At 43.5% G+C, this 144179-nt stretch overlaps 4 protein-coding genes across 5 annotated transcripts in view; 2 read left to right on the top strand and 2 right to left on the bottom strand.

The window, feature by feature from the left end:
* The first annotated feature begins 41185 nt into the window (after nt 1–41185).
* Nucleotides 41186–49563, top strand: LOC311227826 (serine/threonine-protein kinase Sgk1). Its single transcript, XM_084313661.1, has 13 exons — nt 41186–41395; nt 42060–42135; nt 43035–43113; nt 43232–43272; nt 43391–43448; nt 43827–43910; nt 44031–44162; nt 44275–44387; nt 44541–44664; nt 44776–44871; nt 46884–47039; nt 47165–47254; nt 47398–49563. The coding sequence occupies exons 1-13, from the start codon at nt 41326–41328 to the stop codon at nt 47560–47562; spliced, it is 1284 nt and encodes a 427-aa protein (XP_084169787.1). The 5' UTR covers nt 41186–41325; the 3' UTR covers nt 47563–49563.
* Nucleotides 49564–52182: 2619 nt separating this feature from the next.
* eya3 (EYA transcriptional coactivator and phosphatase 3) lies at nt 52183–109058 on the top strand. Of its 2 annotated transcripts, none has more exons than XM_084313140.1 (18): nt 52183–52257; nt 74007–74097; nt 78398–78447; nt 81509–81603; nt 81805–81885; nt 81987–82056; nt 84546–84655; nt 85385–85470; nt 85958–86138; nt 90453–90619; nt 91070–91153; nt 91279–91368; nt 95246–95304; nt 96332–96492; nt 97312–97426; nt 99366–99487; nt 105495–105595; nt 106159–109058. In XM_084313140.1, exons 2-18 carry the CDS (start codon nt 74065–74067, stop codon nt 106237–106239), a joined length of 1686 nt encoding a protein of 561 aa, XP_084169266.1. In that variant the 5' UTR covers nt 52183–52257; nt 74007–74064; the 3' UTR covers nt 106240–109058. The 2 variants fall into 2 exon arrangements, with proteins under 2 accessions (XP_084169266.1, XP_084169265.1); XM_084313139.1 differs by lacking the exon at nt 52183–52257 and adding an exon at nt 72033–72142.
* On the bottom strand, nt 107274–122926 carry LOC311226530 (XK-related protein 8-like; the record flags this gene model as incomplete). The annotated part of the gene is made up of 4 exons (XM_084311950.1): nt 107274–107321; nt 113669–114010; nt 122008–122191; nt 122622–122926. 4 exons carry the CDS (start codon nt 122924–122926, stop codon nt 107274–107276), a joined length of 879 nt encoding a protein of 292 aa, XP_084168076.1.
* Nucleotides 122927–140533: 17607 nt separating this feature from the next.
* The window catches only part of xkr8.3 (XK related 8, tandem duplicate 3), a 4462-nt gene continuing 816 nt past the window's right edge, over nt 140534–144179 (bottom strand). Inside the window, exons 2-3 of the mRNA XM_084312851.1 lie at nt 143219–143406; nt 140534–142969 (exon numbers count right to left, since the gene is read on the bottom strand). Of these exons, the coding sequence (XP_084168977.1) occupies nt 142215–142969; nt 143219–143406 (943 nt within the window). The 3' untranslated portion in view covers nt 140534–142214. The remainder of the gene's footprint in view (nt 142970–143218; nt 143407–144179) is intronic.

The raw sequence follows: 144179 nt of genomic DNA, 5'->3' as shown, positions 1-144179 counted from the left end.
AGTCTGTCAACATCCATTATATCTGTCCGTTTACAATTGACTTACCGAAAGAAAGCCTCTCGGCACACAAACAATTTAATTTCCCCCAAACAGCACAAAGCTGCCGGGGGGAAACAAACACAATTAACAAAGTAGAAAAAAACAATAAATTCACTTACCATGGATAACTAGATACTTAATTTCTGTGTAACTCTCCACTCTCAAAAACACTGCTTCTCTCTCACTGCACACACTCAACTCAGCTGCTCTCAATCACCACTGATGACCAGACGACTGCTCTACCTCCAGAGCCACTGTCTAGTAGTAGTAGTAGTAGAAGTAGTGGGAGGCTCACGCTGCCCCCGATACGTCCTGTTTCCGCTGTACCGGCGTCACCCAACCAACCTGTAGGAGTCGCTGTCCACAACGTCCAATCCCCACCCACCGGCTTTCCCACCCTCTAACACTGCCAATTGTGTTAGTATGACGGCTGGCCAAGCCGGTAGCAACGCCGAGAGCTGGTCCACTGCGCCACTCAGCCGCCTACGATACCACTTTTTCATGTCCGATACCGATATCACAGCCTTGAGTATCGGCCAATACCGATCCGACTACAGCGATTTCATGGCGGCTTCCTGTCCTCGCCCCCGTTTTCCGGTGCAATGCTCTGAGATTTTAAAATCATTGGTAAACAAACGTAGTGCTGAAAATATACACTTTGATTGCTGTTTGATAGGGTTATGATCTTTACTCTTACGGAGCCACCCTGTGGAATGGGCTAGAGGATGAATAAAAATATTGTGAAAACATAAATCAATTAAAATCTAGACAAAAAAATAATCTATTTTTGATAGGTACAGAAGGGAAGAAGAGCTTTAATTGCATATTAATAAAAAAAATAAAATAAACGTATATTGTACGTTATATCATATTACATTATATAATCATATTATAATTAATTTGTATATTATATTAAACTATATTTGCAGTATATACTATTATATTATGGTACTATATTATATTGTATATATCATGTACTATATATCTCATATCACATTATATATGTGCTGTATACACTATTATGTACTATATACTATTATATATACTATTATATACTGCAGGTATACTATACTGTAATGTCTACTGTAATGTGTATTATATGTGTGTACTGTAATGTGTACTATATGTATGTACTATGTATGTATGTAAATAAATTAAAAAAAACGTAAGTCTTCAGGGGTAGGGCCCGACAAGCCTAGTGCTTCTCCCTAGCCCCTTTCGGACAATTGGACAATGCTGCAATAGCAGCTGGTAAAACGTTGGTGATTTATGGAATGACTGTTATTACTGTATGTGTCCAAAGCCCGAAATAAAAAATAACTGAACTGAACTGAACTGAACTGAACTGAACTGAACTGAACTGAACTGAACTGAACTCTTGGCTACATTTGAATAAGAACATTGTACTTATTTGCCAACATGAAGCGAGGCTAAGCGTTGGAAACCTAATGTTACATTTCCTACAAAGGGGCTGGTTGTCCTGCACAATACATTCGGTTATTTTCTCTGTTCGAGTTATCAGCTTTGCTTTGTTACCGTCTGCAGTGTGAGGATTGGTCCGATTCCGCACGCTTCCAGGTACTTACCTTCGCGCACCTGAAGTGAGTTTCTAATCAGCTCGGTGGAGCCCTTATAGACTCTGGTGTTCCTAACGTTCTGTGTCGGGTCGTTTTGGATTACCACTGGCTGCTGCTTGTTTCCTCCCGTGTTGTACCTCGTCTGTTTTTCTCCAGGACGTCTATGGAAGTCGCCGCTGTTGCTTTTCTCTGCCATCCGTTGGATCTGTGCCTCGTTGCCCGCTTTGCGCAATTGCGCCTTGGTGAGTTTTGGAACGTACTTTTTGGATACTCTGTTTTTCCTCGCATCTTCCTGACTCGGGACCTTTCTGTTTTTTGTGTGTTTGGGTAACACTGAAGATGTGCCGTTTTTGTTTGTACTGGACTCAGCTAAACTTGTGTGTTTGGTAAACACTGAAGATTAGTCACTTGTGTTTATACTGGACCCAGCTAAGGAGGACTGGACTGCCTTGTATTCCATTCGCTTGTTTGTTGACAATTATCTCTCTCTCTGTTCCTCCCCGAGTGGATCTTCAAGTAGCTGCAGAGCCGCAGAGTCAGAGGCGCAACGCCACAGTGCCGTCTCTGCTCTGAGACGAGCTGCAGAGCCGCAGACGACTCTGCCAAGAACATTCCCCACTTGTGCTTTTTGTTGTTTTTTCTATTCTCTGTTATTGGAAATAAATACGCCCTGGTTTTTGGCTAACTCTGAACTACCTGTCTGTGCCGTGCTGTTGGGGTTGGTAACAAACCATAACATTACGACCCGACCATGTCGACCCCAGCTGACACAGACAGAGTTAGGGCAGCGTTGGCGGTCCAGATCCAGTTGACCAACGACCACACCCACCAGTTAGGTGCGGCTGCGGCTGCTGTTCAGGACCTCCGGGCCCAGGTCCAGCCTATTCAGGAGTCTCTTGATACTCTGGCCCAGGGGCGACCATTTGGTATGGCAAGGTATGGCACTCGCCATACCTTGGCAAATAAAAATGTAAAAAAAAAAAAAAAAAAGATTTACAATTTTTTATGTTGATTTAGAATTCGAATGTCAACATTATGAACGAAGCTTCGAACTATTCGGTACAGCCCTAGCATGTTTTGATATTGTCAATTATCTCACTTTTACTAGGTGACTTTTGCTGTGACTAACTGAAATATGCCCAAAAAAAAAGGAAAATGGACATAGGGAAGTTTTTTTATCAAAGGGCAGCAGAGACAAGTGATACAGGGACACAGGTAAGGTCTGGCTTAGTGATTATAATAGTGCAGTTCAGCATTCAGTAACCCATACTTTTTGTGAATGTGTTTTTGATACTACATTCTGTTGAACACACACCTCAAACCCGTACCTAAGGAAAATTGGCTCAATTGCAAGAAAAGTAATAGACAGTTATGATATTACATTCTGCATAATTCGTATGCAAAATATTGTGGTTCCCTGCTTTAGTCTGTTGACACATTTCTATACTAAAAATGCTTGTGTAGTCCTGTGTCATACCTAAATGTCATATAACTGAATTGTATAGAAACAACTCACCAAAAGTGACTATTGCACAACTGATTTGACAAAAAAAATCCACCAAGGGGGGGAAACCCTCCCTTCAGCCCCCCCCCCCCCCCCCCCCTCCCCCTTCACCGACCCTCCCCCCCGCCTCGCCATACCTTGCCTTTTAGTGAAAGGACGCCACTGCCACCCAGCAGACTACCCAGGGTAATCAGCAGGCTGATATTCTGCACCAGCTACAGGCTCTCAGTGCAGCATTTAACACCCTGCTTTTAACCCCACCTGTGCCAGGAGTTCCAGCCAGATCACCACCCGCCGCCGCGACAGACCCCGCACCTCCCGACCTCGCACCTCGGGAGCCCCGTCTCTCCGAACCACATTTGTTCGACGGTAACTTCGAGGATTGTGCCACATTCATCATGCAATGTGAGTTGGTTTTCCTTCATCAACCCAGCCGATTTACGTCAGAGGGAGCCCGAGTAGCTTACATGACTAACCTGCTCACAGGCCGAGCAGCACAGTGGGTTACTGCTTCCTGGTCTATGAGGGCTGATTTTTGTTTCTCCTACCCAGACTTCGTGGCAGAGCTCCGAAGGGTTTTCCACCACCCAGCTCATGGCCAGGACCCGGGAGCTCGGTTGGGCACCTTCCGGCAGGGCAGTGGCAGTGTCACCGACTACGCGCTGGAGTTCAGACTGGCCGCAACCGAGAGCGGTTGGAACAATCGGGCGGTTCATCTCACCTTCCTGAAGGGGCTCAACGACGCTGTAAGGGACCAGCTCGCGACCCGAGAGGAGCCCGATTCTCTCGAGGGCCTAATCAGCCTCGCTATTCGCATCGACAGACGCCTCCGGGAGAGAAGGCGTGAGAGAGCACGACTGGGACCCCCAGAGGTTCCCCAGACCCCCCGTACTCGTGATTGTACTGGTGACCGTCCTGCCCCCTCCGCGACTGGTGGCCCTTTCCCCTCCCGGTCTGTGACCAAGGAGGAACCCATGCAGCTGGGACGCACACACCTTAGCCCGGCTGAACGGGAGTCCAGGCTCAGGTCCGGCCTTTGTCTCTACTGCGGCCGGGATGGATACCGTATCTTCAATTGTCCTAACCGGCCAAAAGACCAGGCTCGCCGGGACCCCGGGAGATCCTGGTGAGCCGTTTTTCCTGTTCCCACACCCGTGCACCACCTGACAGTCTGACGAGCGTCACCCTAGCCTGGGCGGACCAGCGGGGCGACGGTGGGTGCACTCATTGACTCGGGTGCTGATGAGAGTTTCCTGGACGTTGAGTTTGCCACCCAGGCCAACATTCCACTTGAGGACCTCAAGAGGCCCTTGGAGGTTTTCGCGCTGGATCAGCACCGCCTGGCTGACATCACTCAACGCACCTGTCCTGTCCTCCTCACCATTGCTGGTAACCACGTTGAGAGACTCAAGTTCTTTATTACCAGATCCCCTCTTGTCCCAGTAGTCCTGGGTCGGCCCTGGCTCGCGCTGCATGAGCCCCACATCGCCTGGTCCTCCGGCACCATCAGGGGGTGGAGCTCCTCCTGTCATGCACAGTGTCTTCAGGCGGCGTCCAGTCCTTCGCCCCGGAGTTCTCCTTGTGTGCCGCCCTCGGACCTCTCAACTATTCCCCCCGAGTACCACGACCTCGGGGAGGTTTTCAGCAAGTCCCGGGCTCAGGCCCTTCCGCCTCACCGGCCTTACGACTGTGCCATCGACCTCCGCTCAGGGGCCCCCCTTCCCGGCAGCCGCCTCTACAGTCTGACCGTCCCTGAGAAGGCAGCGATGGATAAGTACATCTCTGAGTCTTTGGCAGCAGGCCTCATTCGGCCCTCTTCCTCCCCGGTGGCGGCCGGTTTATTTTTTGTTGGGAAGAAGGATGGAGACCTTCGACCCTGCATTGACTATCGCCAACTCAATGAGATCACCATTAAGAACAAGTATCCTCTTCCTCTCATGAACTCCACCTTCGAGCCCCTCACCCAGGCTACCGTCTTCACCAAACTGGACCTCCGGAGTGCCTACCATCTGGTCCGTATCCGAGAGGGCGATGAATGGAAGACCACCTTCAAGACTCCCAGGGGTCATTACGAGTACCTGGTGATGCCGTTCGGCCTCACCAACGCTCCGGCCGTATTCCAGGCGCTCATGAACGACGTCCTCTGTGACATGCTCGAGGAGTTTGTGGTGGTATATCTGGACGACATCCTCATCTTCTCCAAGACTCTCGAGGAACACGTCCAGCATGTCCGCCGTGTGCTGGTGCGCCTCCTCCACAATCGGCTCTTCGTTAAGGCAGAGAAGTGCCGTTTACACTCCGACTCCGTCGATTACCTTGGCTTCATCGTGGAGAGCGGCCTGACCCGAGCCGACCCTCGCAAGATCCGGACCGTGGAGGAGTGGCCGGAACCCACCTCTCGGAAGGAGCTACAGAGCTTCCTCGGGTTCGCAAACTTTTACCGGAGATTCATCCGGAACTACAGCCAGGTGGCGGAGCCACTTACCAAGCTGACCTCTCCCTCCCTGCCATTTGACTGGTCTCCAGCGGCCTGCGCTGCGTTCCGTTCCCTCAAGAAGAGGTTCACCACCGCCCCGGTCTTGCTCCACCCAGACCCCAAGAGGCAGTTCATTGTGGAGGTGGACGCCTCGGATACTGAACTAGGGGCTATCTTGTCTCAGCGGTCGGCGACGGACCAGAAGGTCCATCCGTGCACTTTCTACTCACGTCGTTTCCTTCCCGCCGAGAGGAACTATGACATTGGCAATCGGGAGCTGCTGGCGGTGGTGGCTGCCTTGGAGGAGTGGCGTCATTGGCTGGAGGGGGCCGAGGAACCGTTCACCATTTGGACGGACCATAAGAACTTGACGTACATCCGTGCATCCAAGCGCCTCAACGGCCGGCAGGCAAGGTGGGCCAGCTTCCTCAGTCGGTTCGACTTCTCGCTGACTTTTCGCCCTGGGTCCCGCAACACGAAGTCCGACTCTCTATCCCGGTTACACTCCAAGGGGGCTCCAACCACTGAGGATCCGACTCCCATCCTCCCAGAGGCCAGGGTGGTGGGAGTGGTCACCTTGGGCATTGAAACCGTGGTCCACGTTTCCATCCCGCTCCCAGCAACGTACCTGTTCGTCGCCTCTTCGTCCCCGACTCAGTCCGGTCCCGGGTTCTCCAATGGGGCCATACCAGCCGGTTTGCCTGCCACCCCGGCGTTCATCGCACTTACTCCTTCCTGGCTCGTCGATTCTGGTGGCCCACCATGAGGAACGACGTCAAGGAGTTTGTTCTGGCCTGCACGGTCTGCCCCTGCAGCAAGGCCTCCCACCAGGCACCCTCCGGGCTATTACAGCCACTTCCCATTCCGAGCCGCCCTTGGTCCCATGTGGCGTTGGACTTCGTCACGGGTCTTCCTTCGTCCCAGGGAAACACGTGCCTTCTGACTGTGGTGGATCGGTTCAGCAAGGGGGTTCACCTCGTGGCCCTTCCCAAGCTTCCCTCGGCTTCCGAGACAGCGGACCTCCTGACAAGCCACGTGTTCCGCCTCCATGGTTTCCCCCAGGACGTCGTCTCGGACCGGGGTCCCCAGTTCACTTCCCAGGTATGGCGGGCCTTTTGCAAGGGATTGGGGGCAACTGTCAATCTTTTGTCTGGTTATCATCCCCAGACAAACGGACAAACAGAGAGGATGAACCAGAGCGTGGAGTCTGCTCTCCATTGTGTTGCCGCAGAGAGAGCCGCTTCCTGGAGCCGGTTCCTCCCCTGGGTCGAGTACGCCATCAACTCCCTGGTCAGTTCCGCCACCAGCCTCTCGCCATTCGAGGTATCCCTGGGCTACCAACCCCCTCTTTTCCCTGCACAGGAGTCGGAGGTGGCAGTTCCCTCTGTGCAGGATCATCTCGACCGGTGTCGTCAAGTCTGGGAGATCACCAGGACTGCGCTGCTCCGTGCATCGGAGCGCGCCAGTCGGGGAGCTGACCGACGCCGGATCCCTGCGCCGACGTACCACCCTGGGCAGAGGGTATGGTTGTCCGCCAAGGATCTTCCGCTTCGATCCTCGGCCAAGAAGCTTAACCCCCGGTTCGTCTGCCCTTTTGAGATCCAGAGGGTGCTCAGTCCAGCGGCGGTGAGTCTTAAGCTTCCTGCGTCCATGCGCATTCATCCCGTTTTCCATGTGTCCCGGGTTAAACCTGTCTCTCTCAGTCCCCTGATGCCTCCTGCTCCGGATCCGCCTCCTCCCGAGATGGTGGACGGACACCCCCAGTGGAAGGTCCGTCAGCTCATGGACGTCCGACGGCGGGGACGGGGGTTCCGGTACCTGGTGGACTGGGAGGGATACGGTCCGGAGGAACGGAGCTGGGTCTCCCGCCAGCTCATTATGGACCCCGCCCTGATCACGACTTCCATCGGTCCCATCCGGGCAAGTCGAGGCCGGGCAGGTCGCCGGGTGGCTCCCGTGGAGGGGGGGGTACTGTGAGGATTGGTCCGATTCCGCACGCTTCCACGTACTTACCTTCGCGCACCTGAAGTGAGTTTCTAATCAGCTCGGTGGAGCCCTTATAGACTCTGGTGTTCCTAACGTTCTGTGTCGGGTCGTTTTGGATTACCACTGGCTGCTGCTTGTTTCCTCCCGTGTTGTACCTCGTCTGTTTTTCTCCAGGACGTCTATGGAAGTCGCCGCTGTTGCTTTTCTCTGCCATCCGTTGGATCTGTGCCTCGTTGCCCGCTTTGCGCAATTGCGCCTTGGTGAGTTTTGGAGCGTACTTTTTTTCCTCGCATCTTCCTGACTCAGGACCTTTCTGTTTTTTGTGTGTTTGGGTAACACTGAAGATGTGCCGTTTTTGTTTGTACTGGACTCAGCTAAACTTGTGTGTTTGGTAAACACTGAAGATTAGTCACTTGTGTTTATACTGGACTCAGCTAAGGAGGACTGGACTGCCTTGTATTCCGTTCGCTTGTTTGTTGACAATTCTCTCTCTCTCTGTTCCTCCCCGAGTGGATCTTCAAGTAGCTGCAGAGCCGCAGAGTCAGAGGCGCAACGCCACAGTGCCGTCTCTGCTATGAGACGAGCTGCAGAGCCGCAGACAACTCTGCCAAGAACATTCCCCACTTGTGCTTTTTGTTGTTTTTGCTATTCTCTGTTATTGGAAATAAATACGCCCTGGTTTTTGGCTAACTCTGAACTACCTGTCTGTGCCGTGCTGTTGGGGTTGGTAACAAACCATAACATGCAGGGAGTTTCTGAATCTTACCTGCTCTGCCCTGACCAATTCTGAATTCTGGTTTCTCCTGCCCCCCGGAGCATAATGGCCCTGAGCCATTATCTTGTATCTCATCCTGTATACATACGCTTGCAGTAGTTCTATCTATCTATTACTCAATTTCACAATTTTCTTATATATATTGATTCTACTGTCACCGTGTATGCATATGCTCATTACATGTATTTATTGCTCCATCTCCGCCCACTACAAACATGGGAACTCCCTGTCCCCAACCCCCCCCCCCCCCCTGTCCCCAACCCCCCCCCCCCCCCCCTGAATGGTTTCCAGCGAAGTTAGTTGCGGGAAAACATTTCCGCTTGGCATTCGTTGCACGTATAAACTCGGCATACTCTGTTTCAATGATGTAACGTTAGTCCAAGTGTTTAATTAAGTCCGTGGTGTTGAAGTTCCCAGTGTTGCTGCCATCCCTAGAAATACTTCCAGTGCTCGGCTGTGTCATGTTATTCCACATACTTACATGCGCGTCCTCTGTATTTGTGAGTGTCTTTATTGTTAGCTCCATAGCTCCACCATTATCCATTCCTAGTCTACTCTACTGTGCGTACCTGGCCATGACCCCAGCACGGTGGCCTGGCTGTACTCTGTGTCGTATTAGCACGCATACACAGGCTGTTTTGTATTTTTCTTCTGTGAGCTTAAAATAACTCCACACAGCTGACATGACTGCGCCGCTCACGTTTAGCTAACGCTAACGTTGTTGTCGCGCTAGTACTGTTAACATGATGGCATGCTTTACGGCATGTATCAGATCGGAAAATACTTCCTGTTTTTCCGATATCGGATCCCGTGAATTTGACCAGTAGTGGACCGATACCGATACTGAGTATCGGATCGGTGCCATCCCTAATTATAACCCTAGTCTTATTTATAGTGTCTTGCTTTCACTCCCTGTTGCATCCTTTAAGAAGCTATGGAAGGGCGATTAACGGCAAATTATCAAGTGAACCATCTCCAGATTGTTCATAATATTTGTATTTGTTCATAATTCCTTTTTTCATGGTATATTTGCATATAATTATCAATTACATAATTATTCCACACGTAGCTCTTGTCTCCTTAGACCCCCCCATTCCTGTACTTCCCAATCTCAGTTTAATATATTATACAGAGGGTCCAAAATATTGAATTTTCATTACATTTGCACTGATTTCTAGCTTTAGGAGTGGTGCGTGTTCACAAATACTGACTGAACTGTCCTGGGGCACAGGAAGAACATTATGTGAATTCTTTAAATTGGTGGCATTCCCAATAAAAAATAAACTATTCATTCATTCATTCATTTAAGAAACGTAGTGGCTACAATGTCAATGCTTTGCTAACCTTTCTGGACAATGGTCTACTGTTACGATTCTGGTTCCTGACTACAGTCGGGAACCACCCACCTTCTCTGTCATCTGTCACCTGACTGCTGTCACTTGTTTTTCCCTGTCATTTAGTGCTGTCACTAGGGGTTGGCTTCTGATTGGCTGTCACAGGGTGTGTGTGGAATGTTGGTATTTGGTTGCTATTTAACATTCCTTTCCTCTGCTTGTCATTCGTCAGGTCTTCACTATAGGCGCTCGGAGATAACGCGGCCGGTTCCAGTTCTGGACCACCACTAAGCTCCATTATCTATTCTCTCGTTCCTTTGCCTTTGGCATAGTATCCTAGTATTAATCTTTGTGTTCTTTACTATTAAAGTCGAACCTGTTCAAGAGTATACCTTCTCCGTCTCTGTGATTGCCTACAACAATTGGAACTCACCTACCTCCATCCTGACAGTCTACAAATAGAGGATACATTTGTGGAGGATACACTGCATTTTCACAGCAGTTCAAAGGAGTCTTGAAATCCCTTTTCCTAATCAATCACATTTTCCATATCGGCTGCCTATATAAGTTGAGTCTAACCAGTATTTATTTACCTTGTCATACAAATCCAAAGGCCTATTATGAATATTGCTTGCTTTTTTGTTTCTTTCTTTCTTCTTGTGAAAACTCTAAGCCATATCACATTAGTGTGTACTCTTAGTCTGTTAATGATAGTGTTTGTGTATACTTGTATGTATTATGAATGTGTTCTTGGTGTGTGTGTAAATACATTTGAATCTAATCTAATCGAATGACTGATGTAATGGATGCTTGTGTAATGGAGGGGTGTTTATGGGATGCATTCAAGTGTTAAACTAGGTCTCTGTTTCTTTACTACTGTATGTCTAAACTTACTGATAAGTTTGGAAGATACAAATTGTGTTTTCTACATTGCTGTCAAAGTGATGCCACTTTCCAAGCCCCTGAAGGGTAACTAGGGTTATAATTCATAACCTTTGGTCTGTGTTGCAACCAACCATGTAGAATAAGTATATTTCTGTGAAAGGTAAGACAATGTACAATGTAATGAAATAGTGAGTTTCACTTTTGGAAGATCAATCACCCATCAAAAGGGGTTACACACACAGACACAGACTTGTGCACGCATACACACACACACACACACACACACACACACACACACACACACACACACACACACACACACACACACACACACACACACACACACACACACACACACACACACACACACACACTTCACACACACTTTATTCTCAAGCAGCGCTTCTCAATTTTACAATTCTCAGGGACCAGCAAATGATCATCTTTTTGTCCCCGGAGACCAGATTCAAGAAATGACATGCTCGGGGACCACCTTCATTAAAACAAATACCCAGTTTCCATTTAAACTAATAGCAGAGAAGAGGAAACGAACCGGGCCAAGGAGGATCACACAGCAACATCCCAGAGACCAGGATCAGGCCTCTGACCCTGACTCTGAGAAACACTGCTGCAGCACGGCCCAACTACAGTATATCCCTATAATCCTCCCACCTCTTCAGTAGCAGGGCCGTTGGGTAAGACTGGCTGTTGTGTAACCTAACCCCTGTACCGCCGTCATGATAGACACTACAGCTCATGCTGCTTAACGGTCTGCATCACCGCACCCAGTCTCTCTCTCTCTCTCTCCCTCTCTCACACACACACAGTCATGCAATCTACGCTGCATGCACGCACACACATGCTCACACACAAATGGACCCCATCCCACCCCTGCGATAGCCATCAAGAAACGTCAGGGGTTTGGATTACATTTAACAGATATTGAAACTATAATCTAAAGCGATTATAAATCGGTGTTATTTCACTGGGTGCCTGTTGCATCACTGACCTCATCCAGGTGACATAATGTGTATTCGTTCCCCCCCATATCTGTTAAAGTTACTGGGTTTTGGAGAATCGCTGATGCAGACTGGCATGGGCTATATTTATAAGCCATATTTTTCCATCGTGCTATCTACCCTTCTGGGGGGAATATTTGCCACATAGGCCTATAGTGTCAGTGGTGTAGATGTGTCCTCATCACTGTTACCTTATATGCTCTGTCTGTCTGCCTGCATGTCTGCCTGTCTGTCTGTCTGTCTGTCTGTCTGTCTGTCTGTCTGTCTGTCTGTCTGTCTGTCTGTGTCTGTCTGTCTGTCTGTCTGTCTGTCTGTCTGTCTGTCTGTCTGTCTGTCTGTCTGTCTGTCTGTCTGTCTGTCTGTCTGTCTGCCTGCCTGTCTGTCTGTCTGTCTGCCTGTCTGTCTGTCTGTCTGTCTGTCTGTCTGTCTGTCTGTCTGTCTGTCTGTCTGTCTGCCTGTCTGTCTGTCTGTCTGTCTGCCTGCCTGCCTGCCTGCCTGCCTGCCTCCCTGCCTGCCTGCCTGCCTGCCTGTCTGTCTGTCTGTCTGTCTGTCTGTCTGTCTGTCTGTCTGTCTGTCTGTCTGTCTGTCTGTCTGTCTGTCTGTCTGTCTGTCTGTCTGTCTGTCTGTCTGTCTGTCTGTCTGTCTGTCTGTCTGTCTGGCTGTCTGGCTGCCTGGCTGCCTGTCTGTCTGTTTCTACATTGTGCCAGCTGACCCAAAGCATTCCTGGTATGACACTTCCCTGATACAGAGCGTGAGGTCTTTGTGCCAGTAAGATAGGCAGCGGCTGATACAGAGCTTTGATTTCTCTACTGTATGGAAACTCATCGCGGGGGGGATTACTGGTATACTTTTGAGGGTCTGTGTGTGCGTGTGTAAGTGTATGTTGACAGTTGAAAGTGAAGTAACACACATTTTGAAACAGAGAAGAAGGGGCCTTAACGTCGCTTGGAGAGTGGCCTTGCTCCCTTTGATTGTTTCCTGTAAGTGCTTGTTAAAACACACGTGATACCTATTCCTGAATGGCATACTGTTATTTCATTGTAGAATTCCAATGTGGAATTTATATATATGTGTATATATATCATACTGTTGATCAATTATTTGATCACTGTATTGTGCTTCTGTTCCCTAGTTTGCTATTTTCGCTTATATAGAATAAAATCATAAAATAAACTTGGGATTCTGTGACTGTGAATTTTCTGTATTTCTTGCCAGCTGGGGTGGGCACCTACATGGAGATTCCATATCAATATAAATTGCATTTTACTGATGAGGCAACAGGATTGATCAATTGCAGCATTGTATTTTATTCTTATTACTTTTTTATCATGTCTACTCTATTTTATTTGATTATATATTCTATTTTATTATTCTATTTTATTATTTGTATTTTTGCACAATTTTGCACGGGCATGGCCACTTACATTTCACTGCATGTCTCGTGTATTTATGTGACAAATAAAACTCTTGAATCTTGAATCTTGCAGCTTCTGTTCAGCAATTAAATTACAAAGGCTGTGAAAGGCTGCACCTAACTTCTTATACTATATGTTAGAAGATTGACCAGGCACAAGCACTCTTTTTCAGCAATGTCCAGGTTCGCACTCATACAGTTCCATACATTTACACTTGGGAGCTGTCCAGTACAAACAAAGTCTTGCACTGTTGGTCAAGCTTTGCACAACTATGGCTAGTGGCTACAATGTGAATGCTTTGCTAACCTTTCTGGACAATGGTCTACAAATATACATTTCTGGTATTTTATAACAGATTTAAGTGCCATTCACACCAGCCACAGCCCCCTAATTAGCTCTGAATAGGTGTCCAATAGCCTAGGTCTGTTTGAACTGAGAAGTTTCATCAAGAGAAGGGGCGTCAGTTCTTTGAGTTACCCATGTTGCCTCATTTGGGTGTAAGAGCTCACACAAACATTTGGTGGCCTCATAAAGTCAGAGCATCATTCATTGTCTGAGCAGTCCCAGATTTACATCACAGTGACATCACAGATTGGACAGGGTTCTCTCTGAGTTATAGCTTTAGGAAAGAGCATGGGTAACACTTTATAATAACACTCAGTTATAAGACCTTTATAAGGTATTTGTAGATAATGAACTAATCATGAACAAATCATTTATATACATTCGTAGATTATTATTAAATCATTTATAACTATATTTGTATAACATTTACAAATTAGTTCTATATTATTTATAATTCATTATCAACATTGTTTGTACTTGATTTTTTCATCATTAAATAATGTTGTTTAATGTGTAGATGCTTTGAAAAATGGATATGAAGAAATGACTATACTGTACCTCCATTTATTTGTTCATGTTCAACAAATGATTTGTTAAGACATTCATAAAACATCTATAAATCATTTGCAGATGCTATTGTGTGCCCTAATCTAAAGTGAAGCCTATTCATAATTAACAGATGTCTAATAGTTTGTTTATTTGTGGACTTTTATGAATACACACAAAGCAATTACCAGACTTGTCTTTTCATGTTTAACAAATGATTTGTTAAGACATTCATAAAACATCTATAAATCATTTGCAGATGCTATTGTGTGCCCTAATCTGAAGTGAAGCCTATTCATCATTAACAAATGTCTAATACAGTTAATTATTTGTTTACTTTTTCATCACCTGTTACAAATGTTTTAGACAGCTTTCGGATACACCCTTCTTTGTGACATCAAACAGTGAGACACACGAGGCGGGTAATAATTATTTGTATTTTCAGGCTGTATAGGCACCGATACAGCCTGAAAATACAAATAATTATTACCCGCCTCGTGTGTTGTGTCATCATCACATACTGCAATATACTGAGCACACATTAGGAACAAACACATACTTCAAATGTAATGTTAGCGGTTAGCGCCCACCACATAAAGTACGTCTACACAACATGTAAGAGTTGTAAGTCGGAAATGATGGAATAGATTTACCAACAAAAAAGGTGTTTAGCCTGCTCATACCTTAATAAAAGCGTGGGGCAGCACGAATAACTTGGCTCTGCTAGTATCGTGCTTCCATTCAAACAGACGGCAACACACGTCGAAGTCTCACTCGCTTGATACTTCCGTCTACATACTCTGTCAATACCTGGCCAGGGTACTCCTGGGTCCTAGTGCCCCTCGTTACACTACAGTATATGTCATGCACATTATATGTTTATATTACACATGTTATATGTAATAAAATTGCATTTATCTATAGTCCTAATTCTGTCACTGTTTGATGTCACAAAGAAGGGTGTATCCGAAAGCTGTCTACAACATTTGTAACAGGTGATGAAAAAGTAAACAAATAATTAACTGTATTAGACATTTGTTAATGATGAATAGGCTTCACTTCAGATTAGGGCACACAATAGCATCTGCAAATGATTTATAGATGTTTTATGAATGTCTTAACAAATCATTTGTTGAACATGAACAAATAAATGGAGGTACAGTATAGTAGTTTTTTCATATCCATTTTTCAAAGCATCTACAAATGTGTTACTTCCACACGATGTGAAAATCCGCATAAAATATATACCTAGGTAAATGGAATATTGCTCCACTTCTACAAGGGCTATTTGCATATTCTTGGTATCTAGGTACATCTATGGACCTCAGGGAATGTATTCACAGTGTCAAAAATATTGTGTCTATTACTAGGCTTGCATAAATTGTGATGAAACAAAGGAGAATATGAATTATGATTTTTCTTTGCATCTTTGACAGTGAATAACACCATGATAATAATGACCAAAATTGAAAAACTGCGACTGACCTCGTTCAGTACCCACTTGAGATCATGTGTACAAAAAATCTAAGGAAATTAATAAAGGGAAGATGATAAAACCGAAGGTTCTGTAGATACAGTACTGAATTCTCCCATCCGGACCAATGCAATTTGAAATATTATTATAGAATATAGAATAGATGCTTATACATTACCTTATTATAGCTAATTCGCACATTTATATATATATACTACTGTAATGTACTGTACTTTTTTATTTTCCCCACAGTGCAACCGTTTTGAAACTAATTTCAGATCTAATTGTTCCTACATGCTAACAGTAGGGAGGAGAAACTAACTGCGTTTCAATATTTGTCAAAAACGTTACCTTTTGTGGCTTATTATCGCGAATAATAACAGTTATTGATTCATAATTCACCTCTGAACTTTGGAACCCCCATAGAACTTGAAGGGAAATGTAGTTCGGAAAAATTCCAACGCTGATCCACAGCTATGCATCCCCTCGACAAAATGGCCGCAAAAAAACTACAATTCCCATGGTTCAAATTTTCTAAATGGTCGCCGTCCTCCCGGTAGACTTCAGTAAATCGAAAACTTACAACTATCTAATGGCACTTTTAACCTATTGCTAAACTAACGTATTGATGATAATATACATTCTACATGCTTTTGTGACATTGTTAGTGATGTTAATACTAGAAAACGTTTGATTTTAAAATCGCTAATTTTTGGCATCACTCTGAAAAATATGGATATATGATCATAATGTCATTTAGGGGTCGGTACCGACCCAGGGGGGTGGAACACGTTATTTAATGATGAACAAATCAAGTACAAACAATGTTGATAATGAGTTATAAATAATGTAGAACTAATTTGTAAATGTTATACAAATATAGTTATAAATGAATTAATAATAATTTACGAATGTATATAAATGATTTGTTCATGATTAGTCCATTATCTACAAATACCTTATAAAGGTCTTATAACTGAGTGTTATTATAAAGTGTTACCGGATATATTGCAATAAGGGGGTAGGACCTGATAAGCATCTTTCTTCTTCCTATTCCTTTTCGAACAAAAGGCTGTTTTGTTTATTATTTTATAACTTTAAATTTTTTTACATTGTTATTTCTTGTTTATATTTCTTGTTTAAAATAAACTATTCATTCATTCATTCAAGAAACGTAGTGGCTACAATGTGAATGCTTTGCTAACCTTTCTGGACAATGGTCTACAAATAGAGGATACATTTGTGGTATAGTACAATATATATCAGATTTAAGTGCCATTCACACCTGCCTCAACCCCCTAATTAGCTCTGAATAGGTGTTCAATAGGTCTGTTTGAACTGTTTGAGAAGTTTCATCAAGAGAAGGGGGCATCAGTTCTTTGAGTTACCCAGTTGTGCTTCTGCAAAATGGAGGCTAAACTTAGTTCAACGGCTACGGTGTGTCAGCCGAAATCGTATCACGTCTGTACCTGCCACTAATGTCTACATCTCAGTTCTGTCCCTGCCGAGAGTGACTCATCATGGCACCTTGAGGATCACACGGTTCTTAAGGAGCCTGACGTAGCCTTGCCGGCCGAGATGAAAGCTCTCCCACGTCTAGAGTGAATCCATTTTAAACCCACCTCCACCACATGACCCAACCATGAATAGAGACCTGTATCTCACTTTACAATTAGAAATCCACCGGAATCCTAGAAACACTCTATTCCGTGACTGACTGAACTTGCCTGTAATGTAATAAATGCAATAAAAACGTAATAAGGCCAATTACAGTATATGTGCCCCCCAAAAAACGGAATTAATCAGATGTTTGCTGTCGGTATGGTAATCTATCCCATGGATACAGTCTGGGTCTATAGTCTAAGTCTAAGACAACAGAAGGCACATCTCCCCTCATGTCGAATCAGGCACAAATCCACTCAACACATTGGAGGTCGGACTAGACGGTAGGTTTGTAGGGTTAGGTCACAGAGGTCATCCGCTGTGATTTTTACAATTGTTGAGATGGTCAGTTTAACTCTGGGACCAAACTATTTCATCAGAGTGGGTGGGTGAGAGTTCTGTACTACTGTAGCTGTATGGGCGTCTCGAGCAAAGGATTGCAGTCCACAGTGCCCCAGATTGGATAGACATCCAGCCATATGACCAACTAATCAGGCTAAAGATGGAAACAGTGAGGCCTATTTACAGAGTGCCCCACTGTACAGATAGCATAAGCTAAATCCGTCACCTCCTCTAACCTTCTTGGAGCTGCAGTCACTGTTCTCACACTCCTGGAGGGTGATTTTGCAGTTTGGAAGACAGTGTAGTAACCAGTAGGGGTGGGGGGGGAAATCGATACGTAGTAGTATCGCGATACTTTGCGTGGTGATACTGTATCGATACAGGGACGCCAAGTATCGATATTTAATTATTCATAAAAAAAAATTATACTTTTTTTTGTATAAGGAAGTTGCATTGTTCATTTCAATACCTGTAATAGTACAGTAGTCCACACACACACACATGTGCATTCAGTTAAGTTGGAATATGACTGTAATACAAACAGTTCAGTTTGTCAGGTACATGCAACACAGATTAATTACAGTGTTTACATCTGTCTGCTTGAGAAAATACCATGTTCTGCAATAAAAATGATTGAAGTGAGATGAACAGACTGAACTTTATTTTATTAGATAAAACATGTTGACAAAGTTTTACTTTGCAGTTGAAAAAGATATTTTTTTTTAAATCAATATATATATCGCAAAATATCGCAATATATTTAGTATCGCGATAGTATCGTATCGTGAGGTCTCTGGCAATTCCCACCCCTAGTAACCAGTATTTAGCTTGAATCAACCTGGTAAGTGAGTTTTTGGAACAGCAGGAGATATCATTAGCTAATCATCACAGTTGGGGGCGACAGTGGAGGTAGAGTAGTCGTCTGGTAATCTGGAGGTTCACGGTTCAATTCCCGCTGCTCCCAGGCAGCATGTCAAAGTGTCCTTGAGCACTTAACCCCTAATTGGCACCTTGCATGGTTGCCTCCGCCGTCGGTGTGTGAATGTGTGAGTGAATGGGTAAAATGTGAGGAACAAATTGTAAAGAGCTTTGGATATAACCCTAATCCTATATAAATGCAGCCATTTACCATTTATTTACCATTACCAGAAAGTGGTCACTTAAAGGAACACTCCAACATTATGGAAAATGCTCTTACCATCTTCTCCAGAGTCAGACAAGAAGACAGATACCAATTTCCTCTCTGTGTGTTCAGTAGAAGCCTATGTCTACCAGTAACAAGTGTGGGAAGATCAGCTGGGAGTCTCTTCCCATTTGAGAAGATCATATACTTTGACTTGTCAGCATTTAACACAAGCTTGTTAAATGTCAAAGGCAGATTGCAAGAACTCCATCGTTTGCACAACACTGGGAGATGAACAACAAAGTACTGTGTCATCAGCATAGAAATGGTAAGCAGCATTAGACAGGTTGATACAAAGATCATTAACATATATGGAGAATAGTAGAGGTCCCAGTACGGAACCTTGTGGTACGGTACACCCTTAAGTACAGGGAGGAAAGAGGATGAAAAACCAGCAGACTGTACACTGCGATCTACTTGTCAGGTAAATTGAAAACCACTCTACAGCCTGTCCAGATAAACCAATTTTATGTAGACACTTCGATAAAATGGCATGGTCAACTGTATCAAAGGCTTTGGATAAGTTTATTGCAATCCAGTGACTCAATGAAACTCATTACAATGTTTGATACTATTTGTGGTTTGCAAACATTTCCTCAGTAAAACATATGAAGACACATCTGATTATACAGTGAGCTTCCTGTTTTGGGAAAGGACATGTATCATGTTTTTTTGCTCAGTAGATTGTCTTGGAGCCTGGTGAGAGGAGAGACATTTCTCATTACTAAAGTGATCAGTGAGATTATGGCCTGTACTAGTCAACAACATACTAGACAATGTTTAAAAAGGGCCTGGGTTATAAAAAAAGAAGAAAAAAGCATTTGATATATCAAATGTTTGTGTAGGTTGTCGCAGAGAAAATAATATTTGCATTCAAAAGTGGTGTCTGATAATACTTAGAAATACCATGGAAAAAATAGTATACGAACAGATCGAAAAGTACCTCGCGGAAAAAAAATTTATCTACGAATTCCAATCTGGCTTCAGAACATCCCACTCCACTGACACATGCCTTCTCTACTTGAACGACCACATCAAACAAGAGGTGGACGCGGGCAAATACTGCGGCATGGTCATGCTGGACCTACAAAAGGCCTTCGACACTGTCAATCACACCATTCTGATTGACAAGCTAAAAGCAATTGGTTTTGATAGTTTATCAGTGAGCTGGATACAATCCTACCTGGAGGGGAGGGAACAGATGGTGGAAGTAAACGGTACCCTATCCCCCCCCCCTCACAGTGAGCTGTGGTGTTCCACAAGGAAGCATACTAGGACCGCTACTATTCCTAATTTATGCAAATGACATGTCGTCAGCTTGTGACTGCAACTTGTTCCTGTTTGCGGACGACTCAGCCCTGCTGGTCTCTGACAAGAACAAGTTACAGGTTGAAAAAGCCCTCAGCTCGGAACTAGGCAAAATCTGCATATGGCTCGCCGACAACAAACTATCATTACACATGGGCAAAACAGAGTCCATTCTCTTCGGTTCAAATAACAAACTCAGCAAGACCGACGGCTTCTCGGTTACAGTGGGTGACAATATTATCACAAGGAAAGATGAAATTACCTACCTGGGTTCCATCCTAGAGGCTAATCTTTCCTGTGACAAAATGGCATCCAATGTAATAAAAAAAGTCAACCAACGAACGCGATTCTTGTACCGGATCTCCTCTCTGGTAAACAAGAATACCCTGAAGACTCTAGCAGGAGCACTCATTCAAGGGTACTACGACTATGCTTGCACCTCATGGTACCAAAGCACCTCAAAGGCACTAAAAAACAAATTACAAACATCTCAAAACAAGCTAGTCAGACTACTACTTGACCTGACTCCTAGAACCCACCTCACCCCTGCCCACTTTGACAACCTAGGATGGCTTAGAGTAGACGACAGAGTACAGCAACTTGCAATGGGCCTGGTCTACAAGATACACTACGCGACCAAGGTACCCATGTACATGTCAAAATACTTCCCAAAGGTCAGTGAATACCACGATCACAACACCAGAGGGAGCTCCACAAATCATGTAAAACCCAGATTCAGCTCAAACAAGGGACTAAACACGTTTCGCAATTATGCCACATCAATGTGGAACGCCCTACCTAAAGCTGTAAAGGAATGTGAATCACTACCCACTTTCAAAAACACTCTCAAAAAACACCTACGTGAGACTGCAATTCGAAACTGGCCCCTACAAATGTCCTAACCTAGTTGTACAGTAAATGACCAAGTAAGGCTTTGTCAGTATTCCAATGTACAGTGTAAAATGTGTGTGTGTCCCCTACCCAACCCCCCCCCCCCCCCACCTCCAATGTACAGCCCTCACCCAACCCACCCAACCCCACCCCACCCATCCAACCTCCTCCAATGTACAGTTTCTACGCCAAATGTATATACACTCCTTTTCTGGACACTTTTGTATCACAAACAGTACTGTATTTGCAAATCTGATATGTCATAAATGTATAGATGTAGCAGTACTGTCTATCTGTATGTCATGTATGTCATATATGTTATGATGAATTGAAAATGGGGGACCCTGATGTAAACAAGACGAAAGTCTTTCTCTGGTCTGCATCCCCTTAACAATTGTATGTATTGAGCTGTACTGTACTGTACCCATTCTGCAATCTGTTAATAAACTTTTCAATCAATTCAATCAAAACCACTTAAAAACACCATACCTACTTAAACTTAATAATTCCCATCAGCAGTTTTCCTCCTTTCCCAGCAGCATGACCAGTGTAGCCAGCTGTGATGAGACGAACCATTGAAGGTTATCTCAGGACAAAAGAGTCCCATGTGGGATTCAACACGCGTGTCTTCGTCTCTCCGGCGGTCCATATCACCACCGCTCCCGGCCGTACCTGTAATGTCCCCTCACCCCATCTTTCTACTCTAAATTCACATACGAAATCCATACAGTTCAATTGGGCTTGACACAGATTCTTGCGGGGCATCAGAAATGTAGCATTCGGGGCTTGTATTCCTTCCTACTCCTTAGAAAATCTCCCACAAGCAGTTCATCGGGTTACATGAACTTGGCCCATATTTGTTTTCCATTTCCCCCCATGAGCTGTTTGTTCTAATGTTGGTGCCGTGTTGTTCAGAGTGATGAGCAGGCTCAAAAGATGTGTTTGTTGGCAGAGAGACTCTTCGTTTCACCACCGGGCTGCAGATATACGATGACTCAACAAACAACCAATTATTGGTTCTCTCTTTTCTTCCTTTTGTTTCGTCTCTTTCACAGGGACTAAGGGATGTCAAGGCAAAATAAAGAGATTTCACGCATCTGTAAAATACCAAACTTGCATTGACTCCTATACGTTTCTGCATTCTAAATAGTGACTATGAATTCTGGCCACGGGTCGGAGTAATCACATTTTAGTTCTGAGGCGCAGGTTCAGTTCCTGGGAGCGGAGAGTGTGAAGGAATTAATTAATGAAAACTTTATTTAACAGATTGCAGAATGGGTACAATACAGTACAGCTCAATACACACAATTGTTAAGGGAATGCAGACCAGAGAAAGACGTTTGTCTTGTTTACATCAGGGTCCCCCATTTTCAATTCATAGTGACATTTATGACATACACAACATACATGACATTTATGGCATAGGGACATACATGACATACAGGTATTTAGTACTGTTACATTTGTGACATATACGATATGCAAATCTACAGTACTGTTACTCATAGATCCTGACAGAGTATATACATATGATGGGGAGGGGACTGTACATTAGGAGGGGGTGGGTGGGTGGGAGAGAAATATACATATGGTGGGGAGAGAATATATACATACGGTGGGGAGGAGACTGTACATTAGGAGGGGGTGGGTGGGTGGGAGAGAAATATACATACGGTGGGGAGAGAATATATACATGCGGTGGGGAGGAGACTGTCTATTAGGAGGGGGTGGGTGGGTGGGGGGGTTTGGACATTTACAGTGTGTGTGTGTGTGTGTGTGTGTGTGTGTGTGTGTGTGTGTGTGTGTGTGTGTGTGTGTGTGTGTGTGTGTGTGTGTGTGTGTGTGTGTGTGTGTGTGTGTGTGTGTGTGTGTGTTGCGTCAACTGCAATTACTACAGTATTGCTTCAGTATCAATACAGACTGGAGGAATGCGTCAAGGCCTGAATATGCAAGTGGCCATGGACAGAAGAATCAAATGATGAGAATATAACAACACAGCCGATTGGTTGTATTACGCGCTGAGTCATTAGGCAGACAGACACCCCACTTTCTATCAGTGCGGTACCTGTAATTTTTCCGCATGGCCTAGCAGCAGCACACTCCATTTCCTGTCTGCAAGGGTTAGAATGGACTCCATTACCACAGGGGCCGTTAAAATAAAACAATTTCACAAGGATATGAAATGCCATCTCCTCTGGGGTTCTAGTAATATGCATCTGTGACCTTCTATCGGAACGAGAATGGAAAATCTATTTAGTTATCAATGGCTGTTTCATTATGCTAATTTGCAAAGTCCAGCGTATTATTACAGGGGACAGTTGAACGCACAGTAAGATATGTGTCATTCTTGCATATTCATTGTTATTATTCTTTAAATATGTATAGGGTCATTACACCACACACTAGTGCCATTTTTTCATGTCTTTTAGCCTCTAGTCCTGCAAATTTAGCATAAAACGCCTGTTGATTGCATACTGAAAGTAAATTGGGCACTATTCTAGAACCATTTGTAGCAGATGCACATGTCTGGCCCTTTTGAAAGGAAACACTCTGAATTTTCTTCCACAACAGGAAGAATCAATATTGTCATAGAGTTACAGAGGTTTGAACACACTGAAATTAAGTTATTTTTTTCATTTTCGCCTGTATTTTGCAAACAGATGCTTGCAGATCTATATACTCTATAGTTATTAGCTGAAAACACTGCTGGAGCCATAGCCTGAAGTCTTACCTAGAACATGTCCAAAGTTGATAACAATATCACAAAAAAATTGTGTTTTACACATCTTTATGTAATGATATGTTTAGGTGGTTTTTCCCGAAATTTGTGAGATGAGTCAACACTACCTCAGTCCCCTCTCCCCCTCCCCCACTAATCTCTTGTCACATACACCCCTTCTCACCCCTTCTCACACAACAACAGATCAGCGCAAACAACAGATTAGCCCAATTTGTGCTCCGGAGAGACAGGCACACATTCATTATCTTGTGTACAGTACGATTTTACAGTTTCTTGGCCTCAGAAAACCAACTCAAGTAAGATGTCGTTCTTTTCAGAATTTCATTGGCTACACAAACGGTCAATAATTTTCAGCGTCAGTGGTGATTTGTCCGGTCATTGAGAGGCGAAACCGGAGGTGGTAACTTTTTCAAAACTGACACTTGTTGGCTGTTTGTCTTATAACCCGAGATTGGAAGCACGTAATAGGTCAAGCAGTGTGTCAATCAAACAGCAGCCATTTTAGCTTTCAACCGATGTGTTGGTTGATAGACAATAACACAGCATGACGCCAAACAGACGGCTGTAAAATGTGTTGCGACATGCGAAGGCTGGCCGTCCGAACGTGGTTAATTTTTCTTTTTTTTTTCACACAGGTATTTATTTTATTTACTTTTCCAGCTCCAAAAAATAAACCAAACACCACAACTCTTACTACAGTGTCTGGCTCACTGAATAGTGGCCTATATACGCTCATCAATGACCCAGTTGTCTCTCCTATAAAACCACAATGTTACTCTCATTCACAGCCCAACCAGCATCCACAGACCCAGTTCTGTATCGTAGTGGCTCTCGCTCGGCGTCACTCATGCACTGTCCTCGCACACGTGCACGCGCACTGAATAAAATTCCACAATGTACCTTTATCCCAGTATTCGTCTGACCACACCCCTCATTAGCTTACCTTCATAAGCAGGTGTGTGGCCATCTGCTCTTCTCCTTCTCGCTTTCACCACAAGGAGTGCCTTCGGTAGATCCCCACTTGACGTGTTGTTAGTTGAAAAGAGTTGAGACGTGTTTACATTGTGCTTAGTTTTTTCTTCTCTCATAACTATTCAAAAAGAAAAAGCTAAGTCATAATGTCTACCTCGGAGAGTAGGCCCACACTTCACCAGCGGTTCTCCATTCCCGCCTCTGTCGTGCGTGCTGGTGCGGGGCTGCTGCCACTTTCGTGGTTGCCAGCCCAGCCCAGGAGACAGCCGATGGATAGTTTGCCTCTCCGAGGAGCCGGTGCATCGGTGCCGTCGCCCCGGCGGTGGCCTGATCCCGACTCTGGTTCCTCTGGTTCCAGGGAATCGTCCGTTGTTGAGCGGCCGGTTCTTTTGGTTCCGGAGGATTTGCGACGCAAACTTTTTGCGTCTGCCCGTTCACGTCGCAAGATGGTGTCCTGCAGACGCGAACGGCCTGGGTTTGGGGAATTGCTGGAGACCAGCGAGGATGCGTCGGTCTCTGCATGCCCAATGGAAACTGAGGATTTCATGGAAGAGTCGGACGGATTCTTGTTTGAAGGCCCTGTGGAGGCGAGTATCCCTCCCGTCCAGGAAACACAGGAGGGGGGAGAAATGTCTCCTTGGGGCGCCTTGTTCGAGGATGTCGGGGAACCACATCGGCCTCTTCAGCAGGATGCCCTGCTATCAGCCACATCAGACTGTGGCTCCTCAACCGGTCGAAGCCTGCTGCATGTGAGGGATGCGGGTTCGGTGGAGGAAAGTCAGCAGGGGGAACTGCGGGCTTTGTTTCCCGAGCTCATGGCGGTAGCTGCCGCTGCAAACGGCGTGCCGCTGCCGCAGCCATTGCCTGCTCCTGCCCCCGATGATCTCATAGGTCATCTGTGGCAGCGTCCCCCGGTGAGAGGGGTGGACGTTGTCTACCCATTTTTCCCCTCAATGGGGGCCTATGTTCGTCGGGGCCAGGCGGTGTCTCACATCATGGGACTTACTCCCGCCTACGTACCAGTTACGCGGGTGTCGGGGTTGGTCGAAGGTATGAGAGAGGGCGTGCCACGGCTTGATAGGCCGATGGCCGCTCTCCTCTGTCCGGATGTGGTGTGGGAGCCATTATGCAAGCCGGTTCTCCATGGAAGATCGGCTAGGCGATTGGCATATTGGGGTGACCAGTCATTTATCGCTGGTACACAGTCGCTGGCTGCGGCTTCTAACATCGCGCAGCTGGCTAGATTTGTATCGGGGATAATGACGGGCGGCACGGGTCTGACCGAGGTAAAATGCGATCAGATCACCCAGGCGGCAGGAGCTGTCCTGCATCTTACCCAGGTGCAGGCCATAGCCTCGGGGAAGATGCGCGCCCTGGCCACCCTGACCCAGCGCCACCTTTGGCTGGAGCAGGCTCGAGTGCCAGAGAAGAAGAGAGCCCCTCTTCTGACGGCCAACCTCTCCGATGCTGGACTATTCGGGAAGGCCCTGCAGCTGATGACCTCAACGTGCAGAGAGATGGCAGAGGAGCGGTCCGTGCTCCAGCCCCATTCTCCGCCTCCCGTTCTTGCCGGTGGAGTCAGAAGGCTTCCACGACGTCGAGCTCCCTCCGCCGTGCCTACCACTGCCTCCGCCGCCACTGCTGGCCCCTCCAAGACGACCGGAGGAGACGGTAGGGAACGACGTGATCAGCAGCCGATCCACTACCGTCCCTCCGGGGCTTCTCGGGGTGGCAAAACTCGAGCGGCTCGAGGCGGCAGACGCCGCTAAAATGACTTTTCCCCCTGTGGTCCCCTCTACACCCTCCCCGGCCCCCTCATGATTTTGTGCCGTAAAAATAAATAAAAAGTTCCCTAAAAAGGGGACTATATTATTGGCCAAACAAACTGTGTGTTTCTTCAACAATACATATGATGGGGTTGCGAAATGTGAATCTGCATTATTACATTGAGAGATGAGTCATGTTGTGTTACGAGATTAAGCAAGGTCTGCAAGCATACACTCAGTCATAGAAAGGTTCTATTAGCCTGACGCTCCACATGCAGGTAGAAGCTGGTGGTATGTTCTGTTGCTTGAGCAAAGTAATGTTGATCCACAACACTGTTGTGTTAGTTGCAGTAATACTCGTACACACACGTTCCACGGCCTGGCCGTTACTCTCTGTCAGTGTTTTGCTATGTACGACATAGAAAGCGGGTGTAGGATTCACACACACACAGGGGCGGCTACGTGGCGTAGTGGGCAAGGCGCTCGCCACGAATGACGGAGACGCTGGGCTTGCCTGTTCGAGCCCAGCGCTCCACATTGCTTTCAGTTTAGCTGGTCATTCATACTAATACACATTGGCCGTATTAGGGGGTGGGAAACTGATGGGTGGGGATCTGGCGTTGTGGACAGCGACTCCTACAGGTCGGTTGGTGCGCCTGCGCAGTAGAATCAGGAAGTGTCGGGGGCAGCGTGAGCCTCCCACGCGTTACTCCTCGCCACTGAGAGATCGAGCTGCGCAGGTGAAAAGATGCGACTGCTGTTACCTCAAGTACCGGAGGGGACTTGTGCTATGTATGACTTAGTCCACATTGCAGCCGGCTTGTGGGAGGCAAGAAACAGCGTTCGTGACAGGGGAGGGTTGAATTGGATGATACGAAATTGGGATGGGAGAAAATATAGAAAATGGGAGAAAAAGTGGATAAAAAAAAAAGGATTCACACACACACGACTTGTTTTGTTATAAATCCTGTTCACAGTCTGTGGGTAGCGGGCATTGTATTAGCTTATGCTATACATTGGCATTCTACCGAAGGTCTCAAAATGCTACAGTTGTTTTTGGTGTGTAGGGAAAAAGGGTTTGTGTGAGGGGGTGCCGAATAAACCCCTCCTTCCCACTTGATTGGTTTAGGAGATTTTTTCTCATTCTGCTGAGCCAGTCAGGGCCGAGCCGTTCAACGTCTTGGCGGGGGGGGGGGGGGGGGGGAGGGTTGTCCTGACACGACTCCTATTACAAACAGGAGTCGTGTACAGGGTTTCCCCCCGTCATAGCATATACGTTGCTATGGCGACGGCTTCCATGAGTTAAGATCTTTACGTAAGGTTTGTGGTGTTAAAGTGTCGGGTTAGAGCGTAGGGCTTACGGGTCTGCTACGCTCGATTTTATGTGTAAACTTGAGTCAGTTGGTCACGTGACTCACAGTTGACATGTCTTTTTCATAACTACGACTCATGTGGGAAGGCTTCTGGGAAAGTTCGGTCTATACTCTCTGACTAAAGGAGTGACTGGATGTAAAAATGTAAACAGTTTTTACTCCCAGCTGTGCAGTTTGGGTTTATACTGTTGATGCTTCTTCTTTATTATTATAAAGAGTTGGAGTTGGTTGCATCTCACCCCTCTTGTCGTTCCCCTGGGCGCCTTGGGGATTCAATGAAAGGTCTAAATAGCCTATTTATTGATGTGGATATACCCGACGCACACATAGTGCTAGTTCGGGATGTTCTGTTGGACATTAAGCAACTGACTGGCGCGCCTTGGTTGCTTGGGGTTAAAACAGCGTTTTTATAAAGCAATTGGGATGGGGATTTTTCTTCTTCCGACGACCTGTGTGGTTGTCGACGGATTCTCGTTCATATCGGGGGATGATGACGAAATGGATCTGAACATACGTAGAAGGGTCTCACGCCCTGGGGGTGGGCCGCCGGGCGCGGTTCGCACCGAACGTCTGGGTGGCGCCTTCTTTTCATGTTTAAGATCAACATGCATATCTGCCCCTTCTCCTGGAGTTGGCATGTCGGCGTGGTTAGGGCACGGGACTGGTTCTGGTCACGCTGGTCCGGATCAGTTACACCCGTTGTCCGCCGGGGATGCAGATCTGCTGTTCTGGTACCCTGAGGGACTTGGGCTTTTTTCAGGGGGAAAAATGCCAGGTCGGTCCGGGTGTCACAGGGTTAAGCGCTATGGAGCCCTTGTTGGGTACATTGTATTCTACACTGTCGTAATGGCTTACGGCCGTGCCAACCTGTACACGCCCGATCTCGTCAGATCTCGGCCGCCACGCAGGTTGGTCTTGGTTAGTACTTGGTTGGGTGACCTCCTGGGAATACCAAGTACGGGGTGCTTGGGGCTGGTTCTCCATTTCTTTCGCTCTTCTCTTACGTGTGGCGAAGAGGGGCCTGTTGGGGTGTTCTTTGACCTCCTCGGGGGACCCTGTGCTCCCCGTATCGCCGGGCCCGGTCCGAAATAATGTTTTCGTTGACCCATAGGCCCGTGATAACCCTGTTGGAAACTGAAACACGGGTACTGCGGTGGTGCCGCAGGTACGTTTTGGAGTTTTTTCCTGAGGGGTTATGGGACCAACCACCGCATAGGGTAACGACTGGGTGGTTGGTTCTCTGGTGTGTCGGTGCAGTGTCAACTCCCGGGTTGCCCGGTTGAGTGTGCCCCTGCACGTTCATGACGTCTGCCAATTGTGTCAGCCTTCGCTTTGAGGGAGGTTTGTCATGGTGACGACGACGCCAGCATACGCCCCTTCCGCCGGGGCAGCTGTGTTCAGCTGACCCCTCTGGCGCCTGTCTCGTCCGCAGTCTCCAGGCTCGGGTTAACAGCCTGTTGCCTGGTTTTTTCCCCGGTGCGCTGCCTGCTTCCGTGGTAAGCCTTTGTTTATTATGGCCGTGCTGACTGCCTGTACTGCAGGGTCAGTGTGCCAGGCGGTGTACTATTGGGGGGACAGGGCCCGCTCGGCTGAGGGGCCTTTGTCCGAATACGCTGGCGATGTGGGGGGCGGGGTCACTAAGTGCCCACCTGGTGGGGTCTTGATGCTGGCATCATGGACTTCTCCGGGCCCCCGTTCCAGGGGGTCCAGTCCCTTTGGTGGGTCTGGGCCTTCCTTCGCGCTCAGCTGCTATGGCCTTGCCACGGGGTTGGGTTTGCCCTTGACCCCGTGATTCTGGGGGCAGTAACGAGGTTGTTCCCTCCGTTCGTTCCCGGGTGGCATGCGGGTTGTGCGTGTGTGTAGTCGTGGGGTCAGGCCACGGTCTGCTCACCCTGTGCGTTGAGTTGCTTGAGTGCCTCTTCGCACGGTCGGGTCCGTCGCCCTCCCGGGAACCTCCAATAGGGGGGGTGCCCTCCATTAGGGGGGGTCGGGGGGGCTCTGCCCTCCCTGTTCTGATGGTTGTGGGGGGCCTTCAGCGGGGTGTATTTGTCGGCCGATGGCTCTCGCTCGGCCTCCCTTGTGCATGAGTGACGCCGAGCGAGAGCCACTACGATACAGAACGTTAGGTTATGAATATAACCAAGTTCTGTTAGTAGTGGTGACGCTCGGCGTCCGACGCCGCTGCAGCCCTTGATCTCACCTTGTGGTGAAAGCTTGGGAAGGAGGAGAGCAGATGGCCACACACCTGCTTATGAAGGTAAGCTAATGAGGGGTGTGGTCAGACGAATACTGGGATAAAGGTACATTGTGGAATTTTATTCAGTGCGCGTGCACGTGTGCGAGGACAGTGCATGAGTGACGCCGAGCGTCACCACTACTAACAGAACTTGGTTATATTCATAACCTAACGTTCTATCTGCCAGATAAGCCCATGATCGTATCCACTGGCTCAGATCCCCGGAGAGAGAGACCAGGGGGACTCAGCTAAAAGCAACCAGGCTGGCTACCCCCCCCCCCCCCCCCACCCCTCCTCAGATAGATGAAGGAGCAGAGGGAGGAAGCTGAGCAACATCAGCCAATTAAAGGTAGATTTTAAAACCTGCTCCCTGCCTGTCCCCCACCCCCCTGTGTCCTCAGGTGTCTCCTGTAACATGGAGACCGGTTTTCCCCCTACACACACACATACACACACACACCCAGGGTGGGACTCCTGTCCTCATGAGAGCAGTAACCAGACACCTGCCTATTGTTTTGTTTGTGGCTCACAGGTACATAAAAGAACAAATGAAGGGGGGGGGGGTACAAGTTGGGGAGGGGGTGGGGGGGTGCAGGTGCGTCATAGATCTTTGGTTTCAGCTGATTGGTCTCGTCATTTCGGTGCTACCAGGGAGAGAGAGAGAGAGAGGAGGAAGATAGAGAAAGAGGAGAGGGAGAGGGAAATGCGATTTGCCGGTGAATTGGGGACTTTTGCCCAACTGGTGCTGCAGTGGGAGAGATAGGAGAGGAGAGAAGGGGGCAGAGGGAGGCTGAGTACAGAAAGAATGTAGCCAGAGACGTGTTTTATAGCACTTCGACACAACCACCTGGCTCATCTACACCAGACACAACACACACACATACAGACCAATCCACTCTCTCTCTCTCTCTCTCTCTCTCTCTCTCTCTCTCTCTCTCTCCTCTCTCTCTCTCTCTCTCTCTCTCTCTCTCTCATCTCTCTTCCTCTCTCTCTCTCACACTCACACACACACACACACAGCATATAATTGCAGAAAGATCACACAAGAAGACATGAAGACCGGCAAGAAATCCTTCATAGGTAAGAGTTCCTTTTTCCTCCTCTGTGTGCGATGTGTGACATATTGATGGCGGTGGTGTATTGTATCCCAGAGGTGTACAGCACGGTGTGAGGCTGGTGCACCGTTTCACTAGCTTTCTTACGGTATACCTAACTTTTATTGTCTCTCTCCTCCCCTATATCTCATTCATTACTTTCACTGTTATGACACATAATACCACCATGTCACTTTAAATGAACATTTGAAGAAGAGCGTGACTGTTGAAGCCTGTGTGGGATCACCTGTCTATCTGTCTCCCATGCACCCCCCTCTCTCTCTCTCTCTCTCTCTCTCTCTCTCTCCCTCTCTCACTATGTTTATTTAATTCTGTTTAACCTTGTTCATCCACTCTGGTGGCCTTTCATCTCTTTGGCCGTTTTTTGATAGCACAAACAATTGGATAATGGCGCGAGAAGCTCAATCTATCACACCTCCATCCGTCCCGGCCGCGTGAATATTAAAGGCAACCAACTTGTGTTCGGCTTTTCTCTGATTGGCCGCGCCCCCCGCCCCCACGCGCAGGCAAGCGCAGCCGTCTCACACATGTAACCTACACCTACTGTACCTTGTTACTGTACCTCTGCACAGCAGGTAGCGGCGTTAATCAATGGAACATGGAACCACATGGAACCGCGCGTGGCTTACCTCTGTGCTGCTGCGTTGTGCAAAGCCGACGGCGGCGTGGCCGTGGGCGAATTGCTCTGAACGTTGGCGGCAGGGTCCATCGCGAAATAGTTAGGAAATAGTTAGTTTAGTTATAGTTATGATATGATTAACTCTCAAACGCACAAGTGATTAACCAACAACCTCTCAACGCAACCTCTCAAACCAACAACCTCTCAACGCAACCTCTCAAACACACTCTCAAACACACAAGGACCTCCTCCTCTCAAGAGCACCTGGGGGAGCTTCATGCGCATGCGCGCACTCTGCCGCGACTGCCGCCGCATCTCTCTTGTCTCTCTTGTCTCTCTTGCCGCAATGCCGCGTGCTAGTGGATTGATTGATTGGCCGTGTGGCCAATCAGAGAAACGCTGAACGAAAAGCTGAACACAAGTTGGTTGCCTTTAATATTCACGCGTCCCGGCCGGGTTGACATAATCCAGTTTATTCTCCAATATGTCTAAAGGCCCATCACCCACCCCCCGCCCCCCTCACCCTGCTGATCGCTCTACCTCATTTAATTTGTCACCTGAATGGACAGAAACTCTGATATTATGACAAAAGGCCAAATGGATGGAATCATTATGACATCCAGTCATCATAACCAGACAATACAGCGTTGGTGGGGGGTAGTGGGGGGCTATTGGAGACTCAACAATAGGTAACCCATACACACCATCAGAAAGCTGTGACCATGAGGAATCATTTGAGATGCAGCTCAACACTGTATGTCAATGTAATTAGGCTTTGAATCTCAAATTGGTGCACATTCATGACCCCAAGAGGAAGAACACCATTGGATTTTGGTGACCCCATGACCTTTCCTCTAGTGCCACCAACAGGCTAAACATGTCAGTATTTCTGTGCCATATTTCGACCAGATTGTTGTGACATTTTCTGTGCACATTCATGATTCCAAGTGGAAGAAAGCTATTGATTTTGGCAACTCTATGACCTTTCTTCTAGCGCCACCATTGGTCCAAACTGAAGTAATGGCTGGATTGCCAACATTTTCAAATTTGACCCGTTTGTTGTACAGACCCTATGACTTTTCCTCTGTTACCACCGTACGGCAATATGGCCATTTCTGTCATCTACCCAGTGAAATGTTGCATGTGAAAGTAATAGGGAGGTGTAGTGGTTACGTCATTGTTGTTTCCGGCCGGTCCACCTCGCTTGAAATTGCAATGTATTTCCAATGGACACATTTGTAAATCGTCTCGTTTAAAACAAATAAAGCATGAACATTGGCATGGTGTACCTTTATGTGTGTATTAATCCACAATCTATAGCTCAACATGAAACAATTAGCAATTAATCGTAAAATAATTACGTACAATTTTTTTTATTTTTTTTTATTGATCTTTTTCCCCCTCCTTTTTCCTCCGATTTTTCTCCCATCCCAATGTTAGTCGTTATGCCAATTCCCAATCCCCTTCCTGGTCGCTGCACACTTACCCCCCACAGTCGGTCTGGGAGAGTGGAGGCTACCACGTGCTTCCTCCGACACACGTCCAGCCAATCAACCGCTTCTTTTCACCTGGCAGCGCGGATTCTCACTGAGAGGGCGTAGCGTGTGGAAGGATCACCACTATCCCCACTTAGATCCTATCCGCGCTTAGCAGGCGCCCCGACCGAACTGTAGGAGTCGCTGTTTTACAACGACCCGGACCCACCCCGCCAGCTTCTCCCACCCTCTTAATACTGCCAATTGTATTAGTGTGAACGGCCAGCCAAGCTGGTGACAACCCCGGAGCTGTGAGCTGGACTCGAACAGGCGAATCCAGCCGCTCCGGGGTTGGTGACGAACGCAATCTCCGTTACGCCACCTGGACCGCCCTTCGTAAAATTTTATTTCAACCAAAAATGCTTAAACAATAATGTTAGTGATAGAAGGGAACTAATTTTGTGCAAAAATGGAAAGCTTGCCAATGTTCATGAGGCAGAATTATTACAATAGCCTATAATACAATTTCCAATGATAAATCCCTAAAACGGGTGGACCGCGCACGTCTATATTAATCCCAAGCCCGAAGAGTGCAAGAGCGCTTCCGCATTTTGCCCTGATTGGCCCCGGTAACGCCCTCCAAATGCGCATTTTCTTTTCCCCCGCTCAGACGCCGAAATGGAATACATGTATATTATCGCGACGCGATTCAGTCGCAACGCCATAACGTTTTCCTGTACATTGCAACGTTAACACAACGCAGCTGTCAACTGTACTTTACATATTATCCAAACGAGGACCACATGTACTTTACATATTATGGAATACATGTCAATAAATCAATCGCGTACCTCTTAGTTAGCTCAGTTAGCTGCATGTTAGCTCAGCAGTTAGCTCATGTTAGCTCAGCAGTTAGCTCATGTTAGCTCAGTATTTAGCTTCATGTTAGCTCCATGTTAGCTCAGCAGTTAGCTCAGTTAGCTCAGTAGTTAGCTCCATGTTAGCTCAGTTAGCTCAGCAGTTAGCTTCATGTTAGCTCAGTAGTTAGCTTCATGTTAGCTCAGTAGTTATCAATCAATCAATTGTAGCGCTGGGATAAAGGAGTCGGAGGCGGTGTATCGAAGTTGAACCTAATTCCTTTATTCAACAGCAGCATAACAACATACAACAATGTCAACGTAGTCGAATCGATAGGTAGAATGAATGCTCGAGGCAGGAAGGTGCTACACACAATATCGTCCGGGGGGAACCACTATTCCCAACAACAGTTCTGTGTGAATTATGTACAGTCACTACACAATCAAACAATCAATCATGTACCTCTTGCACGGCTGCGGCGCGGCAGCAATCATGTACCTCTTGCACGGCTGCGGCGCGGCGGCTGGCGTGGCTGAATAACAGTAGCAGTGATCGCCTGCTGCGTCCATCGCGTGTATATATATACCGTATTAGTATTAATAGCATATAGCAATAGCAATATATAGCAATAGCAATAGCATATAGTATTAATGTGATTGACCATCTGCATATATTAATATGGCGTGTTCTGGCATCTGTGATTAGTGTTGAATGGGGGGTCTGAACTCTGAACCGCGTCGAACCAAGCGGCGAACCTCATGCGCATGCGCGGCGAGCACCTGGGCGAAGGAAAGGAAATGCGCATTACCGTACTGGCGTATGGCGAAGGATGCGGAAGCGTTCTTGCACTCTTCGGCTGGGATTAATATAGACGCGGACCGCACGGGTGGTCCAAAGTGACGTCAGACTACAGCTCCCTATTGTTTGATTGTTATGCAAAGGCCCATGAAAGACAGCAACTGGTCAAGAGGTTATGTGTACTGTCTGTATTGCGGCTCATTCATTCATTCATAGCCCCTCTATCCATGTATGGAGAGGCAGGAGGGGGGATTCAAGCGTCGCAGGAAATAGCTCCAGTCACAAACACGCACTCGTTGATTCTATGGCGCGGCTTGTCAACACCGGCACTGAGAGTAGTACTGTGAATGAGAACGGTTTGTTCTGGGCCCATAGTCTGGCCTCTCTCTCTCTCTCTCTCTCTCTCTCTCTCTCTCTCTCTCTCTCTCTCTCTCTCCTCTCTCTCTCTCTCTCTCTCTCTCTCTCTCTCTCTGCTCTCTCTCTCTCTGTCTCTCTCTCTCTCTCTCTGTCTCTCTCTCTCTTCTCTTTCTCCACTTCTCTCTCTCTTCTCTTTCTCCCTCTTCTCGCTCTCTCTTTCTCTCTCTCTCTGACCATGATGGTAATGCTGAGGGAACCCGCTGAAGCATGATGAAAGGCCTTTTATAGAATCACCTGCAGCAGTGTAGCTGGATCTAAGAGGTCATCAGACAATCAGGATGTTTGGATTTGAGCTCATACCAAAGCACCCCAAGATCAAAATGTGTTGTATCATTGTGGTAAATGTGGTACTAAATTGCAGAAATTGCACCTAAAGAACAAGTTTTGTGTATTGAATAGCCGTAGTAGATTAATATTCATTCACATGGTAGCTTTTGCTATTCACATGTGATAGCATTAAAGGAACATGCCAATATAATGGGAAATGTTTGTATAAACAATGGGAAATGTGTATAAACAAGCGTTTATAACACATGGATTGGGGAGACTCGAGCACCGCCGGTTCATGTGTTTTGGTGGATTATCTTGGCAACTACGACCAACATCAATACTTGGAATGGCGATCAGATAATTGGAATATTCTTTTTGCAGTACATCATAGACAAGGTAAGGGCTATATGCTATCAATCTTGCGTTGATCCGATAATTCCTTCCCCGCGATCGGAAGCGTGTGTCTGTAATGTACTGTGTAACGTATTCCGTTGGTGACGATCGAAGCATAGAACCACCCCCCCCCCCCCCCCCCCCCCCCCACCCTTTCATGCATGCATGATGAAACATAATACCGATAATCTAGCGTTGATTTCAGATTGATTGTTGATCCAAGCGAGGAATGGCACGATTATAGTGAAATGCAGTAAACGCTGTTTGGCGGCGTTTCCTGGGATTACACAGAATTACTCTAAAACTATACTCATATTCACCATGGTATAAACGGAAATGTATGGATGAAAAAAGTTTTTTGCATCTTGACCGGAAGAAACAAACGACAATCGACTATATTATTAGATCCTATAGCTATAATATTTAATATAGTTTTAGCACTGCAAACACTGGCATGTATCCCCATTCATTACAGCTCTGGCACACACGGCCATACGCCCACAGCGACCTCTGGCGCTGAACCTGTTAAAAGGTAATGGCACCACATAGAGTGGGCTAGAGATACAAGAAAGGAGGCTCGGAGGTTACCTTGTGAGGCAGCTGGTGCATCAGGTTACCTCAGAGGGCCAACGGATACCAGAATAAAACAAAGAGAATGGCCTTTTTTATATTTACAAAAACTGAAAATATACATATAGAACCATCCCCCTCCCACCCACACTACCTCCCCCACCGCCACCACACAAATAACTCAAAGGTTGTGTAGGCCATGGTACATCTTCACAAATATATATATATATATATCATTATTTTCATCTGACATCTACAGTAGCAGACTCATGGGTAGCCATTGAACCCCCACAGAGATATGAAAACCAGCATCTCCTGCCCAGCAATTCAGAGGTGGGGGAATGCTGAGGATCCTGCTTACCTCCCCTATAGCGTCGTGTTGATCAGCCAAATCTACTCCCACTCATTTGAAGGCCCGAGGCCACACTGCAGCACTGAGGGACTGGCCGCCTGAATGCCTTCTACAACAGAACTGCGTTTCCGCGTCTCTGATTGGCCAGGCCATTTCTGGTCATGTGACATGTACGCCCAATCGTGGGACTGCAAGTTTCTACACTGGTTAGGCTTAGGCGATCGTTCGAAGTTGGTTAAGGTTCGAGTTTGTCTTAGAGCATGGCGATAGAACGCCTGCCCTGATTCCGACGGTTAAGCTTAGGCACTCTTTCGAAGTTGGTTAAGGTTAGAGTTTGTCTTAGAGCATGGTGATAGAACGCCAGGTAGTTTGCAGGCTGTTAGACCCGGAAATAGGCGCAGAACTTGGTGTCCCACGATTGTCGCACATGTCACATGACCTGGCCAATCAGAGCGCAAAACTCGAACGCGGAAACCCAGTTCCGTCGTAGAAGGCATACACGCGGACTGGCCACTTCCAATCCTGTCTCGTTGTGGTTCCCTCTATGAGTGATGCCAAGAACAAGGGGCACATAATATAGGCTTAGATAGCAATCAGAGAACAAGAACAAGAACAAGAACAAGAACAAGAACAATAACAATAGCAACAACAACAACAACAACAACAACAACAACAACAACAACAACAACAACAACAACAACAACAACAACAACAACAACAACAACACAACAACAACAACAACAACAACAACAACAACAACAAAGCAAAGGATGGAACAGATTGGAAGAGTAACAGAGAAAAGAAGGCAGGAGTGATCTTTTGAAATTATAGACTGAAAAAAGGTGAGAGATTCTAGGGACTTTGCCAGCAGTCTATCAGCCAAAACCACGAACACCACTGCGCTAGGAAGAGAGACTGATAGAGCTGGCATGACTGTGTGGGAGTGTAGCCAGAGCCTTGGTCGATATGGGAACCACAAGCACACACACACACACACACACACACACACACACACACACACACACACACACACACACACACACACACACACACACACACACACACACACACACACACACACACACACACACACACACACACACACACACACAGGGAGATCTGATTAGAATCTCCCCCCATTTCCACCGCCTGAATCCCACTGGCCCAGCAGCCAGGTGGGGGCTTGCTCGTTGTGCCTGCATGACTCATCCATCCTCTCCTCTGGCACATTCTACCCACTGCACTGGAGCAGTATAGGCAGGTAGGGAACTGACCCAGCTGCACACTGCCTCTTATGCAAATGCCAGCCTCTGGCTCCCCATACCAGCCGGGCAGAGATAGTCGTAGTCAAGGCAACGCACGAAGGGGGGGGGGGGGGGGGGGGGTTGTAGTGACTCACACAGGTACTCTTCATCACCAGCAGAAGCAGAAGCAGAAGTGTTGCCTGTACCACCTGTCCGCCTGGCATCAATCCCACAATCAGGCGGGTGGAAGGGAAACCAGGGCCGTTTTTGCAAAGGTGACAGCTAAATATATCCGTTCAAACTGTTGAGGACTACAAGACGAGACTGGGGCATCAGCCACTCTGTCCTACAACAAATAGTCTACATTTGGTTTATCGTTCTAAGAAGTGTGATCAGGCTTGACTTAGATGGTAAGGTTCCTTCTGTATGTGTTGCAGATGATAATTATGCTGTTTGCTGCAGTTGTGTGTGGTACTGCCAATTCCTAGAAGCCTCACACTGGCTTTAACATCCATGACAGCTGGGCAGGGTCAATCATTGTGATAACTGAGAAAGATGCTACAAATATCCTGAAAAGGGTATACCGCTTAAAGGAAAATGCCAACATTTTGGGAAATTAGCTTATTTGCCATCTTCCCTGGAGTTAGACAAGAAGATACATACCCTTTTCTTCTCTGTGCGTGCAGTAGGCTTAGGGAACAGCCGCACCGTTAGCGTAGCTTAGCTTCATCACTGGAAGTGGGGCAGTCCTTTACCCTGAAGTTCCCTACAGTCCCCTACAGTCACGAAATACACTCCAAATACAACTCCAAAATGTTCCTGTAAACATATTGTGACCTGTGTATTTACCACGTGGAGAAATAAAAAATAATTTAATTCGATAATTACGTTTTCTAAGCAAATATACTCGGAACAATTTTTTGCAGAACCACTCCTCTCTGGGGTCAGTCAGTAATTCTACGCAACGCAATGATACTTACTAGGTCGGGGGGTTTCAAAATAAAAGAGCGACGTCTATAGCACCGGAAATACGTTTATTTTGTACATTATCTAACGTTAACACGAACCTAAACTAACTTTAGGTTAGTTGTAACGTTAGTTTAGGTTCGTGTTAACGTTAGATAATGTACAAAATAAACGTATTTCCGGTGCTATAGTATAGACGTCGCTCTTTTATTTTGAAACCCCCGACCGGAAGTAAAAATGATACCTCGTTATCTGATTTAGTGTCCGGTTGTTGGTTTTTGTTAGCTAGCAGCATATCAACATATCAACGAATACTGTTTTCTAAATTGGGGAGGCTTTTAATCGTCAAGGTAAGAGGATTTGAAGGCATGGTATCCATAAACTTCAATCGGTTCGGATCCTTTGAATGAAATGAGAATGTAAACAAACACTGGCGTCACGTTAGTAAGTATCACTGCGTTGCGTGAAATCACTGACTGACCCCAGAGAGGAGTGGTTAGATAAAAAATTGTTCAGAGTATATTTGCTTAGAAAACGTAATTGTCGAATTCAATTATTTTTAATTTCTCCACGTGGTAAATACACAGGTCACAACATGTTTACAGGAACGTTTTGGAGTTGTATTTGGAGTGTATTTTGTGACTGTAGGGGACTGTAGGGAACTTCAGGGTAAAGGACTGCCCCACTTCCAGTGATGAAGCTAAGCTACGCTAACGGTGCGGCTGTTCCCTAAGCCTACTGCACGCACAGAGAAGAAAAGGGTATGTATCTTCTTGTCTAACTCCAGGGAAGATGGCAAATAAGCTAATTTCCCAAAATGTTGGCGTTTTCCTTTAAAACACAACCCACTCCCAGTTACATGTTTACTCTGCAGCGGTCTGGTCTCTCCACTCTGATAGGAACAAACTATGTAAATCAGGCACAAGTGAAACATGATCATGTATCTGGGAATTTCCCAACAGATCACGTTTACCTTTTGTGGTCACAGATGTTACCAGAGATTATAGAAGACACTGTAACGTGAGAGGTGAGAGGTGACATAGGAACAGGGTACAGCGTCCATCACGGGCCCTGGAAGGCTCCTGTGTCATGCAATCGGATATGGGTCTGTGTGTAAAATAGACCATGGACCAGTCCAGGATTGTAGCTAACATAGGCTATTGTGGGTGACACACTTTTGACACCACACACTAATTACTTTCTTCGGTTTGTCTTGTTAAAAACACAACCCTGTTGTACTTCCTCTTTGCCAAAACAAGGAAAAACTTCTTGAGTTGCTGTGCATTTCCCCGCCCCCCACGCACAGCTCTCTATTGTTGAACGCATCGCTGCAGAATGAGACGGAGTCGCAGGCTTCTGGATGGTCCCTGGTGTTAAGCTACAAGGTCGTAGAGATGGAAACATAATGACACGGTTATATAACATACGGGTTTAGTGGACCACATCTGTGGCAGCTGGAGAGATCACTGGGTGAGTTTATAGGAATATGATGTCATAATAATATCAGTTTATATAATTTTGTGTGGCAGCCTTTACCTCTGTAACTCACGGGGTGTGTGTGTGTGTGTGTGTGTGTGTGTGTGTGTGTGTGTGTGTGTGTGTGTGTGTGTGTGTGTGTGTGTGTGTGTGTGTGTGTGTGTGTGTGTGTGTGTGTGTGTGTGTGTGTGTGTGTGGAAGGGGGGGGGGGCAGTAAAATGCGATGGGCATTTTAACTTAACTTGACTCCTGCATGGCAGAATTTATGATTTATGAACAGAAATAATGCAATGCAATATGCAATAATACATCCCTCAGATATTGATACTTGCGTTCATTTGCTTGTGTCCTTTTGGTGAACCATCAGGGGCATTGATGTGTGTTCATTGTGTAATAGAGCTCTCATCCTCAGATCTTAAAGTAGGCCAGGCCAGGGCGCTGGTGGTATTGGCCTGGTTGGGGGCTATAGGATCCTATGAGAATGGGATCATCACTGTAACTGTGGTTATACCCATTTGTATTCTAAAAGAATGACTTTAATCTCTCAGATTACAGTCAATTGTATCTTTCCATTGATATAAAAGGAGGAGGAGGAGGCCTCGAGCCCACCCCAGTCATCCCCCGCCTCCTGCAGGCAGGATTGGGAGCTGCGGAATCCCGTGACATCACTTCACCGGTAGTTGCCATGGTTACACAAGTGATGTCAGCGTGTTTCGCCCCCCAGTACCACGTGTTCCATATATAATAACTGGCCGCCTGGTTGCTGTGGACAGCAGCATTTAGAGAGCTGAGCACTCCGTGAACAGTATCCGCTCCGCGCAAAGTGGGGCAATTAACTGGAACAACACAACAGTCTGCGTTGTCTGATGACGGGGATATTTTACAGATAACTCTTTTTGTGGATATTGGATATATTTCCTCAACATGGCTGTGACTGAGGCTGGTAGTGAGTTGAGTTACTGCAAAATGAGGGGAATTGTATCAGTTCTCACAGGTGAGTGGATTTATTAGATTCAGGATATCCATATGCTGGTTTATGGGCTTTATTGATGTGTGAATTGTACTCGTTATGAATACGGTGTATATTGAATTCACTGTAATTAATACGGTTTCGCGGACGCGGTTCGAGGCTGTCGGAGGACATGTGCCTGTATATTGACCACCGTTACATATAGATCCGATTCGTATCATTAGACTTCTAGCATCCAAATGTATGGGATTATTTCGTGTAATAGTCTAAACGGTTGATTTGCATTGTGTCCAAACCTCCAAACCAAAGGGGAGAAATAATGCGTCATTCATCACTCCTGGAAGGAAAATGAATGTACCCTACGTAGCTGGTTACATAACACATAACATGAGCTTTACGCGCAACCGGCAAAGCTATTCAACGGAATATTTGGAACTACTAACTAAACTAAAGAACGGATTTCAAATCTAACACAAATAGATGGTCTATTGGTCATTTGGTGGCCCGGGCTTACCTTGTCTAGTGGTAATTTCTTTCTTTCTTTTATTTGTATTTATTTATTTATTTGCATCAGTCCAAGCCAGGTGTCCTCGCATCCTCACTGCATTGAATGGAGCGCAGTACGGGTGACGTCGTATTCTCCAGGCTCTCCACTGCTGTGAATTCATGTATTTTTCTCGATTCGCAGCCTTCATCAAGGAAAGGAAACTGGGACTGAACGACTTCATCCAGAAGCTGGTGTCAACCCCACATATCTGTCAACAGTGAGTAAATAACTATGTGGCCTATTCAAAAAGAAAATGAAAAATATATATATGATGGGCTATATAGCACTGCATGCGTGTCCATCAATCATTTAAGAAAATATGTGTTAAAGTGTGCTCTTTAATGACTTAATTCATCTTTAATGAGCAGACAGAACATGTCTATGTGTCAAACCACAAGACACAGGTTACCAGTATTTATTTTTTATTTTGCATCCATGGTCAGTGTACCTGTGTCTAATCCAATCAAGCATTCTGTGTTTGGCTGTACATTCTGCGAACTAGGTATAATCTCGACCCAAAGCCTATTTTCATGGCGAGCGCGTTCCCACCACAACCTCTCCGACGCCTAAGCACATTTGCTGCAAATCCCTTCTGACCGCTAGACTGGGTTAACGCCATAATTAACACAGGATTGGGTCAGACCGGTGTCCTGTCCTGTTCAGATAAAGGACCATCTGAGCTGCTCTTGTCAGTTATGTCTGAGTCACTTGTTTCGATGGTGACATTCTGATGTCTTAAGCAGAAGTATAGCCTGTCAGGTTACCATTGAGACTGTCCTGAGCTTGACTAGTGTGTCTGTACAAACAGACTGTTGTTAAACACAATGACAGGGAGCCTTCAGTTGTTCTGTTAATTACAGTAGGCCATAGACTAGTGTCTTCAGAACACTAGTCAGAACACTTTCAGAACATTATAATAAAATAATTATTATTATTATGAATTATTATTATTATTACTACAGTAGGCCATATACTAGTGTCTTCAGAACACTTTCAGAACATTGACAGCTCATCTGTAGTTCTGTGATTTCACTGTTAGTTGCCCAATAACAAACCAAACACAGTCAATCTCTAGGTTCAATCTCTAACCTAATCTACTTGTCTCTTTCTTCCCAGTGCTGAAGTTACCAATTTCCTGAAGATTGATGTGAATCAGAATGAGGAGATGGATGATGACGAAATTCTTGAACGTCCAGTAAGCATCAGCTACCCAGCGATTATGATTAAACGAGGCCTTTGCTGAATGATTTGTAAGTATTTTCATCTAAATCACTGAGTATTTATCTCTCTCTCTCTTTCTCTCCTTGTCTCAGATGTACCTGCTTCCAAGAAGCTCACTGGCTGAGGAGACCCAGTAAGTAGCTGCAGAAACATCTCTACAAACTCCTACACTCTTGGAGACGAGGAGATATACTCAAACTCACTCAATCAATCTAATCCCTTTTCTTTTTTTTGTAACCTCTTACCATCAGGATCAAACCTTGTGATTTTGACTACCTCAAAATCATCGGCAAAGGCAGCTTTGGAAAGGTAAGCATCTGACTTGTTTGTATTGCGGCCTCTCATCATCTTGTGGCCTGTGTGGAATAACTTACTCAGTCAAATGGATCCGGTTAATACGATTTATTAACCAGAGAGATCAATATAGTGGAGAAAATGGCTGAGGGCTCTCCTCCGGATTACTAGCCAGGATACCAGGAAGAAGAGAGCGACCCCCCAGTTCAGGGGTCACTTCTATACAGGAGGGGAGGGGGGTCCCACCAGGACATGGAGTTTACAAAGGGGCGGAGACAAAGACACATGTCCTTATGAGAAGACACTAGGCTTTATCTCCCACAGTTGCCTGTGAAACCTGTAGCAGTGTCGTACAGTAGCACCATGACTAACACAGATCTCTGCTGGTTCCAGGTGCTGCTGGCTAGGCACAGAGAGTCCGCCACTTACTATGCCGTCAAAGTCCTACAGAAGAAGATCATCTTGAAGAAGAAAGAGGTGAGCCCAGTGGTTCCTCTCCCGTAAAACACCTTTATTTATTGTAAATCAAACTAAACCCAAACTCTATGGAGACCAAAACATTATTTACTAATCTCTCTTACTACCTTCCCCCTCCAGCAAAAGCATATCATGGCCGAGCGAAGTGTACTGATGAAGAATATCAAACATCCTTTCCTGGTGGGGCTACACTACTCTTTCCAGACGACAGACAAGCTCTACTTTGTCCTCGACTATGTCAATGGTGGAGAGGTAAGCAACAGCCTTCACTCGCTCAGAAATTCACCTCTGAATTGAATCCACCCAGAATAATGGAAAGACTTCCTTAAAATGTTAAAACACGCTCTCTGTTGCTTCCCCCCAGCTTTTCTACCATCTTCAGAGAGAGAGGATATTCCTAGAGCCCAGGGCCAGGTTCTATGCCGCTGAGATTGCCAGTGCACTTGGCTACCTCCACTCCCTGCATATTGTTTACAGGTACATTGCAAATGAGCCTGGAGCACCCCCTAGTGGACATTTACATATAATATGAGTCCATACTGAATAAGGAATATAACATGGAGCTGAATGGACACAGAGTTGAATATAGAAAGAGGAAATAATGTAATCCTTTCTCCTTCTACTTTACAGGGACCTCAAACCCGAGAACATTCTGCTCGACTCTGAGGGCCATATTGTTCTGACAGATTTTGGTCTCTGCAAAGAGGGCCTCGAGCCCAACGAAACCACATCGACCTTCTGTGGGACTCCTGAGGTAAGTAAACCCACGTCTTCACCAACACTGGGTACCAGGAGTGTTGGAACCCAAATGCTAATCGGTGACATGGTCATGGACTGACTTTTCCCCCTGTTATGTTCTTCACAGTACCTGGCCCCGGAGGTGCTCCGGAAGCAGGCTTATGACCGCTCCGTTGACTGGTGGTGCCTTGGATCAGTGCTCTATGAGATGCTCTATGGATTGGTGAGTGCCATTTTAAAGAACCAGTACAATGATGTTGAAAATGTCAGGAGTGTCATTCTCAGCGTCGGTGAATCGTTTGATTTGTTGTAACCGTTGTAGTGCACGCCCCCTCTCTGAGCACAGCCAACTCTCAGTATGTTGAGGGCGCGGCTCTCTGTTCACTGAACTTAGTATCATATGGGAGAAGAATTCAGCAACTCTTTGGAGGCCGGTGGATGTTCTAAAAATTATGTTATTTTCTATTCATACAATTAACATGCAATTAACATACAATGAACATGCCTTCATCAGGGTTACAAAGTATAAAGTTAATATCATAAGACATTAAAGGTGCTATAGATATTTAATTAAAGGGGCTATGCACTGCTATTCCTAGCACTATTTGGGCAACTTTACACAATTCCTGTTAGTCTATTGAAGACATTTTTTTCAAAAAAATTCATTGTTTTATATTTCTAATCAAGTACTCGAAACCATCATTTTTCAGCCTCAAGAAATCAGGCTGTTATGGCCTGGCTCCGCCCATAAGCACTTTGAGTGACAGTCAGACCACAGTCTGCACTGGTAGAGGGAGGGAGGGAGGGGGGGGAAGAGAGAGAGAGTTCAGTTCAGTTCAGAGTTTTTATTTGCCACATGGAATAATACAATCATAGTTTCTTCATTAAAAAATCATAAATAGTCATTCCATGGACAAAAGGAGCAGGAAGAAGAATAAATCTTATAGTTATAAAGTTACCTGCCCCTTATTCCTAAACTAACATGTATTTTCTTAATGGTCGGCGTATAACCTTATTTACACAAATAATCATTTATACCATGAGAGAGAGAGAGAGAGAGAGAAGCCCCTCCCTCTCTCTTCCTTTTTTTCTTTCTATCACTCTCCCGTTCGGAGGTGTGTGTCGCGCGGACCTCCGTGCGGCAGGTCCCCCCCCCCCCCAAGTGCCCCCTCTCTCTCCCTCCCTCCTTCTCTCTTCCTTTCTCTCCTTTCTCTCCCACTCGGCTCTCGCTGATGAGACGAGGCAACTTTTTTCTTTTCTTTCTTTCAATCTCCCGTGTGGCGCGTGGCCGGCAGGTACCCCCCCCCAAGTGCCCCCTCTCTCTCCCTCCCTCCTTCTCTCTTCATTTCTCTCCTTTCTCTCCCACTCGGCTCTCGCTGATGAGACGAGGCAACTTTTTTCTTTTCTTTCTTTCAATCTCCCGTGTGGCGCGCGGCCGGCAGGTACCCCCCCCCCCCCCAAGTGCCCCCTCTCTCTCCTTCCCTCCCTCTCTCTTCCTTTCTCTCGGCTCCCTCTCGGCTCTCTCTTCCTCTCGGCCCTGCAGCCCCACTCGCTGTCTAGTCTAGGTAGAATGGGGGCGGGCATTAGCTCCAACCACAGAGCCAATCGCATCACTGTGCACTATCCACAGCGCCCAGTGACGTGACTCGGGACTTCAAATCAAAATGACCCGATTTACTAGAGGCACAGAGGGGCTGGGCTGAAACGGAGCAATTCGCCAATATGGTATTTAGACCCTAAAACACATTGATACGAACTCCTATTACTATAATACAATGCTAGAGACTGAAAAATGACATTTATAATGCATGGGACCTTTAAAAAAAGAGCTAGATAAATAAATCCTGGTGCTCTAGTGCGACATCTAGTGGCTGAAAGTTATCTATACCACATTAAGCTTTCAGACGTAAACTAATGAATGGGACCAGTGTGATCTGTTGCTATGGGAGATAACATCGGCTAACCTATGCTAACTGGTGATACATAAATAGTTTTTGAACCACTAAAATTAACTAAATTGTAGCAAACTAGTTTCTAGATATCTGAAAGGGTTTGATTCCAGGATGATAGAGATCAAAGGGCTTTAGACATACATCAACGAAAAAACAAAATTTTCAATGTACTGAATCTTAAAATAAAAAAACCTGATATATTTCATTATGAAATGTCCTGTGCTTTAATTTGGATCGTAGAATGTAAATGTAATGTTGTTTTCGTGTGTTCTTCTCCCCACAGCCCCCCTTCTACAGTCGTAATACAGCCGAGATGTACAACAACATCCTACACAAGTCACCTGTGCTGAAGCCCAACGTGTCCAACTCAGGCAGGGAGCTGCTGGAGGGTCTCCTTCAGAAGGACCGCACCAAGAGGCTGGGGTCGAAAGATGATTTCGTAAGCACACACCGATTGACCCATTTATACAACAAATACATTTAAATAAAAAAATACACACGAAAGCCAGTAAGTAAAAAGTTATTTCCTCGTTGTATTGAAGTAGCTTCCTCATTTCCCCACAGTTGGAGCTCAAGTACCATTCCTTCTTCTCCCCAATAAACTGGGACGACCTGATGGCCAGGAAGATCTCACCCCCCTTCGTCCCGTCGGTGGTACGTTCACAGATTAGATTAGTTTACAGGAGCATGGATTGGTGCATGAACGGTGTCTTTGTATTTCACAATAGATTTGTTTTTGGGGTAACATACTGTACCCATCTGCCATCTCTAACACTTTATTCTGGTTGGCTTCACAGACCGGCCCCACCGACCTGCAACATTTTGATCCCGAGTTCACCCACCTCCCAGTGACCTCATCCCTGTGCAACACGGACTGCCTGACCGTGACCAACAGCATCAGGGAGGCGGCCGGAGCTTTTCCGGGATTCTCGTACGGGCCTCCTTCCGACTTCTTTGAATGACTCCAGCTCCGTCCACCTTACGTCCAGAGAAACGCACAATAGAACAGGCTCCAGAGCAGGAGAAACACTGCCTACGTGTATTTGAGGGACCACAGCGGCACCACCTGCCCAGCGGGACATAGCATTGCCTACTAACAGGATTTATTTACTGACATGCCTGACAAAAATGAGCATCGTTGGGACAAATATCAAGCATGAAGAGTGGAGAGATTGCATGGGACTCTCGTGGTCCAACAACAGTCACCCTGCTACTCATCCACCCTGACTCCTGAAGTGAAGAAGAAGTGTGCCAAGTTTGTACACTGTGTTTTGTACACTGGGGACAATGGGACATGAAGAGAAGTGCCTGAGGTTCTGAAGGCAGTCTAGCCAGTAGCAGCGGAGCTTGGCGAGAGCCAGCTGCATTAACAAACAAACAAAAGACCCCACAAAAGACTGTCCATTAGTTTGGACTTGTGACCATGGCGCTAGTTGTAGTGGGCCATGCCTTTATGATATATCTGCAAATGTTTTGGAGATTTATTTGTCTCAAGGTTCACATTGTTTGTTTTCGTTTTTTTTTATCCATGTGAAATGCTCAATTGCACTTGAGGAGACAAGGGTCAAGAAAACTAAACCATCTACTTAAACATCCTCCGTTAGTATCAGTTAATTTAGACAGCTTCATATCTGTTCACCTTCATGAATCATATCTACTTCATATCATGTACGGTAATAGATTAATATTGCATTTCAATAGTGTAAACTTCTACCGACACTTATTTAAATGGACCAAACAATGGACTGTGGTAGTCAATGAACCAAACTCTTTTTGACCAATTTGTCCTCATAAACCTAAGAACAAAGGTTGTACTGTAAAAATAAATGTTACAATATATTTTATTTCAAAACCAAATGGTTAGCTATTTACTATTCACGTTGACCTTTTAACTAAATCTTATATATTTACAAGTTCTAAATGTTTCATGTAATCATCTGTTGAGAATTATACTTCCTGTGAGGGAAGATCTTATTTTCTTACATGTTTTTCTCTTTCATTTCCTTCTCCCGTTATCACCAGGGACTGTGTTGACCTATTAAGAGTTAAGACATCTGCTTTCTGCAGATTTGCTGAAATATTTTTTTCTCTATTACATCTACAGAATGCGATATACAGTTTAACCAGCAATAACAAGCCTGCGTTGATGATAGCACATATATCAATCTTCTTGTTGTTTCTTTTTGAGTGAAGGTGATTGCTGTTTTATGGCAAACACTCCAGAAAACCTGCTAGATTGTTTTATATCATACATTACGTACTGATACAGAGCGTACTGATGATAGAGAAGTTAACTGTTAATGTATTGTGCCTGTCCAAGGCGGCCTGAACCATGTGTATGTACATATCTCTTTCCTATAATCCTAATGGTCCCTATTACGGTACTAGAAAAGGATCTGTATAACTGCTGCAGTAAATTCACAAGGAACCACTAGGGGGAGCAAGCTCTCGTTTTTCTCTTGACAGACTTTCAGCTGATATTGTGTGTGGTTCTGGAAAGTGCAATAATATATTGCTGGCTTGGCTAGAATAACTCATTGTTGGCTGTTCAAAAGAGAGTCAAATATAAATTATTGTCTAATACTCATTAAATTATTCAGAGAGGGTTTTCGGTCAATGTGTCAATATGGGAAAAGATCAGAAAGTGATGATTGCTAATCTTTCCCCATGTTTAAATCACATTCTTAATCATGTCAGGCCATTTTAGTCATGCTATGAGTGCATTTTCAAGCCTGCTGAAAATTATAAATAAAGCAATACAGTTCTAGGCAATTTTCTTCCATATGTGGAAGCTTTACTTATCCGGTTTTGTATTTCTTTTCATGTATATTTATTTACATGTCATTACATATTGTCCTACTACTGTATAAATACCAGAGGATAAATAGGCCAACTGAATTGTAATCTGTTACACAAATTTTAAATAAATTCAACAAATTGAAATAAAAATATAATGCACACTGGGTTTTCGCCAAGTCTACAATGAATTAGCTTAACATTATATTTCAAATTATCAAAGTTTCTTCCTGAACTGACTGATTGATTGATTGATTGATTGATTGATTGATTGACATTCCAAAGTAGCAATAAAGATCATTGCTTTGTACAACTTGCTCTGCCTCAGACGTTTGACAACATGCCACATATGTATGCGGACTGACCCTTTAAAGGGGAACTCCACTTTTTTTGGAAATTAGCTTATTTAACATCTTCCCTGGAGTTAGACAAGAAGATGCATACCTTTTTTGTCTCTGTGCGTGCATTTTAGCTTTGGGAATAGACGCTCCGTTAGCATAGCTTAGCTTCATCACTGGAAGTGAGGCAGGACAGTAGCCTTACAGTGTATTGCAAGGTCTGACATTGACCAAACTTGATATGCATGACCTTGGTGGGCTCTAGGTCAACTCCTGAAAAGGGGGTCAATGTCAGACTTTGCAATCAAAAGTTAGGGGGCTAATAACCCTTGCCATAATTTCAGTGCGCCCCCTAACTTTTGATTGCAAGGTCTGACATTGACCCCCTTTTCAGGAGTTGACCTAGAGCCCACCAAGGTCATGCATATCAAGTTTGGTCAATGTCAGACCTTGCAATACACTGTAAGGCACTGTAAGGCTACTGTCCTGCCTCACTTCCATTGATGAAGCTAAGCTATGCTAACGGAGCGTCTATTCCCAAAGCTAAAATGCACGCACAGAGACAAAAAAGGTATGCATCTTCTTGTCTAACTCCAGGGAAGATGTTAAATAAGCTCATTTCCAAAAAAGTGGAGTTCCCCTTTAACACTTTCAGCTGTATAAGCACATTTTGAGAAGGGGCACTTCACCAAAAAACAATGCTAAATAGTTTTTCACATAATCTCACATGTCCAAAAACTCAAAACAGTTTTGCACACATTCATTTAGTTTATTGAGAGTAAATTATTTTAAATGTGGCCACCAGTGATGCTATCGCAGGGACATTGAATCCTTGTGTTGTGTTAATTACAGCTCAATGAAATTATAAGGTATTGCTATTTTTCTACATCATTTCATGGAGCTGTAATTAACACAACAGAATCAGAAATCAGAAAGGAATCAATGTCCCTGATGACATCACCGGTGGCCATATTCAAACTAATTTACTCTCAGTAACTGTTGAGGTAAATTAATGTGCACAAATCTGTTTTTGAGTGAGATTATGTGCTAAATAAATGCAAGTGCCAGGTAGAATCTATAGTGCCATCAAACAGCGACCTCTCTAGGCAAAAGAGCCCAACTTGTATAGTGCTTTGTTTACTTTTGTGTTTTGGTCTGGCATGTCAGTTAGACTAGAGTTTAGTACCTTATTATACTGTGAATTTCTCCAGACCTCTCTTGGCATAGCCTGAGGTGTGGCCAGCAGTAGAAACCCCTCCCCCTATCCCCACTCAACTCCAACCCACATATCAGACCAAAACAAAAAATCTAAGTCAAATTCAACTTTATTGTCAATTTATATTGTGCAAGACATACAGAAAGTTGAAATTACGTTTCCCTCATTTCCATGGTGTATATAAAAAGATAGACAAAGACAATATAAACAACAAAAGTAAAAATGTAAGACACAATATACAAACACACAATATACAGGACTGTAAGATATACAATATATATATATAAATTAGAATGAGCTAAAATGAGCTCAGTGCAATTTTTTTGCAGCAGTAGTAGTACTGAATAAAGTTAAGTAAATGGTAGTGAGTAGAGTAAAGTGAAAATGTAAACAAAGCGCAATATCAACAGGGGCTCTTTTGCCTAGAAGTTGCTGTTTGACGACATCACAGATTCTATCTAGCAAGAATCTGTAATGCCATCAAATGGCAACCTCTAGTCAAAAGAGCCCCTCTTAGTACTGCACACTTACATGTTTAGTTTTTGGTCTGATGTGTGGGTTGGAGTTGAGTGGGGATATGCGGGAGATGTTATTGCTGCTGGCCACACACCTCAGGCTCTGCCAAGATATATCTGGAGAAATTCACACTATAACATTAAGTTACTCTATTGTTATAATGTATATATTTATAATATTATATATATAGCAATATAGTAACTGTTAATTTCTACAGACGTCTTTTACACAAGCCTGAGTTGTGTGGCCAGCAATAGCAACCCCTCCCCTATCCCCACTCAACTCCAACCCACACATCAGACCAAAACAAAGAATGCCATTTTTTTATGTATGTTTTCTATAATCAAATTAAACAAAGTGCAACAACACCAAGCTGGGATTTAGCCTAAGGTCACTTTGACTGCATTACAGATTCTATCATTGCAATTATGTATACTAACAAGTAGCACTAAAAGCTCACACCAGGATTAATAAACGTGGCAGAACTGAATGGGGGGGGGGTTGCAGCTGTTCAGCTGAATTTGGGGGTGGTAGTGGTGAGAGAGGATGCAGCTGTTCTTTGCACCAACTTTAACATCTTTCCTCACATCTACCGGTATGTTCACACCTGTCGCCCTGCGCGCCAAGGACCATCCTTTCATGAATGAATCTGTTGCGTTTGCGCAGTGTGTGCTCGCTCGCATGAAAACTTCCTGCTAAATAGTGGTCCCTAACAACAGACAAAGCTTTGACAGTGTGGAATTAATTGAAGCCATTTCATTGGAAACATAAGCGTATTTGCCTCCTAGATGGTAAGATTGATAAGAGGTCGTTTCATTAGCTAGTACATTGCTGCATGTTTTTTCAGATATATTTTCGAATAGCTAAAGAAGTGAGAATGGAGTCCTCTCACACACACGTTGCCATTTCATGACATACTCCATTTATTGGCACAGAGTATTGCCTGGAATGGAAAAGTGTCCTGCCTGGGACCAGTTAATGCTAACGTTAGCTAAGTAACTGTAGATGTGCATGCAGAGTTATTACAAATATAACGCCAGGCCTGCATGCATTGCATACCCAGCCTTGCCCCTAGACTCCCTAGTAACACTTAACCTAGCAGCCTAGCTAGGTAGCTAACGCTACAGTCTGACTCGGGGCCTTCGCCATCATTAGACGCGATAGCTAACCGTTAACGTGAGCTAGCTAGCTAACGCAACGTTTATGTAGTCAGGGAAGAGTCAATGGGGGTTACGTGTATTTGCTGGTACATATTGTTATTACTTCAAATCATTCTCCTTTGGGTGCCTGTATTATTATTGTGTCGCGTTAATAGTATGCCAACTTAAACCCACGTCGTAATTGCACGTCCCAAAAACATAGCTAACGTTAGCCTCGGGCTGTGAACTAGCGAGCTAACTTTAGTGTGGTGTATATAAACCATACCTTACCGGAGAGCAAACCGCCCTCCACAGGGATATTGGCTCGTTTCTGCTTTAGCAATTAAGCTGGTCAACATTTGCATATGAGATGGTGTTCAAACTTGTCTGTGCCTGAATTTAACCAATGTGCCTGTCTAATAACAAGTAACAACAAAGGACTGACTCATCTTGCATTTGTTTCCTATCAAATAGTTTCTGCCACAGAGGAACTGAAAGTCGTTCATCATCATCCAGTCATACTAATGTTGACGAGCTATATAAAATATATTGTGTAACGTTATTGTAATTTAACTTAAGAGTGCTGTCACATACTGAATGTAAAGATAATGTAGGAAGCCACATCTTCATTCACACAATTGCCTTCGCCAGCAAGCCATGTATGTGGATGATTATGCACGTCTACAGTACAACTATGCAGATGGTGGGAGAAGACAAGTTTGAGGCTACAGCCTTTATTGCTTTGCCTATGTCATTCCCCAGGTGCCTTGATTCAAGCAATGGTAAAAGTGAGCAAGTCTAGCATCAGCTGATGGCTACAAGAGGAGAAAGAGAGGGTGTGGGGGGAGAAGTTGGAGATAGTGGCATTTGTGACAAGAGTAGTGAATACAATAGTGATGGTTAGCAGTAGGACAGAGAGGTTAAAGTTAGTAGTTGAGGCGGCAGTACTAGACATGGGTATGAAGGGGTTGACAATGGGGCAAGTATCAAGGGAGTTAGGGAAGTTAGGGAAGAAGGTTGTTGTGAGTGATCAAGTAAGAGAGTTAGGGAAGGGGGTGGTGAGTGTTCAGGAAGGCCAGAGTCAGCCCGCAGGAGGCAATGAGTGACTCATAGATTAGGTTTGGATAGGGTGGTGATGTTAGGGATGGGTTTTGTTTTTGTTTTGTGTGTTAGGGGGTTGAATGGATTGTACAGTAGGTGGAGGTATGCACCTTTTGTGGTCGCGATCTGACATTAAACCATTGAAGGAGAAAAAGAAGAGGGGAGAATGGAAGACTGGCCCGATTTCCGGGTCGGTAGGTGGCGGTAAATGGCCCAATTTTGGTGCCCGTCCGCCGTAAAACACCAAATAGAAGAAGAAGAAGAAGAAGAAGATCAGCTGATGGCACTGTAGTTGCGTTACCAGAGCAACATCAGGAGTAGTGCTGTGGCGTCAAGTTTCATCTGTCAGACAATAAAGCATGGTTTCTTACAATCTATATGATGTAGTCACCTGTTGATAATCGTATTTGTTGCTGGTTTATCAACAGGTGACTACATCTGACTACATCTGAGGCTGGGCGATTCTTGCTCAAATGTGAATCACGATTTTTCTCTAAGAATTGAGATGGCGATTCTCTCACACGATTCTTATTTTTTCAATAAAATCATTTATTGCACTCTTTCTTAAACAGACAACATAACATATCAAAGTGCTTGACTTAAACATAACATATGAAAGTGTTTGACTTAAACTTAAAAGTCTCTTAACATACAAAATAACTCTAGTCAGAATCTTCATTTAAAAAAGTTAACTTAAGTTAAAAAAAAAGAAAAGATTTATAATAATAAAAAAGAATTTATAAAAAAATCGTCATAATTTAGAAATGAGATTGCATATGTCTATGAATCGAGGTCGCGGTTTTATTTCGATTAATTGCCCAGCTCATTGTAACCACGCTTTCTACCCAAATTTGATCATGCTTCTCCCACAGTTTTAGCTGCACATGCAATCAGGTCTCTGACATCAAGGCCACCTAGGGATGGGTACCGAATTCGGTACTTTTGAGGTACCGAACCGAAACACGTCGGTACTATCAAGTGAGAAACCGATTTTTTTTTTTTTTTTTTTACTTTTTTCTTTTCATGTCAACGTTCACACGCACAATATATGCTTACCTAGGATTTGACTTGATTCAACAACAAAGCAGTCGGAGCAATGACAAGCCGAAAACTGTCGAAATTGTAGTTATTTGAAGTTTGGATTTTTTTTTTTACGACTGAGGTAGGCAAATTAAATTTCTTGAGACTAAAGTACCGAAAAAAGGTACCGTTGGGTACCGGTATCGATTCACAGGTACCGGTATCGGTTCAAATGTGAAAGGTACCCATCCCTACTAATCATCCCTTCCCCTTAATTGGCTGATATCAATCCTTGTCTCCTAAGCCGTTCAGCCATTGTGTAGTGTGCCTGGTGCCAGTGTATGGCAGCCATTGAGCCTGCATAGCCCAAGGTTGGGTGCTATCAGTGGTGGTGAAGGAGGCAATTTCCACCCTACATTGTGGGGAGCGCTGCCTTTGAGTGTCTAGAAAAGTGCTATATAAATGTAATTAAGTATTATTATTAATAATAATAATTCATTTATTTTATAGAGTGCTTCTCAGTAACACGAAGTCGCTGACAGTAGGCAGAAAGAAAAAACAAAGAAACAAAAGAAACATAGAACCACAGGGGAAACGGGGAACAATATGAGTACACAGGAACATAGAGCCACAGTAACAAACAATAAAAAATACAGGAGCCGGGAGGGGAGGGGAGAGGGGGGCGACAGGTTGGAGAATGGTGGTTATGGGTAGGGAAGGTTGAATGCTAGGGAGAAGAGTTAGGTTGTGAGACGGGATTTGAAGGTGGAGAGTGAGGGAGAGTCTCATGGTCTGAGGGAGGGTGTTCCAGAGTCGGGGTGCAGCACGTGAGAAGGCCCCGATCACCAAAACCTTTGCGTTTGGATGACGGGACAGTGAGGGAAGCAGTGGAAGAGGACCGGAGGGAACGGGTGGGGCGGTAAGGGAGAAGCCGAGAAGGAGGTCAGTCAGGTAGTCATATTATGAGTAAGGTGTCAAAATGAGTGGCCTATTTTGTGGACAGTTTTTGGCCAATGTTGTAGACACAGCTCTACTTTAAGCTGTACATTTACATCCATAGCAATGAATTGAGAAATGTTGAGATCCTAGAGAGGGGGAGCTTCTTCTCTCCCAAATGTAGCATGTTTTCTAAATCATCACCATACCCTGCCTGCCTACACTTTCACTCAATCTTGGGATTCGTTTGGCTCAAACTGCTCAAACACGCATCTCAACTTGCTAATTTCTTCTTGTGTGTTTGGTTCTCCCAAAATCAGCAAGTTCAACATGTGCACAAGTCCCCTCTCTCTGCACTTGCTGACTGAATAACAATGTTATATTTCATGCTGGCTTCGAGTCTTGCTTAGCCTATTGGATATGTTCTGTGTGCCTATGGGCACTCACAGAACGAATTTCCGCCAATCCATCTATCACTGACCATGGCCACCCCCCCCCCCCCCCCCTGCTAGTATTAAATCATTGGGCGCCATGCATTAGCCTCATCCTATAGTAGCTACCGCTAGGCTTGGGCTGGATAATTTTTTTCATACCGTCATACCTTGCTGACATCACACCCCGGTATGGGTATAATGACGGTATGACTTTCATCAGCGCTGGGGGGGGGCGGAGCGGAGCTAAGTTAACAATATACTCGTTATCACCATTAGGGATGGGTACCGAATTCGGTACTTTTGAGGTACCGAACCGAAACACGTCGGTACTACAGAGTATCGAATCAAGTGAGAAACCAAAAAAAAAAATTATTAATTTTCTTTTATTTTTATTTTTTTTAATTTATTTTTTATTTTCATGTCAACGTTCACACGCACAATATATGCGTACCTAGGATTTGACTTGATTCAACAACAAAGCAGTCGGAGCAATGACAAGCCGAAAACTGTCGAAATTGTAGTTATTTGAAGTTTGGATTTTTTTTTAACGACTGAGGTAGGTAAATAAAATTTCTTGAGACTAAAGTACCGAAAAAAGGTACCGTTGGGTACCGGTATCGATTCACAGGTACCGGTACCGGTATCGGTTCAAATGTGAAAGGTACCCATCCCTAATCACCATACATAACGCTTATATTGAAACTCGTTGACATTAGGGCCGTTCTTTCAACCTAAAAGTGCACTTTCTTCAACCTCTAACCTAAATTCCTTAGCGACCCGTGTTACCAACGTATACAAATTGCACAGCGTGGAAACGAGTCATACGGAACAAATAACGGAGGCTGAAATTAGACCAATGTGACTCACAAACTCACGACAGTAGTACACAACTACACATACAGACTAGGGATGCTCGATATTGGCTTTCTTTCCGATACCGATATTCCGATATTGTCCAACTCTTAATTTCCGATACCGATATCAACCGATACCGATATATGCAGGGTTTCCCCCCAAAAAAACGGAATAATTTCAGGTAACTAATAATTTCACTGGATGCATTCAAAAGGCTTTCTAAATGTAAGCATTATCTGTGCAAAATATGATCATTAAAAAAGTAAAAATTAACATTACATATCTCTTGTTGAATTAAACCAACATGCATACTTTTGACAATAAATAAAATAAGAATTGGTTCTTACTTGCTTGCCTGGGTAAATAAAGGTTAAATAAATGTAAAAAAAAAAATATTGTTATTGTTTTTTTTTTACCGATACCGATATTTTCCGATATCACATTTTACTGCCGATAATATCGGTCGGCCGATAATATCGGACATCCCTAATACAGACGCACAACATTTTATCTGCACTGATAATCAAAACCCATTATTAAGCCGTTAAACCCCTGTAGTGAATCACCGAAGCCAATACGCACACACACAATCGAACTGGAATGGTTTACCAAACATACACTCCCGGCATTCATAACTTGTACGCTCATCTTCCATGCGCTTAACCATAACATAACTTACTTACCGGTACCCGAGTCCACATTCACAAATCCATTTCAAAACGTTAGAAAAACGATACCCGAATCCACAATCATCCAATGTCTGGAAGTGGACCCATCATTCGACCTTAATAAACGGACGGCCACCGGTCCATAACCGCATTCTATAGAAGAATAAGTCTTTATTTGTTGTGCAGATTAATACACACATGCAAGATGGAAGACCCACAGGAACACGCGCGTGAGCTCTAGGGATGGGAATTTTATCGATCCGATTCCATTATCGATTCTGCTTATCGATCCGATTCTTTATCGATTCCCAATGAATTTAGAATTTAAATAAATAAATTGGAAATGCAACAGAACTAAGCTGGTTAGAATAACAACATGCAACTTGACATTTCTGATTGTCATTTATTGTTGAGCCCCCATGTCAGAAAAATACAAAAACTGTAAAAAATAAAAAACACTTAAATAAAATAATGTATTTGAATTTATAAATTTAGAATTTTTTTTATTCTTAAACTAATTTAATCTATTGAACCGTAGTTGCATTCAACAGGTTGTTATTCCTCTGACTTCTGTCTCTGGTCTTTCAGAAGTATTTGTATTTGTACCTGTACTACCTGCTGTCAGCTGTTATCTCTCTCTGTGTGTCTGTATGAGCTTGGTTAGCTAGCGTTAGCTCCGCGGCTGTTAGGTTGCCCGAATTAAATGAATGACTCGGTTCTAAATAGGGGTGGGACAATACATCGATCCAGATCGATATATCGATCTATTATCAATAATCAAATAGGATCGATGCCACGTAAAAAGATCAATTCATATTGCGATACTCTTATTTTGAAAATCCGGCGACGGCGACGTCATCGCCCCGCGCCCAGTGTTGTGAAACTCAAACTCCGTTAACATCAACAGCAGTAGCGTCTAGAGCGTCACTAGTGTGCCTATTCTGTGACCCAAAACATGTCCCTGCTGTTTTATTCCACAACGGGTCCAATGCATCTAACACCTGCTTTGCAATCCTCGTCACTCCATTATGCCCACGTCGCGTTAAAGATCGAAGATAACGTTACTTTAGCGTGAGCTAACAAGCTAACCCAGCGCCATAGGCAGAGAGAAGTGGGGACTGGGAGGGTGCATTCTCGGGGATAGCCCCACTAACAGGATCTGGCCGGTACTGCACCTTGGGACTCCCAATATGCTTTTCCAGCCAAAATACAGCTCTGTGACAGTGAATAGGATATTAATATCGAGAGAAAAAAAAGAAAAATGAACCAAAAACAGTGAACAGGAGGTCTATTTGTATTAAAAACAATAGATTGTTTTTCATTTAAATGTCTGGAAGAGCTCAAAAATAAAAATGTCATGATATTTCCATTGCCTTTTTTTTTGTTGATTTAAATGTTACTGATTGTATTAAATGGGCACATAATATCGTCTCATATCGATCGCAGGCACCTGAATCGAATCGTATCGTGGCAGACTGTGTGATATCGGATAATATCGTATCGTTGTCCAAAGAATCGATATCGTATCGTATCGTGATTAAACTGGTGATTCCCACCCCTAGTCAGAAATAGCCGTTAGTAAGCGTTAGTAAGCACCGGTTAGTACTAATCTATTACTAAAAGGTATGTATTGTTTTTTTTGCATGCCTGGTGTAATTATTCTGTTTATTTATCGATATATGATGTGAAAATTAGAGATATATATATATTCTTTTTAGACTTGCGGTTTTATGGCGGTTTTATTGCGGTTTTATTAACGTGGATGGGATGAAAATGGACGCTAGGGACATGGGAGGTACCCTATATGACTAACTTTTTTTTAGAGCGTTTCAAATCATAATCTTTTGACATAATGAAAATATATGTAAAATGAAGATATGGCCCCAATTTCATGAAATAATAATAAACACAGACACTGCTGTGCTCACACACAAAGTCAAGAAAGTAGAAAAGTAGTAGAAATCATGACCAGGAAGCCACAAGGGTACAACCAACAGGAAACAAATTTTTTTTTAATGCCTTGCCATCTGCTAGATCGTATGTCCATTTGGCCCACGCCATAACCCCCCACAGCATAATGAATCCGGTGTTGGATTGACGATTCAATGCGATCGAGTGAAGATCTTGATCCACGTTACAAGAAAACTCCGCCCGGATGACTTTCAATGACGCACAGCCCCATACACAGACACAAAGGGAGTGCAACATCGGCAGCATACCGCACCAGGCGGCGGTATCAGACCGTTACGATCTCAGACACATTGCCACACAGTACCACAGCATACCTGGATGATTTATGAATGGAAATAGCGAATAAAAGAAATAACGATACTCGTTGTTGGCGTTATTCGATTGGCGGGCTTGACGAGTATACTCGTCGTTGGCAGCCATTGAGTTAAGCAAGTGCAGTGGCTGGCAATCTCCCTTCCGCTTCTTTCATGCTGACAAGATGGGTAACGTCACAGCAGCGACGAGCAGAATCTCTGGTCCGCCACACGGTTCCCAGATGTCGTGACGTGGTGCATCACCAACCCCTGCCATGCCTCTCCTGTTTTTCAATGGTACTTTTCAGGGCTATCCCCCGAGTGCGTTGAAAGAGCCAGCGCTCATCATCGTGGGGATTCCAGTCACCACTGTGCTCCTGGCCACCAAGACAAGGAGGGTCTCCAGTCACCACTGTGCTCCTGGCCGCCTTGACAAGGAGGATCTCCAGTCACCACTGTGCTCCTGGCCGCCTTGACAAGGAGGATCTCCAGTCTCGCCACTACCGGTCGCCATAACGAGGAAGATCCAGGAGAGGTTTCTCCCCAACTGTCCTTTTTGGGACTCACTCCTGAAAGAGCTGAAGCTTGCGATTTTCCGCCACACAAGTACCAGAGGATTCCGTTCGGATAATCTCTGGCACCACGCACTTTCTCCAAGTGTGTGGAGACGGCTCTCGAATCTTGAAAAATAAAGATTTTATTCTACCTGGATGACATTCTGGTTCTCAGTCAATCAGAGGAGACAGCTATGCTTCACAACAGACTACTGGTGGAACATCTGTCACTGTTGGAATTCATGGACAGGAAAATGGCACTTCTTTTCCCAGCCAGAAGATGGCATTCTTGGGCATCATTCTGAACTCTGCCTCCATGATGGCGCCTCTCTCCCCTCAACGTCAGGTGGATATCCTGTCGTTGCTAAGAGTTTCAGCCGCTTGTAGGGATGGGTACCAAACTCTGTACTTTAACACTTTGAGTGCCAACAACGTCCTAACTTGACATGCGTTGAGTACCAATGACGAGTTTTCTCGTTATTTCTTTTATTAGCGATATCCATAAATTTTTCATCCATCCAGCCTGACGTTATCATTGGGAATGGCTCTGAGCTTGAAAAGGGAAAATACCGCCGCCTATTGTCTCCTGGATGGTAATGCACATCATTGGATTGGATTGAGTGGCCATGTGCATCAGAAAAAAAGTCCAGTCCAGGGTTTTCCCATCTCTGGCAAGCGCTGTCGTGTTACCAGATTGACTGAGGACCCTCAGAGCAGCGTCGATTATGTGTTTCGGACTATAACGTTGGATCAATAAACGCGATCAATATTTGGAATGGCGATCAGGAATTGGATTAATCTTTTTGCAGAACATCTGATGTGAGGTAAGGACTCTATTTTACCAGTATTGGGTTAATCAGATTTTTTTTCATAGTGATCACAACGTGTGCGTGTATGACGTTAGCGCTGACCAGGTCATGGATAATAGATTTTTCAGCCCGCTTCTCTAGCGTGCATAAGTACACATATACTATCGATAATCTAGCGTTTATTTGAAAACGATTAATAAATCAGCCGAAAAATGACAACGTGTTTTGTGTATTCCACTAAAGGGCTATTATTGCGGAATTTCTCTGAAATTACTAGAACTCTCCGAAACTATACTCGTATTCAAAACGGTATAAAACGGAAATGTACCAATGAAAAAACACTCCGTTTCATACATGTTGACTGCAAGCAAGTCATTGATAAGCGAGGGGTGTTTTAGACCCATAGCCATAATTTAAGATATAGTTTAAGCGTTCGCAAATATCCCAGACCTCCCATTGACTAAAGCGCTGGCACTCAAGGGGTTATCTGGGCAAAGGGGCGTGGCACCCAATGTGTTAAAGGCTATCGACCGAATTATGTCTGTACTACCGAGTATCGATTCACGTTGGATCAATCGGTGCCACATTTTGATACCTAAGACCCGTCCAGTTCGAAAAATAATCAGAATTCCAATGAAGCGCAATTGTCATTTCATTATAGACACAGACCAGTCCGCACTTCAATGACAAGCAATTGTCATTTCCTAATAGACACAGACCAGCATGGACCTTAAATTACACCCACTTGTCATTTCATAATTAGACACAGACCAGCACGAGCAATGTCCAATGTGTCTAACATGCTTAGTTTGCATCCTTGCCATGTCATCATTAGCCGCTAACGAAGCTAAGCTAACTAGAGTGCCTCCACAACACCAGTTCCATTAGTTAGGAAAGGGGGGTTGGGTGTTATATTGACGAGGCTTGACAACCGAGGTTCAAAGATAACTTCACATTTATTGGCTGTTCATTTATATATATCGCGTCATGCATCGCGCTCCATACAACTCTGTGTGGTGTTTGTGACATCACTCAAGTCAACTACAGCATCCAATAGGCTCAAACTCAAATCTAATACATCACAGCGGTGGTGGCTGAGCCTCACTCCCTCTCTCGCTCTCTCTCTCTACGTTCAATGATTTAAAGTAGCCAAACGTTACACTATAAATCCTAACTGGATAGTTCATGATATAAACATTTAATTTCATTATCTGAAATATTCTAAAATCATTAAGTCTGCTATGAGCCATTCTCCCTTTGTGTGTGTGTGTGTGTGTGCGCGCACTGCACACGTCCCATCTCTTGTCTTTGGAAAGACCAGATGAGGTCTAGAGGAGTTTGATAGTATTTACTGAGGATTGCCAGATATTCATAATGTTGATATTTAGACTTAAAAAAAAAGAATACATAATAAATGTTTGTATACATGATCATGCAACATACAAAAATCGTTGTAGGAATGGTTTGGGAGAGGGCGGTAGGGAGGGGTTTTAGTTTGTGTGGTGTGATAACAATGTTTAAATTGAGAAGTTTAGACTTTAGTTTAGTTTTACAACAGAACGATTTTTTTGTTATAATACCGAAAAAAAGGTACCGCCTGGTACCGGTAGCGATTCCCAGGTATCGGTTTAATTGTGAACGGTACCCAACCCTAGCCGCTTGTCACTGCTCTGTCAGTAATGTGCCTGCTGGGCAGGATGGCGCCCACTGGAGGAACTCCCAGGATCCTCAAGGGGTGTTCCTATGGGCAGCATACCATCTCAGACGCCCCCCTGGCAGGCTTGGGAGGGACCTGTCAATCACAGGCAATAGAGGGCATGTGGACAGCCCTCTCTACCCCTCACATCAATGTGTTGGGAGCTCAGAGCAGTGATGCTAGTGCTCAAACATTTTCACAGCTTAGTAAGAGGTCATGTCCTGGACAGGACAGTCTAACCTCTGCAGCCTACATAAACGGACAGTGTGGAGTTCATCCCCCCCTTCTTCACAGAATGGCAGTGGATCTTTGGCTTTGGGCCTCAGTCCACCTGTGCAGTCTCGGAGCTCTCCAGATTGTGGGTGGACAATGTGGGAGTGGACCTCATGTCTTGGAGTGGAACCCTCGAGACGAGTGGCGGTTACATCCAGACATTGTCGAACAGATCTGGAACTAGTTTGAGGAAGCCATAGTGGACCTCTTTGCAATCAAAGAGAACATTCACTGTCCCCTATAGTTCTCCAACAGGCCGAAGGACAACCCTCCACTGGGAATGGATACATTATCCTTGTTCTCCTGGCCAGACAGGCTTCTCTTTGCATTTTCCCCCATTCACCTGATGGATCAGTTGTTGGAGAGGGTGAGACTCGAGCACCGGAATCTCATTCTGATGGCGTCGGACTGGGGCTCAGTACCCTGGTTCCCCAACCTGATGCAACCTAACCTCTTAACAGGCAGGCAGAAAAGTGGCCTTTTTTCTTTTTACTTGAACTTGAGGACTGCATACTTTTTTGCAAAGCTTAGCTCTATACTTTATACTTATAGCATGTGCATGAGCCGGGTCTCTTTTGAAAGATAACATTCTGAGGTTACTAATGCAAAAAAGAATAATCACTTTTAGTGCTAATGAAATAGAGTAACAGAGGTTTGAACTTGAGTTGAACTTGAACTTGTGTACTCACATTTTTCTTTAGTGGTTGCCAGATTCCATTATTCCAGCATAGATGTATGAGCCGGGAAACACTGCGGTTCCATGGCCTGAAGTCTTATGTAGTACAGGTCCGAATTTAATAAAAATCCGTTCAGAAATTTGTGTTTGAGAGAGGTTCCAAAATGCTCCGTGGCCATCCACCACTGTGCGTTCTGAAGTCTTGAGTCACAACAAATTTTGCTCGTCAACTTTCACCTACTTCCTATATTCACCCCCCCCCCCCACGTGGGGTATCGTTGGAAGCGGACACTCGTTGGCTACAACGCTGACCAATCATTTTCGCCATCAGCAGTGATTGGTCAGTTCTCGAGCGTATACAGTCCGGCGTGGTCATTTGACATGCGGCCTGTAAAAAGACGCTCGACCTGTGCGTGCGTGTGTGTGTGTAACGGTACACAAAATCCACGGTTCGGTACGTACCTCGGTTTTGAAGTCACGGTTCGGTATTATTTTCGGGGGGGGGGGGAATAAAATGTTTTGCTTCATTTATCTATTTATTTATTTAACTGTATTAAACAATATAAAACAAATTGGCCATAATTTACTGAGCAAACTAATGCTTACTGCTGTAACCTACTAATACCACTTAAAGTAAATCTGAAGATTTTTATATAGCAGATGCCTTGGACAACTGTAGCGTGTGTTTTAAATACAGAGCCCCTTTCATGAGCAAGCCCTGCTTGAATACAGGGGCAGGGCTTGCTACAGTCACGAAAGGGGCTAGTTTATAGAGCTGGTATGACTTGCTGGCTGAAATACGGACGAGAGGGAACTAGGTAGCGGGGCTATATTACTTTTAACATGTGCTTAAACCCAGTGTTCTCGACAACGGAGTATGGTCGCAGATCTGCTGCTATAAAAACACCTATGGCGTTTGTTATTGCTTTGGCCAGGTCTGAATTAATAGCGAGATGCTGCTTTGGAGCGGGGAGCTGGGTTTGCACTAGGATCTGTTTCTTCCGTGTACCAGTGATATTCACATTCGGGTGATGCCGTTTCAAATGCGTGATAAAGTTTGCGATAAAGTTGAACAATGACATGGCTCTGGCTGGTCAGTTGGTATTGCACTCGACATACGGGCTAATATGCTATGCTGAATTACAGCTATCGTTCAGTGTAGCTGCGCGCTGCGTGGGAGGAACAAACAACATCCGGTTAGTTTTGCACATTATATTAGGGCCGGGGGGATTTAAGTTCCGCAAAAAAAGGTTCCATACCGTTGCAATCATTCGGTGCACAGCGCGTACTGTACCGGAGGACCACATTGAGGCGGTACAGTACGTATCCGCGTACCGTTACACCCCTATTTGATAGTATTTACATACAAAAAAAGTAACAAATGTATACATGATCATGCAATAGAAAAAATTGTTGGAAGAGGGAGGTAGGGTGTTGTGGTGTGTTAAAATTAAGCATTACATCACGTGACGGAGTGTGTTATAGAAATTAGATCACGCCTATGGGTGGTTGTTAGGCCCGAGGCGCACACAGTAATTGAAGCATAATGGAGATTTATTCTCAACCATCAGCAGAAAAAGTAGGTAAAAGAAAAAAGAAGTTGCCTCCGTGTCTAGAAGCAGCTAGGAGGTGCGGTGCTTCAAAGCATGCCATCTAACAAAACCAATTACATAATCCAACATTGTGTAAACAACTAACATATTCCACTTAACGGTATATTTTTTTTATTATTCGTTACGAATATATCCATACTTCCATTGTGTCCGGGACATCCAGTGAAATCGCTTCGTGCGACAGTGTCCTTTTGCAGAGGCAGGTTGCTATAACTTTTTAAATTGTATTGCTAAATTGACATTACTATGGCCCATTCAACATAGATTATCTATCGTTCAGGATGTAGGAACGTTATACTTTTTCATTCATAGATTCTTCCAAAAATACCTTCTAGAATATAAGTGTTTTTATCGTTTTCTGCAGTAATTCATAGAACGTGAGTTATAGGCATAAACGCAGGGACCGAAACTAAAGCCTGCCGCCCGCCAGGGGCGGTCTGTTTTTACCTTTGGCGCATGACACTTAGAGGGCTGCCCGCCGTGTGGCGTGTAGATGTGTAGTTCATAAGCAGGCCCCTAAAAATATTTGTATGCGAACGGTAAAAATCAATTACGCGCACGCTGTGCGAATACAGATTATAGCCTCTCGTCTTTTTTTTCCTCCGCTGCGAGATCGTTAAAAAACTACAAGTCCCACATTGCACTCAAGCCAACGGTCCAATCACAGTAGAGTGAAGTGACTGGTTTCATGGGAAATAAAGCAAATGACCAATCGGAAGCTCTAATTTTTCTTGTTTACTTCCGGAAACTCCGCGATCAGGGCTCTCGTTTTCCGAGACACCAACTTATTATAGTCTCTCTTACCAATAGCAATAGATTTTAGAACACCTAGATTTATCGATAGCAATAGTAATATAACGTTAATGCAACAACGAATGCCTTGCTTTGTTAATCATAACGTTGATGCAGTAGCGTATGTCTGTGTGTTGGCTGTAACGGACATGACAATAACATAACGTGTACACATTAAAATTGCGATAATCTATTCTAACATTTTCAAATCGATGCAGTTGAATTTCCCCCTTAGGATCGATGCATTGTTACACCCCTACACCAAAGTAACTGGCCCACTGTGTATCTGTGTATAATAACTTGGCTAGCGTTATCAACAGCAGAGGTGGGCAATGGGTCCAGCTGCAGCACCGGAGTGCAAGCGATGTGATGTAATTGGCAGACTCGACTGTCAATCAATGGTCTACCTGACACGCAAACTCAAACAATGTTTCTGTACTGGAGGTGTGATTGATTGATTGATTGAAAACTTTATTAACAGATTGCAGAATGGGTACAATACAGTACAGCTCAATACACACAATTGTTAAGGGGATGCAGACCAGAGAAAGACTTTCGTCTTGTTTACATCAGGGTCCCCCATTTCAATTAATCAGGAAAGTGTACAGTAGGAAAGTGTACAGTATTTCAATAGGCAACCCTGAAAGGATTATTTTTCTAGAAGAGCAACACAGCCAAAACAGACAGTGGAGCTGTTTGCAGATAGCAAGCATTTTGACTTATTGCGTGGTGGCGATGTCTCGCAGATAATACAACTACAAGTATGATTATATAATATATATTTTATTTAAAAAAAAATTGTATATATAAAATATATATTGGCAGGTAAGAAATATGCGTGGCGGGTAGACTCTTCCCATCTACCCGCCACTGGCCGGTGAGTCAAAAAGTTAATTTCGCTCCCTGCATAAACGCATATATAGATTATCAACTGCCGTTTATTGCCTATACACGCTATATTAAAAAATTCAACTGAATATGATCCTATACGTTATGATTCATCATGCGCGGATGAAAGGGGGGGGGGTCGTTTATAATTCCGTGATCGTCAGTAAATGCTCTATGTAGTATGGGTGATATATTGATCAGATCGATTTGCAGTGAAAAGAATAAACAATCAAGCTGAAAGTAACGTTACTGTCCTCTTACCGTTCGCCGATGAGACTGGAGGAAAAAGATCCCACTTATTTGACGTCGATCTACTAGATCCATTTCCGGTTTGTATGGCGCAATAAACGCCCAAATCATATAGATTATTGAGTTATGGCAGCGATCCATATGCACGCCAGTGTTTGTCGGTAGTCCCGCAACGATATGTCATATGTGACTGCCGGACGGATTTCCCAGATGCACCGATGGACACTTCCGGTTGTAACTCTCCCGATCATCCACCAGGCGGCGGTATTGAGGCGTTGCACTATTGTGCAGGGTCTCACTGTATCACCAGAGGCTGGGTGGCGGAATTATGAATGCCATAGCGAAAAAATTAAATATGATCTCAATATCGCTGTACAGCGTGGTTTGGCAGAATTCGCATGGCCGGCAAACACGCTGTACAACGGGATTGGCGGTGGATGTGTTAAGGGGATGCAGACCAGAGAGACTTTCGTCTTGTTTACATCAGGGTCCCCCATTTTCAATGCATCATAAGTTATTCATAACATATATGACATACAGATAGACAGTGCTACATCTATACATAGGTTGCTACAAAGCATGCCATCTAACAGTGAAGTTAGCGGTTGTTATTTGATTGATTGATTGATTGATTGAAAACATTTTGACCAACCAATTACATAGTCCAACATTGTGTAAGCAACTAACACATTCCAGGTGACTTTATCCGCCATCTTGGTTTCATTCATAAAAACACGAACGGCGGAGTGATTCGGAAACAAAGTAATTCGGTTGTGGGCGGGTTCTGGGATCATGTGGAGTGTGTTATGAGAAATAACAACGTCTGAAAGAAGTGTTTCAGCCAATCCGAATCAAGAAATTTGCATGCCATTGTATAATAATAAATAACAAATGTTCTAAATAAATAACAATGTTGAAATTGAGAAGTTTGGACTTATTTTTTACAACTGAAATAAAAATGTTGTTACTACAGAGAGAGTAAGTACCAGTGGAATAAAGGGTACCACCGTACCGGTAACGATTCCCAGGTTCAAATGCAAACAGGACCCAACATGCTCTGGGTATCATCAAACGGATATTAGATAAAGTTTGAAACTTTAAAGTTTGACCTGATGGTGGCGTTATAGAAAAGGTCATGGCATCACCAAAGTCAATAGAGAGATCTTCCAGGGGCGGTCAGATGGCGTAGCGGAGATTGCGTTCGTCACCAAACCCCGGAGCGGCTAGATTCGCCTGTTCGAATCCAGCTCACAGCTCCGGGGTTGTCACCAGCTTGGCTGGCTGTTAGGGATGGGCATGGCCGTAGCCAGCTATGAGGTCACCGAGGTCCGGACCTCGGTAACTATTTGTAACTATTATTTTTTTTTTTGTAACTATTTTTTTTTTTTTTGGTCAACGACCGGCCCACTACTAGGCTGAGACATCGGCCCATTGGTACTGACTGACACTGGGCTGGCCCAATCACATCTCTTACTAAGCACCCCCCCCCCGCCAGTCGTGCAGGTATATGACTGAGAGGGGGGCTGGTACATGACTGAGATGGGGCTGGTACATGACTGAGAGGGGGCTGTGGTACATGACTGAGAGGGGGCTGGTACATGACTGAGAGGGGGCTGTGGTACATGACTGAGAGGGGCCTGTGGTATATGACTGAGAGGGGGCTGGCTGGTACATGACTGAGAGGGGGCTGGTACATGACTGAGAGAAGGCTGGTACATGACTGAGAGGGGGCTGGTATACATGACTGAGGGGGGCTGGTATACATGACTGAGAGGGGGCTGTGGTACATGACTGAGATGGGGCTATGGTACATGACTGAGATGGGGCTGTGGTACATGACTGAGAGGAGGCTGGTACATGACTGAGAGGGGGCTGGTACATGACTGAGAGGGGGCTGGTACATGACTGAGAGAGGGCTGGTACATGACTGAGAGGGGGCTGGTATACATGACTGAGAGGGGGGCTGGTATACATGACTGAGAGGGGGCTGTGGTACATGACTGAGAGGGGGCTATGGTACATGACTGAGATGGGGCTGTGGTACATGACTGAGAGGAGGCTGGTACATGACTGAGAGGGGGCTGGTACATGACTCAGATGGGGCTGTGGTACATGACCAGGGAGCGAAATTAACTTTTTGACTCACCGGCCAGTGGCGGGTAGATGGGAAGAGTCTACCCGCCAAGCATATTTCTTACCCGCCAATATATATTTTATATGTAAAATTTTTTTTTAAATAAAATATATATTATATAATCATACTTGTAGTTGTATTATCTGCGAGACATCGCCACCACGCAATAAGTCAAAATGCTTGCTATCTGCAAACAGCTCCACTGTCTGTTTTGGCTGTGTTGCTCTTCTAGAAAAATAATCCTTTCAGGGTTGCCTATTGAAATACTGTACACTTTCCTACTGTACACTTTCCTGATTAATTGAAATGGGGGACCCTGATGTAAACAAGACGAAAGTCTTTCTCTGGTCTGCATCCCCTTAACAATTGTGTGTATTGAGCTGTACTGTATTGTACCCATTCTGCAATCTGTTAATAAAGTTTTCAATCAATCAATCAATCACACCTCCAGTACAGAAACATTGTTTGAGTTTGCGTGTCAGGTAGACCATTGATTGACAGTCGAGTCTGCCAATTACATCACATCGCTTGCACTCCGGTGCTGCAGCTGGACCCATTGCCCACCTCTGCTGTTGATAACGCTAGCCAAGTTATTATACACACAGATACACAGTGGGCCAGTGACTTTGGTGTAGGGGTGTAACAATGCATCGATCCTAAGGGGGAAATTCAACTGCATCGATTTGAAAATGTTAGAATAGATTATCGCAATTTTAATGTGTACACGTTATGTTATTGTCATGTCCGTTACAGCCAACACACCGACATACGCTACTGCATCAACGTTATGATTAACAAAGCAAGGCATTCGTTTTGTTGCATTAACGTTATATTACTATTGCTATCGATAAATCTAGGTGTTCTAAAATCTATTGCTATTGGTAAGAGAGACTATAATAAGTTGGTGTCTCGGAAAACGAGAGCCCTGATCGCGGAGTTTCAGGAAGTAAACAAGAAAAATGAGAGCTTCCGATTGGTCATTTGCTTTATTTCCCATGAAACCAGTCACTTCACTCTACTGTGATTGGACCGTTGGCTTGAGTGCAATGTGGGACTTGTAGTTTTTTAACGATCTCGCAGCGGAGGAAAAAAAAGACGAGAGAGGCTATAATCTGTATTCGCACAGCGTGCGCGTAATTGATTTTTACCGTTCGCATACAAATATTTTTAGGGGCCTGCTTATGAACTACACGTCTACACGCCACACGGCGGGCAGCCCTCGAAGTGTCATGCGCCAAAGGTAAAAACAGACCGCCCCTGGCGGGCGGCGGGCTTTAGTTTCGGTCCCTGTACATGACTGAGAGGGGGCTGGTAGATGACAGAGGGGGCTGGTATACATGACTGAGAGAGGGCTGGTACATGACTGAGAGGGGCTGGCTGGTACATGACTGAGAGGGGCTGGTACATGACTGAGAGGGGGCTGGTACCATGTATTGGGCATCATTGTAGGTCAAACCATTAAAAAGTTAATTTCCACGGCAGCCATTTTGGATTTTGGTCTCTCACAAATTTACCCCGCCTTTTTAAAAAATCCATTGAGAAACGAAGTGCCACAGATGACCCAACTACTAGGTCCATATCGTATCATCATAATATTATTTTTTAAATCATTAGGATAAGGGTTCCCTTGATAAAGATGCATGAAAAGGCTGTATAATATACAACACCAGTAGCTCAACTGCAAAAACTGCTTTTTTATTTGATTAGATTTATTTGGAAATTAAAAACACATCATAAAAACAAATGATCTTGACCAATTTGTATTCCTGAGGATATCACCTAAAAGCATTCATTAACAAGCATTAACACTTATTTCCAAGGTGGTCCTCGATGGAAGACATAAAAACACAGCACATTATAGCCTACTCAACTGCACATTTTTCCTCAACTGCAAAAATGTATGCCTACTTATGTATTAGCCTACAGGGAAAAACACATTCACAACAGGCAGCAAAGTTTGTTTTCAGCCAAGTATGGTAATAAGGTAACTATTAGGATATATATGGTATGGATTACTTACTCTTAATAACTTATTACTATCTGTGGTAGCTCTAGTCTCCACCTACACAAATTGTTTTTGTGCTGTCCATTGATCATGCACCTTCACGTGGTAGGCACATAGGTCAAACTCCCCAAACAAACACACCATTGATTTAATTGCCATATAAGATGAATATAAAACAAGAAGGTGATCTATTAACTGTGTAAACCTTATGCAATATTCATCATTGATATTTGAATACTTGAAATCTGTATGAACTGAGTAGTTAGTATCAAATGAAATAAGATGGAACTGCTCCATGCATTCATTGAATAAACAACTATTTTCTCATTACCAGTATGGTATTGTTTAAATTGTACAGCTTTTTGCACATCTTTGTCAGGGGATTCCAACAATTCTGGACCTGAATGTACCAGTTAATTGTAATCATCTCTCTCCTTATGTCTAGTCAAGCCAGGTTGTGGAGGAGAGAGACAGGGATGAACAGGCTATAGTCTACGTTGCCCATCCTGAGCCTGCTATGATGCAGGTGTTTTTACATCACCACCCAAAACAAGATTCAGCCAAGAGCGAGTGAGTACACTGGTCCACTTGTCCATGGCACTTACTACCCAGCTTTGTAATGGGTTGGGGGGGGGGGAATAGTACAGTAGGTACGCATATTTAAGGGGCCGTAAGGATGGTGTACTGGTGGGTGGTGTCCGACCGATTATAGTGGGCCGGTCTGGGCCAAAAAAATAAATGGACCTCCCTAATTTCTAAACCCTGGCTACGGCCCTGGGGATGGGTACCGAATTCTGTACTTTTGAGGTACCGAACCGAAACACGTCGGTACTACAGAGTATCGAATCAAGTGAGAAACCGAAAAAAAAATATTTTGTATTAATTTTTTTTTTTTTTTTTTTGTACTTTTTTGTACTTTTTTCTTTTCATGTCAACTTCACACGCACAATATATGCTTACCTAGGATTTGACTTGATTCAACAACAAAGCAGTCGGAGCAATGACAAGCCGAAAACTGTCGAATTTGAAGTTTGGATTTTTTTTTTACGACTGAGGTAGGTAAATTACATTTCTTGAGACTAAAGTACCGAAAAAAGGTACCGTTGGGTACCGGTATCGATTCACAGGTACCGGTATCGGTTCAAATGTGAAAGGTACCCATCCCTGGCCGTTCACACTAATACAATTGGCAGTATTAGAGGGTGGGAGAAGCTGGCGGGGTGGGTCCGGGTCGTTGTAAACAGCGACTCCTACAGTTCGGTCGGGGCGCCTGCTAAGCGAGGATAGGACTTGAGTGGGATAGTGTGATCCTTCCACACGCTACGCCCTCTCAATGAGAATCCGCGCTGCCAGGTGAAAAGAAGCGGTTGATTGGCTGGACGTGTGTCGGATAGCCTCTACTCTCCCAGACCGACTGTGGGGGGTAAGTGCGCAGTGACCAGGAAGGGGATTGGGAATTGGCATAACGACTAACATTGGGATGGGAGAAAATCGGAGGAAAATGGAGGGGGAAAAAGAGATCTTCCTTTACTGGGCATGAATGTTCACATAAAAATTTTTAAGATTCTGATCAGTCAAGTGAATCCATAACATCCATGACACTGCCTTTTTGCTGATATAATTATTGTCCAACCCTAGTTCAAAAGTAATTAGAGTATGGTAGGGCTAAACAATCCAAATTTGATCCAAATTGCAATATGACCTAGTGCGATTATCCAAATAGCTTTAGATATGCTGATAAATGTTGATATATGTTGATAAAGATCACATCGCAAAAAATACCATTCCCTCTGATATTGTGAATAAATTGCAATATATGTCAAAAGAATCGTAATATATTATATCCATATCTCTAAATACCTAATCAAAAATATTACCAGATTTTTCCTCCAAATGTAATAACCTCTCTTGGGTTTTTGCATAAGCTGACATGTGCTTTAAATTGGCCCGGCCAGTTCAGGTGGCCCATGTACGGTACCTGTTTAACAAGTGCCTGATATATTCAGATGCTTTTGAATTTCCCACTTGACCTCCTTTCTCCGTCCCCATTATGCTAGTTATATAAATGTTCCATCTCTCCGCCGGCGTGGAAAGGCTAGTGGGGCCAGCGGTGGCTGAAACAAGGTTAGATCTTATCCCCGGGACCGCCTATTGATAAAACCGCTTGCACCTGAACACCCGATGCATTTGATATGATCCACGGAGAGTGCATTTCTCCAAATGTAGGTTCTATCATATGTAAGGAGGCACACTTCCTTAATCCAACTGTAAGCACAGCACTGGTGGGGGGGACATGGGAGTTCGGGCCGGGGGGGGTTGGAGGGAGTGAGGGGAGGGTTAGGCCGCAGAGAGACTACATAAGGCCCTCGCCTCTGTCCGCTCACTCTGTGCCCCTGTTGTTTTGTGTGTTTGTTGTGGATGTGGTGTGACGCAGGGTCCAGACAGCCTGTCCAGCTAAACGTGCCTCCGTGTCCGGTCGCTCTGCAGCAGAGATGGACGACTCGCAGGAGCTGCCGGAGCTGCCAGTAAGTCCACACTCTGGGACGCCTGGTAGGAGCAGGGGGGGGATCAATACGGTGTGGCACTGAAATACTCTGCCTCACAACAGGGGTGGTCCATATGGCCACGATATATCACAATATTACAAATGTGCATGATTTGCGATATGTGTCATTGTCTTTTTCACTTTGCTTTTACCTTACAGCTTTATCTTTTCTTAAGGCTAACTGGCCTACTTTAAACAACATCTTTTTACTTATTTATTTTTTGTTATTCGTATTATAATGACCAGTTGAAGACACACCTTTTCACTACAGGGTAGGCTAATTCAAAATGTATTTAGACAGTTAATGACATTTTGACAGTTATTCCAATTAGAAACATATCTATGCCAGGATTTCATAAAAATCATTGTTTTTACCAGGCTGCACGGGTACACAGGAGCTAATGCTTCACTCATTTGAAAATAACTGTACAACAACTCTTCTGGAACAACTGTTGGCTTAGCTTAAGTGTTGAATCGTTGACATCTATTCACAGGGCTTTGTGGAGGATGAGATGGCAAGTTATTGAAGTTGGCTGCTCCAGTGGTTGACATAGTAGCTACTAGCTATGCTAGGATATCCACTGTGTAGATACAGTACTATGGTTTGCTCTGTGCGGCACCTTGATGTGTAACTTAGCTGATAAAGTGTCAAAGCGGCTGTGGCCAAACAAGTCAAGGATGGAAATTAAACCTGGCTTCATGTAAGAATATGACAATCTCCACAATCTCCCTGTGAAGGCATAATCGTAAAGAAATTTTAACCGATGACGGATCTACGATCTGGTCATATCGCCAACCCCCTACTTCACAATACTGTTTTGATAAGTTGATGTAAAGTATCAGTATAGCTACATTTAATTGTCATGGTTTAAATAGCAGATCATATTCTTCTATCATTATATTCTTGCAGCCTACTGATAATTTTTTCGAATCTTCCCTAACCTGAACACTAATGTGTGGTGCATTGGCCTCGCTAGATCTCACTGTGATCCATATGAATGAATCATTTTGATGAGTGATGTGATTATATTGATGAGCCAATACACTTATTCCTAAACTTGTTAAAGTATTGGCAGATTTGGAGTACTGATCCAATGCAATAGTTTTACTGAACAGTTCAGCCTAGATTTGGACTATTAGTTTGGAGTGGTTGGACAACTATTGAGAGATCAAATCAAATCAAATGTATTTGTAACCCGACAACACACGTTAATGTCCCCATGGGCCGGACACGTCTTCTTTAAACAAGTCAAGAAGAAACATCACAATAAATCAGGAACAAAACAAAAACACCATGAAATCCAAAATAAAATGTAAAATAAATAAATGAATGCAACACTCCCAGACATACCCCACGCGAAGGTAAGGAAAAACTCACAATAAATGTTTCTGTATTTGAGAAATCCGACATACATCGTCATTCACTGGAAGTAGGTGTGCCAGTGTAGTATTTACGAATTATTATAATTTCTTTTGACATTTTCGTTTTCTAAGCAGATATACTCTGAACAGTTTTTTTGCCTAATCACTGCTGTCTGGGAGCAGTGATTTCATCACCTCAAAAGTTCTGTTTTTTTTTAAACTGGGCTTTTGAGGTGATGAAAAAAAAAATTCAGAGTATATCTGCTTAGAAAACCAAAAAAGTCATTATTTTTTGTATTTCTCCATGTGGTAATTACACCGGTCACAACATGTTTACAGGAACGTTTTGGAGTTGTATTTGGAGTGTATTTCGTGACTGTTGGGAACTAGGCTACACTGGCACACCTACTTCCAGTGAATGACGCTAAGCTAGGCTAACGGAGCGGCTGTTCCCTAAACCTAATGCATGCACAGAGAAGAAAAGGGTATGTATCTGCTTGTCTAACTCCAGGGTAGATGGCAAATAAGCTAATTTCTCAAAAAGTTGGCTTGCTCCTTAACTCTTTCTCTGCCACGCTGGGAACGGGATATGGCTATGTGCTGCCACGCATTAAACCAATGGAGTCGGTCACCTTGTTTGCAGGGCTATAACTACCGTATATTCTATATTATAGCTATGGATGCAATACTATGGCCCATTTGACATCGAGTATCTATCGTTCAAGATGTGAAAAAAAAGAAAAATCCATCCATACATTCTCGTTTTATACCGTGGTGAATAGAAGTATGGTTTTAGAGCGGTTTAGGGTCATTCCTGGGAGGCTAGTAATAGCCCGCAACGTATATTATAATTAATCCATTGGCATTTCGTCCCTATACACGCTACAATAAAAAATTCAAATGCATATGATCGGTATATTATGTTCCATCATGAATGCATGAAAGGGGGGGGGGGGTCGTTTCTGATTAACACATTGGACACCAGACCCGATGATAGTCGGGTTAACTCGCCGACGCTTGAGCGCCAATCACGAGTATAGTCAGGTTTTAATCGTTATTTCTTTTATTAGCGATATCCATTGATTTTCATCCATCCAACCTGATGTTATCTTTGGGAATGGGTCTGAGCTTGCAAAAGGGCAAATACCGCCGCCTATCGTCTCCCGGATGGTATTGCACATCATTGGATTGGATTGGCTGTGACTGTGCATAAAAAAAAAAGTCTGGTCCAGGTTTTCCTTCTCGGCATGCAGTATATTATACCACATTGACTGGGGACACTGAGCAGCGTGGATTATGTGTTTTGGATATATAACGTTGGATCAATAAACGCAATCAATATTTGGAATGGCGATCAGGAATTGGATTAATCTTTTTGCAGGACATCAGATGTGAGGTAAGGACTCTATGTTACCAATCTTGGGTTAATCAGATGTTTCTTTCACAGCAATTACAATGTGTGTGTGTGTGTTAGGGCTGAGCGATTAATCGATTTTAAATCGAAATCGCGATTTGGAATGATGCAATTAGCAAATCGCAAAAAAAAATAAACGCAAAATTATTTTTATTTATTTAACCAGGAAGTTTGGGAGAGGAAGGTAAGGGGTTTTAGATTGTGTGTTGTGAAGTTTAGACTTCAGAGAGGGAGAGTAAAGTACAGAAAAAAAGGTACCGTTGGGTACCGGCATCGATTCCTAGGTCAAAAGAAACATTTTCAGGCTCGGTGTCCCGAAAAGACCCACCGCATAGGCCAGATGCAAGCCGCATTTTACAATAAACCTCTGTGGGGCTGCTTACATTTTATTTTATTATAATCGCAAATTTTATCGCAATCGCAATATCGGTCAGAAAAATCGCAGTTAGATTATTTCCCAAAATCGTGCAGCAGTGTGTGTGCGTGCCGTTGTGCCGACCAATGCACGGATAAGCGATTTTTCAGCCCGCTTCTGTATCGTGCATGAGGACACATATACTATCGATAATCTAGCGTTTATTTGAAAACGATTCATAAATCAGCCGAAAAATTACAACGTGTTTTGTGTATTCCACTAAAGGGCTATTATCGCGTCTTTCTCTGGAATTACTAGAAATCACAAACTATACTCTTATTCAAAACGGTATAAAACGGAAATGTACAGATGAAAAAACAATCCGTTTCGTATGTTGACTGCAAGCAACTCATTGATAAGCGACGGGTGTATTAGACCCATAGCCATAATTTAAGATATATCTTATGCACTCGCAAATCTCCCCGTCCTCCCATTGATTAAAGCGGTGACCATCTATACCTATATTTGTCATATAGCTCCGGCGCTGAATGTGTTAATTGATTGTCAATAATGTCATTTGTTAGTACAACAACATATGCTGATCAGGGCGATGGTTATGAAAACAAGGCACGATCGAGCTGAAATTGACGTTAAATTGCTCTTACCTGTGGCCGGTGGGATTCCAAAAAGAATATTCCAATTATTTGATTGCCATCTGGTAGATCATATATGTCCATTGGCCCACGACATAACCCACCACAGCATAATGAATCGGGGGTCCCGAAAACTATTCAATGCGATCGGGTGAAGCCCTTGGTCCAGGTTACTAGAAAAGTCCTCCCGGAAGAATTTTATCGACGCACAGCCCCATACAGAGTTTCAAAGGAAGTGCAACATCGGCCGCATACCACCAGGCGGCGGTATTGGACTTTTGCTATCTCAGACTCATTCCCTATGGTAACACAGGCTCCCTGGATGGATAACTAATGGAAATAGCGAATAAAAGAAATAACGATCAAATAACATATATATACGTGGTTGGCATTCAACGATTGGCGGACAAACTAAAATCGTTGTTGGCAGGGAATGAGTTAACACAAGAATTGTTTTGAAAAGCTTTATCTAAATACCTTTATTCCCTTCTTGCAGGCAAAGAAGGCCAGGCTTGAGCTAGACTGTGGAGTGGAGAAAGGGCGAAGGTCAGACTTGATTTATTCTATTATATTCCTTATCCGTAAAAGCTTTTAAATGACGATTTAGGATCTCAACTGGAAAACCACTCTGAATAAATTAGTTCTGGTTTCTGTATACTTTTTTTCTTCCCAGAGTAGTGGAATTCCTGGATATGATTCTCCATAGGGGACCAGGCGTGTGTTAAAGGAACACGCTAACATTTTGGGAAATTAGCTTACCGTCTTCTCCAGAGAGACAAGAAGATGGATACCCGTTTCCTCTCTGTGCGTTTAGTAGAAAGCTATCTGGCTGCATGTTGGCTAACTAACACCTCTCCTGAAGGCTAACCGGCACTGTCCACTTCCATTCATTGTGCTAAGCTAGGCTAACGTGCAGCCAGATAGCTTTCTACTGAACGCACAGAGAGGAAACTGGTGTCTATCTTCTTGCCTCTCTGGAGAAGACGGTAAGCTAATTTCCTAAAATGTTGGCGTGTTCTTTTAAGATAACGGTAGACTAGTAGCAGATGGTAATCAATCTGTGAAATTAATTGATTATAAAATGCGTGCATTTTAAATGTACACAGTTTTCCCAGATACTCTCTAATGTCCCTGTTCAGTTTGTGGTCCGTATAAGGCTTTATATACTGTAATTTTCGGACTATAAGCCGCGCCTTTTTTCCCAATTTTTTGACCCTGCGGCTTATATAACGGTGCGGCTTATATGTGACTCGACGTGACCAAACCCGAAAATGTAAAAATCGAAATATTGCTTTTTTGACTGCATTGAAATGTTATTTATATGTTCCCTTATTTGCTAAACTTAATACAACTTGTAAATGAGTTAATTCTTGTTATTTGTCCAACAGTATTGTGTCCCAATGCTAATTACATATGGTAATTAAACATTAAAACACCTGCGGCTTATAGTCCTGTGCGGCTTATATATGTACACATCATTCAATTTAGCTGCTGCGGCTTATATTCAGGTGCGGCTTATAGTGCGAAAATTACGGTAGGTCATATCCCTATCACAAATATCCCTGTATACACAAGAATGTAAAATGTCATTGACACAGCCCAGATTTAGTCAGCTTTATATCTGACCATCACATTTGAATGTTTGGGCTAATTTAAAGGAACACGCCAAAATTTTGGGAAATTAGCTTACCGTCTTCTCCAGAGAGAGACAAGAAGATAGATACCAGTTTCCTCTCTGCGTTCAGTAGGAAGCTATCTGGCTGCATGTTAGCCTAGCTTAGCACAATGAATCGAAGCGGACATGGCCGGTTAGCCTTTCGGTAGAGGTGTTAGTTGGACAATGCCTAATGGCTAGGCTAACCGGTCATGTCCGCTTCCATTCATTGTGCTAAGCTAGGCTAACGTGCAGCCAGATAGCTTTCTACTGAACGCACAGAGAGGAAACTGGTATCTATCTTCTTGTCCCTCTCTGGAGAAGACAATAAGCTAATTTCCCAAAATGTTGGCGTGTTCTTTTAACTAATGGGCCATGAACCATATGGGTGAGTCCTGTTTCAGCTGTTACTTACAGCTAGGTTGTCTTGACGAGCCCATGCATACTATGCCCTAATCAGCCGGCTAGATCAAGGTGTTGAGTGCAGAGCGGGGAATCCCCTCTGTGGTTAGTGATAGTTAAAGGGGAACTACGCCCCATTTTCGTCATTCATATACTGTAATGTATGTCGTTCCTGTGGTCTAGGACAGTCCAAAAATATTAGTGAAAACAAACTAAAACTTAAATGTATGATGTCATCAAGTATAACGTCTGGAGCTGCTCCATAAACAATGAATTGGGAAAGATGTTTATAGGTGACACTGAGAACGTTCTAAGCATAATGGGTATCTTTTCTGTTCTCTGTTTTTTATTTTTTTTATTTTTATTTTTAATCCTCTTTCTCAGATTTCTCTGTTTTCTCCCCGTCCCAATTTTTGTCGTTGTGCCAATTCCCCCCCTGCCCTACCTGTTTGTTGTGCGCATGTTCTCCAACTGGTCGGTACAAGGGAAACCTGAAGTCCTCCGCACGTTTCCTCCGACACGCATGGCGACAGCCAGTGCCTCTTTTTTCATCTGGCAGCGAGGACTCTCATTGGTGAAGTGTAACGCGTGGGAGGTCACGCTGCCTTCATCAAGTCCTGCCTCCGCTGAGCAAGCGCCCAGACCTGACCTGTAGGCGTCGCTGTCCACAATGCCAGATCCCCACCCGTGACTTCCCTCCCCCTAACCCAGCCAAACAGGTTAGTATAGCGATCAGCCCAAGCCAGAGGCAACGCAGCCTCTTGTATTGGTGACGAGCGCAATCTCCGCTACGCCACCTGACCGCTCTGTTCTCTGTTTTATAGTAGAACTGGTAATACTACTATTGAATAAAGCGTATTTGGGTATAAAACCTGCGGGTCCACAAAATCAGTTTCCCATTCATTGTCTATGGAGCAGCTCTAGACTTTACACTTGATGACATCACAAGTTTGAGCCTGGCTTTACGAGAGTAGTTCATGGTCATAAATATTGATTGAACTTTCCTGGGCCATGGCAATAACATATCTGAACTCTTAATTCAGGTGCTGTTCCTGTTTGAGCAAACAAAATGACATAATTATACTTTGAAAGTGACAATTCATATTTGTTCTATTAATCAATCAAGTTCTGGAGCATGTATAGAACAAACTGAGACCAACAGCTCTTCAACACACCACTCGGTGTCAGTTGCTATAGCCTCAAATGGTTTGGTGCGACCGGTTCGGTCAGTATAATGTTTTAAAAGCATAATGTTTAGGGCGCCCTCGTGGCACACCTGCCTCGCACACCTACGCGGCCGTCCCGGGTTCGCCTCCCACTCCCGGGGGATAATTTGTCGCAATGTCTTCCCCACTCTTCTCCCGTTCACCCTCTCCTCTGTCGGTCATGTCTGACCAGAAAAAAGCTGGAAAAACGCTAACAAAAAAAATAAAAATAAAAAAGAAGCATAATGTTTAAATGCGCCTCTCGTAAATGGAATACTGAAGTATCCTGAATAATTGTCGGAACATACTACATGCGTGTAAACGCACTCATGGGTGTTCTCTCCAGGGGGTTATGTGAAGATGGGAGCCCGCCTGCCCTTCTAGCTTCAACAGAGCAAGACGTCTCTTACCCTGCCCTGACTAGTGCCCCGCTTGATGGAGGTAAGTGGAAGATGGAGAAACTGTGGATTCATAATGAGCATGGGAAGGAAAAGAGCCATCATCCTCCATGTTTCAATGTATTGAACGTAATACATGTTATTCATATTCATATAATTTGTATTATTATTATTATTATTATAATATTTGTTAGTTTTCTATTATGTATGACATTGTTACCTTCCTAATTGCTGGTGATTGCAGGGGACCATGTGGTGTCTGGGACAGGGAAAGGGGAAGCGCCTCAAGCATGTGGCGACTCCATGAACTCATACACCCATTCTGGTACGACCGCTGGCCAAATCTCCACATCTAGAAACGGCTCTGCAAATTAGGATTTAGTTTTTTAATGTCAGACTGATCTCGTGTTGCACTTTTCATTGTAGTTGTGACCTGCAAAGAGCCAGACACAGCGGTCGCCTCTGAATATACCTCACAGATATACCAAGGAAGCAAGTGAGTATCCTGCATGTATGTAACGAGATGTGAAGGTCCCTTGAGTATTGTCGTTATCATAGTGTTACACAGGCATGAGGATGGATCGGTACCAAGTAGAACTTATACCATGGGCTGGGCGAATTATCTTTTCTGATTGCCGTGTTAAATCTGTTTACTGCACACGTAGTCCGGCTCAAGTTTAATCACCGTTCTAAATTCATCCGCTACCCAACCTGTAACCGTAGCAACATTAAAGAGCACAGCTGTCAAAGCTTACTCGGTATATCAACAAAGCACAGCTGACATATTAACTTGTAAACTAACAAACGGGAAGGAAAACACACCAGTAATGGTATGTGCAAAGCTTTCACCAAAGAAAGCAGAATAATCAACTTTTAGGTGTGCATTAAGGCATTTCACAGAGGCAACCGTCACACCTTAAAGGCACACGGCAACATTATGGGAAATGCGCTTACCGTCTTCTTCAGAGTCGAGACAATAATATGGATACCAATTTCCTTTCTGTGTGTTCAGTAAAAAACGATCTGGCTGCAAGCTAGCCTAGCTTAGCACAAATGAATGGAAGTGGATACGGACCACTAAATGGTAAATGGCTGCTTTTTTATATATAGCGCTTTTATCCAAAGCGCTTTACAATTTGTTACTCACATTTTACCCATTCACTCACACACATTCACTCACACACCGACGGCGGAGGCAACCATGCAAGGTGCCAACCTGCTCATCTGGAGCAATTAGGGGTCTGGAGCAATAAGTGTCTTGCTCAAGGACACATCGGCACGCTGCCTGGGAGGAGAGGGAATCGAACCGGGAACCTCTGGATTGCCAGACGACTGCTCTACCTGGAGCCACTGTCGCCACTAAACTAGCTTAACACTCCAGGAGAGGTGTTTTTGGCCCAACAGCTAGTCTACTCTAGTGGACCGTATCCGCTTCCATTCTTTGGTGATAAACTAGACTAGCTTGCAGCTGAATAAAACTGTTTAACTCGCACCTACTCGTTGATTATCTCTTATGCTATGACTTATAAACTGTTTTGTGTGAACCAATGTCACTGTAGTAGCAAATATACCAGGTTTCTCAATGTGATATAGGTGTAGCTAAAAAAGTAACCCTTTTTAATCAAGAAAGGTCATATCAGAGTTGAATTCCATAATGGCTGTCAGTCAGTGTGAATTATAGATCACATTGTGCTCACTACTCTTATATCCTAAAATGGAACACAAATAATAAAAAGAATGGACTCAAGTAGAAGAAAAAGCACAGGCTATTACAAGTACTCAAGTTGTCTTACTTAGAAAATGTACTCAATTACAGTAACTAGAAAGTAAATAGTTACTTTCTACCTCTGCACTTTTGTTTTGACTTTGGCTTGAAAGGTGAAACAAACACATAATTCATGATAAGCTACAGGAAACCACCCATTCCTCCCCTTGCCTGCTGCTTCAATGTGCTTCAAAACCAACACTGACATCATATTTCTACATTTACTTGAACGTTTGTTTGTTTCCTAACCTTTATTCAACCTGGGTATCAAGTTCTATGATGTCCTGTAGTAACATTTGTTGAGTTATGATCATGAGTTATACCGTCATGGATCCATGCAAAGGTATGTTTTTTTAATATACCGTTGTCCATGATATATAGACTACATTTTGAGAGAGGGGGGAGGGGTAAACAAAAAATATGTATATATATTATGACGCAAAAGAAATGCATTATTTGCCGCAGTATTAAAAACAAAGGCGAACCACTCAGCCGCGACACGGCCGACCCGGGTTCGACTCCCGAACCCGTCGTTATTTGCCGAATGTCTTCCCCCCACTCTGTCTCCCATTCCTCCTCTGTCTCTCTCTACTGGACTGCCCAGTAGCAATAAAGCGATAAAACACCAAAAAATGAATCCTAAATCTTAAAAAAAAAAAAACTGCACCATGACAATTGTATTACAAGATAAATACATATTGCAATGCATTGTTATTAGTACTGGAACACGAAATACTACACCATCAAATACCATCAAAACTAAGAAGAATGTCCAGCCCTAGTGGTGATCATTAAAGCCCACACCAATAAATGTAGGCTAATTGATTCAAATAATCGAATACGATATAGAAAATCCTGCAAAGGTGCTTGGTCCATAATGCCCCTCACCAAATGTTGTAATTGGACTGATTTATGTAGTGTGTTTTGTGGCACCCTATTGGTCGCTTCAAACACATTTGCAGACATGTTTCCTAACCTTTTATTTAAGTTTTACAATAATTGGACCAACCGGCATGGAGGCATGGCAATGTATTTGTGAATCTTTTGTCACATTTATATTGGGTAATAGTGGCCATGTTGCTTATCCAATCAGGCCAGTCTATTTTTCTGAAAGTTGATTGAAAGTAGCCGACTTTGTTTTTAACCTGTAGCTTACACCTGGTGTGTTTGTTAGATGCTTTGCTGTAAGTGGTCTGACTGCTCCATTGTCTCTCTCCCAGTCCAGCAGTGACGTCTTACACCGGCCAGGTGGCCTTCCCTCCTCTGGCCCAGTCCACTGTGTACTCTGCCTTCCCACAGACGGGCCAGTCCTATGGCCTTCCACCTTTCGGTTAGTCCCCCTTTTTCCTCTCTTAATAACAGCTTGGCTTAACATGTCTGCTCACTAAACCCAGCACCGCACCGCTGTTTGTTACCATGCTTTAGGTTACAACATGCTTTACCTCTGCTGACAAACACACAAAGACCTGGTTTCTCTTTTCTAACTTCCCCCCCCTTTTCCACCTTCCTCTTTCTCCTCTTTCTTTGCTTTTTCTTCTGCTTCTACTGCTCTCTCTCTCTCTCTCTCTTATCTTCAGGTGCTATGTGGCCAGGCATTAAGACGGAGACAGGGCTGCCTGAGGCACCCTCTGTTGGCCAGCCTGGGTTTCTCAGCTTCAGCACTGCATATACCTCAACCCAGCCAGGCCAGCTGCACTACTCATATCCCAGCCAAGGCAAGCTGCCCTCTCCCCCCTGCCTCACATCAGAGAGCTCTGAGCCTTTCTAAACATTTAACCACCGGGGAAATAAAGAGTTTTACAGGGGTGCATTGGTACTCTCTTCTCTTGTCGTTAGCAGGGTTCCTACACAGGTGTGGGAGGTACGGGAAATCATTTTGACAATATCAAGGAAGGTCTTTGGGGGGGGGGGTGGAATAGAAACCGCGTAGGAACCCTGTTTTACTGACCCGACGTGATGCAACGGCAGAGTGCAGGATGGTAGTGATGGTGGAGGTTTCCCTCTGGAAATGTTGACCGATTGGCAGGTGTTTTGAAGTGTGCGGTTTCTGTTCCAACAGGCTCGAGTTTCACTACAGCCAGTGTGTACACTAATCTCCCCTCGGCTGCGGCCGCCACCACAGCCTCCGCCGCGGTGGCACACCAGGTGAGGCCTAGCGAAACGCTTGTGCAATTTCGAGAGCTGAATTATTCCAGACTGGGAAAATCAAGGGCTTTTATTAATGGATGACCGTACAGGAATTTACGCAAATGGGTTTTTACGACTTATTTTCACATACATTCATTGGATTAGATAGTGGCTGCCTGTCATATTTATACATTGTAAGGCCACTTTTCCATAGTAAGGCCCGACTGTTGAGAAAACCAGACTTCTCTGAGCTGGGAAGGGGGGGGGGGCTTAAAAAAAGAAAAAAAGCAGGAAAGAATATAATTGTTCTGATCACTTAAGTGCTCTGACGGTCATGGAAAAATCATAATGTTTAACATCAGGGCTAAGGTGGAAGGAACTCTAAAGAGACAAATGGATATTTCTGAGGGAAACTGAACATAGAATAAAGCACTCTTTGTCCCTGTGACCTCAAATCACTCATCTGACTGTTTTCTTTTTTTTTTTATCCTCCATAATTATCTAGGAATTCAGCAGCTATAACTCCCTGGGACAGAATCAGTTCTCTCAGTACTATGCCCCGCCCCCCACCTACGTGCCTGCCGGGCTGCCCAATAGCGACGGCCACGGTGCCAGTGTGGGTGTGGCCGGGTATCCGGCTATCAAGTCGGAGAGCAGCGCCTCAGCTGGGCTGCCCAGCGCCACAGGTATTTGTAGCCAACATAATGTACTTCTCTCACTCGTCATGATATGATATGATATGATACATTTATTTATATTGCGCCCCTTTAGTTACATCGGCCCGGGGCACAGCCCGGGGAAAAAAGAAAAACAGAAAGACAGGAACAATACGAAAACAGAAAAAAATACATGCAGGCCAACCAAGCAGATGGAGAACGGACAGACATAATACACCAGTCATACAGTCATGTTGTCCTCATTCATGTGACCCAGAATTACTCTAGGACCACATGTATTTTTCATCTCCATTCATCTGTACTCATCACCACTGTATTCTATTTGCATTGTGCTCCAGGTAATCGCAGTAGAGATTAGAGATGCACCAATACTGATATCAGGTTGATATCAGATATCAGGTTGATTCTGATTCCATGCTAAAACAGGATATCTGTATCAAAGAATTTCCAGAATATTCAAATCTGTTGCGACGGTCCATATGTAACATCTAAGAGCAGTTAAATTGTTGGCCTAATTTACATATAGAAAGATGCTTGATCTCCCTTATGGATTATAATAATAATACATTTCATTTATATAGCACACTTTAAACTCAAACGAGATCTCAAGGTGCTTCACAGCAAAAGGGAAAATAAAAGGTTAAAAACATAGGAGCAGTAAAAACAGGCCCTAGTGGAAGGCAGAGTCAAATAAATGTGTCTTAAGGCTGGTTTTGAAGGCAGCAAGGGAGTCTGAGGGCTTGACAGATCATGGCAGCTGATTCCCAGTGCGGAATAAGCACGGTGCCCCATGGTTGACAGCCTGGTGGGTGGGATGGCGAGGAGGTTTTGGCTGCCAGACCTAAGTGACCTGGTTACAGGTTGAGGGGAGAGGAGGTCCTGGACGTACATCGCTCTCTAATGGATTACTTCTCAATAGGTTTTGGGGTTTGAGTCTACCTTCTTCATTTAAACTTGTGTAATTCAGCAGTTCAACAAGTTGAAAGTACTAAACTCCTTGGAGTGATGCTGGATTGCACTCTGTCTTGGTCTCAGCATATTAATTATATTGTTTTAAAAATGGGAAGAGCAATTGGTATTTCCAGGAAATGTGCTTCTTTTGTTGCCCGTCCCCTTTTATGTCAGATAGTGCAAAGTTTAGTTTTATGTCATCTTGACTATTGCTCTGCGATGTGGTCATCTGCTGCCAGTGGTGACCTCAGGAAGCTCCAGGTGGTCCAGAACAGGGCAGCACGGTTGGTACTGGGCTGCTCACTAAGGTCTAATGTGAGCCGTATGCATGCCCGCCTCTCTTGGCTTAACGTTGAAAATAGATTGTCTTTTAATTAGAGCTGGGCCGTTAACGGCGTTAACGTGCTGCGTTAACGCTATACTAGTATCGCGCGATAATATAATTAATGCATTAATCTAAAAAAAAATAAAAAAATATATATATTTTTACCTTTATTTACCCAGGGTAGGTTCGCTGAGCACAGATGCTCTTTTTCAGGAACGCCCTGCTTCACATTCACACAGTTCCATTCACACCTGGGAGCTGCCCAGTACAACCACAGTTGACACCATTGGCCACTGAGCAACTCCACTGGAGCAGTTGATTCAAGCCATGTCACATAGTTCAAGTTTGAAATGATTCTTTCTGTTTTGCTCCTGAGAGTGCTAGATACTGTACTGTACTGGTAATATTATTTATTTGTGTTAACTTCTGAATAAAACAACTTATTAAACACAAGTACATCTTATTGAACATTATTTTGATATTTCATTACCAATTATCATAGCAAAACAGCTTTTTCAAACAGTCTGTAATGCATTTTGGAAACGGGAGATGGGCTCATGGTGTAATGGGCCACCTGGCCTGAGAAACATAAGGAGGAAAGAAAAAGTAAGGACTTACTTCTGGTCATTATTTGGGTAGAACACACATATTTTGAATGCCTTCGGCAGTTTTTTTTTTTTTTTTTTTGAGCCATTTTAATCTAGATTAATCTAGATTAAATCCAGGATTGCAGATAGATTAATCTAGGTTAAAACAATTAATCTATGCCCACCTCTACTTTTAATATACTTGTGCTGTTCAAGTTGGTCATGAGCAGTAAGACTCCTGTTTTTATACATAATCAGATTGTTTTTAGTAATACTGTGCACAAGCATTACACTAGAGGTTCCAGTAGTGGGCAGCTTGAATTGCCAGGTCCTAGAACCAGCGCTCTGGGGAGATCTTTTATTTTTAGAGCATTAACTCTGTGGAATGGCCTGCCTCGGAACCTCTGCTGCATTTACAGTAGATTCACTTTTAAAAAGAATCTTAAATTGTTTTTAAATAGTTTTTAACACTGTAAAGTAATTTTTTGTTTTTGTTTTACACTAATGTAATTTTAGCTATATTAATTGTTACAGTAGGTTCATTATGCATTGTGTGTACTGACTTTTAATAATTTAGTTTTTTGCAATAGTGATTGTTTTTTTGTGTGTGGACCCCAGGAAGACTACTGGTTGCTATCGCACCAGCTAATGGGGATCCCTAATAAAATCAAATCAAATCAAATCTTCAGTAAGTGGATCGGCCATAGAGATGCATAGAGTGAGCACTTCTGAAACATCCTTATTTTCATGGTCCGATGCCTTGTGGGGAAGATGATCTTCTACAATTCATGATGAATTGAAAATGGGGGACCCTGATGTAAACAAGACAAGTCTTTCTCTGGTCTGCAATCCCTTAACTCTTTAATTGCCAGACCCGAGATATCTCGGGTTTTGGTTGTTTTTTCTTTTATTCTATATTTTTATTCATTATTCATCCACTGACCTCGGTGTTGCCATAGGAAAGGATTTTGAGATTGCCAAAGTGCAATACCGGCCGCATCCTGCCAGATGGCAGTGTCGCCCACCCTTTGAAACCTTATATCTAACTCTGTGTTACACTCAAATGTCTCCGGGCGCTATATTTAGACGGAGCCGAGTAAGTCGCTTCATCCGACCACTTCGAAACGCATCTGGCACACTCGATCCATAAGTTGTGCCAAATTATGTCCGGGACCAGATGGACACCAATACTGGAAATCGCGATCAGACAGGTAAGGACTATCTGACATCAATTTCAGCTTGATCCAACAATGTTTTCATATCGATCCAGCTGATCGGCTTCTGTAGTGTTCAACACGAATGCCGTTACTGGCCATCAAAGCATACAAAAACGACCCCCCCCGCCCTTTCATGCATTCATGATGAAACATAATACCTATTATATACATTTGATTTGGAAATAGTAGCGTGTCCAGGCAAGAAACACCAACGCTTATAGTAGAATACACGTAGCGCCCTATAACTCAGCGTTTCAGGAATGATCCCGGATCACTCCTAAACTATACTTATATTCACCACGGGATAACTCGCAAAAAAACATTATCTCTTTTTTGCATGTTCAACGGAAGAACTGTCAAATGACTATAGTATTGTCTCCATAGCTATAATATAGAACAGTGGTGCCCAACCAGTCGATCGCGATCGACAGGTAGATCGCGGGCTGATTTCAAGTAGATCTTGATTAATAAAATAAAATAATGAATAAAAAAGATTGCAAAATCAACTCTGCCTCTCCTTGTTAACTACAACAAGCAATGCTGTTTGTTATTTAAGATGAGGTCGGACTCGGCACTGACAGATTTGTGTTCATTATGCTGCTTTTATAAAGCCTCAAATGACTGCTTACAATATACAATTTTGGCTGGTAGCTCTCGGCTAGGTGGTCAATTAAAAAGTAGATCTTGGTTCAAAAAAGGTTGGGCACCCCTGAAATATAGATATAGCTCTCCAAACATAGTGACACACAGTGAAAATATGTTATGGAAACGTGGCACGTTAGCCACAAGGGCCAGACTAATCCCTGGCGCTGAATGAGTTAACAATTGTGTGTATTGAGCCGTACTGTATTGTACCCATTCTGTAATCTGTTAATAAAATGTTCAATCAATTCAATCAAACATGTGTAAAGGCAATTGACTGTTCTCATGTGTATACCGCCACCTAGAGGCTCTGATTTTATTCTGTAAAGTTGTTCTGTAAATGTTACAGATCCCAATCACTCTTTCCACTAAGTGGCAGAAAATCCAGTGTTCCAACCACCATTGAGTTTCAAATGAGGAAGAAGCATTGTCTTTTGGGTGGAGTTTTCTGAATTCAGTAGCATTGGGAACACTTTTGTGTAGATGGGGAGCGCTCACTCGTATACATATTTTAGATATCTGCCTATAGTTGCAACTCAGAGTCTATATTGGCACTGAGAAAGTGTTATATGTATGTAATATGTGTCATGTCATCCTTCAGACGCGTCCCCACGTGAGAACCTGTCGACAGGCGTGGCCCTCCCTACCGGCATGGCCCTTCCCACCGGGGCCAGGGACCAGGACGACGCGGGCCGTAGGAACTCTATGGGGAAAGCCAAGGGAAAGAAGAGGTCCGACAGCTGCCCGCCTGCTGACGGTGACCTGGAGGTACCTATTGACACTGACTCACTTGATGTTACTCTCGGTGCTGGCATTGAATGTGGCAGAGGATCTGATGGGCTCTGCTTATAACCCCAAACACGAATCATAAACATAACCTAGGCTCTAAAAGTAAAACTTTTAATCTGAGAAATGTTTCACGCTCAAATTTAACGACAAGGTATGGATGACACAAGGACTAATACCGCAGCTTGCAACAATGCATTGGTAATGTTTTTAAACGTGCCGTTAAAGGCTCAATCAGTGATAGAGTAGCCCCACCACCAAGAATTATAAATAAGAATGAAGATGTTTTCCTTGTCTTGTTGATTGACTGATCTCTTGATGGAAGGACGGGTAAAATTCAATGTGTTCATTGTATTTTGCGGCTGTAAACGGTTTGTTTACATTGAATCATAAAGAGCAAGTTTCTTGAATTCATTCTTCTGTCATTTTTAGCGCATCTTTCTCTGGGATCTGGATGAGACCATCATCATATTCCACTCTCTGCTCACTGGGTCCTTTGCTCAGAAGTTTGGCAAGGTTTGTATCGCGGAATAAGAAGATGTAGTGATACAATGGAGTCTTGAAAATATACATGGCTCAAGAAGAGTTTTGTAGTATTTTGAGTATTGGAGCTCAGTCCTTTTGTTGTGCTGTCTTCTCAGGACCCTGCCACTGTGCTGAACCTGGGCCTGCAGATGGAGGAGTTGATCTTTGAGTTGGCGGACACCCACCTGTTCTTCAACGACCTTGAGGTACTGGTCGGACACAATCTCCATTCTTAAAGAGGCAACAATTTTTTACCTGAATCCTATAGGCCTTGCATGGAATGTTTGTGTAGTTCTCTGTCTTCCAACGTGGCTGCCTGTAACATAACAACCATTGTTTTATACATGGAAATGGATGAGGCAATGCTGGTAAATGTTTCCGCTGCACAGAACAGAATAATAGGATTCACTCGGTGGAATGCCTCTTTAATGAGAATACTGTCATATGCCAATGATGCTGTAGCCATTATGCAGGTTTAATTCTGTGTTAATAGATTGAAAGAAGCAGTTATGTATAACTGTGGATTCTTAGAGCTTCAATTGGGCACAGAAACTCAAACCCTGTCCAGCCCAAACCCACACATCTGCAGCTATTTATTAGCCTGATCCTAATAAAAAGCTTTTACTTTTCACTAATAAGTTGCCAATTATCTACAGAAATACAGTACATTTACAAGTGTTGAGTGCTACAGTGTGTAGGTTAGTATATTAGGACAAGTGCATGACAGTAAGGTTAGTTAGGGTTAGAGTTTTTTTTTTTTTTTTTGATCATGATTGAAGAAGTGCGTCTTTAGTCGACGGTGAAAGATTGGACGTGTTTCGTTCCACCATTGTGGGGCAAGGACCGAGAATAGGCGACTTCTCTTTGACGACCCTCCCGGAGCTCGGATAGGAGTAGGTCTGAGGCGGCCAGAAGATGCAGAGTGTAGGGGTCTTGAGGGTGTGTAGTTAGAGACCATTGACCGGAGGTAGGCGGGAGCCGCTCCCTTCGCCGCACGATATGCCAGGTTGAGGGCCTTGAAGCGGATTCGTGCGGCAATGGGGAGCCAGTGCAGGTCCCTGAGAAGTGGGGTGACATGGGCTGACTTCGGTAGGTTTGAGATCAGGCGGGCCGATGCGTTCTGAATGAGTTGAAAAGGCTTGGTGGCAGTGGTCGGAAGGCCAGTTTTAGAAAGGAAGGAGAGAAGAGAGACTGGACGATAGTTGCCTATTATGGTGGGGTTCATGGTTGGTTTTCTTATGAGCGGTGTGACTCTGGCTTGTTTTAGGGAGGTGGGGACCACCCCCGAGTTGAGGGAGGAGTTGATGCTTGCCGTTAGGAATGGGAGGATGTCTGGTGCTATGGTCTGGAGGAGTTGGGAGGGTAACTGATCCAGCTGGCATGTAGTCGGACGTTACCAGTTTCAGGTTCTCGGCATCTGTAATGGGAGAGAAAGATGACAGAGTGAAGGATGAGGTTCTCGATTCAGTATTTCTTTATTTCCTTTATTTCTTTATTTCAGATCCCCATTAGTCACTGCCTCAGCAGCGACTATTCTTCCTGGGGTCTGGATCCAAACATATAAAATTAAACAAGAATAATCAATAAACAACATAAAAACAAAACAAATATCAATAAAACACCAATAAAATATACAAACAATTATAGAACATTAAACCAATTAAAATCAGACATACAACCAAATATGTATGCCAAATTTTCTAATATAGAACAAAAACAAATATCAATAAAACAACAAAGACAACAAAGACAACAATAACAAATATCAATAAAACAACAAATATCAATAAAACAACAAAGACATCTCAGAGCAAACTAAAATGTGCTCAAAAACAGCACAACATTCCATACACTCATACTCTAATACTCATAACCACTAGACAAACACATTCCAAAACAACACATAACCCAACACAAGAACCCATTCATTAGACACAGATTAGACCTAACCAAAATCAACCTCTTTCTGCATTACAGCCACTCGTAGTCTCCTCTTGAATCCCACCTTACTGGTAATTGAAACCAAATATTGTGGAAGTCTATTCCAGTAGGACATTGCCCTGTACATTACAGTTTTCTTTAAGGCTTCAGTTCTGGGTCTCGGCAGGGCGAACCGACCCTTCAAGGCTTGTCTAGTGCCATAGCCATGACCATCACTAATAAGCACCAGCTGCAAAAAGAGGCACACAGGTTTATGCAAAGTATAAATATTTCTCATAAACAAAATAAGACTACACACTAGTCTCTCATTGACTCTCATCCATGACAGTTCCTTGTGCATTTTCTCAACACTGTTTCTAATTGAGCTATGCAATGCAAGTCTTGCAGCTCTATTTTGAGTAAGCTGTATTTTATTTAAATCTTGTTTGGATGCATTTGACCAGATTGCTGGACAGTAGTCCAGATGTGACAAAACTAGTGATTGTATGACTTGCTTGGTAGCTGTGTCTGTTAAAAAATAGGCATTCCGTCTAATAATTGAAATACTTCTGCTCATTTTTGTTACAATATTGTTAATGTGAGTTGACCAAGAGAGTGTTTCATCTATTATAACTCCAAGCAATCTGGCCTCCTTAACTTGCTCAATATCTGCACCCTGCAAAGAAATATTTAATCTGTGATTCTCTCTCTGAGCATGCTTTGAACAAATAATTAGACATTTTGTTTTGGATGCATTTAGTTTCAGCTTATTTACCGTGACCCATTCAGAAATCTGCATTAACTCGCTTTGAAGAAGACTGCTGAGGTCTTTGGCATTGCTTGCCGAAGCATATATTGTAGTGTCATCTGCATAAATGGAACTGCTTGCATTTCTTAAACTTTGTGGCATATCATTTACAAATATTGAATATAATAATGGTCCAAGGCAACTTCCTTGAGGAATGCCACATTGTAGCGTTTTAAAGCTTGATAAAGTTCCATTAAACAGGACACATTGTTGTCTCATGAATAAATAACTTTTCATCCAGTTAGTAGCTGAGTGTTTGAAACCATAATCAGCTAGTTTTGTAAGCAGCAGTTCATGATCAATGAGATCAAAAGCTGCGCTAAAATCTAACAGTACTGTACCAACTAATAATTTACAGTCAATATTTCTTAGCCAATCATCAGCCAATTGTGTAAGTGCTGTGCATGTTGAATAGCCTGGTTTGTAAGCATGTTGAAAGTCAGAATTTATGTTATTAAGGGAGAAATAATTTTGAATTTGTTTGAATGCAATTCTTTCCATAAGTATACCTAAAACAGGTAAAATACTGATTGGCCTACTATTTGGTCCAGTGAATGATTCTTTTCTATTTTTTGGTAGAGGAGTGACCTTAGCTACCTTCCATATTTGCGGATAAATTCCTTCCTTAAGACTCAAATTGAATATATGACATATCGGACCAGCAATACTTCCAGCTGATAGCTTCACAAGTCTACTGTCCAGATTGTCGTGACCAGAGGGTTTGTCACATTTCAATTCAGACAATAACTTTTCAATTTCTGAAAGATTTGTGACCAAAAATTCAAATTCACATTCTTTGTCCTTCATGATCTGACTTTTTATAATTGAATCTGATAAGTTACCCTTTACAGGTGGCATGTTGTCTCTTATAGTATTTACTTTATTTGTGAAATAGTCATTGAAATAATTCAATTATTTCAACCCATAAGTATTTGGAATGGGTGGGGGTTGGGAGAATGAGCTGCAGATGTTCTCCACTTCCACTTTAAATGTGAGGTAGGTATTGCTATTGTGTGTGTGTGTGTGTGTGCGTGCTTACTGCCTTTTAGGAGTGTGGATGGGTCGATAGGCGGCAGTTCTGGATCAGGCAGAGGGCCAGGGACAGGCGGGCGCGGGTCCAGGGCACAGTAGCATGCTACCCAAAAATAATGCATTAATAAGATGCATGTGGCATCTCCTTTGATTCTAAGCTAACGTTAATTTTAAACAGTAGTCTGCTCATTAGGCTAATTCGCACAGAGACAGGAACTCTCGTCTCATAAGGGAATGTTTTGTTCGATGGAATGTATGAATGACCTGTTTAGTGAAACGGCAGAAATAAAGACGCACTCCGCTTTCTCCTCTTCTCTCTCAAGGAGTGCGATCAGGTTCACGTTGAAGATGTGGCTTCCGACGACAACGGACTAGACCTGAGGTGATTAACCCTTTAGTTGCCGCCACACAGCAGCTACCACTACTACAGAAACACTGCAGGCTCAGACGCTCCCCTTTGCACGACCACACAGATATACTGAAGATGTTTGAATGAGCACACATTCTGAACATCCAGGCCCAATGACAACCCAACACTCACCACGGTGCTCACAGTACGTCTATGGATTTATCCGGCAGTGTGGCTACATGAATAGAGTGTTGTTGTCCAGCAGGGGGCACTCTGTCCTCTGGACTTGTCAGTAACAATGCCCCTGTTACGGTGATAGGGACACTGTACAGCTGCGAGTGCCGTCCTTCGGATTTGAGACGCTAAACCGAGGTCCTGACTGAATTTGGTCGTTAAAGAACCCAAGGGCGTCTATCGCAGAGAGTAGTGGGTTCCCCGACGTTCCTTGTCAAATTCCCAATCAGGTCTCTGACATCAACTCCAGGGCGCTGAAGAGGGCAAGAAAGACCATGACCGACTCCTCCCACCCCAGCCACAGCCTCTTCACCCTGCTCCCCTCTGGGAGAAGGCTGAGGATCCCAAAGGCTGTGAAAGCTCATCACAGACTGAGCCGCCAGGCTTTGTCCTGTGTCTGTTGTTGCTGTTTGTTATGTGGAAAAAATATGTAAAAATGCATAAACTGTAATTTCCGTAACAATTACATGTGTTTATTAAAGGAATCTGAATCAAGGCCACCTAATCATCCCTTCCCCTTAATTGGCTGATATCAATCCCTGTCCCCTGAGCCGTTCAGCCATTGTGTAGTGTGATGATGTGTGCCTGGTGCCAGTGTATGGCAGCCATTGAGCCTGCGTAGCCCAAGGTTGGGTGCTACCAGTGGTGGTGAAGGAGGCAATTTCCACCCTAAATTGTGGGGAGCACTTTGAGTCAGAGTAAAGCGCTATATAAATGTAATGAATCATTATTATTATTTATGGAGAAGATCATGGCAAACGGTGTGTGTGCGGCATTCCAAACCAGTTCACCCTCAAATCCTCTTGTCCTGTGTTTCTCTCCACAGTAACTACAACTTCTTGACGGACGGCTTCAACGGCCCCAGCGGGGGGGGCGGGACCTCTGGGGCCACGGGAGTCCAGGGAGGTGTGGAGTGGATGCGCAAGCTGGCCTTTCGCTACCGCCGGCTAAAAGAGATCTACAACGGATATAAAGGGAACGTCGGAGGTAGGGCCGAGCGATAATTCAATATTATCATTTCTGTTATCGTATCGGTATCGTACCATGATGACATTTTGATATTGTTGTACACAATTCTTTTAAAGGAAGAAATGAAGAGGGCACCTATTAATTCAAATTGATCTCAAGATGAGATTTTCAGTATTTGAGGGATGATGTTTGAAATTAGTTTTTGTTTGATACCAGTCTTTTCATTATTATTAAGTTCAATACGATGAACAGCAATTGGATTATTTATGTTGTGATTTTGCATACTGTTCACATATTGTGAGATATACGATATATATATATATATATATATATGTGTGTGTGATATCTGAAACATTTCAGATGATTAACCTGATCTGAATTTCTTTCATGTCACCCACTCCTTGTTGGTGGTGAGGTTTCCTTGTAAAAAATGTAATCTTCACGTAATGGTGTGTCATAGTAAGCACCATTTCTGAGACTAAAAGGCCAGATCCAAATGTAAACAAGTGTATTTTTTTTATTGATTGACTGAGCTTTTGAAGACAACGGACAGCGGATAAATATGATGTTTTAATTGTATTTTCTGTGTTTTGCAGCTGTAAAATGTTGGTAATGTTATATATAGACCTATATTCTGATGTAAGGGGTTATTAAGAAGGGCCCAAAGCTTCTTTCCATCAAACTAAAATAATATATATGAATATAGCACACATTTACTATAAGGACAAACCAATTCCGAAGTAGCTCATGGCAGCCATTGGCCATAATGACGTTGCTCTCTTGCACCATCTCCTGGCAGATGTTCTAAATGCACTGTGCTGCCGCTGTGTCCTCCAGGCCTGTTGAGTCCTCTGAAGAGAGACCTGCTGCTGCGGCTTCAGACGGAGATAGAGAACGTGACGGACGCCTGGCTCAGCAGTGCACTCAAGTCCCTGCTACTCATCCAGGCCAGGTCAGCTCTGATCCAATATCCAAACACTGGAAATGTGTATATATTCCAAGATGAAGTGGTTGGCAAGTAGGCTTACTGGTGTGGTATTTATTATGTGTTCTAGAAATGCCACTTTCTTTAGACACACGGTAGGCTGGTCAAGAGCTTTTCTTACCTATTGAACCCTCAGTACCTTAGGCTTAGTGTTTTTATTAACTACCTAAATGAAAATGGCATTTTTCAGGTGACACCTGCTGTGTCTTTTTTTCTTGCTCAATGCTTCTCTCCGCACACGTTCCAATATTGTTATTTACACCCACAAAGGTTATTTGACATTCCACGTTCATGCCAAACCCACTCGGCTGAAGGTGTTTGCCGCGGTATTCTCTTAAATGGATTTGATTTGCATTTGGGCCAAAAAAAACTCATTCCACCAGAACCTTCTCCCCTTGTTTCCTCTCTCCCTACTGTCTAAATTAAGAAATACTATGTAGAAAAGAAGAAGAAAAAACAACAACTGTGGACGCTCTTTATTGAAGAGCGCTCCGCTTCTGATAATGGGTTTTGCACATATCGCTGTGAATTGAAAGAGAAGTTAAATTGACCGTCTCTTGGTACAAGGCCAGAGCAACACAGCCTATTGTTTACGTGTCACACGCCATCTCTTACCATGCAGAACGACTTGCCAAACTCTATATCCAGACCAGGGTTTCCGTTAGAAAAAATTGTTGCCGGCCTCAGTGTCCGGTAGATTTCAATCTACCGGTCAAATGAGAGAAATTCCGGTCAGAGTTTATTGAGCTTAAAAACAATTGATAGGCAAAAGAATGACAACAAAACAAAAGAATGACATCATCAAGGCATGTAGATTTATAATATTTTTACTTAAAACTAGGCTACTTTTGCGTATAAAGTCATTATATTCCAAATAAAACAAGTCCCGAGACTCCTTGCTGCTGCCGACTTTAAATCAAATAGACCTTTGTGGGCAATCGCCCGACATTAATAAACAACAGTCTGTTATAATCACATTTTTATTAGCTAACGAATTCCGTTATATTGGACATTTGTATTAATTATATCAAGCGAAGAACTGAGAAATTTGGCAGAGAGAGACGGCAACATTATCGTGGGTTTGCGTGACGACTCTCTCTCTCTCCACCTCCCAATGACTTATTTGCGAGAGTATGTCGATGCAGAGCAGCAGATTCAGCTGTTATTGGCTCTTTTCTGGGGACCGCACAGCAGCGCCCCCCACCCAACATTGAATTGAAAATGGCTGAATTGGAGTACTGCTGGAGTACTGCACTGTGCTGCTGCTGCTCCGGCTCTGCAGCTTCACAAAAGTTTGCACACCCAGCACTAAGCTTTCGCTGACAACGTCGTTGTCATTATTAGAAGCAACGATGAAACAAATGTAATGATTGTTTCGTTCATCGCATAGGCTATTTAATTTTAGCCTATTTTAATACAATTCAAATAATCAAATTGTGCTTAGACTCAGGAAATTATTTTCACCGGACATTAATTAAGACCGGAGAGATTAAATATGTCGGACTTCAACAGATTTTGCCGGTCAAATACCGGTAATTACCGGCTAACGGAAACGCTGATCCAGACCATAATGAAGGATCCACATAGCAGCACTCTGCCTTTAGCTATTCATGCACAAGTTGGAACTTATTCCATTTTCACAGTTAGGGTCAGTGATGATCGAAGGGAAGCCAGAAAACACACTGTTTTGTTTAAATATTTATGTTTTGAATTACTTTCGCTGTGTTTTCATTTGGTTTTTGGTCAATTTATTTCTTTATCTCTCCTTTTGTTTTTAAGGAAATGTATTTTGTAAATGTGTAGTATTTATAATTATTACTGTATGAATTTGTCTCTGTATGAATTGGTGTCAAAACTGTCAATTCAAATCTGCCATTCAATATATTAATGCAATGTTTTTGAACAGGGGAAAGTGTATGAATGTCCTGGTCACCACCACTCAGCTGGTTCCTGCTCTGGCAAAGGTGCTGCTCTATGGCCTGGGAGACGTCTTCCCCATAGAGAACATCTATAGTGCCACTAAGATAGGTACATGACACACACACACACCCTCACACTTTATTCGAATCTGCAGGTCAAAACACAGAGGATTCAAATATTGTAGAGCTTCAACATGTTTCCAGGACATATTTACTGTAGATCAGCGGTTCTCAAACTTTGGGTCGCGGGTAGGTGACAGTGGGGTCGCGCATTGGCCAAAAAAAAAACTCAGATTGAGTTTTCCACCCGGCAGCTGTGTGTATTTGCCATGTCTCGTGACTCGCCCCCCCATCAATGGAGGCCGACACACGTATTCCAATACAGATCTCACTACACCCTGCGCATTTATAATCTGGTCTTTTGTGTGTGACCCAGACTCGCAATTGATAGGTTTGTTGTCAGAAGCGGTGCTGGTTGGCCGCGATGAAATGGGCTCTGCCTCTGATCTCGAGGCAGAGTATTCGCCTTTGTTAACTCTGAGAAGAAGCGCAGATTTTCCTTGCAGACAAAAACAACTCATTGGCAGAGAAATGTGCTGATAATGCACTGGAAACTCTGTTAGTGGCACTCCAGGATAATCAGCAGAGATTTGGTGATATTTTCTCAGCTTGATGGCTTTTTGTAGGAACAGAATGCAGCTAAGGAGGCACTCAATGATCTTTCGTGTGACGAGCTACTGAAAGTCAAGTTCACTGGACACTGGACAGGCCCTCGCAAAGTTCTGGATATCAGTCCGGAACGAGTACCAAGTGTTGTGTAATGCTGCGCTGATAAAGCGTGTCCCCTTCGCATCAACATACCTCTGAGGGCGGATTTTCAGAGTAGAAGCGGATCTCTGCCAAAGTGCACGTGAGCGCATTTTCTTTTCATGTTCTGGCAACATATTTTGGCTAAATATGCCTCGTTTATAAATGTGTATACAGACAATTCCATTGCTTTTGTTGATAATATTCATTCATTTAATTGATAATATAGTGCTGTAATTTCATTTTCTAAACAACGTGTGCTTTTATTTTGACATTCCTTGCACGTTGAAATTACGCGATACATTAAGTGTGGGCTTGCCAAAAAAAATTCGAAATAAAATGGGGTCGTGGTATAAAAAAGTTTGAGAACCCCTGCTGTAGATACCAAAAGCATCGTCTCTGCCACACAGCCTGACAGAGCTGGAATACAATCTCACAAGCTGTTTGGCCTGCAATTGACCACTTGACAGGTCTGCAATCCCCAGGCCATGTTTAGGAACATGCGTGAGGCCATGTTTAGGAACATGCGTGAGGCCAGGTTTATGAACATGCGTGAGGCCAGGTTTATGAAAATGCGTGAGGCTATCAAATAATCCCAATAATTAGCCTAGTTATAGCCTAAGGCCTCTGATTTGTGTGGCCATGGACTGATACAGTTTGTCCAGGAAGGCTTGTTCCATATAATGGTTGAATGCACAAATCTTATCATTCCCCGCCAACAACGGGTTTACTCGTTATTGGGCGCCATGCATTGAACGCCAACAATGAGTAAACTCGTTATTTGGTCCGTTTTTCTTTTTTTCGATTTTAATATTCTATTCAATGTCACGGACCTGTATGTTGCCATTAAAAAGCATACTGGGACCCCAAGGGTGCAGTACCAGCCAGATCCGGCTAGGTGGCAGTATCGAGAGTGCAGTAAACCCTGTTCCAGACCGTGTGTTACATTTAAAGGGGACATGCATTGCTATTCCTTGCACTATTTGGGCAACTTTACACAATGCCTGTGAGTCTATGGAACACATCTGTAAGGTTTTTTTTTTCAAAAAAGAAAATTCATTGTTTTATATTTCTAATCAAGTAACGGAACGTAGACCAAATGCGTCCACATTTTAATAGGATTCTAGCACATTTTCATAACGATAGCGAATATTACCATTTTCATTGAGGTTTCTTACAAATTAACGATGGTTTATTATGTTGTCCTTTATATGCCGATTATCATTAAAATCTTAAATTGTACCATATGTCCCCCTTTAGACAACATATGTAACACTACCAGCGCACTTTTGTTAAGATAATTAGTTTACCATTCGCGGCCGCTATACCGAGGTCGCAGTAATAGTTTACCGCTGTTCAGATCACGGCGAAGAATAGACACATCCCAGTGACCTGTGACCTGTGCTAAGGATCTTGGGAAATGTATTCATGTAGTTTTCAACATTTTCACCTTTTTAATTTTAAACCAATGCTGCCATCTACTGACAACAGAAAGTGTTGTCTATCATCACTTCCGTATACAGCGTCGCCCGAAACGCATTCTAGAGATTCCCACTTTTTACTGGGAATGGGGCGTGGCCGTATTTGGTCCCAGACAATAAGAGTGGCTGCGATTGGTCACCGTGACGTTACTCAAAAGCATCAGTTTTCTCCCTTTGGAATTCAGACTGTTATTGGATGGGCTCTGCCCATACACGCTTTGAGTGACAGTCACCCACACAGTCTGCGACTGGCACAGAGAGAGATGGAGAGAGATTGAGGGGGAGACTAATAAATTTCGCCGTGGGGGGCATAATCCCACGGGACAATGCATTGGTAACTTGTTTAAAACACAATATATACCTCTGTGATTATTATTGCACGGATCGGAATACGGGCGTGCGCGTGGGAGCATGCGCAAAGATATTTTGACAGTGATAAGCTAGTGCTCACGACTGCGAGAGAGAGAGAGAGACACAGAGCATTTACACACAACCTGTGTAAATGCTCTGTGTGTGTGAGAGAAGACCCATCCCCGCGGCGCACGCACACACATTTTTACACACACTCCTGCGCGCGGGGACCGCGCGGTCCCTCTCGCTATCTCTCTCTCCCTCTCTATCTCTCTCTCTCTCCCTCTCTGCCTCGCTGTCAAAACCCGTTTTGAGGAAGTGTCGGGTTACACTATGCGCTACAACCATAGAGGGGGCGTTACAGCAAATCAGTACCTTATTCACGTCAGCAATACCGTCGAATCAGAACGGCTTAGTTGAGTGAGGGAAGATCTCGTGAACTCGAGACTAGACTGATGAGTCAATATGATAATTAACGACACAGACTAGGGCTGTCTTAAATGCTTCGAAGCTTCGAACGTTCGATTCGATGGCACAAGCTTCGAACATTAAAAAAAAAATCGAAGTTAAAAAAAAAAATAAAAAAAAAATAGTTTTTTTTTTTTTTTACTTCGATTTGTGTGTGTGTGTGTGTGTGGGTGTGTGTGTGTGTGTGTGTGTGTGAACTACCCATCCCAGTTAGGACAGCCGAATCCCGTCCAATCTTTCGCCGTCGACTAAAGACTCACTTCTTCAACCATTATCTGAAATGATAAAAAAAATAAAGAAAATCTAACCGTGACTAACCTTACTGTCATGCACTTGTCCAAATAAACTAACCTAGTACACTGTAACACGCAACACTTTGATGAACATTGTTACTCAGCTGATAGAGTTGTACCCTTCTTGCTGTCTTGTCGTACAGAACTTGTAAGTCGCTTTGGATAAAAGCGTCAGCTAAATGACTAAATGTAAGTGTGTGTGTGTGTGTAGGTGTGTGTGTGTGTGTGTGTGTGTGTGCGCGCACCTTGTAGAATTCCACACATAAGAAAGAAAGATACTGGGATGAATAAACAAAATAGGAAATAAAATGTAGAAATGCATGCAATACATAAATAAATATGAATCTCCATATATGAAATATAACATTTAGATAAGGTGCTACTGAGATGTTTTGGTGAGTTCTTTGTTTTTTTGTGGAAGTTGCCCTTCTTAAAAATGCATGAACATTCACTGATAATTGGTCTGTAGTGGAGTCTACAAGGTCTACATTGCCGGACCATGTAGAATCCGGACCTTGTAGACTGACATAATTCTGTGCATAGTTTAGTCTACACAGGCCATATTTCAAATAATCAAAATCTTACTTCATTCATCTTAACACTTTCAGTGCCACTCACGAGATTTCTCGGGTTTTTTTATAGGTGGTTGCATGCCACTCACGAGATTTCTCTGAATTATTATTATTATTTTTTTTTTGCGATCTGAAAAATTATTGCATCACCCGAGCCTACCCGAGTATAGCCAAGGGGCGCCGGCGATCACTGTGGAAAAAAGCGCCCCCTGTCGTCTCCCAGATGACATAAGTGATTTTGGAATGGACTCAATGAAAATGAATGGGGAAAAAAATCCGGTACTCCACATTTTCCAGTTCACTGATCCAGCCGGGGTTACTAGAGTTCATTCTGGAGCCTCAGATCCCCGCGGATCATGGAGTTCTACTGTATCGCGTTGGATCCATACACGTATCGATTTTTTCGAATGGTGATCAGGAATTGGAATATACCAGTTGGATACCATCTGATGTCAGGTAAGGACTCTATGTTATCAGTGGTAGGATAATCAGAGTAAGTTTGATGAAGTTATAAGCTGTTTTGTGAAATGTCTTCTTTCGGTTTCACTGTAAAAGTCCGTGAGGAAATCAACGGAGCGATTATCAGTGCGCGGCCGTAATGTGCGTGCGTACACGTATAATATTGATCATCTAGCGTTTATTTGAAAACGATTCATAAAAAGGCCGACGAATATCAACGTTGTGGAATATTCCACTAAAAGACGATTTTCATAGAATGCTCCAGAATGAGCTGTTTTTTATATCAAAACGGGGGCTTTTCTAACTGCTCTGAAACGGCAACGACGCGATAAAAAAAACAATCTGCCTTCACAGCACTGACTGGAAAATAGTCTTTGATAATGCGATGGGCAGATTAGACACATAGCCATAATTTAAAACATAGATTAGGCGATATTAACGTTAACATTGGCGCCGATGGTGGCATTCAAGCGGTAAAACGGAAAACCAGGCGTGGCGCTGAAAGTGTTAAACATTCTTGATTTGGGGGATTGGTAGTTCCCATGAAATCTGAAGTTGTTCAAACGACAACAGCGATCCACCTTGAATTAAATCACACAGCCGAGTGAAACCTTGTTGGATGCGTCAGTCACGAAAGGGGCTACTTAATTAATTAATCCAACCCACTTTATTTAGAGCACATTTAAAAACAACAACGTTTACGAAAGTGCTGTACAAGTCACACAACATAAGATAAAAAAATAAATAAAAATTCTCGAAGCTTCGAATTAAAATCGAAGCTCGGCCCCGAAGCTTCGATTGCCAAAAAAAGCTTCGAAGGTCAGCCCTAACACAGACCACATTGATATAATCCCAAATTGCTAGGAAACAATGCTAAACACTGGAAAATGCCATTTATAATGCATGGGACCTTTAAATCCCTCCGGGCGCTAAATTTAGACTGAGCCGAGTAAATCGCTTCATCCGACCACTTCGAAACGCATCCGGCACACTCTATCCATAAATTGTGCCAAATTATGTCCCGGGCCAGATGGACACCAATACTGGAAATTGCGATAAGACAATTGGAATATTCTTTTTGGAATACCCCCGACCAAAGGTAAGGACTATCTGACATCAATTTCAGCTTGATCCAACAATGTTTTCATATCGATCCAGCTGATCAGCGTCTGTAGTGTTCAACACGAATGCCGTTACTGGCCATCAAAGCATAAAAAAATGAAAAAAGTCACTGTCAAATGACTATAGTATTGTCTCCATAGCTATAATATAGATATAGGTCTACAAACAAGGTGACGCACTCCTATCTTTAAAGCGTGGCATAGCTAGAACGGGACCAGGCTAATCCCTGGCGCTGAATGAGTTAAGGAGAAGCACTTCTTTGTGAACTTCATTGACAAACATGATGTCTGGGGTATTATTATTATTTATATTAATTATTATATATATAATTATTATGTATTTCTGACAGCTGTAGCAACCAGATCCACAATACCATCATGTCTAGCAGTATGCAGACCTTTATATGCAGTACTCGCACACACACATTTTATTTTTCCTGCCACTTTGTTAAAACATTTATTATAAATGAATATGCAAATATTAAGTTTTGAATCTTTTTAATGAGCATGTTGGCTGAGTCTGTGTCTAGCGTTTTTTTTTTTAATGTGCATTCTTTCCTGTAGGGAAGGAGAGCTGCTTTGAGCGCATCGTCTCTCGCTTTGGGAAGAAAGTCACCTACGTGGTCATAGGAGACGGGCGAGATGAGGAATTTGCAGCTAAACAGGTAAAATATATGCGTCTGTCTGTCCCCCCAATAGAGACTGTCTGTCTTCCGTTCATCTTGTTCACTTCCCCACCATATTAGTCGTCTCTGATGCAATGTGGGGTACAGAATGCGTAAGTTCCCGTTCATTTCGGTGTTAAAACTTCTATAAAAATACCACATCCAAGAACCGAAATAGTCAATACTACAGGCAGAATACAAAATTACAAACTCTAGTTTTCATGGTTTGAAATATATATATATATACATCTGCACATTGAAATGCATTCATTGCAATCTACACACATAATGATGGTGGCAAAGTGAATGAAGAGAATTGTATGCCCAGTAGGGCTATATCGAATAATTCAAAACTTTGATTGTAACATAGGTATTCCTATAGACCAAACATGGTGACGTAATATACAACGTTGCAAATATTGAAATTGAAATTGAAAAACATCATTCAATATCAATAATAGGTTTTACAAAAAGGTGACATTCAGTACATGCCTGTTTTGCAGTAGTTAAAAGGTGTTTGGTCAAAGTTTCTGGAGCCCATTCTGGTTGTTTGTCCCTTGTAGCACAACATGCCTTTTTGGCGGATCTCAACCCACGGAGACCTGGTGTCTCTGCACCAAGCCCTGGAACTGGACTTCTTGTAGAGCGGAGCGGACTGGATGTCGCACACTAAAAAATAAATAAAAGGGAAACGGCTGTGATCTTTCTGCTGGCATGTGGAGCGATGCTAGGTCTTCCTCCACAACACCTATGACACACACACTGACACACACATATTACACACACATGCGCGCCTACTCTCACTGGTGACTCCTGACTCCCTGTGTGATTGGTAATGGACTGAAGTGGACTCTTCTGGTTTGGTAGTGGTGGTGGGAAGCGGACTGGATGGAGGCTCTTCACACCCAACACCCCCACCCCTATGGCAGCTAACCTCCCTAAAGGCTGAAACCGGCACTGACTGGAGGCACGGAAGTGACGACACACCCGACCCCTCTGTTTCTCTCTTTCTCTTTCTCTCTCTCTCTGTCTCCAGAGGCTGACACTGTGCCACTGGTTGCTCTGTCCCTTTCTGAATAGAATCAACCTAAGGGACTTCACCAAAATGGCCGCCCTGGTAATGCTCTGATTTGGTTGTTCCAGTAGCTTTCCTTTGATGATTCTTCACGAAGGAAAGCTTAACCCGTTCACTACCACACTACAGAAGGTTAACCCTTTCACTAGCACACTACAGGTTACAGACCGTCTGTAGTGTGGTAGTGAAAGGTTAACCTTCTGTAGTGTGCTAGTGAAAGGGTTAACTGTCTGTAGTGTGGTAGTGAAAGGTTAACCTTCTGTAGTGTGCTAGTGAAAGGGTTAACCCTTTGTAGCGTGCTAGTGAAAGGGTTAATATCACAACTAAATGAAAATCTTTTTTGGATAAGGTTGTTTTGCACTCATTTCCAAAGCTTGAAAGCATTGATTATATAATTTTTACAGTTCTGTATGCAAATCATCAAGTTACTGAATCAACTTGATTGATGAGGTCAGTGATCCTTTGAGGGGTGGGGTATTGGATAATCATATTTTTGATTTGCCTCCATGATGTACTTTGTAGCCTATATTCACTTGTTGAGGAAGGAATTTATACTTCAAAATAGAAGTCTGTGCTCTGAAACAAACGGTGCTTCGATCTCCTTCAGCTGTTGACTTGATACTCCTGCTTCCCCCCTGCAGGGGACTGTGTCTACAAGATATATGAATAACAAATTCAGTTATTCAGGAATACTAAAGTGTTTCGCCCCCCCCCGGCCGAGCAGCACAACACGCTCCATGCAGGGAAGCACACGCATAGAAAGAGGGAAAGCGGGTTTGCTCAGTTGTATCCAAACATTTATTCTGGAACCAGAAGGAGGGATGTTTGCTAAATTATTTTGGAGCCAGCACAAAGAAGACTTCTTATTTGTACTGCCTCCAAAATAAGAGTTTGAATATAAATTGAGCCAACATCCTCTCTTTCTATGCATATGCAGCCTTATTCTGAACATTTTGGTAGTTCAGGGGTAGAACGCTGCTCCTCCACACTGTTGAAGGATGTAGACGTGAATGGTAGGTGTGAAGCAGCCGTAGTGTCTGCTTGGAGGAAGTGAAAGCGCGACAGAACAGGTGTGTGTGCAGCGCAGCACCCGGAGGAAAGTGCAGATCTATTTGGCAAAAAGAAAGAAGCAGCAGGTGGTTGTTTTTGAAGTGTAAATTCCCCTCCGAGGTACTGCTAGTGTTCTCATTCACCATGAGACATCCCTCCTGACCTGTCAAGTCAGTCAGCTGCCCCAGACCTCTTCACTGTGTTGCAACAGACTCCTGTGTCACTTTTTATATACAAGTCTGATCTGTGGTCAGACACTATTGACTAATCAACACTTTTTTTTTTTTTTTTTTTTTTTTCATGGCGAGGATCAGAGGCTGTTTAAAGTAAGCCTCAAGGTAAAGCCAAAACCGGCCTTTCTGTAAATGTATGGTGTTTGGAAAAGGTAGCAAGGCAGTGCACAGTTTCCTGAGCATAATCCAAGTCTATTATGTGTATATTGAGACACCCTGTTGTTGGGGTTAGAACTGTTCCTCAGAGCACAGCCCTAAGTGTCCTTTAATTCCACATAAGGATCCGTTTTATCGATAAAGCATTTTAAAGTGTTTTAAGTGAAAATGTAAAAATCGCACAATGTATACGTATTGTATTAAGTACAATGGTTTTGTGTCCTAGTTGGGTACCAGGACTCTTAATGTTGTCAGATAATGGAACATGTGAATAGAGATGATGATGCTGTGGCGACGAGGTGGTCCTGGTAACAAATACACCTACTTAATGTTTCATATAAGATGTTGAGTGTTTCTTCAACTCATCATATTTCTTGGAGTCGAATCATCTATTCATTAGGGTTTCGGTCGACAAAGACATTCTATTTGATTTGTTTTTATTATTCGTTTGGTATGTGTTGTACATGTTATCTACTGGACATTTGTAAGCGCATCCCCTCACATTGCAACCAATACTCGACAAATAAGCACACACTCAAAACATTTAAAGGGATGATTTTGCATGATTGCCTTCATTATCAGGAAGATCATGTATGGAGATACATCCCAGTAATTGATGAAATCAGCTGTTGGGAGTAGTTGACAAAACTTATAACTATTAGGGTGGTGTGACATTTCCTTTGAGCAATGTTAAGATGGGAATTGCTTCCAGCAACAGGCAGCAAAGTGAGAGAGGGGGTCAAAAATCTGTTGTAATGTATCACTGCCTTTAGGTGACTCAAGTGTTTCATGAGGACAGCCCGAAATCCTCTGTAGGCCACTTGTAGAATTGCATTCCTTTGCATTTATACATAGGCATGTTCTGATTTTTAAGATGGGTTGCTACAAAAATCCCAAAGAGTAATTTCCAAAGAGGCATTTTCAACGTCATATAATTGGCCGCTTTTGAATCGCATGATACGTTTTGGTTTAAAAGCTGGGGGGGGGGGGGCACTTTGGGATCCTCTTTATTGTGCGAGACAACTACCGCCCCAAAGTCAGCTGCAGCTGACACACACGTGCACACACACATACACACCTGTGGTTTTCCTTAAAACCCAGCATCATCCGTCTGTCACATTGCAATCCACACCCTTGTCATTATGTAATACTGGGGGGACATGAGGGATGACTGTGCAATACATTGAGTTAGTGGTTTGTTATTTTTAACTGTATTTCAAAGGGATTTGTTTAGTTTTTTTCCTGATGTAGCTGGCCAACAAAGCTTGAGGGTCGACTTCCCCTGGTCTGTGTGAGATTACGACGATGATGAACAATACTGAGCCTGAAGATATCGCATTTTACACACATGCAGCTTGACCATTAAGAATGTGTTTTCTTTGTTTATGTTTTGTCTTTCTTGAGTATCTGTACATATTTATATTGTGCCTTTTAACCGTCATATGTATACATAATCTCTAAGGGAAATACTTAAGATGTGTTTAATGCATTATCATATTATTGTTACATGCTTCATCTGAAGTGTTATTTTACTTTTTCTTATTTTTTTTAACTACTTTGTCTGTTGCAGAGACTTGGTGTAACGCTTCAGTAACTTAAATGACAGGCATATTCATCATCTGTCCTGTCTATACTGTAATACTTTTTCTAACATTTACCAGTGAAATCTCATCTCTCAACAATCATAGCTGTATCCAGTAATCGAATCTCCTTTGGGAAATTAAATGGCATCCTTTTGTTGCTGTGAAATGCTTCTATCGCATGGCACCCCTTTGTTGCTGTGAAACGCTTCTATCGCTTAGAGACAATCAAATCAGGAACACATGGTACGCTGACTGCTGTTTAGATCTACTTATACTGAAATGTACATAGCAAGCAATCCTACTCTAGGTAACATTATACTTTTAGTTAATCATTTCATGCTGTGCTACCTAAATAGAGGGAAATGGGATTCTGAATCGACTCCCGTTTCCTTTGCATAGTCAATGTCAGACCATATACAATTTTATCTAGATTTTTCTCTCTGTACGTACTTGTCCGTTTAGTGTTGGCTTTTGTTATATTGTTTTTTGTCTGCATGCCAGTTTGTTTTGAAGTACGCCATTGGCTATCAAAAAATATGATCTTGCAATATTTTAGTGTATGCTTTCATTTAAACCTTTTTTAATGCCAAAAACTTAGTTATTTTTCAAAATGCTGTGTTTGCTTTTTTTTTTCATGTTTCATCTCATTGTCAAGGACCTTTGAAGGCACATAGCATCATGGTAGATATGTATCTGGCTTGAGTGTGATCCTGTCCACATTATCTGAACATTCAGTGATCATGTAATTAAATTAGTATTATTTCTCCACACTCGCTGTCTGGGACCTGAGCAATGGTTCTGTAAAAGGTTTTCCTGTGCTGAGAACACTCATGACAATGTAAATAAATAAAACGTTTGAAAATGACAGTTACTGACTCTACAGTATGCATTTAGATGTTCATACATTACTGTAAACGGAACAGAACCAGTTCATGAACGGAAGGGTTTGTAAAAATATAAGTAAAATAAGATGGACTGACTGGTCAACTGGTGGTGGGAAACCACACTGAAACCAGACTAAATAATAACCTGCTCCTCTGACTCAATTTCTTGACGATGGAAATTGACTGCATCAATCTGACCAGTTTTGTCAGAAAATTCTTTGCGATACATTCCTTAGCATTAGTCTCCTGTAAAATTCTGTCAGCGGGTGTATAGTGAAGGGGCGGGGGAGTGGCACTCCCCCACTTTGTATTTTCAAATAATAAACCAAATGTAGGAACTGTGCGGTTCACCTCCTACTTCTGTCAACATCGGAAATGGCTCCTCTGCCTCTCTCCTGCAGGGTCCCACAAGGCTCCATCCTTGGCCCTATTCTATTTTCTCTGTATATGCTGCCCCTTGGTTTAGTCATTCAAAAACACTATCTCCTTCCATTGTTATGCGGGACGACACTCGGGTCTATCTCCCCATGAAACCCAATGACAAGTCCAGTCTTGATAGCCTCCGATCCTGTCTATGACATCAAATGCTGGATGGCACAACATTTCCTACAACTCAATTATTCTAAATGTGAAATCCTCCTTTTCGGCCCCCCAAACCAAACCAGTGTTATCGCCAGCAGCCTGGGTAACCTGTCTGCCCTAGTTCAGTGTTTTTTCCAGCTTCGGTCCACAGCTAGGATCATGGCCATACTCTCCCCCTCAGACCTTGAGTCATTCACGCCTTCATATCTTCACGACTAGATTACTGTAACTCCCTGTACCTGGGGCTTAATAAGTCGACCATAGCCCGCCTACAGTTACCCCACAGTACTTGGAAGAGAGCTCATATTACCCCTGTTCTTGCCTCCCTTCATTACACTACAGGATAGAATTCAAAGTTCTCCTATTCGTCTACAAAGCTCTTAATGGTAAGGCCCCCTTTTATCAGACCTCACCCCCTATACCAACATCAGGGCCCTCAGATCTGCTGATAAGGGTCTCCTAACCACCCGTAGGTCCAACTTCAAGTCTAGGGGGGGGGGGGGGGGCTAGGGGGGGGGGGGGGGGGGGGCGGCGTGCTTTTGCTATCGCAGCCCCTGACCTCTGGAACAGCATCCCCACGTCCATCAAATCTACCCCCTCCATCGAGTCTTTTAATATAAGCTCAAAACTCACCTATATTCCTTAGCCTTCCCTGACTCACTCTTGACTCTTGCCTTGTTTGTTTTGGTGTGTTGTTGTTCTGTTTCTTTGTTTGTCTGTTGGTTGTTTATTTTCTGTTTATTTATACTTTAGGAGTACTTTCAATTTGTTTTGCTACGTGACCCACTGTAAAGCATGTCGGTTGACAAGTGTCATGTTTTAAATGTGCTATACAAATACATTTTATTGATTGATTGTGTGCTCCCTCACTTCCAAAAATAGCACTACAACTCCTGTATTGAAATAAGAATTTTATTTGAGAATGAAGGTAAACATTTTATTTTGGCGTCAAGGAGTGATTCATTACAAACAGGACTATATAAAGCCATGTCCTACTTGGCACTCCAGTTGACTGCCTGAATTAGCTTGGCATGCTTCACATCGTTCTTGTCAAAAAGCTGCACAAAGCGCCAAACATTTCAAGCATCTCTATCCACACAAGCCTGTATGACTCACAGTCACCTTCATCTTCCCCTTTGTGTCTCGAGGCTGTCAAGTGATGCGGGTCAGGAGTAAAAGTTATCCGACAACTTCTTCATTCTTGTATTCTCTATACAGTCCCTTTCAAACATTGACATCTCAGTATCCTGTTCGACTGGCACGTCCAAACTCTTAACCGCTTCACACTTTGGATCTTTCATCATCTTTGGATGATATAACCTGTAATACATTTCTTTACATGCAACACCGATAACAGACTGCAATGATTACAGAACTAACTATAAAGGTGTAGTGGGGCTGCGGCAGTTCACAGTAGATCCGCCAACACCCAGGGCCGGATTACCGACCGGGCCGCGGCCCGTGGGCCTCGAGTGATGAGGGGCCTCCAAAAAAAAAAAAAAAAAAATTATTTTTAATTTTTAATTTTTTTGGAGGTCACTAGATGCCCCACATTTTTTTTTTTTTTTTTTAACTTTAATTTTCTTTTCTTTTGGAGGCCCCTCGTCACTAGAGGCCCCAAATATTTGTTTATTTTTTTTAACTTTTATTTTAAACATTTTTGGGGGCCCCTCGTCACCCCACATTTAATTTTTTTTTTCTTATTTTGGAGATCGATGTCATACTGTGACACTGAATGATTGGCACTGACTGACGCTCTCTGATTGGCCACTGACATGTTTGCCCAATCGCGTGACGAGCTGTGTCTTTGCCCATTTCCTCGTCAAACAGCCTGCAAACTACCTGGCGTTCTATCGCCATGCTCTAAGACAAACTCTAACCTTAACCAACTTCGAAAGAGTGCCTAAGCTTAACCAGTGTAGAAACAGGCATCGGCCAATCAGAGAGCGTCTTGCCAGAAATGCGGCTAGGTTTAGAAATAACGCGACTAGGGGCCTCCACACTACACACTAGTACTAGTACTAAATACCTATATGTCCCTATGCCATAAATGTCATGTATGTTGTGTATGTCATAAATGTCTATATGAATTGAAAATGGGGGACCCTGATGTAAACAAGACAAACGTCTTTCTCAGGTCTGCATCCCCTGCCTTAACAATTGTGTGTATTGAGCCGTACTGTATTGTACCCATTCTGCAATCTGTTAAATAAAGTTTTCATTCATTCATTCAGTAAAAAAAATAAAAGAGATACGAAAATTTGAAATATAGGCCTCTCTCTTATACATGCCTCCTCCTAATACAAGCCTGGTATCCACTACAGTTGAAACAAATACAAGCCGGGGTTACTATTAGAGGAATTACGGTATTCTATATATTTTTTAAAGTGACATATAAAAACGCCACTGTGCGTGCACATGTGTGTGGGGGGGCCTCCACAAGAATCTGGCCCAGGGGCCTCTGAAGTCTTAATCTGGCCTTGCCAACACCACAGACCACACAGCAGCACCAGATCCAGCATCATCCCGGCGTGGTACAGCATAGACCAGTACCTCGTCCGTCCATGCACCGCGGTGAACCAGCTGAAATACCAGATAAGGCCTACGGTGGCCCGGTAGAGCCACTCTCCACCCACGCTATCCATGAAGTCTGTCTGCAACTGCCAGGCGACGAAGAACAGGATCATCCAGGAACACATGAAGTGGGCAAAGATGACACGGGGCAGGACGGAGGCGAAAAGACTGAGGGCGGCAATGTGGGCGGCGTTCAGCAGCAGGTTCCAGAGGAAGACCAACGACGAACGAACGAAGATCGCCTGCTTCTTCACGTAGGAGCTCAGGATGCCATAGTACTGAGTCATACCATAGGCCAGTGTTTCTCAAAGTGGGGGGCGCAGAGGCATGACAGGGGGGGCCTTGAGATTTTTTTTTTTTTTTTTTTTTTTTTTTTTTTGGGGATTACAGAAAATGATCACTAAAGTGCTATCTGTTGCAGCTGCACTGTTCTCCATGAAAATACCATTTCTCAAAATCTGAAAATCATTATTTAATAAAACACAGAAAAGGATCACCAAGTTACTCTGGATAAAAAAAACCTTTACAGACAACATTGAGACAAAGCTTCCCGACACATCTCCATCCAAACTCTTGGAAGAACTCTTTGAAATCTCATCTGATACCACCTGGAGAGCTAGTTTCAGAGTGTGGTGCTGAGTACCAAGTATCTCATGATGCAGCAGTTAAGGTGTTGATACCATTCAGCACCACATACAGTATCTGTGTGAAGCTGGCTGTTCATCAATGACGGCTCTGAAAACAAAATATAGGGCCAAGTTGAGCCTTGAGGATGACATGCGTGTTGCCTTGTCAAAGACTGACAGCAATAAAGACTGTTTGCTTATTTCCTATGTGTGGGCTTTTGCTCTGACGGTGCGCAGGCCATGGCAGGGAAAAGGAGGGGGCTACAGGCGCTCATCAAGGGGGTCTCGCTCATTGCAGCCACTAATGCTGTGATGACTCACATAATTTACTTACATTTTCTCTTTTTTTGCACAAATTGCAAAGTTCTTTCACAAGTTTTTTCACACGTTTTTCACAGTTTTCTATCTATATTTTTTTAAAGCAGTGTCCTTGAATTGTATTGCAATGTTACAAGATGTCTCTATTTTTGAAAAAGCAGTCTTGAGTGTCCATTGAATTGTATTGCAATGTTACAAGATGTCTCTATTAAAAAAAAAAAAAAAAAAAAAAAGCACAGTCTTTGAGTGTGTATTGGACTGTATTGTTATGTTGTTGCACAATTGCACAGTTGTAAAGTGGTTGCACAATTTGAAAGGTCACGATATTGGTGTTATTTCAATAAATTTAAACATGGCCCATTTCATGACTATTTTGTTGGGGCGAGGGGGGGGGGGCCCAAAATATTTTGGTCCGCCAAAGGGGGGCCTGACAGAAAAAGTTTGAGAAGCACTGCCATAGGTGATGGCCGATGCTGAACCGGCTGCCTTTAACACTGAGGAGAAGAGAGATTGATTGATTGATTGAAAACTTTATTAACAGATTGCAGAATGGGTACAGTACAGTACAGCTCAATACATACAATTGTTAAGGGGATGCAGACCAGAGAAAGACTTTCGTCTTGTTTACATCAGGGTCCCCCATTTTCAAATCCGGTACAAGAATCCACCATTAAATTGGCTTCTTGCGTTACAAATTGTGTGAGGCAAAGTGAGCCCATGTTAAACCTAGGAGATGCTCCTACAGTATGTATAGTACAATCTGTGGTTACTTTCTAGCTCCAAAATGGCATAAACTTGATTGGCTTTTCAGTGATCTCGATTTCCTTCCCTAAACAAAGACTAATAGTCACTATAGTATAGTCTATAGTCACTTTTCCGCACCTACTCCCGAACTCTGCATGCACAGATTGCCCACGGAGTCTCTCTGGATTGTCCAGAGATCTAGGTTTATCAATCTGTGCATGCAGAGTACGGGAATAGGTGTGGAAAAGTGACTATAGCTCAGCCGAGAAAGTGCCGATCAACTTGGGATTGGTCTCTCCATGTTCAGGACACTCGGGCGTATAAACGTCTATTGGATCATGTCTCACCCCCACAGCCGTAGCTACAACCACTTAATGGCAAGGCTCTCATCCACATTCATTCATTTTCTCCCCCCGCTCTCTCTCTCCCATGATTTCAGAATACCGGAAGTGTTGCAGTGGTCTATGGGACACGGGCAATATTGTGGTGCCAAAGCAAAGGGGTAGCGCGCCACAGACTAGTTCTAGCTGCACCTAGTCCCTATCGTGGCTTTGGAATTTGGACGGACGCAGTACCCAAGCTACTGTGGTTTGTTATGGCGTCCATAGATTGATCACTCAGTGGTCAATGACCTTGCTGTGAAATTACTACTACTTTTTGTAGCGTTGTGGCAGTTGTAATTTCATGATTAATGGTCTAGTTTTCCCACAATATTAACTTCTGTGGCACGATACTAGGCTGATAACGGCTCATGTTTGTTACCTGCTGACATGCATTAGACCACAGAGAGGTCAGGACATTTCAATGTAAAAAAAAATATCTGGATAACCCATTGAGCTTTAACTTATGACACTGTTCTGACATCTTCCGTATGAAAACTCTCAGCCTAGTATCGTGCCACAGACGTTGAAAAACTAGACCATTAATCATTACATTACAACACAAAGTAGTAGTCCTTTCACAGCAAGGTAACATTAAAAGGGGCACTTCACCAAAAAAACTGCTGATTTATTTTGCATGAAAAATTCTAAAAGGTTTTGGACACATTAATTACAGTCCATAAATATTTGGAAATTGTTCTCAATTTTGGCTCGGTAGGCTACACCACAACACTGGATTTGAAATTAAACAATCAAGATGCGCTTTAAGTGCTTTAATTTGAGAGTATTTACATCCAAATCAGGTTTTGCCTATATATGCCTCCTCCTTTTTAAGGGACCAAAAGTAATTGGACAATTGATTGATTGATTGAAAATTGTAGATTTTCAATCAATCAAACAGATTGCAGAATGGGTACAATACAGTATGGCTCAATACACACAATTGTTAAGGGGATGCAGACCAGAGAAAGACTTTCATCTTGTTTACATCAGGGTCCCCCATTTTCAATTCATCATAACATAATATGACATACAGATAGACAGTACTGTTACATCCAGACATTTATGACATACCAGATCTACAAATATACAGTACTGTTTAAGAGTACAACGCCTGTCATATATACCCTGGCGTTGGAAACTCTGATTAATAGACAAGAGTTTCTAAAAAGAGAGTATATACATTATATACATTTGAGAGTATACATTTGAGGGGGAAGAAACTGTACATTGAAGGGGGTGGGGTTTGGCCTGTTTTGAATTGCAGTCTCCCGTAGGTGCTCTTTTAGAGAGGTTTTGAAGGTGGGTAGTGATTCACATTCCTTTACAGCTGTGGGTAGGGCATTCTACATTGTTGTTGCATAATTGCTAAACGTGTTTAGTCCCTTGTTTGAGCCGAATCTGGGTTTAACATGATTTGTGGAGCTCCCTCTGGTGTTGTGTTCATGGTATTCACTGACCTTTGGGAAGTATTTTGACATGTATATGGGTACCTTAGTGGTGTAGTGTATCTTGTAGATCAGGCCCATTTCAAGTTGCTGTACTCTGTTGTCTACTCTAAGCCATTCTAGGTTGTCAAAGTGGGCAGGGGTGAGGTGGGTTCTAGGAGTAAGGTCAAGCAGTAGTCTGACCAGTTTGTTTTGTGATGTTTGTAATTTTGTTTTTAGCGCCTTTGAGGTGCTTTGGTACCATGAGGTGCAAGCATAGTCGTAGTACCCTTGAATGGGTGCTCCTAAGAGTCTTCAGGGTATTCTTGTTTACCAGAGAGGAGATCCGGTACTATCAGTGAAGCAAGCCAAAAACTAAATAAAACCCACGAGAGAGATAAGAAAAACATTAGGTGTGGTCAAATCAACTGTTTGTATTTTATTTTTTTATTATTTTTTAAACACACATATAAACAAACATGACAACACACGATAAGATACACAAGCATTAATACACAGTGTATATCCAACGAAATTACCATTTATACCAATGTCTTATACAGGATATACCCCTAATACCTGTTATCTAAAAACCTACACATATGCTCCAGCTCGAACCCCCCCCTCCCGGACCCCTCTTTGGATAGTACCTCCATTATCCCTCGCTCCTAACCAGACACTACCATTATAAGCTAGCTTTTATTCTCTCCACCACTTCTAACCACATTGTCATTTTGGATTCATTGAGACCCAGAATTCTTGCTGTAGATATTTCTTGATAAATCACATCGAGATATGTAAGAAACCAAACTTTCCGGCACATTTTTTCCGGTTGAAACCAGCGTGATGCGATCAGCTTTTTAGCTACTGTGATACCCGATAAAACCAATCTCTTTAGCTGTGGATGTACTGCAAACTCAAAAACATCATTCAATAGTAATACAGAGGGGTGTACAGGTATATTCCAAGATAAGAGTTTTGATAATTGTTGGGTCACATCTTTCCAGTATATCTTAACTGGTGGGCAGTCCCAGTACATGTGCATAAATGTCCCTTCATCCCCATTTGTACATTGGGAGCATTTGGAGTCTTGTTTAAGACCCATTCTGTTCAGTCTTATAGGAGTCAAGTATGTCCTGTGAATATAGTTAAGATTGATTTGTTGATGGTCCGGGTTCCTTGATGTAAGTCGGACATTTGCCCAGGCTTCTTGCCAATCAAAGTCACTTTCCAGGTCTGGTATATCCCTCCTCCAGACAGAGTCTAGTTGGAGGGTTTCATACGAGGACGTTAGTAATTGATGATAAAAATCTGAAACAAAACCTCTCGATGTCTCTCTTTCATAGAAGAATTTGTGGTATCTGTGATGTTCAATTGGTATGTCTAATGGAACACCGTGAGACTTCAAACATAGCCGTAACTGTATGTAAAAAAGCCATGTGGACTTGGTGAGATTACATTTTTTGCATATTTCTCCATAACTACAAAAACCCTGTTTGTTAAAAACATCCCCTAATGAGTGTATGCCTTGCTTTTCCCATATAGGGAATCTTATAGGTTGTTTTTCAATCAAGAGTGCATTGTTATTGAATAAGGGAGTATGATTGTGCCATTTATGTGGGTTAGGATATTTTTTTTGTGTTTCACGCCATATCCGGATCGCATGATTAATTATGGGGCCAAATTTCTGTTCACAATGCTTGATTGGTAGTTTAGTGTATGCTATGTCCTTCAGTCTATGTGGGGCTACTATGTTTTCTTCTAATTTTCTCCAGGATACTAATGCTTGGGGATCAAACCATGTTGTCAATGGTCTTAATGTGTACGCCTTAAAATAGTGGAAAAAATCTGGAAATGCCATGCTTTATTTCTCTGTGCGGTGGATCTTTTTATACGTGGTGGTTTGTTATTCCAAATAAATTTGTATGTGGAGGAGTGTAATCTTTTCCAGTAACCCTCTGGAGGGGGTAACGGTAGCATTGAACTGAAGAAGTTGATTCTAGGTAGTACGTCCATCTTAACTATTGATATCCGTGCCTGTACTGAGTTTTTAAGTTTTGCCCACCTATCAAGGTCGTCTTTGATTTTGTTTTGGATTATTGTGTAATTGTGCTTCACCGTTTGTCTTATGGTGGGGAATATTTCCACTCCCAAGCATCTAAAATGTTTTACCATAGGTATCTCTCCTGGGAGGGTTATATCTTTTTTTGCAGGGGTGTTAAGTGGAAGGAAAGCCGACTTCGGCCAATTTATCTTGAATCCCGATAAATCACCAAAGTTCTCAATCAACTTGAGCAGATGAGGCAGTGTGGTGTTGGGGTTTTGCATGAACAGTATTACGTCGTCCGCATATAAACTAATTTTATGTTGTGTGCCCTATATTACGATTGGTTGTATGGATTGGGATTGTCTTATATATTGTGCTAAAGGTTCTAATGATAGATCGAATAGATAGAATCGAACTGTTTGGTACATTCTCAAAAAGAAAGAACCCAATGATGAGCTCAGCAACACCAAAAGACATTTCTGTGTCAAAGTAGAGTTAGTAAAAGAAAATTATAATAATAAAGTATCTAAAGAAAAAAAGCATGTACAGTTCTGGAACAACACTTTAGGGACAGCTGAGACAAAGATCAACTTGTACCAGCATGATGGGAAGAGAAGAGTATGGAGAAGGAAAGGAACTGCTCATGATCGAAAGCATACCACCTCATCAGTGAAGCATGGTGGTGGTAGTGTTATGGCTGCCAATGGAGCTGGTTCCCTTGTATTTATTGATGATGTGACTGCTGACAATTGCAGCAGGATGAATTCTGAAGTGTTTCGGGTAATATGATCTGCTCATATTCAGCCAAATGCTTCAGAACTAATTGGATGGTGCTTCATAGTGCAGATGACCCAAAGCATACTGTGAAAGCAACCAACAAGTTTTTTAAGGCAAAGAAGTGGAATGTTATGCAATGGCCAAGTCAATCACCTGACCTGAATTCAATTGAGCATGCATTTCACTTGCTGAAGACAAAATGTAAGGGAAAATGCCCCAAGAACCAGCAGAAACTGAAGACAGTCACCAGGGACAAAACCCAGTGTCTGGTGATGTAGTATATGGGTTCCAGACTTCAGGCTGTTATCGACTGCAAAGGAGTTGCAACCAAGTATTAAAAGTGACCATTTTATTTATGGATTGTTAGTTTGTCCAATTACTTTTGGTCCCTTAAAAAGGGGGGTGCATGTGTATAAATTGTTGTAATTCCTACACTGTTCACCTGATTGGGATGTAAATACAGTAACCTCAAATTAAAGGTTAAAGGGGAACTATCTTATAAATGGCATTTTCCAGTGTTTAGCATTGTTTTCTAGCAATGTGGGGTTGTACCAACACTGTCTATGTGTCAAATTCAAATTTTTGCGCATTTCTCCAGTTCAGATGAGACACGGTCCTCCCCCAGTGAACTAAGCCATTCTGAATTTAGCGTACCTGTGACGTGTAAGGATTCTGATCTGCATACCTCAGCTCCTTCTGTGGTTGTAGCCACCGCCCACAATCAACAATTTGCTCAACACCGGAGCAAGTGGAAATAATGCAAAGCGGTTTCCCTGTCACTTCCTCAAAAAGAGAGGGAGAGAGAGAGAGACAGACAGATAGAGAGAGGGAGAGAGAGGCTCTCATACGGTGCGACTCGTCTCGGAGCATTTACACACACTCGCGATTGCGTGTGTGTGGGGGGAAACACGCGTGCTCTCGGAGCATCTCTCTCTCTCACTTGCTCGTTCTCACTCTCGCTCTCTCTCGTATCACAGCACTCGCTTGTATCACCGCCAACCTGTTGCAAAATATCATAGCGCATGCTCCCACGCGTATTCCGATCCGTGCAATAATATTCACGGGGGTATATATTGTCATTTGAAACAAGTTACCAATGCATTGTCCCGTGGTGAAATTAATTAGTCTCCCTCTCTATCTCTCCCCCCAAAGCCAGTGTAGACTGTGGGTGACTGTCACTCAAAGCGCATTGCGAGTATGGGCGGAGCCAAAAACAGCTTGGAATCTGGAAGTGCAGAAAATGCTCTAGAGTAGGCTACTTGATTAGAAATACAAAACAATACTTTTTTTTTTTTAATAAACCTTACAGATGTGTTCCATAGACTCACAGGAATTGTGTAAAATTGCCCAAATAGTGTAAGAAATAGTAAGATAGTTCACCTTTAAAGTCTGCACTTACTTGTTTAATTTAAAATCCATTGTGGTGTACAGAGCCAAAATTCTGAAAATTGTGACAATGTCAAAATATGTATGGACCTGACTGTAGTTTGAAATTTATTGAGTAAAAGAGTTTGAATATGGTCACCAGTAATGTCATCGTCGGGGACATTGAATCCTTGTATTGTTAATTACAGCTTGATGAAATTATATGGTAGCAGTCCCTATAAGACAAGGTATTGCTATTTTTTCCTCTACATCATTTCATGGTGCTGTACTTAATACAGCACAAGGATTCAATGTCCGGGACATTATGTCGCTGATGACATCACTGGTGGGATGTGTGAGATTATGTACAAAATAAAGCATTCTTTTTTGGTAAAGTGACCCTGTGGAATATTAAATTGTGGCTTTGGAATAGTATACGTCCACATTTCTAAATATGTACTGATAGGGCCTAAACTACACATGTGCTATAAAGGATCTGACAGCCTGTGAACTCCTTTTAACCTCCTTGACTACACAAACACAATGTCGTTTTGAGGCGTACCGGTAATACATACATGTAAAAAGCTCCACCTCGCCTCTCTGGATAATGACGGTGAGGACCAGAACCAACTGTGGGGCGCTCTCTGTGAAGTTCTCTATGAGCCGCAGCAAACTAAGGTCATAGTCCCGGCTCATGGAGTCCCGGCAGGACGCCACGACACCCAGGTCGTGCAGCTTCTTTGTGAAGAGTTTACGCACCACGACATCGACATACCTAGGAGGAAACGTCACGAGTCTTAGTACTTTTCTTCAAAGGTATACAAAGCAATACACACACACCAATTTCTTTTGAGAAGATGGTGCAGTACAAGAAGAAATCCCATCGTTATTCATATTCATTATAATGAATATGTACTGTTGGACTGTGGTAATTCATTCCATGTACGAATAAATAAAAATAAATTATGCTGCTCGACCGCTAGTTACGTAATTGCATGTCTTTAAACTATAGTATGGATGAAAACAATGTAAATAATCGAAAGATATGAAATTACGCGTTAGTTGGCTTTGTTATTACACTACTCTTTATTCTTTATTATACTTTTTTTTTACTGTATGAAGCACAATCTCATGTGTTAATAAAACTAAACTTGAACTTACTGTGAGCACATGATGCCAATAGAAAGTAAACAAAGCGTACCGACCTGAGGAAGACTCCCATTTGAAACACATGGAGAGTCTTGAGTGAGACCGGGCTCAGACAACTCTCCACTGTGGACTGTGTCTTGTAGTCATCATCGCTATACCACAGCCAACTGTAGACCTGTCCGATGACGGAGGAGCCGATCGGGAACAACAATAGGAGCCACATGCATACGTAGGCCTCTTCTTGGTAGAAAGACACAATCGCCCATGCGTCCAGCACAATGTCACCCAGAAATAACAGCAGACCCACACAAGTAAACGTGGAGTCCACAGGAGAGTAGGTAACAGGAGGGTTGTCCGACATGGTGCATGTAGGCCTAAAATTCCAAACAAACTTTTCTCACTAAACTAACCACTACTGGTATCTCTAGACTACGGTTTAAGTTACATAAAATGTGGGTAAACAGGCTCAGCCATTTGAACTTTGCATGACACACCCCTTCTTGATAGGGCTCTAAAAAACCCTCAGCTCAGAACTAGGCAAAATCTGCATATGGCTCGCTGATAACAAACTATCATTACACATGGGCAAAACAGAGTCCATTCTCTTCGGTTCAAATAACAAACTCAGCAAGACCGACGGCTTCTCAGTTACAGTGGGTGACAATATTGTCACAAGGAAAGAAGATATTACCTACCTGGGTTCCATCCTAGAGGCAAATCTTTCCTGTGACAAAATGGCATCCAATGTAATAAAAAAAGTCAACCAACGAACTCGATTCTTGTACCGGATCTCCTCACTGGTAAACAAGAATACCCTGAAGACTTTGGCAGGAGCACTCATTCAAGGGTACTACGACTATGCTTGCACCTCATGGTACCGGCTCAAACAAGGGACTAAACACGTTTCGCAATTATGCCACATCAATGTGGAACGCCCTACCCAAAGCTGTAAAGGAATGTGAATCACTACCCACTTTCAAAAACACTCTCAAAAAACACCTAAGGGAGACTGCAATTCGAAACTGGCCACTGTAAATGTCCGAACACAACCCCCTCCAATGTACAGTAAATTACCAAGTATGGTCTTGTCAATATTCCAATGTACAGTTTTGTTTGTACAGTTGTACAGTGTACCCCACCCACCCGACTCCTACCCAACCCCCCCCCACCCACCCAACCACCTCCAATGTACAGTCCCCCCCCCCCACCTACCCAATCCAATGTACAGTTTCTACGTCAAATGTATATACTTTTTTTTCTGGACTCTTTTGGTATCACAAACAGTACTGTATTTGCAAATCTGGTATGTCATAAATGTATAGATGTAGCAGTACTGTCTATCTGTATGTCATGTATGTCATATATGTTACGATGAATTGAAAATGGGGGACCCTGATGTAAACAAGACGAAAGTCTTTCTCTGGTCTGCATCCCCTTAACAATTGTATGTATTGGGCGGCTACGTGGCGTAGTGGGCAAGGCGCTCCCCACGAATGCGGAGACGCTGGGCTTGCCTGTTCGAGCCCAGCGCTCCACATTGCTTTCAGTTTAGCTGGTCGTTCATACTAATACACATTGGCCGTATTAGGGGGTGGGAAACTGATGGGTGTGGATCGGGCGTTGTGGACAGCGACTCCTACAGGTCGGTTGGTGCGCCTGCGCAGTAGAATCAGGAAGTGTCGGGGGCAGCGTGAGCCTCCCACGCGTTACTCCTCGCCACTGAGAGATCGAGCTGCGCAGGTGAAAAGATGCGACTGCTGTTACCTCAAGTACCGGAGGGGACTTGTGCTATGTATGACTTAGTCCACATTGCAGCCGGCTTGTGGGAGGCAAGAAACAGCGTTCGTGACAGGGGAGGGTTGAATTGGATGATACGAAATTGGGATGGGAGAAAATATAGAAAATGGGAGAAAAAGTGGATAAAAAAAAACAATTGTATTTATTGAGCTGTACTGTACTGTACCCATTCTGCAATCTGTTAATAAAGTTTTCAATCAATCAATCAATCAATCAATCAACCAAAGCACCTCAAAGGCGCTAAAAACAAAATTACAAACATCTCAAAACAAACTGGTCAGACTACTGCTTGACCTTACTCCTAGAACCCACCTCACCCCTGCCCACTTTGACAACCTAGGATGGCTTAGAGTAGACGACAGAGTACAGCAACTTGCAATGGGCCTGGTCTACAAGATACACTACACGACCAAGGTACCCAGGTACATGTCAAAATACTTCCCAAAGGTCAGTGAATACCACGATCACAACACCAGAGGGAGCTCCACAAACCCAGATTCAGCTCAAACAAGGGGCTAAACACGTTTCGCAATTATGCCACATCAATGTGGAACGCCCTACCCAAAGCTGTAAAGGAATGTGAATCACTACCCACTTTCAAAAACACTCTCAAAAAACACCTACGGGAGACTGCAATTCGAAACTGGCCCCTATAAATGTCCTAACACAACCCCCTCCAATGTACAGTAAATTACCAAGTATGGTCTTGTCAATATTCCAATGTACAGTTTTGCTTGTGTAACAGAGTTAGAAATTATATTTGTTTGCATGTGAATTTTATCTAAATTGAGAAACATCATACCGTATTTGTTTTGGGAGCCACCTGGTGACGTGTTGAGGTCATTGTATATCGCGCTGCATGTCCCTGTGGGGACACCGTACCTACTCAGCAGTGTTGTACCCATAGATATATATAGATATCTATGGTTGTACCCGTCTGCTCGAGGTAGGTTCCCCATTGAAGTGTAGCTCTGCTATTTCACTACTTTCTCTGGTTAGAATTTGTCTAAACATTAAACTGTAATAACCTAGTGCATAACGCTCACTGTATTACATAATGTAATGATAGCTGTGTTGGTTTGACCGCTGGTATTGGTCCTATGTGTGTGTTGCGTTTTACAAATGTTAAGAACTGGAGAAACGTGTTATGGCGCGAATACTTTCTTTGTAACAATAATCTTGAGAAGGAAGGCTAATGTACCATTTTATGTTATACATGCAGGTCTACCAGATGTACAGTGACCAGGAAAACACTACAGCTGTTTTTATTTCATGTCTTTTATAGGTATGTGGCTTCATATGTAATGCAAACATGTTATTTTCGACATCATTATATTGTTGGAAATCTACTGATGCACTTCCTGCTATGTCCAGCAGGTCAGGCAAGTTTACCAATTTGGTTTATAGACTTGCAAATTAGTGGTATGATACTGTGTATTGGGGAGTAGTGGGTTTGTTATTTGAATTGTTATGAGAATGTAAAATACATGTACTTTTATAAATACTGTGTCATTGAGACATTATAAAAGAGCAGTGTTGTACCCGTCTGCTCGAGGTCTACCAGATGTACAGTGACCAGGAAAACACTACAGCTGTTTTTATTTCATGTCTTTTATAGGCAATAAACAGTCGAAAGCAGTTCCGTCTCTTCAATCTCTGACCAGATGACAACCGTTACACTGGTGCCGTGACCTTCTGGATCTTCAAGATCAGCTCGACGCCGATCGCCGTGGATGCTGTGTGGCTGTCCAGAATTGTGTACAAGATCAGTGTGTGGTCAGATCTGTAACTAGTATATTGGTCAGAGCGAAGTGTTTTCACTCCCATACATAGAGTGACGATTATTTTTGTTTTGTTTTGTTAAAAAGAAAGAAAAAATATATTTATAATTATTATTTTGATTATAATTTTCTTTTTCTTTATTTTTATTTTTATTTTTTTTCATTTGGTATTCCGTAATTTAACACAACGCAAGTACTTACAATGTCTGAGGGGGGAGTTGATGACGATAGGGTGGATACTTTTGCCAGTCCAGTCCTATCGATGGGAAGAGGTTTGGCTTTAGTGGCTATGCTGGCGACAGCGATGTCACCAGGAAGTTTGATAGGGGGGTGGGGCATTCCCGGTCCATGGCTGACAGCGGTAGGGGTACAGGGTTGAGTCAGAGCCCAGGTTGTGCTCCTGTTGGGCAGGTCATGGGGGAGGGTCCTCACACTTCTACACCTAGTAGTGATGCTGATGCTATGAACCACCTCACAGACATGGTAGGGCAGTTAGGTGCCCAGATTGGTGAGTCTATAGTCGCAAAGTTGATGTCATCTGGTGTAATAAACATGAGTGGCGATCCCCAGAATACTTCACATCAGGATAAGCTATCAGGCAGGAAGCCCCACATGTGACAGTTCAGGTTAGGCCAGACAGAGAACCCCAGACATTCAGAGGTGACGGTTCTGATAAGTGTTCAGTTCAGGAGTGGATTGACATGACTAAGTCTCATCTCAGGAAACAGGCGATACCTATGCTTGAGCAGGCTGAGGAAATTCAGAGTCGGTTAAGGGGTAAAGCTAGAGATGTTGTGAGGATCGGCCTACGTAGTGATCCATCACTTGATGCCAATAGAGACCCTGGGCTGATTTACAATATCCTCCTTCAGTACTTCAGTGATGCATCCTCATGTCTCCCTCTTTCGGACTTCTATGCCACCCTGCCCAAACTCAGAGAAAACCCAGTCGATTACTGGATTAGATTGAACAAGGCAGCAGACCTAGCTATTGAGGGTCTGGGCAGACAGGGCAAGCAAGCAGGGAACATGAGTGATGAGGTGGTGCTCGTGTTTGTGAAACATTGTCCTGACCCAGAGTTATCCTACACTCTGAAATGTAAGCCAATCCATGAATGGACCTCACGAGATGTGCAGATGAGGATTGATGATTACCAAAGGGAGTTGAGGGCTAGCAGCAGAGTTAGTGGGGCTGTGCAGTTAAAGAGTCACACCACCACTGTCCTCCATGAGCAGTATAGCTCATCACCAGCCAGTTTGTCAGTACCTGAGCAGTGCCACACCCAGAGTCCTATCTCTCTCTCTCTTCAAGCCCAACACCAGGAGTGTCATACTCCTTACCCCTCTCCTGGTTCTGTCCCAGTTCAAGGAGAGATCTGCCATGTCCCACGCCCCACCTCTACGGCAGTTGTCGCTCAGAATCTCCAGCAGTCGGAGGAGAGGCTTCTTAGCCGTATGGTGGACATGTTTCAGGGGATGATGGAGAAAATGCAGCAGCCCAATGTCGCTACTCCAATGCGTGGTGGGAGGTTCCAGCGTACCCCTGGAGGGGGACGTCCCAGGGAGCAAGCTTGTCGGGTCTGTGATGACTCTAGTCATAGCACCATTTCACACTGCATGAATGAGAGGCTGTGTTTCGCCTGTCTGGCCCCTGGGCATACAAAGAGGGACTGCCAGGCCAATAAGTCCTCCCAACCTCAGTTTGGGGGAAACTAACTGACCTGTATGTGAAGGGAGGCAGTACAGGTCCCGACGTGAACTCCCAAACTAGTTATATATCTGATGCTGAGACGGTTTATACGTCTGTGAAGGATTCAAGTGATGACTCAGAAGTTGTTGTGTATCAGAACATACACAGGATTAGCAGCAGTGAGTCTTTTTTATACACCTGTGGGTGTGGGTGGTACAACAACGCTGGGTGGCATGCTGGACAGCGGGTCCATGGCTTGTAGCAGAGATGAAGCTGAGGGAGGCTGGAGTGATAACTGAGCACAACCAGATCAATGTGAACGTGGTCCTTGTTGGATGTGGTGGACGCCGTGTCAAGCCAAAGTCTGCCTTCGATGTGGAGATGGAAGTGTATGGCTGTAAGATGTCGGTCCCCACGCTCATTGTTCAGGGACAGCATGATGAGTTGATACTGGGGACTAATGTTATTAAGCATGTCCTTCGTCAGTCTAAGCTGTGCGATTCCTACTGGAAAACTGTATCCGGCCCCTGCACTGCCAAAGATCAAGAATCTGAACAGTTCCTATCTATGCTCTCTGGTCTGAGTCCGTGGAGAGGTCAGGACGTGCCGGACAAAGTTGGCACTGTGAGGTGCAATTCAGCTGTTTGCCTTGAACCTGGCCGTGAATATCTCGTATGGGGAAAGCTGCCTAAAGACACTGCTGTATCTCCGGGCAGCACCGTAATGACAGAGCCCACATCTGCTTGTTCGGCCCCGAGGGGAGTTTTGGTAGCAAGGATTGTTACTCCATTGTGGGGAGACAGATGGGTCCCACTGAAGCTCATCAATACTTCTGACAGGCCCGTGTTGGTGAGGCGTAATGCAAAGCTGGCTGATGTCTTCCCCTGCATGGCGCTTGAGGATATGGATGTTGCTGACCCTCCAAAGGTCCCCCTGGTCAGTTGCACTCAAGTGGAGATGCCCGCCTCTGCCGAGGTACGTTCCACTGATGACAAACTTGAGTCAGTTGGGTTGAGCAGTCTTGACGTCCAGTCTTGTGATGTATCAGAGAGCTGGAAACAGAAGATGGCTGACCTGATTGTGCGGTATGAAGACATCTTCTCACGCCACCATCTTGACTGTGGAGAAGCGAAGGACTTCGTACACCGCATTCACCTCTCTGACCACAGACCATTCCGGCTCCCATTCAGGCGAGTGCCCCCGGCCAGTATCAGATATTACGCCAGGTACTGAGTGAGATGGAGGAGAAGGAGATCATCCGAAAGTCCACCAGTGAATACGCGTCTCCTCTGGTACTTGTGTGGAAAAAGAATGCCGATCTCCGTGTGTGTACAGATTTCCGTTGGCTGAACAAGAGGACCCTGAAGGACGCTCATCCTCTCCCTCACCAGGCGGATTGCCTGGCTGCGCTTGGTGGCAACTGTTTCTTCAGTACAATGGACTTGACCTCCGGGTTCTATAACATGCCATTACATGAGGACGACAGAAAGTACTCAGCCTTCACCACGCCTATGGGCTTGTATGAATACAACCGCCTTCCGCAGGGCCTCTGCAATAGCCCCGGGAGCTTTATGCGCATGATGACCAGTATCTTCGGGGACCAGAACTACTTGAGTTTACTGTGCTACTTGGATGACTTGTTGGTGTTTGCTCCAGATGAGGAGACTGCCTTGGGGCGCCTTAAAATGGTGTTCGACAGACTGCGTGGTCATAACCTGAAGTTGGCCCCAAAGAAATGCTTCTTCCTTAGAAGGTCTGTGAAATTTCTCGGTCACATAATAGATGAGAAGGGCGTGTCAACAGACCGCAGCAAGGTTGAGAGCATTGCAAAAATGACGAGTGCTGACCTCATGGAGCCCAATGGGCGGCACGGTGGTGTAGTGGTTAACACTGTCGCCTCACAGCAAGAAGGTCCAGGGTTCGATTCCCGCTTGGGGACCAGGTTTCCATGATGCCAGTTACCCAGGTGGGGTATCTCCCAGGCCTTTCTGTGTGGAGTTTGCATGTTCTCCCCGTGCTCGCAAGGGTTTCCCCCCCCGATAAGATAAACCCAATGGAAAAACATGCACAACAACAAGATCGCTAACGTTGTGGCGTCCTTGACGAAGACGGACAGGAGCACTTGGATTGGTCCCCTGGCGCGGCTCACGTTGACGCCTGTCTGCTCCCGGCTGCCCTTGGGGGGGAAGGGCGACGGGATGGGTTAATCGCAGATACGAATTGCATGCATGCATCGCATGTGTGCCAATTGATGACCTCGGAGCAGGTCCGAAATTATTATTATTATAATGGGGTGAACCCATCACAGAAGCGGATAAGATCATTTTTGGGGATGATCAACTATTACCAGCACTTCATTCCCAGATACTCTGCCGTCGCCAAGCCTCTCTTCTCTCTGTTGAAGGGCGAGAGAAGAAAAGGGAAGGAGGGGAAGTACAGACTGTCGAACAAGAAGTTGAGTGCCTCTGACTGGACCTCAGACCAGGAACAGGCTTTTGAGAAGCTGAAGGCATCCCTTGTTAACACGGTGGTCCTGGCTCACCCTGACTTCAGCCGTCCCTTCATGCTGTCGACGGATGCATCCCTGGATGGTATTGGTGCTGTCCTGTCACAAGTCCAGGAAGACGAAACCAGAGCCAGGCCTATTGCGTTCGCCAGCAAGTCCTTGTCTCAGTCTCAAAAGAACTATCCAGCTCATCGTTTGGAGTTTCTGGCCTTGAAGTGGTCAGTCTGTGACAAGTTTAGTCACTGGCTGAAGGGCCACAAGTTTACAATCTGGACTGACAACAACCCGCTGACTCACATAATGACAAAGCCGAAGCTGGACTGTTGTGAGCAGCGCTGGGTAGCTAAATTGGCAAGCTACGACTTTGACATCAAGTATGTGCCAGGCCGGCTGAACGTTGTGGCTGATGCCTTGAGCCGTGTGCCGTTTGTTAAGGACAGTGTTGGTCATAGGTTGCTGGAAGAGCCCTACCTGAGTCTCCTATCCCAAGTCAGGGATATGTCGAGTGGCTCTGTTCAAGATGCCTTTCGGGTTTCCAGTGGTCACAGGGAACACCCTCCGATGAGTGTCGATGCCCAGGCCTCATGCAGTCCCATTCACATGCATACTCAATCCATTGAGATGGAAGATGTGTCTGCTGTTGTACAATCACATGTGGAATGGGAGGCTGGTTCAAGGGCTCGTGCTGTGGCAGTGCTGCAGTATTTGCCTCAGTTGGTTCCGCCTGGACAAGACTCTCTGCCTGCCCACACAGAGAGGGACCTCCGTGATAGGCAGTTAGAAGACAGAACCGTTTCCCGTGTCCTGTATTACGTGGAGAGATGTCGGAGACCTTCCAGGAGAGAAAGAGTGAAAGAGTCTGTCACAGTCATGAGATACTTGAAGCACTGGGAGAAGCTCGCTGTGAGCAATGGTGTGCTGTACAGAGTTTCAAGAGACCAGATTACTAAGGCAAGGCGGTCTCAGTATGTCGTGCCTGATTCACTCAAGGTTGAGGTTCTGAAGGGTGTTCATGACGATGCAGGACATCAGGGCCAGTTCAGGAGTCTCAGTTTAACCAGACAGAGGTTCTTCTGGTTAAATCTTGACAGGGATGTGAGAGACTATGTGCGCCACTGTCAGCGATGCATCGTCAGCAAGACAGTCGAACCTGAGGGGAGAGCTCCCTTAGAGAGTATAACATCAACCAGACCGCTGCAGCTTGTCTGTATCGACTTTTGGTCGGCTGAAGATTCCAGGAACAAGTCAGTTGATGTCTTGGTGGTGACCGATCACTTTACGAGGATGGCTCAGGCGTTTTCCTGTAGAAACCAGTCAGCCAAGCAAGTGGCGAGAGTTCTCTGGGACAGGTATTTCTGTGTCTTCGGGTTCCCAGAACGTATCCACAGCGACCAAGGGGCAAACTTTGAGAGTTAGCTAATCAGTGAGCTTCTCAGAGTTTCAGGCGTCAGGAAATCGCACACAACACCCTACCATCCAATGGGAAATGGTAGTGTGGAACGATTCAACAGGACCCTGGGTGGGATGATCCGTGCATTGACACCTGAAGCAAAGGCTGACTGGCCACGGCGTTTGCAGACGTTGACATTCATGTACAACTGTACGGTACATGAGACGACGGGATACGCCCCCTTTTATCTCATGTTTGGCCGCATTCCCCGTCTACCTGTAGATGTCCTCTTCCGAACCGTCTTGAATGACTCATGTGTGACGAGTTATGACAAGTATGTGGAATCTCTCACTAAAGATCTGAGGGAGGCCATGGCCATTGCCCAGGAACATGCCACAAAAGAGCAGAACAGGCATGCTCGGCTCTACAACAGGAAAGTGAAGGGGTCTGACATTGAGGTCGGCGACAGGGTGCTCTTGGCGAACAAGAGGGAGAGGGGGAAGAGGAAAGTCGCTGATCGATGGGAATCAACCATCTACACTGTGGTGGGCATGAATGCTGAGACACATACGTACAAGATCTGTGACACAGTTGCTGGACATGAGAAGGTGGTCCATAGGAACCTGCTGATGCTTGTCAATTTTATCCCTGTGGATGACATGAGCGAAGTGTCCGACCTTGCCTCATCCATGCCTGAGACCCAATCGTCCATTCCAAGTGTCGATGGTATGGGGGAGAACACAGAGAACATCTCTGAGGAGGGGAGTGGGGATCTCTTGACTGGCCCAGCATCTGTGGACTCTGAAGGAAGGACCCGAGAATGGATTACACAATTGTCCGTTCCTAGTCTTTCGCAGGCCGACATTACAGACATAAGCAGTGCAGCCTCTGTGTCTCGAGATATCTCAGAGGGACCTGAGGTCCAGATGGAGGTTCGGTCTGTGAGCTGTGACTATGGACCAGTGAACGTCACTGTTGATGCTGACAGTTCTGTACACAGGGTGCAGGCGGATCCTTCACTTGACACTGTGACACGGACTGATAGGGCGAGAAATGTGCAGTGCAGTGACATACAGAGTCCACCCGTGCACACTGATCAGGCTCGGTCTAGATTTGGCCGCCTTATCAAACCAGTTAGCAGGTTAATACAGACCATGTCAAGGCAGGATGTTGTTCGCGACACAGGGTCTTTGTTCTAGGTTTTGACAGTCCGGGGTAATTTATCTTACATAATTTTTTTTTTATGTTGGGATGATTTATTTTCATGGGCTTATACTACAGTGTATGAGGGTCTTGTGGGGTGTACAAGGCACCCTACCGCCAGTAGCTGGATTGAGAGCGTTGTTCTCATACCACTTCATCCTTATGGGATACTTTTGGAGTTGGTTTTGTTATTTTGAAGACCCAGAGTGTGTGTGATTGTGTTGTACTGTGCCTTTAGTAGGTGGTACGTGGTTGGTGCTCAATGTCGCCAAAATTCAGTGGGGGTGGGTGTAACAGAGTTAGAAATTATATTTTTTTGCATGTGAATTTTATCTAAATTGAGAAACATCATACCGTATTTGTTTTGGGAGCCACCTGGTGACGTGTTGAGGTCATTGTGTTGTACCCGTCTGCTCGAGGTAGGTTCCCCATTGAAGTGTAGCTCTGCTATTTCACTACTTTCTCTGGTTAGAATTTGTCTAAACATTAAACTGTAATAACCTAGTGCATAACGCTCACTGTATTACATAATGTAGTGATAGCTGTGTTGGTTTGACCGCTGGTATTGGTCCTATGTGTGTGTTGCGTTTTACAAATGTTAAGAACTGGAGAAACGTGTTATGGCGCGAATACTTTCTTTGTAACAATAATCTTGAGAAGGAAGGCTAATGTACCATTTTATGTTATACATGCAGGTCTACCAGATGTACAGTGACCAGGAAAACACTACAGCTGTTTTTATTTCATGTCTTTTATAGGTATGTGGCTTCATATGTAATGCAAACATATTATTTTCGACATCCTTATATTGTTGGAAATCTACTGATGCACTTCCTGCTATGTCCAGCAGGTCGTGCAAGTTTACCAATTTGGTTTATAGACTTGCAAATTAATGGTATGATACTGTGTATTGGGGAGTAGTGGGTTTGTTATTTGGATTGTTATGAGAATGTAAAATACATGTACTTTTATAAATACTGTGTCATTGAGACATTATAAAATAGCAGTGTTGTACCCGTCTGCTCGAGGTCTACCAGATGTACAGTGACCAGGAAAACACTACAGCTGTTTTTATTTCATGTCTTTTATAGGCAATAAACAGTCGAAAGCAGTTCCGTCTCTTCAATCTCTGACCAGATGACAACCGTTACACTTGGCTGTACACTGCGAGCATCTCGTGGCAAATTGCCCCCTAATCTTGCCGGTGCGAGTGGAAAATATCATCTGGGGGCAAGCTTGCGAGTAGTGATTGCAACCCTTCATTCGCATTTCACTCCTAAATTAATCCATACAAATTGGATAAAACATTAGCCTACAACCAGGGCATAATGTTGCGGTTGTAATTTCATTCGACAGACCAGCGCGGACCTTTAATAACATGCAATTTGATTGACACGAGCAATGGGCTAACGTTAGCTGCTATCCACGGTATCCATTAGGATTATGCTAAGCTAACTAGCGTTAACTGCTGCTAACCCTGGACACCAGTCAAAGCGGACTCCACAACACTAGTTCCATTCGGGAGGAAAGGGGGTGGGTTATATTGACAACGCTTGACAACAGAAGTTTAAACATAACTTCATATTTATTGGTTATTCGTTTCTGTTACTGTATATCATCCACTTTCCATCTTCGTCTTCCCAAAGGTCAGTGAATACCACGATCACAACACCAGAGGGAGCTCCACAAATCATGTTAAACCCAGATTCGGCTCAAACAAGGGACTAAACACGTTTCGCAATTATGCCACATCAATGTGGAACGCCCTACCCAAAGCTGTAAAGGAATGTGAATCACTACCCACTTTCAAAAACACTCTCAAAAAACACCTAAGGGAGACTGCAACTCGAAACTGGCCCCTGTAAATGTCCGAACACAACCCCCTCCAATGTACAGTAAATTACCAAGTACGGTCTTGTCAATAATCCAATGTACAGTGTTGTTTGTACAGTTGTACAGTGTCCCCCACCCACCCCTCCTACCCACCCCCCCCACCCCCCACCCACCCAACCACCTCCAATGTACAGTCCCCCCCCCCCCCCCCCCCCCCCCCCAACCACCTCCAATGTACAGTCCCACCCCCGCCTACCCAATCCAATGTACAGTTTCTACGCCTAATGTATATACTCTTTTCTTTCTGGACTCTTTTTGTATCACAAATACAGTACTGTAATTGCAAATCTGGTATGTCATAAATGTATAGATGTAGCAGTACTGTCTATCTGTATGTCATGTATGTCATATATGTTACGATGAATTGGAAATGGGGGACCCTGGTGGAAACAAGACGAAAGTCTTTCTCTGGTCTGCATCCCCTTAACAATTGTATGTATTGAGCTGTACTGCACTGTACCCATTCTGCAATCTGTTAATAAAGTTTTCATTCATTCATTCATTCATTCATTCAAACGCTTCCTGTTTACATTCGAGTGTGACGTCATCACCTACGGCAGCTTAGACGATCAAAACGCGAACCTAGAACAAAACCCGGGGGGGGGGGGGGGCTGGCTCTCTCATTCGTTCTCGCCCCCTCTCTCTCTCTCTCTCTCTCTCTCTCTCTCTCTCTCTCTCTCTCTCTCTCTCTCTCTCTCGCTCTGATTGATTGAAAACTTTATTAACAGATTGCAGAATGGGTACAATACAGTACAGCTCTCTCTACATTCAATGATTTAAAGTAGCCAAACATTACAGACAGTATAAATACTAACTGGATAGTTGATGATATAAACATTTAATTTCATTATCTGAAATATTCTAAAATCATTAAGTGTGTGTGTGTGTGTATATATATATATATATATATATATATATATATATATATATATATATATATATATATATATATATATATATATATATATATATATATATATATATATATATATATATATATATATATATATATATATATATATATATATATATATATATATATATATATAATATATATATATATATGTGTGTGTGTGTGTGTGTTTGGCTAAAGTGGATAGAAAACACAGTACTGTGCAAAAAAAAGGCACCCAAAAGTTTTTATATAAATGGTCTTAGATGTAAATACATTTTTTATTAGTGTGTCAGTAGACTACTCTTAGTACATTTTCATTAAATTATTTTTTAAAGCATCTTCATGGTTTAATAATGCAAACATATGTTGCAGGGACTTATTATAATCATCATATTGGCGTGACTGTATGCATCAAAGGGTTAAATCAAGCATTTTTAAGTGCTTTAGAGGAAATGTCAAAATATTGCGATATATATCGTGTATCGTGATATGGCCAAAAAATATCGCGATATCATTTAGAGGCCATATCGCCCAGCCCTACTATAATGATAAAATAGTTATTTAAAAATGTGCCCCTAAAAATATTCTTTGCCCCTAAATTTCGCATTTAGGGGCAAGTGTGCCCCTAGTGAAAAAGCTTAGCGTACAGCCCCACCCACCCCTCCTACCCAACCCCCCCCCCCCCCCGCCCCCCTACCCAACCTCCAATGTACAGTCCCCCCCACCTACCCAACCTCCTCCAATGTACAGTTTCTACGTCAAATGTATATACTCTTTTTCTGGACTCTTTTCGTATAGCAAACAGTACTGTTGCTTGTATCTGGTATGTCATAAATGTATAGATGTAGCAGTACTGTCTATCTGTATGTCATATATGTTACGATTAATTGAAAATGGGGGACCCTGATGTAAACAAGACGAAAGTCTTTCTCTGGTCTGCATCCCCTTAACAATTGTATGTATTGAGCTGTACTGTACCCATTCTGCAATCTGTTAATAAAGTTTTCAATCAATCAATCAATCAAAACTCTGAATCTAGACCAACGCAATTGAAATTCACTCTGCTAAAGTTAAGAGTATATTTTTGAGTTGCATATATAGAACGCCTGGTTCTTGCATTGATCAATTTATGAATACCATATGTGATATTTTTGAGAAGGTATGTGATAAAAAATCTTTTTTTGTTTGTGGTGACTTTAATATTGATCTCTTAAAATGTAATGAACATAAACTAACAACAGACTTCTGTAATGCAATGTTTAGTTTTGGTCTCTGGCCCCTTATTAGCAAACCCAGTAGGATAACTAAAGATAGTGCCACACTTATTGATAACATATTTACGAATGTTCATGGCCAAGCAACAAGTGGTTTGTTCTTAAGTAAAATCAGTGATCATTTTCCTATTTTTGTGATTCTACATAATTTAAAGGAAAAATTTTCAGTTGATGTAAGAATTAGGACACCAGAAAGAATGGAGGCCTTAAGGATGGACCTTACAAACTACAACTGGGATGAGGTGTATGTTGACGATCCAAATCAGGCATATGATGCTTTTTTGTTGACGTTCACAGAGCTATACAACAAACACTGTCCTATTAGAAAGAGCTGGGTGAAGGATAAATATAAAGGAAAGCCATGGATGACCAAAGCTACGCAAATGGCGTGCAAAAAGAAAAACTTACTTTACAAGAAATATTTAACTGAGAACAAGTAAAAGCGAAGAAAAATATAAGCTGTATAAAAACAAACTGACTTCCATAATGAGAGTACAGAAGAAGGAATACTACAATAAAATGTTAGAAGATAGTGCAAATAATATACAAAAGACCTGGAAAATAATCAATCATATTATTCGAAATAGAGGCTATAAATCTGAATTTCCAAGCTATTTTCTAAATAGCTCAGATGCTAAAGTGGACAATGCAAAAAGCATTGTTGAAGATTTCAATGACTACTTTGTGGGTGTTGGAACTACTTTGGCCAGCAAAATTGTTGTGCCTGATGATAAAAAAGATATGTTTAATAATCTTATTAATGATAATATCAGTTCTATGTTCCTTTGTGGGGTAAATGAACTTGATATAATTGATATTGTAAGTAAATTCAAAAACAAAACATCAACTGATATAAACTCCATTGATATGGTAATTATTAAAGAAGTAATTGAGTCTATTGTAAAACCTTTGACCTATATATGCAATCTGTCTTTTCAAAGAGGTGTTTTTCCTAATAATATGAAACCAGCAAAGGTAATACCAATATATAAAAATGGAGATAAACATCAAATGGACAATTATAGACCAGTGTCCCTACTTCCTCAATTTTCAAAAATATTAGAGAAACTATTTGTGAAACAACTGGATCTTTTCATTGGCAAATACAAAATACTGAGTGAACACCAGTATGGGTTTAGGAAAAATAGAAATACTACATGTGCAGTGATGGAGATGGTAGAAGAAATAACTAAAGCAGTTGAAAATGACAAGTGTTCTATTGGTATTTATATTGACCTACAGAAGGCTTTTGATACAATAGATCACAGCATATTAGTGAGAAAACTGGAGAAGTATGGGATACGAGGTATAGCTAACTCTTGGCTAAAGAGCTACTTGGAAAACAGACAGCAATGTGTGCAAATCAATGACACTGTGTCAGGATTTAGGAAGGTCACCTGTGGAGTACCTCAGGGATCTGTGATAGGTCCAAAACTATTTATACTTTATATTAATGATATGTGCAATGTTGCTGAACTGTTAAAGTTAGTTATTTTTGCAGATGATACAAATTTATATTGCTCAGGAAGTAATTTAAAGGAACTTTTGCCTGATATTGAAAGAGAGCTTGAAACTCTCAAAACTTGGTTTGATGTTAATAAATTGTCTCTCAATATTAAGAAAACTAAATTTATGGTTTTTGGAAATCGAAAAGAAATAGAGGGGGAGATAGAGTTAAAAATATGTGATGTAAAAATAGAAAGAGTTTTTGAGATAAAATTTCTAGGGGTAGTTATTGACCAGAAATTAACATGGAAACAACATGTTAACTATATTCAAGGAAAAATAAGTCAGTAGCAATATTGTATAAATGTAAGGATATATTAAACTACAAAGCCTTGCACATAATTTACTGCTCACTTATACTTCCTTACATTTCTTACTGTGTGGAAGTATGGGGGTCGACATTTAAAAATACAGTAAATCCAATAGTCGTACTGCAAAAACGGGCCATTCGGAACCTTTTCAAGGCTGGTTACTATGAACACACAAATCCATTGTTTATAAAGTCTCATATTATGAAATTTAATGATTTGGTTTACTATAAAAAAATATGCAAATAATGTACAGAGCTAAAGCAAAGTTACTCCCAGGTGGGGTGCAAAGGTTTTTTTCAACACATGAAAGAAAATATGATTTGAGAGATATTTGTAAATTTACTGTTCAGAAAGCTAAGAAAGGGATTAAAAGGAGGTGTATTTCTATTATTGGGGTTAACTTGTGGAACAATGCGGATATACAGTTAAGAATGAGTAATTCGATTTTGGTTTTTAAGAAAAAGGTTTGTAAAGCAATTTTTGAAAAATACAAGGGTGAATAACACTGTTTTGTTTGCTTTTTTTCTTTTTTCTTTTAGAATACTGTTTTGGAATCTACATTTTTGTATTTTTTATTTTATTTTTTTTAATGCTAAATTTTGAAAAACTATAAGGGTGAAAAACACTGTTTTGCTTGCTTTTTTTCTTTTCTTTATAATACTGTTTTGGAGTAAAAAAAAAAAAAATTGGTAAGAATATAGGACAGGCACATATAAGCACTATGCTTCAGTCTGTACCTTTTTCAGTCACTGTAAAAAATCAAATATTGATAAATGATGATGTATATTGTACTTTTTTTTGATGACTGAAAAAAAATAAACTACTACTACTACTAATGTGGATGAGAGCCTTGACATTAAGTGGTTGTAGCTACAGCTGTGGGGGTGCTGGAGACATGATCCAATAGACTTGTATACCCCTGAGTCTCCTGAACATGCAGATTGCCCATGGAGTCTCCCACGGATTGTCCAGAGATCTAGGTTGATCAATCTGCGCATGCAGAGTTCGGGAGTAGGTGCGGGAAAGTGACTATAGCTCGGCTGAGAAAGTGCCGATCGACTTGGGATTGGTCTCTCCGTGTTCAGCAGACTCAGGCCAGGCATATACAAGTCTATTGGATCATGTCTCCCGCACCCCCACAGCTACAACCACCTAATGTCAAGGCTTTCATCCACATTCATTCATTTTCTCCCCCCACTCTCCCATGATTTCAGAATACCAGAAGTGTTGCAGAGATCTATACTAGCAGTCAGATTGTATTAGCTACCACCCATCACTTCAACCGCTACCACGTCTGCAGATTCTTCGTTTTACTGTGATAACCTGAATAGTTTTCAGTCCAATCTTTTAAAATTTTCTGTGAATATTCATGACCTCTAGCGGATGCTTACCCCATGACCTTTCCTCTAGCGCCACCATTTGGCCAAACTAAATTTTAAAATGAGCGCATCTCCTGACCCATTTGTCGTACAGTAACGGAAATTGTATATTTGTATAATATGTATTATTAGGGGTGTGGTCAAAATGTGTCATTGAGGATTGGGGGCGTTCTGGGGATTTACCGCCACGACAACACAAGTATAGTTTTAAAATGTGCTTCCTTATGAAAATGTACATCCATAGCCTGTATATACGTACATAGGTTTAACACAAATTATCTTTTTATGGACAATGAACGTGTAATATAAAAGTGAATAGAAAATACATATTATGGCAGAAGCAGTTTAAGGTTCTTATCACTTTAATAGCCCAGTAATACAAATGAGGTCATAGAAAAGTTGACCTGGATATTGACCTTTGGTCTCAGCAGAGCGGACGCAACTAGTAAGGTCCACTAGGCCTACACTCTGTGTACCAACACTGTTAGATATAAAACTGTTATAAGCATGGAAAAATAGGTTTGGCACATAAAAATGGATCCTCCACTTAATCAAAAAAAACACCAACATAGGCTCCCCCCCAGTATAATGCTAGTTATTCAAACTGTTACAATACAATTGTATTCTATACACTGAAAAGAGCCATATGCTTCCACGAACATGAAACGTTAAGGTTTTATCATAAACCTTATTGAAGCTCTCTATTAACTGGTAAACAATATTTTGACATATGTAACAAAAATATTATAATAATAATAATAATAACAACGAGTGAGCTAGGAAAAGTAACATCAAGTAGGTCTACGGACTACCAGTCTTCCTCATTGTGTCACTGACTGTACAAAACAAATCAACAATGCTTGGTTAGTCACGTGTCACCCTGCAGACTCATTAAAGGAACACGCCAACATTTGGGAAAATTTGCTTACTGTCTTCTCCAGAGAGAGACAAGAAGATACCAGTTTCCTCTCTGTGCATTCAGTAGAAAGCTATCTGGCTGCATGTTAGCCTAGCTTAGCACAATGAATGGAAGTGGACAGTGCCCCTTAGCCTTCGGGAGAGGTGTTAGTTGGACAATGCCTAGGCTAACCGGCACTGTCCGCTTCCATTCATTGTGCTAAGCTCCATTGCGTCCAATAATGTGCAGCCAGATAGCTTTCTACTGAACGCACAGAGAGGAAACTGGTATATATCTTATTGTCTCTCTCTGGAGAAGACGGTAAGCTAATTTCCCAAAATGTTGGCGTGTTCCTTTAAACACTGTTAAAAGATTGAGAACGCGGGCGCCCCAGTGGCGAACCACATAACGCGCTGAGTCGCGGCACGGCCGAGTGCCGACCCGGGTTCGATTCCCGGACCCGTCGTTATTTGCAGAATGTCTTCCCCCCACTCTGTCTCCCGTTCCTCCTCTCTCTCTCTCTACTGGACTGCCCAGTAGCAAAAAGCGATAAACGCTAAAAAATAAATCTTTAAAAAAAAAAGATTGAGAACGCTTTACATTTATATTATGGTGAGAATTAGCCTACAAGTAACACGTGGAAGTGTCACTCAGCACAACAATAAAACAAAGGTCTTAAAAGGGGAAGCCGGGCCTTGATGGTAGATTGTGTACATTCGTTGTTCTTGCAAACAAGTAAACAAAGTTAAGTATGAACAGATACTGTACAACAGTGTTCAAAAATACATTAACAAAGGTTTCAAACGTTTTCGTTAAAGCCAGATGTACCATTTTTTGTACCTTATCTCGTACAAAAACGTACTGACAGAGTAAAGCAGATCAACTTTACTCACTTAGTAGAAACGGCATAAAAATACCGAACGTATTTTGTCATATTTTTCTAGAGTGAGCTTATCAAATGACCACAGCTTCAAACACTGTTTCTCAGCCTTGCTTGATTTACAATACGCCAGGCCTATTGAAATGCAGCATATAAGGGGTGTAGAGATGCACTGCAGGCATGCTGCCATACATTCCTAACAGGTAGCGTGTGATGGACAGTGCACTCTGGGCTCCGGCACATCCAGTCAGACAACGCTGTTGGCCTTGCGCCCATTTGTCTTCGTTAGAGTTCTCTTGGCTTCCTCCTCTGAATAAAAATGCATGGCATGGCGGGCCATCCTCTTGTTGAGCAGCTGGGAGGACGAGGTGCCGTCCTGGGTGGCAAAGGCTCTGAAGGACACCATCCCGTCGGGCATCTCATCTGCCAGCCCGGGCTCTCTCACTGGGGGCCTCCACAGCTTGGGGTGGAAGCAGCAGTAGTAGAGGGCTTTGAAGACCAGTCCCAGGAGGTAGGTGATGAGCAGGGTGATGAGCAGGACGGGGGCGTAGCATTGCGTCAGGACCGGGTCCCGGTAGCACCACCACGTGGCCAGTAAAATGCCTCCGTCGGTCGTCATGAAAGAGTGGTAGATGATGCTTCTGGCCCTTGTCTGCCCCTCCGCCACGTTGAACCAACTGAAGTACCAGATGAGGCCCACGGTCGCCCGGTAGAGCCACTCCCCGCCCTCACTGTCCATGAAGTCCGTCTCCTGCCGCCAGGCCCAGAGCATGAGCACTGGCCATAGCAACAGGAAGTGGGCGGCAATGTAGCGGGGCAGGACAGAGGCAAAGAGGGCGATGGCGGCCACGCGCGGGGCGATCAGCAGCAGGTTCCACAGGAAGTACACCAAAGAGGATCCCCAGTCCTGCTTGGCCTTGTCTGGGAGGAAGGAGCGCAGGGACCGGTGGTAGTCCACCACCATCCAGGCTATGGAAGTGGTCGATGCAGCCACACTCACACCTACAAAACACAAGTGTGCCATATTACAATTTTGTGGTGTTTGTAGCCTGACGATCAACCTAATAGTGATTGTCGTGACCTAACCGACTCCATTGTTCCTCTTTGACACATGACGATGCTTATTGCGTACTGCTATTTGTGGAAGTTCAACTTCAAGTTCAAGTTCCTTTTATTGCCACAAAAAAGGAACTTGAGTTAGTTAAGTTAATGCCATCTGTAGCGTGAAACGGGAAGCAGAGAGTTACTCACACTGTACAGTCCTGGCCTTGTTGGTGTGCAGCATGATGTATGTCATGAGGGTGAGTTGAGGAGCGCTCTCGCAGAAGGTCTCGATGAGCCGCAGCATGCTGAGATCATGGGTCAGGTAAACGGCGTACTCTGACCCCTGCTCCTTTCGCCACCAGACGCGGAAGCCTTGCCATATGGCAGAGATGTGTCTGCATGGACAAAATCAGTGTTACAGTAGAAGGGATCCCCCCTACGCCATACATGCATCGTGGGTATATTTTCCTGTGAAAGTTGCCCATAGAGCAGCTCCTGTCACTGGGAACACAACTCATATAGAACTTCAGAAAGTACACTACAAATGGTAGCGACTATCATTGTTGCCATCTGTTTAGAGCCCTTCAAAAAGCGCCTGGCTGCATGGAATTTAAGCAATTTTACCAATTCCATGCAGTTCCTTTCTTCTAGTATAAATTTGATTCTGCATGATAAGGGGCCTTTAGCAGCATTGTGTCAGACCAACCACGCCTTTAACTTTCATCATGTTATTGTCATTATTCATGCATTCCGTTCCGGTCTGTGACTAGTTTTTCTTGTTGACATGCCACAAGAATTAGCTATATGGTTTCTGCACACAGGTCTCCACCCGCCTACCCAACCCCCCCCCCCCCCCCCCCCCACACACACACCTCCTCCAATGTACAGTTTCTTCCCCCTAAAATGTATATACCGGTACTCTCTTTTTAGACTATTTGTGTACTCTGGTATGTCATAAATGTCTAGATGTAACAGTACTGTCTACCTGTATGTCATATATGTTATGATGAATTGAAAATGGGGGACCCTGATAAACAAGACGAAGTCTTTCTCTGGTCTGCATCCCCTTAACAATTGTGTGTATTGAGCTGTACTGTATTGTACCCATTCTGCAATCTGTTAATAAAATGTTCAATCAATCTGTCAACTGTTATTTTATGCTTGCTTG

Source organism: Notolepis coatsorum (assembly GCF_963971535.1).
Source record: "Notolepis coatsorum genome assembly, chromosome: 4".
In the NCBI taxonomy this organism is placed as follows: domain Eukaryota; kingdom Metazoa; phylum Chordata; class Actinopteri; order Aulopiformes; family Paralepididae; genus Notolepis; species Notolepis coatsorum.
The sequence above is the reverse complement of the archived record's forward strand: the minus strand, read 5'-3'. Positions and strand labels throughout refer to the sequence as shown.

What these genes read in the sequence shown, in the direction of transcription:
- LOC311227826 (XM_084313661.1), top strand. Translation starts at nt 41,326, where the DNA reads ATGGCTGTGACTGAGGCTGGTAGTGAGTTGAGTTACTGCAAAATGAGG. An exon ending in TCACTGGCTGAGGAGACCCA is followed by an intron (nt 43,273 to 43,390) that starts GTAAGTAGCTGC and finishes TCTTACCATCAG; the next exon opens with GATCAAACCTTGTGATTTTG. An exon ending in CCTTCTGTGGGACTCCTGAG is followed by an intron (nt 44,665 to 44,775) that starts GTAAGTAAACCC and finishes TGTTCTTCACAG; the next exon opens with TACCTGGCCCCGGAGGTGCT.
- eya3 (XM_084313139.1), top strand. Translation starts at nt 72,090, where the DNA reads ATGATGCAGGTGTTTTTACATCACCACCCAAAACAAGATTCAGCCAAG. An exon ending in TAGTGCCCCGCTTGATGGAG is followed by an intron (nt 81,604 to 81,804) that starts GTAAGTGGAAGA and finishes TGGTGATTGCAG; the next exon opens with GGGACCATGTGGTGTCTGGG. An exon ending in GACAACGGACTAGACCTGAG is followed by an intron (nt 95,305 to 96,331) that starts GTGATTAACCCT and finishes TTCTCTCCACAG; the next exon opens with TAACTACAACTTCTTGACGG.